The following is a 144179-nucleotide window of genomic DNA, read 5'->3' as shown; positions in this document are numbered from 1 at the left end:
CCCCTCCCTTGATGTTTCCCTTTTTAGTCCCTCCCTTTTTGTTCCCTCCCCCTCCCCCCTCTCTTTCCCTCCCTTTTTGTTCTCCCTCTCCCCCTCCCCCCCTTGGTTTTCCCTTCTCCTTACCCTTGTTGGGTAAGATAGAATTCAAGATCCCAATGGATCTGGATGTTTTTCCCTCTCAGAGTTGATTTCCCTGAGATTGAGGTTTAAGTAACCCCCCCCCCCTCTCTTCCTCTCCTTCTTATAGGAGTTTTCTTCCCCTCCCCTTCCCCTGTGAATCTTTGTGTGAGAACCATTATTCTATTTGGTCTTTCTTTACCCCCTATTTATACATTACATTTTCCCCACATATTAGTATACATAGGTTGATATAAATGTAGTCCTTATAGAAGAGAGTTTGAGTAAAAGAAGATAACATTTTTCCCCTTTCCTTAATATTTACCTTTTCAGGTATTCCTTGCTCTTTGATTTTCGGTATCAAACTTTCCACAGAGCTCTGGTCTTTTCTTTGCAAAAAGTTGGAAGTCTTCTATTTTGTTGAATGCCCATACTTTCCCTTGGAAGTATATAGTCAGTTTTGCTGGGTAGCTGATTCTTGGTTGGAGACCCAGCTCTCTTGCCTTTCTGAAGATCATGTTCCATGCCTTACGATCATTCAGCGTAGAACTTGCAAGGTCTTGTGTGACCCTGATTGGCATTCCTTTATATCTAAATTGTCTTTTTCTGGCTTCCTGTAGGATTTTTTCTTTTGTTTGATAGCTTTGGAATTTGGCAATTACATTCCTGGGAGTTGTCTTTTGGGGGTTTAGTGTAGAAGGTGTTCTGTGAGCTCTGTCAGTGGCTGTATTGCCCCCTTGTTCTAGAATCTCTGGGCAATTTTCTTTGATTATATCTTGTATCACCATGTCCAGTTTGGTGTTTATTTCTGGCTTTTCTGGGAGTCCAATTATTCTTAAATTTTCTCTTCTCCCCCTGTTTTCCAGATCTATCACCTTGTCGGTGAGATATTTTATGTTCTCTTCTAATTTCTTGGTGTTTTGGCTTTGCTTTATTAGTTCTTGCTTTAAAGCCTGGTTTTCTTTTACAGTTTGGTCAAACTGGTTTTGTAGATGCGTGAATTTCTTTTGCATCATTTCCCACTTTTCCTCCCAGAGGGCTTCCATCTTTTTGGTCCTTTCTGATTCAAATTCTTCATGTGTTTGTGGAGAGTTTCTATTTCCTTTGGAAGATTTTGGAGAATTTTCTTGTATATCTTCTTCTATCTGCTCTGTATTTTGTATTTTGGCTCCATAGAATGTGTCCAGAGTCGCCCCTTTCTTCTTATTTTTCTTGGTATTTTGGGGCTTCTGTGCTTCTGTGGAGTTTGTCATCTCTGAACGTGGAGGATTGGCTTTTCTTGTCTTTGTCTGGTGATCAGAGGCTTTAGTCCTGGGCAGATGTTGGTTTTATGAGCGTTCCCTGGGTTAAACTGAATATGCCTCACTGGAACTGGAATGGAAGGGTCGGACCACGAGGCCACACTCTCCCCCTGGCTCGATTTCCGGAAGTTGCCTTCAGAATCCCTGGCCGTGAGGCTGTTTCGTCGGCCTGCGGGGGGATGGGCTGCCGCTTCCCCAAGCTCCGAGAGCACAGACTTTCACTGAGACTTGGATAGCAGGATCCAGCCCGTGAGGCTGTCTTGCCCGCCCTGAGGGTTGCTGTTGTTTTGACCAGCTCTCTGCAGCGGAGGCCCCAGGCAGTAACTTTCACCCGGACCGACCAGCTCTTTGCAGCGGAGGCCCCAGGCAGTAACTTTCACCCGGACTGGGACTTGGGTAGAAGACCCTGAGGGTTGTTGTTCCTCAGACCCTGCTCTCTGAGCCCGGCGCGGCTGCCGCTTCCGGGAGCCTTGGACTCTGCGCTCCTACCCCTGAGGTCCGAGGGATCTCGGGTTCTGGCTTTTAAGGGGAGCCGTACCTTTTGAACCGGGTCCAGGTCCAGGAGGAGGGTTCCCAGGGTCTGTGCTGTTGATCGTTTTGAATTTCGGCGCCTTAGGAGCTTCTAGTTTGAGATCGGTCGGGAAGGGTTTTCCGGAGATCTGAACTTCAGCTTTCTCTAAGCTGCCATCTTAACCGGAAGTCCCAGAAAAGGCATTTCTTACCACTAAAGTACTGTCAAAAAGTTCAGGTTCATTAGCATCTACTCCGCTACTACACTTTGAGAACTGAGGGATTTTGCCATGAGTTGCAGCTGAAACCTCTTATACATGTTGTTTCCCCTTTTATGATTATGAGCTCCTTGACAGCTGGGACTGCCTTGCTTTAACAAAAAAAAAAAAAAAAACATGCTTTCCAAGGACTTGTTTGTTGTTGTTCAGTTTTTTTCTGACTCTTGGTGACCCCTTTTCTCAGAGACACATTTTCTTGGCAAAGATGCTAGAGTGTTTTGTCCTTTCTTTCTCTAGCTCATTTTACAAATAAGGATACTGAGGCAAACAGGGTTAAGTGACTTGCCTAAAGGCACACAGCTAATAAAGTGTCTGAGGTCAAATTTGAACTCAGATCTTCCTGACTCTGGGCCAGGCACTTTATCCACTACATCACCAACCTCCTGGCTGGGCCAAGACAATATTCCTAGTATTAGAACAGTGCCTTGCACATAGTAAACACATATCACTAGATGTCACTGTGTAGCATTAGGCGAGTCTGAACTCTTCTCATTTTGCCCTCCCAATCAGAAAGATAGAACTGAGAGTTTTCTGAATCTCCTTTTCTGGACTCACTTGAAGATAAGGGATTCTCAAGTAGTCCCTCCTCCTTTGAGGGGGAAAAAAAAGAGTAGAGTTTAACCTTCAAGAGCCAGTGCATCATGACTCCAACCAGCACATTCTTCTTAAGCAGTGGTTCTCACACTAGGTGGCTCAGCGGAAAGAAAGCCAGCCTTGGAGACCAGAGGTCCTGGGTTCAAAGCTGGCCTCAGATACTTCCTAGATATGTGGCCCCCCAAATAAGTCATTTAAATCCAGTTGCTCAGTCCTTACTGCTCTTCTACCTTGGAAGTAGTATCAATTCTAAGACAAAAGATATGAGTTTTTTAAAATTGTTCTTCTTGTCTCAGAGTCCCATTACAATCCTAAAAGTTAGCTTTGGTTTATGTAGATTATAGTTATTTATACTTTTCATATTAGAAATTAAAGTTTTTTGAGATTTGTGAAATGCTTTATAAATATTTCCTTATGTTAGCCTCACAATAACCCTGGGACATAGGTGCTAGGATTATCCCCACTTTCCAGATTACAAAGCTGAGACAGACAAGTTCAAGTGACTTGCCTACGGTAACAGCTAGTAAATGGCTGAGGCCATTTTGGAACTCAGGTTTTGCAGACTCCCCACCTAACACTATAGTTTAATGTGCTACTGTAAATCTTGAAATTTCTCAGACTTGTAAATGTTAAAAATTTCCACAATTTCCACATTGAGGAATCCTCCTTTGGAAATTTTAAACATTCACAAGTCTGAGAAATTTCAAGATTTACACTACCTAGACTTAGAATTATTATGAAAATGCTTTGACCCCTTAGGAAATCCTGGTGGTCCCCAGAATATATTCTGAGAATTGTTATTCCAGGGGAGCTCAAGTTCAAATTTTTAGGGTTCTTGGGAGTTAAAGGGACATAGATTAATTGTCCCATAGAATAGTCTTTTAACCTCCCAAACCAGAACTGGAAGGTCCTTGGCATTGATATCCAGTGATATATAGAACCCTTTCAGAGACTTCTCCCCGGACTGTCTCTGTGCATCAACTTTTCCACTTAAATCTCCTTCACACACAAGTGTTTGTGTACACACTCATCTATCCCCACCCTCTTCAAGCCATATGAGGGTACATCACAGATGAAAGCGCACAAAGACAATTGTCATTCTAGGTTACAGAGAGACTACCACTATACTATATATATATATATATATAATATTTATATGTATATATATATATATTCTGATCATATTTAAGGTCAGACTCAGCAAGACAATGGAGAATTAGATTTTTATATAAATGAATCAAACTTAAAGACAAAACACCATTGGAACTAAAGATGAGCATAAATAAATTTCCAACTGGAATGATAAAGGGAAAGAGGAGGAGAAGTTAGGAGAAAGAAGATAACCCTCAATCACTTGACTCAGTAAAGGGAGAATGCCTGCTAATGCTCAGATCTTTCTTCTGCTCTGGTTGCTGCCCTTCTATCTGCCCACAATGAACAATGGCACTGGTTCCCCAACTTCAATAGATCTTAACCCATTTGAACTGCTTGTTTCATACTCTACTTGTCTCCACTGCCATGACTCTCAGCCAGAGCTGATCATATCCCCTAGATGAAAAATTGATAAGGAGAAGGTGATATAATTCTATAACAGTAACCCCCTTTCTCTGAAGAGAACACAGTGACCACTAGCCTCAATTTCTCCTACATTCCTACATTCCTCCTAATAAAAATGAAAGTCTCCCCTAGAGAAGAATGGGGGAAAAGAAACTAGAGATGTCTATTCTGCCTTGCTTAGAGACACAGGATGGCCCCTTACCACCCATGGGGCCTCTTTGTATAGGAGAGCACCCTCTATATCTGCCCATGCTACTCTTCCCTACTTTTTTAAAGAAGAAAGCTAGATTTTTTTCTCTTTTCTGTATCTCGCTTTGCTCCCAGTTCAGCCCTCTAAGGGCCAAGAAAAATTCTTTTTTTCCAATGACAATATATGACAGCAGTAGAAGACAGTTATTATATCTCCTACTCCAGTAAATCTTCTCTTCTCTGGTGTAAACATATATTTTCCTTCAACTGAGCCTCATATGGCATTAACATAAGAGTCCTCCACTAACAGACCTTTGACCCAATGAATAACATGTCCAAACATGAATAACACTTTCTTGTAGGGCTCAATCTATCAATAGATAATAGAGCCTACTATGTTCAAGGCACTGTACTAAGTATTGGGAATACAAAGAGCAAAAGAGAAAGGGTCCTTGACCTTAAGGAGCATACCTTCTTTTAGAAACATACACACACACACACACACACACATATGAAAAATAAATATAAGGAAATTTGGGAGGTGGGCCATCTTAACAACCAAGGATGAGAATGGAGGTGGAGGGAATCAGGAAAGGACTCACATAGAAGATGGCACTTCAGTTGAGTCTAGAAGGAAAATGGGAATTCTAAGAGGAATAGAGGAGTCATGAAGGCATTCTAGGCATGAGGGGACAGCTAAAGCAAAGGCATGTAGACCAGTCAAGGAATGCATTATAATAAGAGCAGTAAGAATTCTAGTTTGTTATGGATTACATGTATTCCAAGACTAGAATGATAAGTTTAGGCTAACTCTCCCTTAAACGCTTTTCATCCAGGGAATATTTTCAGGTTCAAGATAACTTAAAATTGCTTTGACTTTGTAGAAAGAGGACCCTAACCTTGATTTTCATGACTTGATCCATTTGGACCAAATGCCAGTTCCACAATAAACATATACAACAAATAGCAAAGAAAGTCATTTTATCCAAATCATAGAAAAACAGAAATCAGAGAAGGTATACATAGGAGCATGTATAACAGATAACAAAACTTTTCCCATTGGGAACAAGATAACTCAATTCAACCTGCAGAGAAACTACTGGATATTACTCAAAGAAAAACTCCCCTCAGTCTCTGATGTGGTAAGCTAGGGAAAGGGACATGAGGGAGACTACCAGCTCCTCTAATGTTTTCCCGGAATCTTTTCCTTCAGCAACCTGGAGTGTAGTTGTTCTCATTCATCTCACCTCTTGAGCTGGAAGCTGGAAACTTCAGGAGTGACTGGAAGATTTGACACTTGAAGAATAGTGAAAAAGACTCAATGTTTGGTGAGCCCCCAAAGGAGACTTGAAGAGTCTTGACGATGGACTGGAAGAGGCTGGAGTTCTCTGGCCAACTCTGCCTAGTCCCTCATGAAGGTCAGGGCATTCATCTCTACCAATTAGGAGAATCCTAAACCAATGTCATATAAATGGGGTTACAAAAAGAAAAACAAGCAACAACCAAAAAAAAAAGCCAAACCAAAATTCTAACAAACAATTAGAGCAGGAGGAAGATGGTTTTCATTCACTAAAGGTCAGCAAAAGTTGGATTTATACTTGAGTCATGTTGTAGAAAATATTCTTTTTTAAGGTATGGTCTGGACTTTTGCTGTTTTTGAGTTGGTTCAGTTATGTTCAACTCTTCATGCTTTTTTTTTTTGCATTTTCTCCTCCCATTCATTTTATAGATGAAGATCTGAGGCAGACTTAAATTACTTGCCTATGAACATACAGTTATTAAATATCTGAGGTGGGATTTGAACTTAGATCTTTCTGACTCCTGGATCCATGATTTATTCATTGCTTCATTAAGGTCCTTTCTAACTGAAATTCTATGATTCCTTAGTTCTCATTTCTTTCCTTTTATCCATCATTTTGTTTTCAAACTTCTTCTCATCTGTTTGTACCGAATATCCTTTGGCTCACAAATGGCTCAATTTCTGGTCTATGTGTGATTTTGGCCTGGATATATTTTCAACTTATTTCCCCTCAGAAGGTCATAAGACCTTTGTATCAGCAAAAAGGTCCTGGTTTTAACCCCTGAGATAAGGACCTTGGCAGTGAGTGAATCCTAGGCAATCAATCCTTGAGACTCGTGGATTTGCTAGATTTGTGTTCATTTTCAAAGATGAAAAGTTTCCTTTTAGGAAGTCAACTCCTATTCTGCCACTTTGTTAACTCTGGAAAAAATCCATTTCCAGCAGCTACGGGGAGGTGGGAGAGTGATTGAGTAGGGCACACAGTGTTTTGCCACAGGGAGTCTTCTTAATCAGTAGGGTGAGGTTCAATGCCTGTCACAGCTTTAGGACTGAATAGGGGGAGGCAGTGAGTTGGCAAGTATAAGAGACTCATTCAGAAGGAAATTTCAGTGCCTGTTCCAATGAGGGTGGAGGAAAAATTCTTGCTTCCTTAGCAGGATCCAGAAATAATCTATTTTCATAAAGTGTAGGTAAAGACCATTGTTCAAGAGTACATTATTGTGGAACAGGAAATCATCAAAGATGACTCAGGGTTCTGACTCTAAGGTTATTGGAGCACAAATGCCAATAGTCAGACCAACAATCTGGGACCAACTACTGATACTGTCCCTATCCCTTCCACTGACCCCATTCTGGAAATCCAGGAACCTGTCTCTCTTTTACCCTAACCCAATCCAATCCACTGGAGGATAGCAAGAACACAGAACAACAACATCTGAGAAGAGTAATAAGCATTTTCCTTCCTCAACTAATTATAATTCTCCAATTGTCCAGTACCCACCAAAGTGCAGGATGCTCTGACAACTGGATGCTCTCTCCCAGATCTTTGCTGGAGATATCCCAGAATCCCAATCCAGTCTCACTCATGAATTTACTATCCTCTTGGAGAAGATTGACCTTCTGCCCTGCTATCACTATAAAATTATAGGTTTTGTTTCTTGCCTTCATCCTTTTTTTGCCCAAGTACTACTTGGTCTCTTTATCTCCTTTGACTTGAAAATAAACATAAACCCTCTTTATGTGTTGCCTCCCCCAAGTAGAGTGTGAGCTCCCTGAGAGCAAAGTCAGTCCTAATTTTCTATTTATATGCTCAGAACTTAGCATAGTGCTTAACACATAGCAAGCATTTAATAAATACTTTTTTTTCCCATTCCATCCAAAAATGTAAGAAAGTCCAGAAAGTCTAGGCTTAATATGTAGAACTGTACATGTGGACCATTGTCTTTTGTATTTCCCTAGCAGTAGTTTATAAACATGCATGTATGTATATGTCAAGAAAGGATGGAGAAATTAAATTCAACAATTAAATACTTCCTATATTCAAAGAACTGAGCCAGATTCTGAGACTATAAAGAGAAACAGGAAATCTTCTCTGCCCTCAAGGAGCTTATGTTATTATATTAGGCGAGGGGGAGGTTGAGGTAAAACATGTACAAGTAACTACAAAGTAATTATTCCCTCTTATACAAAATAAGAAGGAGAAGGTCATCAGCAAAGGCTTTGTCTAGCAGCTGAAACCTCGGATGAATCTTGGAGGAAAAGAGAGATTCTAAGAAGCAGTGGTAGGGAGGGACAGAATGCCATACTTGAGTGCCAGCCTGTGCAAAGGCACAGAGGTGAGATATTGGGTGTCATGAATAAGGAATACCCAGTGGAACAATTTAACTGGAATAAGTTGGAATAATGTAAAATTAACCAAGAAAGATAGGTTGAAGCCAGAATTTGGAGAACTTTAAATATCAAAGAAAACTGGCTGTGGGCTTCCTTTCTTCCTTCCTTCTTTCTTTCCTTTCTCTATAAATGGATAAGTTCATAGGATTCTAGACTTAGAGTGAAAGTGATTTATTTATATATGAGGAAAAAAGCCCAAAGAGGTTAGGTAGCTCACCAAAGGTCACACCATTTTGGTCAATAGCAGAAATTTGATTTCAATCAAGCTTCTTGGAAAACATATTTAGCATATTTTCCACTGTATCATGTTTGTACCTAAATTGAAGAAACCAGGGATACTTAGTCTGATAAAGAGAAAGCTCAATTAGATATGGTGATAGTCTTCAAGTTTTTGATGGCCTGTCTAGAGGACAGATTAGATGTGTTTTGCTTAGCCTCAAATAGAAGAAATAGAAATAATGGGCAGAGACTAATTAGAGAGACATTCTGCACAAAGTAAGGAAAATTTGTCATAAAAATGAGTTTTTATCACTCATGGTCTTAAAGAAGAGGCCAAATAACACCTCTTAGATATACTCTATAAGGAATTCCTATATGAGTACAATTTGAACTAGATGACTTCTGACTCTAAGTTCAGAGATTCAAGTATTTCAATGCCTTGGTCTCAGGAAGAGCCTATTATAGTTGATGTTCCTAATTCTTCTTATTATGTCTGAACTCAAACATACCCTTCCCACCATGTCCCTAATTTCTACATAGCAGAATGATCTTGGCCCCCAGAGTGCAGAATGAATGGACTTGGTTGCAGCATTAAGGCTTTGTCTAATATAGAAATGCCTCATCTATCTAGCATCATCAGGGAATAAAGTGTTCCATATCATTGGATCTCCAAGATCATGAATGAAAGCTTATGTCTTTAAGCACTACAACTTTCTTTCTCAAGTATATATATTTTTATGGCAATCTTTCTCAAATGTATTACACACTTCCCTGCCTTGGTAAATGAACTATACTGAGCTTAATTTAACCATTTATTGACATCTTAAAGTCAGAATGTCAACTACTATAGTGGAAAGAACATTGGATTTAAGAGTAAAGGATTTGAATTCTACTCTCAGTTCTGATACTTTCTAGCTCTGTGAGTCTTGTGAAGTCATTTCGTCTCTCTGAATGTCAGTTTCTTCATCTGTAATTTGAGGATAATAAGATTAATATTTGCAATCTCACAGTCTTACGGTGAAAAAAAGATGATGTAAAAATTAAAACCCTAAAGAAATTCAAGTAAGAATAAAAATCTTAAGAACATCAATGAATAAATGAAGAGGCACTTATTTAGCATTTACTATACACCAGGAACCATGGCAAGAGTTTGAGATAGAAATATAAGTTAGGGGGCAGCTAGATGACTCAGTGGACAGATTGCCAGGTCTGGAGTCAGGAGGACCTGGGTTCCAAACTGGCTTCAGACATTTCCTAGCTGTGTGATCTTAGGCAAGTCACTTAATCCCAATTGCCCAGACCATATCACTCTTCTGCCTTGGAACTAAAACTTACACAGATTCTAAGAGATAAGGTAAGGGTTTAAAGAAAAAAAAAAGAAGTACAGGTAAGTCAAAGAACTCCTATGCTCAAGAAGCTTACAATTGAATAAAAGAAAATAGCACATAGGAAGTGGTAGACAGGGAGGAATATTTTGCATCTATGACTCTAACACCTTTTCTACACCTAAAGGAAAGATGACTGGAGTCACAGGTCAATCAATTGACACACCTCTTTTCAGGAATGACAGTATAAATTGAATTACTGTTCTCAGAGCTAGAGTTGGAAGGGGCTGAGTGGTGGGGATGATAGAACCAATGTGGTTTATGAAATTGACATATCAAATATCGTTAATTTGTCCTAACACTGAGATGATTGGTCTCAGGGATTGTAGAAGTGGATGGGGCTATTTACCCAAATATTAAATAACCCCAGACTCCTGTGCTTTTATAATTAAGACATATAATTTTAATCTCAATCTTCCCATTTTATTAGGCTGTCACACTTTGTTTTCAGTTGTGCCTGCCTGTAGTATCCTCCTTCATCTTCTCTCTATAGTTTACTTTTAATTTGTTGTGGACTAGGAAATCAGATAACCAAGTTTTTCTTAAATGGGAGTAGAATAAGCTTTCAGGGAGGTCTAAGTGGTTCTCCCACAGCACTGAGCACATGAATTTTGGTGTGAGAACTCTGTGGCAGCCACTTTCAAAAAGGAAGAAATAAGATATGGTTCATGCTGAAGTCTGAGAAATCAGCGGGGCCTGAAATTTACCTTCTTTCCCCATCGCATCATGCCAGACACTAAAGTTCCTTCTAAACTACTTCCTGTCCAGCCAGCAGGATGACAGAAGGATTTCTCTGCCCTTAACTACAGGATTCAGGTCCAATAACTTGCTTATCTGGTCCCAGTCAGTTGTGCCTGTCACACTTTTCTTCCCTGCCCTGTTAGCCCCTCTTAATTACTCTGGCCACAGGAAGAGACAACTACAGGGATTTCTCAATGATACTGTGTCTTGGCAAATAACTAGAAAACTGGCTTTGAATAATTGGTTTCCACTGACCTAAACATATCAACTAGAATTGGGCTCAAGTCCAGGGTCATAGGCTGAGTTGGGCTTAGGTCACTCTGCCTTGTAACTTGGATGAGAGAAGTCCTTTTTGTTATCTCCTTTTACTTTCCACCATCATTCAACAGTCTTTGAATTTTAAACCCTTTAAGGAAATCGTTTTCTCCAGTTCCTTGGTTTCTAACTAGGGAAATGATACAATACTTCTAGAGATATGAAACAGAAAATTATAGAGTGTAATTTTGGTGCTAGAAGGGACCTTAGACATAATTTAGACCAGTAGTTCTCAAACTTCTGATCTAAGGATATTAAGCTAATGACTCCTAAGTTAAAGCAAAGGAGAGAGGATCTGAAGAACCTTTGGTTTATAACAGGTATATCTAGTAATATTTACAGTTTTAGGAAGCTACTTTAAAATATTTATTAATTCATTTAAAAATATAAATCCATTATGTAGCAACATGTATACCATGTTTGTGAAAAATATCTATATTTTCCCCAAAATTTTTAGTAAAAAGATTGGCAGTATTTCACAAGAATGGAAGCTAGAAGTAGTATAGGCAACAGAATGTGGGACTTGGAGTCAGAAAAATCTGAGTTAAAATCCTCTCTCAGATTCTCCCCAGCATTTACCTTACAGGATTACTGTGAGGATCAAATGAAATGCCATATACAGTACTTTGTAAACCTTACAACCCCATATGTTGTTGTTCAGTTGTTTTTCAGTCAGGCCTGATTCTTCATGATTCCCTTTGGGGTTTTCTTGGCAAAGATACTGGAGTAGCCTGCCACTACCCATTTTTTTTTTACAGATGAGGAAACTGAAGCAAACAGAGTTAAGTAACTTGCCCAGAGTCACACAGCTCATAAGTGTCTGAGACCAGATTGGAACTCAGGACCACATTCCATCCATTTGCAGCACTATGTAAAAATTAACTATTTATACTTTTCACAAATCTCTTTAATATCTAGTTTACTTATAATATTTACTTCTTCATTCAATCTGTCAATATGTTGCTTTCTTTAAAGTATATAAAAAATCTGGTCTTGCAAAAAAAAGTTGTTGTAAAAAAGAGTATTTTAATAAACAGATAACATATTAGTATTATTCTTTAAAAAAACTATTCTAGACTTCCGGTTAAGATGGCGGCTTAGAGAAAGCTGAAGTTCAGATCTCCGGAAAACCCTTCCCGACCGATCTCAAACTAGAAGCTCCTAAGGCGCCGAAATTCAAAACGATCAACAGCACAGACCCTGGGAACCCTCCTCCTGGACCTGGACCCGGTTCAAAAGGTACGGCTCCCCTTAAAAGCCAGAACCCGAGATCCCTCGGACCTCAGGGGTAGGAGCGCAGAGTCCAAGGCTCCCGGAAGCGGCAGCCGCGCCGGGCTCAGAGAGCAGGGTCTGAGGAACAACAACCCTCAGGGTCTTCTACCCAAGTCCCAGTCCGGGTGAAAGTTACTGCCTGGGGCTTCCGCTGCAGAGAGCCCGTGGGGTCCCGGTGAAAGTTACTGCCTGGGGCCTCCGCTGCAAAGAGCTGGTCGGTCCGGGTGAAAGTTACTGCCTGGGGCCTCCACTGCAGAGAGCTGGTCAAAACAACAGCAACCCTCAGGGTGGGCAAGACAGCCTCACGGGCTGGATCCTGCTATCCAAGTCTCAGTGAAAGTCCTTGCTCTCGGAGCTTGGGGAAGCGGCAGCCCATCCCCCTGCAGGCCGACGAAACAGCCTCACGGCCAGGGATTCTGAAGGCAACTTCCGGAAATCGAGCCAGCGGGAGAGTGTGGTCTTGTGGTCCGACCCTTCCATTCCAGTTCCAGTGAGGCATATTCAGTTTAACCCAGGGAACGCTCATAGAACCAACATCTGCCCAGGACTAAAGCCACTGATCACCAGACAAAGACAAGAAAAGCCAATCCTCCACGTTCAGAGATGACAAATTCCACAGAAGCACAGAAGCCCCAAAATACCAAGAAAAATAAGAAGAAAGGGGCGACTCTGGACACATTCTATGGAGCCAAAATACAAAATACAGAGCAGATAGAAGAAGATATACAAGAAAATTCTCCAAAATCTTCCAAAGGAAATAGAAACTCTCCACAAACCCATGAAGAATTTGAATCAGAAAGGACCAAAAAGATGGAAGCCCTCTGGGAGGAAAAGTGGGAAATGATGCAAAAGAAATTCACGCATCTACAAAACCAGTTTGACCAAACTGTAAAAGAAAACCAGGCTTTAAAGCAAGAACTAATAAAGCAAAGCCAAAACACCAAGAAATTAGAAGAGAACATAAAATATCTCACCGACAAGGTGATAGATCTGGAAAACAGGGGGAGAAGAGAAAATTTAAGAATAATTGGACTCCCAGAAAAGCCAGAAATAAACACCAAACTGGACATGGTGATACAAGATATAATCAAAGAAAATTGCCCAGAGATTCTAGAACAAGGGGGCAATACATCCACTGACAGAGCTCACAGAACACCTTCTACACTAAACCCCCAAAAGACAACTCCCAGGAATGTAATTGCCAAATTCCAAAGCTATCAAACAAAAGAAAAAATCCTACAGGAAGCCAGAAAAAGACAATTTAGATATAAAGGAATGCCAATCAGGATCACACAAGACCTTGCAAGTTCTACGCTGAATGATCGTAAGGCATGGAACATGATCTTCAGAAAGGCAAGAGAGCTGGGTCTCCAACCAAGAATCAGCTACCCAGCAAAACTGACTATATACTTCCAAGGGAGAGTATGGGCATTCAACAAAATAGAAGACTTCCAACTTTTTGCAAAGAAAAGACCAGAGCTCTGTGGAAAGTTTGATACCGAAAATCAAAGAGCAAGGAATACCTGAAAAGGTAAATATTAAGGAAAGGGGAAAAATGTTATCTTCTTTTACTCAAACTCTCTTCTATAAGGACTACATTTATATCAACCTATGTATACTAATATGTGGGGAAAATGTAATGTATAAATAGGGGGTAAAGAAAGACCAAATAGAATAATGGTTCTCACACAAAGATTCACAGGGGAAGGGGAGGGGAAGAAAACTCCTATAAGAAGGAGAGGAAGAGAGGGGGGGGGGGGGTTACTTAAACCTCAATCTCAGGGAAATCAACTCTGAGAGGGAAAAACATCCAGATCCATTGGGATCTTGAATTCTATCTTACCCAACAAGGGTAAGGAGAAGGGAAAACCAAGGGGGGGAGGGGGAGAGGGAGAACAAAAAGGGAGGGAAAGAGAGGGGGGAGGGGGAGGGAACAAAAAGGGAGGGACTAAAAAGGGAAACATCAAGGGAGGGGACAAGGGGGACTGATTCAAAGTAAATCACTGGACTAAAAGGTAGAGCCGAAGAAGAAAAGGTTAGAATTAGGGAAGGCAATCAAAATGCCAGGGAGTCCACAAATGACAATCATAACTTTGAACGTGAATGGGATGAACTCACCCATAAAACGTAGACGAATAGCTGAATGGATTAGAATCCAAAACCCTACCATATGTTGTCTTCAAGAAACACACATGAGGCGGGTTGACACCCACAAGGTCAGAATTAAAGGATGGAGTAAGACCTTCTGGGCCTCAACTGATAGAAAGAAGGCAGGAGTGGTAATCATGATATCTGATAAAGCCAATGCAAAAATAGACCTGATCAAAAGGGATAGGGAAGGTAATTATATTTTGTTAAAAGGGACTCTAGACAATGAGGAAATATCATTAATCAACATTTATGCACCAAATAATATAGCACCCAAATTTCTAATGGAGAAACTAGGAGAATTGAAGGAAGAAATAGACAATAAAACCATACTAGTGGGAGACTTAAACCAACCATTATCAAATTTAGATAAATCAAATCAAAAAATAAATAAGAAAGAGGTAAAAGAAGTGAATGAAATCTTAGAAAAATTAGAATTAATAGACATATGGAGAAAAATAAATAGGGATAAAAAGGAATACACCTTCTTCTCAGCACCACATGGCACATTCACAAAAATTGACCATACATTAGGTCACAGAAACATAGCACACAAATGCAGAAAAGCAGAAATAATGAATGCAGCCTTCTCAGATCACAAGGCAATAAAAATAATGATTAGTAATGGTACATGGAAAACCAAATCTAAAACCAATTGGAAATTAAACAATATGATACTCCAAAACCGTTTAGCTAAAGAAGAAATCATAGAAACAATTAATAATTTCATCAAGGAAAATGACAATGGCGAAACATCCTTTCAAACCTTTTGGGATGCAGCCAAAGCGGTAATCAGAGGCAAATTCATATCCCTGAAAGCTCATATTAACAAACAAGGGAGAGCAGAGATCAATCAATTGGAAATGCAATTGAAAAAACTCAAAAGCGATCAAATTAAAAACCCCCAGCAGAAAACCAAATTAGAAATCCTAAAAATTAAGGGAGAAATTAATAAAATCGAAAGTGATAGAACTATTGATTTAATAAATAAGACAAGAAGCTGGTACTTTGAAAAAACAAACAAAATAGACAAAGTACTGGTCAATCTAATTAAAAAAAGGAAGGAAGAAAAGCAAATTCACAGCATTAAAGATGAAAAGGGGGACAGCACCTCCAATGAGGAGGAAATTAAGGCAATCATTAGAAATTACTTTGCCCAATTATATGGCAATAAATACACCAATTTAGGAGAAATGGATGAATATATACAAAAATACAAACTGCCTAGACTAACAGAAGAGGAAATAGAATTCTTAAATAATCCCATATCAGAAATTGAAATCCATCAAGCCATCAAAGAACTTCCTAAGAAAAAATCCCCAGGGCCTGATGGATTCACCTGTGAATTCTATCAAACATTCAGAGAACAATTAACCCCAATACTATACAAACTATTTGACATAATAAGCAAAGAGGGAGTTCTACCAAACTCCTTTTACGACACAAACATGGTACTGATTCCAAAACCAGGCAGGTCAAAAACAGAGAAAGAAAACTATAGACCAATCTCCCTAATGAATATAGATGCAAAAATTTTAAATAGGATACTAGCAAAAAGACTCCAGCAAGTGATCAGAAGGATCATTCACCATGATCAAGTAGGATTCATACCAGGGATGCAGGGCTGGTTCAACATTAGGAAAACCATCCACATAATTGACCACATCAACAAGCAAACTAGCAAGAACCACATGATTATCTCAATAGATGCAGAAAAAGCCTTTGATAAAATACAACACCCATTCCTATTAAAAACACTAGAAAGCATAGGAATAGAAGGGCCATTCCTAAAAATAATAAACAGTATATATCTAAAACCAACAGCTAATATCATCTGCAATGGGGATAAACTAGATGCATTCCCAATAAGATCAGGAGTGAAACAAGGATGCCCATTATCACCTCTACTATTTGACATTGTACTAGAAACACTAGCAGTAGCAATTAGAGAAGATAAAGAAATTGAAGGCATCGGAATAGGCAAGGAGGAGACCAAGTTATCACTCTTTGCGGATGACATGATGGTCTACTTAAAGAATCCTAGAGATTCAACCAAAAAGCTAATTGAAATAATCAACAACTTTAGCAAAGTTGCAGGATACAAAATAAACCCACATAAATCATCAGCTTTTCTATATATCTCCAACACAGCTCAGCAGCAAGAACTAGAAAGAGAAATCCCATTCAAAATCACCTTAGACAAAATAAAATACCTAGGAATCTATCTCCCAAGACAAACACAGGAACTATATGAACACAACTACAAAACACTCGCCACACAACTAAAACTAGACTTGAACAATTGGAAAAACATTAACTGCTCATGGATAGGACGTGCCAATATAATAAAAATGACCATCCTACCCAAACTTATTTATCTATTTAGTGCCATACCCATTGAACTACCAAAATACTTCTTCACTGATTTAGAAAAAACCATAACAAAGTTCATTTGGAAGAACAAAAGATCAAGGATATCCAGGGAAATAATGAAAAAAAACACATATGATGGGGGCCTTGCAGTCCCAGACCTCAAACTATATTACAAAGCAGCAGTCATCAAAACAATTTGGTACTGGCTAAGAAACAGAAAGGAAGATCAGTGGAATAGACTGGGGGAAAACGACCTCAGCAAGACAGTATACGATAAACCCAAAGATCCCAGCTTTTGGGACAAAAATCCACTATTCGATAAAAACTGCTGGGAAAATTGGAAGACAGTGTGGGAGAGACTAGGAATAGATCAACACCTCACACCCTACACCAAGATAAATTCAAAATGGGTGAGTGACTTAAACATAAAGAAGGAAACCATAAGTAAATTGGGTAAACACAGAATAGTATACATGTCAGACCTTTGGGAGGGGAAAGGCTTTAAAACCAAGCAAGATATAGAAAGAATCACAAAATGTAAAATAAATAATTTTGACTACATCAAACTAAAAAGCTTTTGTACAAACAAAACCAATATAACTAAAATCAGAAGGGAAACAACAAATTGGGAAAAAATCTTCATAGAAACCTCTGACAAAGGTTTAATTACTCATATTTATAATGAGCTAAATCAATTGTACAAAAAATCAAGCCATTCTCCAATTGATAAATGGGCAAGGGAAATGGATAGGCAGTTCTCAGATAAAGAAATCAAAACTATTAACAAGCACATGAAGAAGTGTTCCACATCTCTTATAATCAGAGAGATGCAAATCAAAACAACTCTGAGGTATCACCTCACACCTAGCAGATTGGCTAACATAACAGCAGAGGAAAGTAATGAATGCTGGAGGGGATGTGGCAAAGTAGGGACATTAATTCATTGCTGGTGGAGTTGTGAACTGATCCAACCATTCTGGAGGGCAATTTGGAACTATGCCCAAAGGGCGACAAAAGAATATCTACCCTTTGACCCAGCCATAGCACTGCTGGGTCTGTACCCCAAAGAGATAATGGACACAAAGACTTGTACAAAAATATTCATAGCTGCGCTCTTTGTGGTGGCCCAAAACTGGAAAACGAGGGGATGCCCATCAATTGGGGAATGGCTGAACAAACTGTGGTATATGTTGGTGATGGAATACTATTGTGCTCAAAGGAATAATAAAGTGGAGAAGTTCCATGGAGACTGGAACAACCTCCAGGAAGTGATGCAGAGCGAGAGGAGCAGAACCAGGAGAACATTGTACACAGAGACTAATACACTGTGGTATAATCGAACGTAATGGACTTCTCCATTAGGGGCGGTGTAATGTCCCTGAACAACTTTCAGGGATCCAGGAGAAAAAAAAAAACACCATTCATAAGCAAAGGATAAACTATGGGAGTGGAAACACCGAGAAAAAGCAACTGCCTGAATACAGAGGTTGAGGGGACATGACAGAGGATAGACTTTAAATGAACACTCTAATGCAAATACTATCAACAAAGCAATGGGTTCAAATCAAGAAAACATCTAATGCCCAGTGGACTTACGCGTCGGCTATGGGGGGTGGGGGGGAGGAAAAGAAAATGATCTATGTCTTTAACGAATAATGCTTGGAAATGATCAAATAAAATATATTAAAAAAAAAAAAAAAAAACTATTCTAAAAATAGTTTTGACCTTACAGAGCCCATAAAAGAGTCTCTGAGACACCCTGGTGTCCTTGGATCACACTTTGAAAATGAATGATATAGACCAACACCTTTATCTTATAGAGACAAAAGATGGAAGATAGAGTAATATAGTAGATAGAAGACTGGCCTTGTAGTTAGGAAAACTTGGGTTCAAATCTTACTTTAGATATTTAGTAGCACAGATAGAATAGCATCACCTCTGATGGTCTCTGAGGACTCTTCTCGCCCTAAATCTATGTTCCCATAATGTTGAGATGCAAACCCAGGATCAATTAATCCAGATTCAGAGTTCTTTCATTGCCCCCACTTCAGCCACTCTTAAAGTTGATTTGGACTCTAGATGATCAGTGAGAAGTGTGTCCAAGCATGTCTTGGAGCTGCAAAAAATCTCTCATTGCTCACAGAATACTTGTTAGTTTATTCCCAAACAGTACTATTGCCTGATAAAACTTATGTTATTTTCTTAGGTGAAACTCATCAAAGTCTAGATTCCAGACTAAGAAACTCTTGAATTTGATTACCTCCTGCCTCCTGTTTCTACTCATACCCCTTACGGAAAATTCCCTTTTTGACTAATGATAAAACCTAATTTCTCTCCACTCCACTCTTGAACTTTTCCAAGCTGATCCATGCCAATCGGGACCCATATTTTGCTTTTATCTTTGGATGAGGAAGAAAACTAATCAATGAGCATTTATTAGGTAATTACTGGGAAGCTAGATGGTGCAGTGGATAGAGACCTGGGCCTGGAGTCAATAAGACTTAAATTCAAATCTGGTCTAAGACATTTACTAGCTGTGTGACCCTGGGAAAATCACTTAACCCTGTTTACCTCAGTTTTCTCATCTCTAAAATGAGCTGGAGAAGGAAATGAAAAACCACTTCAGTATCTCGGCCAAGAAAACTCCACATGGGTTCACAAAAAATCAAATATGACAACTGAACAATGAAAGCAATTTTGCTATGTGCCTGGTACTGAGTAATGAAAGAATTCCTAATCTTCAGGAGCTTATATTCTCTCAGGAAAATAGTATGTACATACACACACACACACACACACACACACATCAGGATATACAAAATATACATACCCTTACATAATAAATGCAAGGCAAATGGGAAAGGCCTCTAGGAGCTAGAAGGAATCAGGAAAGACCTCACTGAAAAGTTGATGTTTGAGCTTAGCTTTCAAGGAAAGTAAGGATGCGAAGATGTGGAGGTAGTATATTCAGGAATGGAGTGCAACATGTGTGAAGGTATAAAGAAGAGAAAGAATGTTGTGTTTGAGAAACAAACAGATGTCTTTGTTCTTGAGTCTAGAGGTAACAAGAAGGATTTTATTTGAGCAGGCTAATCATTTGGTTAGATCTAAATTTTAGGGATATCACTTTGGCAGTTGTGTGGAAGATAGATTGGAGAGCAGAGAGACTTAAGTGGCAGGAGAACCAATCAAGTGGTTACTGCAAGAGTACCAGTGAGAAATGATGAGAGACTGAATGAGAGTGGTGGCTGCATAAGTGAGGAGAAGGGGATATAGAGGAGAAAGGTCATGAAGGTAGAATCAACAAGATGTGGCAATAATTGGACAGGTGGGGTGAGGGAGAATACAGAGAAAAGTGCTGGGAGAATGGCGATGTGCTCACCAAAAACAGGGAAATTCCAAAGAAAGATGGACCTTGGCTAGAAGGAGAGATAATGACTTTTTTTAGGGGAAATTGAGTTGGAGGTACTTTGCTGTCTATTGTTTTCTTTACCAAGTAGTTCCACAATTATGAGATGGGCTTGGTGTCAAGAAACACTGGGCTCCAATCCAGTCTCATACACTTATTACTATCGACAACTTTTTAAAGCTCTACAGCCCACAGTTCTTTCATTTGTTAGGAGATAATAAGAGCACTTACGTAGCAGTATTGTTGAAAGGATCTCACAAGATAACGTAAAGTACCTTGCAAACTTTAAGATACTATATACATGTCAGCAAGTATCATTATGGTTGTTCTCCATAGAATTAGTCCCATAAGCACTTACTAAGCATTCTGTGTGTTGACCACATTTCACCTGAGTTGATTATTAAAAAAAAAAAAGATTTTCTTGATGTCTTTACCATATCAAATCAATCATGGTTTTATGCCTCCCTATTCCTCTTGTCTTCAAAATATATCCCTTTTAACATTGGAAAGAAATAGGCAAGGAGAATCAGTCCACACCTCAATCCTAACAATGCATGCACCATTCTACACTGTTAAAATTAATTGTGGTTGGACTGAAATGTATTATTAGGTAGTCACCAGGGACTACTTAATTTCTAAATCCCAAAATGAATTACTAAGGTAAATGGAATTTATGGTAGTTTATTTACAATATTTACAATAGAAGGAAGATATTAAGGAGAGAGAGAGAGAGAGAGAGAGAGAGAGAGAGAGAGAGAGAGAGAGAGAGAGAGAGAGAGAGAGAGAGAGAGAGAGAGAGAGAGAGAGAGAGAGAGAGAGAGAGAATGAACTCTGACTTGTTCTGATACCAGTTAGAATCTCTAAGCCCCAGCCAGGGAAGAGAGTCTTAAGATGGTCCTTACCTGGAGGCTTCACACCTCCAGAAAGGCAGGGTCACTAAGTCAGCTTTTCACTCACCAATGGTGACAATCTAAAAGAAGTCTGGATGTCTGTATTCCGGTTGCTCCTCAAGGGTATATCTTCCAGTCGCTCCTCCGAGTCAGTGCTCAAATGAATGATTTCCTTCTGCCTTTTGGTCCTCTTTTTAAAGATTGTTTTCTCTTATGTCACCTTCCCTAAATTTCACATCTACCAATCACAGCAGATGCTTTTTTCCAGGACTGTCCATTCTTTAGTTCTCACCTTCTTTGGTTAGATTTTTCTCCAGGACTGCCCACTCTTTAGTTCTCACCTTCTCTGGTAAGATTATATCTTTTTGGGTTACTTAACACCTCTTTTGTTAAGTTCACCTTTTGTAGTTACTTAACACCTTTTTATGATTAATTCACCTTTTGTAGTTACTTAACACCTTTTTGTAGTTAAAATCTAAAAATATATTGTAGTTTACAATTCTAGCTTTATTATAAAGGAAGAGCTAAGTTCCTTCATTGTTACAATCAGGACATTACAATTTTATCTTCGCAATAAAAGAAGAGCTAAGTATCTTCATTGTTACAATCAGGAGATAACTAAATTCAATCTTCACAACACCTTACTTCTCTATTCCTCCAATGAAAGAACAGAAGTGCACTTCATCATTTCTTTCCTATGACTAAAATTATTATTATTATTATATGTTTGGTTTTATTCTATTGTGATTTTTATTTACATTGTAGTAATTATTGTACATATTGGTTTTTATTATACTTACATCAATCTGCATCAGTTCATACAAATCTTCCTTCTTTATACTATTTATATTCATTTTTCTTATAAAATAATTACATTCTCTTGTTATACTCTAAATTAATTAGAAATTCTCCAATCAATGGGCACTCATTTCTACCACAAAAAGTATTACTGTATATATTGTAGTATATATGGGTGCTTTCTTACTGTCTTTGATATTCCTAGGGCACATATGCAACAATGGAGTTTCTGGGTAAAATGATATAAATATTTTAGTCATTTTTTCCTCACAATTCAAAATTGTTTTCCAGAATTACTAGATCAATTTACAACTCTACCTACATTGTATTAGTGTTCTCTCCCTATACTTCCATCAATATTGATTATTATTGCTTTTTTTTTGGTCATCTTCAACAATTTCCAGATTGGGATGTAAAACCTCAGAATGGTTTTAATTTTCTTTTCTCACTATTAATGACTTGGAGTAATATTTCACATACTATGCAATAGCTTGATATTCTTTTTAGAATTATTTATTATTATTCTTTGACCATATACCTACCAGAGAACGGCTCTTGCTCTGATATATTTTGTTAATTCCCTCTATAGCTTGAAGATCAGACCTTTATTAGAATTATCCAATGAAAATACTCCCTTTCCCCCAACTCCCAATCAACCATATCTCTTCTTATTTTGGCTATTTTGATTACTATATGAGCAAAAGTCCCAATTTTCATGTCATTAAACTTGTCCATTTTAACTTATTTAGGTATTTCAAACCCTAACATAAGATAGTTAGGTTGTGCAGTAAATAGTCCTGGAGTCAGGAAGACTCTTCTTCTTGAGTTCAAACATGGCTTCAGACACTCACCAACTAGGTAACCCTGGGCAAGTCACTTAACTTTGCCTCAATTTCTTCATCTGCAAAATGAATTGGAAAAAGAAATGGCAAACCACTCCAGTATCTCCCAAGAAAACTTCAAATAGTGTTCTGAAGAGTCAGACACAACTGAACAACAGCAGCAATACTTATATAGTTAATAATTTCCCTCCTAGGCATAGATGTAAATTATATTTTTTTCCATTCTCTCCAATTTCTAATGAACATTCAACCAATAACCATTTAATAAATGTTCATTGTAAGCCAGGCATAGTCCTAGGCATTAAAAATAGAAAAACAAAAACAGAACAGCAACTAGGCTCATGAAATTAAATTATAGTAGCTGGAATCTTCAATGTTTCCTCCCCAGACCTAGACAAAACTAAAATAAACAAAACAAGACAGAAAATAAGACCTTGGATGAAATTATAGAAGAATTATATATGATAGAGTTTGGGCTAATATTGAATAGAAACAGAAGGGAACATTTATTTCCTGTGCATTGAAATTTTATAAAAATTGATCATGCTAGAAAACAAAATCTTGTTTTGTTCTTCAGGTACAGTATAATCCTGTAGAAAATAATTTTCTTCTTCTCTGAGAAGTCTGATGATGCCCAAATGCCAAACTTAAACACTCTTTATTCTTGAGGTAGCTGTCAAAGCTGGAGATCTGGCTTCTAAAGATCATTAGCTAATAATTATCATTAGTTAATCCTTCTGAGCTAGCCTTCTTGTTGGGGACAGGGATGGGTGGGAAGTCATTGGGGAGGGAGAGAAAAATTTCATAGGTTGATATATCTAGAGTTTAGAAGTCATCTAGCCCAATTCTTTCTTTTTATAGATTAAAAAAAATGGGACCCTAGAGGAGTTAATGATTCACCCAAGATTACCCAAGGATTCAGTGTTGCAGAAATGTCCTATGGCAATCTCCCTCCCTCCCCCAGCCTTCTTTTGTAGGAAATCCAAATGAGAGTAAGTACTAAAGAGTTCTGAGGCTGAAGCAGTGCAAAAATGGGGGTAGAGCTTTGATCCTTTAAAATATTAAGAGAGTGAATCTATCAGATAAGTGTTTATCTTCCTAGTCCTCAGTTGTCAATTGATATCTCATCCTTTTAGCAAGAGGTTATAGTGCATCCATATTTTTCTGGTAAAGGTCCCATCCTTTGGTCTCATCAAATGGATATGGAGGGACTCATCAAATGATGTAGGTGTTTTTCTGATCACCTCTGTTATATATATATATGTTCAAAATATAGGGAAAGGGACAGGATCTGTGATTTCACTGGTATAAGCAAGCTTCCTCTATTAATACATAAAGGTACCCATCGTCCCTGCAATTTAAAGAGTTTCCCAGTGCCCTGAAAGACTAGGTAACTTATCCAGGGTCACATATCCAATACGTGTCAGAGATGAGACTTGCCTAATTTTTCAGGATTTGAGGCCAGTTCTCTATCCATTACACTACAGTGGTTTAAAAAAAAAAAAAAGCCTTACCTTCTGGCTTAGAATTTATAAAAATTATCAATTCCATGACAGAAAGGCAAAAAAGTAATAAAAGGCAATTCGGATTAAGTAACTTCTCCAGAGTCATACATTTCTAGTCCTGGTTCTTTATCCACTGAGTCACACAACTGCCCCCCTCTAATGCCTTTTTAATGTACAAAATATGTGAAAAACAAATACAATGGAATTTTTGTGATGAAACACTAATAATAGCAAAACCAGGAAAGGAGGTGGCATATGCTGAACTTTGAAGGAAACTAGAGATCTTCAAAGTTATAGACTGAGAGGGAATACATTATAGGGATGGGGATAGCTTGCATGAAGGAATAGAAATGAGACACAGAAAACCATGTCTGGAAATTGAGGAGATAAAAATAAATTAAGGTATGATTAACAAATTGTGCTATGTGATTGTGATAGAATATTGTTGTGTTATAATAAATAATGAACAGGATGTGTTTTGAAAAACATGGAGGGAGTTACATGAACTGATGCAAAGTAAAGTGAACAGAACCAGGAGAATATTATACACAGTAAAAATTATATTGTAGGATAAACAATAGTGAAGGACTTAACTATTCTCAGCAAGATAATTCTGAAGGAGTAATGATGAAAAATGCTATCCACCTCCAGAGAATTTATTAAATCTGAATGCATATTGAAATGTACATTTTTATCTTTATTTTTCTTATTGTTTGGGGGGAATTTTTTGTCTTTTATTTTTATTTAATAAATTTTATTAAATTTTATTTTATTACATTATTATATAATGTGGAAATATATTTTCCATGATGACACATGTATAACATTTACTAAACTGCTTACCTTCTCAATGAGGGGCAGGGATGTGAGAGGGAGAGAGAGAATTTGGAACTTGAAAACTTTTTAAATGAAAGTTAAAATTGATTTTCCATGTAACTGGAAAAAAGTGTAGTATAATTTAAAAAGAAAGAACATTATGTTTAAAGAACAGCAAGAAGGCCATATTGACTGGATTGGAGTATGATGAAGGGGAATAACATGTAATAACCAAAATTGGCAGGATTTGGCATGTAAAGGGATTTGATATATATGACCTTTATATTTAGGACACTTACCCATTTGGAATTTATACAGAGTAAGTACACAGTGAATAGTTCTTATATTGAATTACCCAAACAATATCCTAGCTCTGAACAAGCAAAAGCAAAGTTATAATGCATAATACATTTTTTAGACTGGTTTCCTTTCTTACTTTTTTATTCCTTTCTTCCTTCCCCCTCCTTCCTTCTTTTCCTCCTTCCTTCCTTCTCTCCTTTTTTCTTTCTTCTTCCTTCCTTTCCTACTTCTCTCCTTCCTTTTCCTTCCTTCCTTTCTTCTTCCTTCTCTCCTTCCTTCCTCTCTTCTCCCCCCCCCCAACTTTTAATAAGCAAAGCAGAAGTAGATACCAACAGTCTGAAATGTCCCTACAGTCTGTTTTTCTTTCCAATTGGGACCTTTAAATGAATCACTCTGGTCCTGCTTGAAAACCCTCACCCATGATGTTAAATTTCCATAGGGGAGCTAGTCATTTCAGAGAAGGATGTTTGCCTGGCTAATCATAGGATATATTAGCATGGCTGCCTTTCTCCCTCCCCTATTCTACCAGAACAATTCAGCCCATTACCACCTAATTTGGTTTCATCTTTTCAAGGTCCATTGAGGCATTTCCTAAGCTGGGGCCCCAAAAGCCTGCTTTCAAGTCTTTGAAATGTAATTGCTCCAGTGCTGTTGATGTAGCAGGAAGGGCAACTCAAATGGTTTCCACATGGCCAAATAAATTAGAATTCCAGTCTTGAAATTCAGGATTTCTTCTGGTTTTCCTGGGCTCATTTTAGATCTAGAAAAGCATATTTCTGATCATTCTAATCTGTATCAAATAGGCCCCAGTCAGGAGCCATGGTAGGTAGAATTATACAATGCCAGTGCTGGAAAGGCCTTTAGAGATCCTATCTAAACCCCTCATGCACAGATGAGGACACCTGGCACAGAGAACAGCTCCACGGTGTATTACTCAGGGACCAAGCCCAGATAGAGCCCTGGTCTTCTGATTTTTCAAGCCAGCATTCAAGAGTCCCTCTGTAGTCGCACAAAAACTAGGAAGCCAACCCAAATTTCTAGGAGCAGAACAGAATTTTTGCTAGTGGTTCTGAGCTTGAGTCCTCATCCCTAATGTTCTTCCCCAGCCCACAGAAGGAGGAGGTTCCAGGATGTAACAAACCAAGCCCGTATATTTCTCCCTCCCTCTCTCCCTCCTTCCTGCCAGCAGGCCCTTCATTCACAAGCACTTGTTCCATATTTACATTCCATTTATGCTCCTTCTTGTTTATCTTGTTACCTAAGTACTTGGCACAAAAGTAATTATTTTGTTGCAAAAGCTACAGCAGCCGGAAAAGTGAGGGGGGAGGGAAGAGCTAGATGTGTGAAGGGGGAAAGAAGAGGGAGGGGGGGAGAGAGAGAGACAGAGACACAGAGACAGAGACAGAGAGACAGACACACACACACACACACAGAGAGAGAGAGAGAGAGAGAGAGAGAGAGAGAGAGAGAGAGAGAGAGAGAGAGAGAGACTCCAAGAAAGAATTGTATATATATATATATATATATATATATATATTATCGCTTCAGTGGAGACCTGGGAAATTGCTGCCTTATTCTCGCCAGTCCCTGCCACTGTCAGGGGAAGATTCTGAGGGTAACATCCTGCCTTTGTGAGGGGAGAAAAGATCATTTCTTAGCAAAGTGGTTTTTGCAGGAGCACACAATGCCTGCCATGCTTTTCTTGCTCAGGGCCCCTCCCCTCGTCCAAATAATCAGCCCAGTATCAATTCACAGCGCACAGCATGCAAAGCAGACAGAAGGCAGTACCCTGCTGAGTCGCCATCCAGATAAGTCTCTCCCTGTTTTGCGCCAAAGTAAACAGTGGGGGAGACAACCCTCCCTCCTCTTCTTCCCCACCCCTCAGGGAAACAAGCCTTTACTGTGGGTTCCGGAGCTGTAGCTCCCTCTTTTCCTCTTACCTCCCCCCCTCCCCGCCATTTACATACTTTTAAAACAGCTGATTCATAGGATCATTGATTTCAGAATTGGAAAAATCATTCCGTGTCAAGATTCCACTATTTACTGGGGGCGGGGAGGGAGGTGGTGTTGATCAGAAAACAAGGTTCCCCACTAATAAGTTACAGAGCTGAGATTCAAACTCGGGTCTCCTGGTACCAAACCCAGTGCTCTTTCTCAGCTCTTTTAATTGGTTTCTGTTAGAAAAGAAAACAAACGGTAGCATTTATACGTTGTGGAGATCTGGGAGAGGGGAAGTCGAATTGAATTTGACCAGGGGTCGAGGGAAATAATGATGTTTTTCCCTGCCCCAACGGAGCAGAAGAAGGCAGGATGGACTTGCAGGGGAAAAGAGTGTGGCAAAGGAAGTTTATTGGGGGAGAGGAAGAGTATGACCTAGGAGGATTATTGGAGGAGAAGAGTGTGCCCCAGTAGATCATTGGGGAGACTTTGTCCCTTTCCCTTTACTCCATTCAGTTCACACACACACACACAGTCTAACACTGCCCCTCCCCATCTTTCAGCATCCTTTCTCTCTTCTCTATTCCTAGCTTTTTTTTATGTCAGCTGATCTTTCTGCCGTTGTCCAGTCTGTCTCCTTTGTCTTTCTCTCATTCACACACACACATACTCACACACTCTGCAGTATTTCCTAGGATGGTGACATTACCTTTACAAAGTGCTTTTATTCCCCCCAAGAAAAAGTACTGGAGGGTTGGTTCCTTGCTTTGGTTAACAGACTTTGCGGGGAAAGGATGAAAGAGGTAAGATGGGGTTTTGTTAGAGACTTGCCCCTAAAATTCAGCATAGGTTTTGGGAAGGGAGCTCAGAAACACCACTTTTCATCTCTCAGGCTTGCTTCCTCTCTGCCCTCCCTTTTCTCATTAAAAACAGAAAAAGCTTTAGGAATGGCTCCCATGGGCATCATTCCTCACTGTGATCAGGGGCAAGGATCAGTAGGGAGGGTGACTGCCATGCCAAGGATTTGCTCTCCCTTTTTCAAGAACAAAGTTGAGGATAAGGGAAACGGCTGATGAGCCCATGCAAATAACTTCCCTACTCTGCACCTTAATTTCCTCATCTCTAACATAGTGGGGGATTGGGGATGGCCATCTCTCAAGTTCTATCTAGCATTGGCATTCTGTGATTCAGCTACTTCCTTCCTCAAAAATTTTCCTGGGAAGAGACAGAGCCGTGTATTTACCTTAGCTGAAATTTTACCCTTCACTTTGCTCACTATCTCTCAGGGAAACATCTCTTTTCTAATTGTACTTCCAGAAGCCATCTTGGCTGTACCTTAATCTTCTTTCATTATTAGAGTTTAATGGAATAGAAAGAGGAATATTAAAATGAGTTTAATCTTCCCCACTCCCCACCCTCATGCAGTACAACAGAGGCAGTGGGCTGTAGTTGATGGAGTTGCTTCATTTGCACTCAGGAAAAACTGGGTTGAAATTCTTGCTGGGACATTTGCTAACTGTCATGCTGGGCAAGTGACTTATCTCATCTGGAATATTGGGAGGTTTGGACTCAATAACCTCCAAGGGACCTTCTGGCTCTAACTCTTGGATCTTATCATCCAAATCCTAGCTCTTGTCATTTCCTACTTGAATGTCCTTGGGAAAATCTTCACATCTGCTCAATGAAAGGGTTGGACCAAATGACCATTGACCACTGACATCTCTTTCAGATATAATTCTACATCATCGGCTACTATGTGTGTGAACTCCTTTTTGGCTAGGAGAACAATTTAAGGGAAATTTCATTAAGCACCTTCCTGTTATGTGCACACAGCACTAGGCTTCTCCCATGAAAGAAGTAACAAAGTTGAGATAAAGCATAGTCTCAGCCCTAGTGAAGGAGGAAATGACACTTTCATGAATAACTAATACTTTGCCACCAAAAAGAAAGTTCAGGCATTGGATTGGACCAACTATTGAGGCTGTACTCTTCCAAGGAGAGGCAAGCATCACTGGCATTATCTTCTTTCCTGATCTTGCCACAGGACCACTTCTCCAGGTCCCAATAGTTGCATCCTCAATTCCAGAGCCATATGGTATGGCCCTGATTCTATGGGAATATTTAGAGAAGGAATCCTCTGCTAGTTCAAGATCCCACAATGGCCAGTATATTGTCTTCAATATTGTTGATAATTTCAAGATAACTCTTTAAGCATTGGTATATCCTTTTTCTGGCTAATCTTCAGAACTCTGTCAGGCACTAAGAACAAATAGTAAGTATGCTTATTTTCATTTTGTAGACTCCAATTTTGCATGAAAGAACATAGTTTCAAAGAAATTAAGTTATTTACTCAAGGGTCCACAGTCAATTGGTGGCAGAGCCAGATTTCCTGACTCAAATATTCTCTACGTGGCAGTAAACAGTTACAGTGAGGTAAACTGATACTCTTAGGAATTAAGAAGGGAGTTATATATGTTTGGGCATGAGGGAGCAGAAAAGGTTATATACAATAGAGGTGAAAGGAATAGAGGAGATATACCAAGGAGAAAATCACAGGCACAATATCAAGAAATGACAGCTGAAAGAAATTGAAATTATTTATTAATTGACATTATTTATTAATTGAAATTATCAGCTCTTCTTGCAAATACCAACCCTCTGCTTCTGCCCTTGATGGAACTTTCCCATCTCCTTCAAAAGTTTGCCCCTTCAGTCATAACCTCTCTCCTCTAATTTCTAGTCTCTTTTTATTAACTGGTTCCTTCCCTTTTGCTTTAAAACATACCCAGATTTTCCCCATCCTTAAAAAAAAAAAACACCTTCCCTTGCCTTTTTAGTCCCTTCAAGCTATCATACTGTCTTTCTTATCTTTTTCACAGCCAAATTCCTAGGAAACTAAAACAACAAGTGCCTACAGATCATTTGCTCACATCACATTTAGTTCTTAAACCTTTCCAAAGTGACTTCTAACCTCATCATTCCAAGGATCTATTAATTGCATGATCTAAATGGTCTCTGCAGTAAGGCAGCTCTTCCTTCACATAAGTGGATTATTCTGCAGACCTCTGAGCAAAGTGATTTTACATAATATGAATTTATGTAAAGTAAAAACTTCCTGTACTTCCCACCCTTATCTCTTCAGCATCTTTTCTTCCCTAGCTTTTCATGGCAGTGATTTCTCCTGGTTCTCCTTAAGTTCCAAATATTCCTTCTGAGCTTCTTCTGTATGATCTTCATCTTTGACTCTCTCCATCCCCCTTTGTGCTAAGATTTTGTTCTGGACCCTCATTTTTTTGCTATATTTTAAAAAATGCATTTTAAGAAAACATGTTTTAAGTGCCTATTATGTGTCAGGTATTGAGCCAAGAACTGGGGATATAAATAAGAAAAAGAATGACAGCTCCTGTCCTTGAGGATTCTACAATCTAGTAAAGGAAACCAGTACAAAAAAAAAAAAAGCTAGAAGAGGCTCAGTGCAAGGGCAACATGTTTGTGGAGTACAAACTAAGGAGAGCAGCTAATCTTAAATGAAGTTAGTTGGAAGAGCTTGAGACCTCAATAATGGGTGGACTTGGGAGATGTTTATTGTCCAGCCCCAATCTAGCCCTCCAATCAGGGAGGAAAGGCACATAGGACTGTTGAAGAGAGAGATGTTAAGGATCAGACTTAATTAATCTCCAAGACGTGATTTCAAGTACTATTTTTTTCCTGGAGGAGACATGATGTTCATGGAGTCCAAACCAAAGAGAGAAGCTCATGGAATGTTAATCTCATCAACTCCAATGAGTTCAATGATCACTTTTATAAAAGGGATCCCCAGATCTACATATATGGGTCTCTCTAACTGCAATCTCAAATCATCCGTTTTCTATTGCTCATTTCACACTAAATATCCTGTAGGCATTTCAAACTCAAGATGTCCAAAATAGAATTCATCTTTATCCCCCAAATCCTCCCCTTTCCCTAACATCTTTATTTCTATGGAAAATTTTCCATCCTTCTAGTCACCGAACTTTACAACACCTGAGTCATTCCTGAATCCCCCTTCCCTCTCCTCTTTACATATAATCATCTGCCAGATCTTGACAATTTTACCTCCATAATACTCTGCCTCTTTCTCTTCGCTCACGTGGATGCCATTTTAATTCAAGCCCTTATCACCTCTTGCCTGTAAGATTGTAATAGCTTCCTTGTTGGTTGTCCAGCTTTCAATGTTTTCCCTCTCCCATCCATTCTCCACATAGTTGCCAAATTGCTATTCCTAAAGCGCAGTTTTGACACGTTACTCCTCTATTCAAGGAACTCCAGGAGCTTCCTCTTGCCTCCAGGATGAAATACAAACTCCTCTGTTTGACATTTAAAGACCATTGCAATCTTGGTCTGACCAACCTTTCAAATCTTACTGCCTGTTACTCCTCTTCACACAATCTGTGTCCTGGCCTAGATTGCTCTTTCCCATACATGACATTCTCTCTCTTATCTTTATGCCTTTGAACAGGATGTTCCCCCTTTCTGGAATCAACTCTCTCCTCATCTATGCTTTGTAGATATCCTAACTTCCTTGAAAGCTTAGTTCAAGTGTTCCATTGTCCAGGATGCCCATCCTAATACCTTTCTGATCCCACTCTCCTCTTGCTGGGTATTATTTAATAGATAGTTTGTACTTAATTTTCTAATTTAATTTATTAGATAGTTAATCATTTATTTCAGTCTCCTGAATGTAAGTTCCCTGAGGGCAGGGACTGAGGGTACCATAGGAGCTTAATTAGTGTTTATCAAACAAAAAGAAGGTAAAGATTCTAGTGGTCTGTGGACATTAAATGAAAAGCAAGAATGTGCTAGAGCCAACTAAAGCTAGCTAAAGAGAGCTGATATTTAAATTTTCCATTTGAGCGTTTACACCTTGGTGATAGCACTACAAATCAGGGCTTGATTTATCATTTTGTTGATTGTCTAGACTTAAGAAAGTTAAGGGAGAAATCAGAATAATGCAAATTAAACTTAAATGTGTGTGTTATATGGACATTTTGTTTTCATGGAGAACTGGTTGTTAAGCATTTGCCAGCATACCACAGAGGATCTTAAGGGAGGGGATATTTGCAAATGACAATATTCTTCAGTTATCACTCAAATCACTCAAGTGCTTCTAACTAGAAATGAGTAAAAGATATATAGTGTCAGATTTAAGTTCTCTGGATGAAAGATTACAGGATTTTAGAACTCTAGGGCTTTAGAGATTATCCAGTCAAATGATCACATTTAAAAAATGGGGAAACTGAGACCCAAAGAAAGTGACTTGGCCAGGATCATCAAGATAGATAATGAAAGAAACTTCAAATTCAAGGTGTCTGGTGCCAGTTTCAGTGTTTATTTCCATGATGCCATACTGTTGTTCATGGAGGAGAGGTTTCCTAAAATGTAAAGCTGTTTTAAAGTGAAATCAAAAAGGCTCTTAAGATCATAAATTTTCCAACACTGGAGATCTTTAAGCAGAACTTGGATATGGGGAGGGGGGTGTTAAAGGAGATTCTCATTTAGGTAGTTTGGATGGAATGACTTTTAAGGGCTCCACTAGCTTTAAGATTCTTTGAGAATTTCAGTGTAGAGAATTGAGGATCTTCATATACTTCAGGAGAGACCAAGAGGCTTTTTCAAGTATCTCCAAGCTATATACTGACCTCAAAGTTTGGGACACATTTATTCACCTCAAATATTTAGTCCATTGTTAAATCTCATCATTTCTACCTTCACAATATCTCTCATTCTTTCCACTTCAGCAGTTATTCAGTTATTTCCAAGTCTTTGTGACCCCATTTGGAGTTTTCTTGGCAAAGATACTAGAGTGGTTTGCTGTTTCTTTTTCATTTTACAGATAAGGAAACCAAGACAAACAGGATTAAGTGACTTGCTCAGGGTCACCCAGCTAGTAATTGTCTAAAGCCAGATTTGATTTAAGAAAATGAGTCTTTCTGACTCCAGGCTCAGTGCTCTATCCACCACTCCACCTAGCTGTCCTGAATCATGAAGCTATAACACTTATTTAGATCCTCATCAGCTCTAGCATAGATTACAGTAGTGAGCTTCCAACTGATCTTCCTTCCCCAAGTCTCTTCCCATCCCAATACATCCTACACAAACAGTCAAAATGTTTTCTTTTTTCTAAAATGCAAAGCTAAAAGAAAACCCAAAAAAGTAAAATACAGAGCTGGCATCGAACCCCCCTTCCCATCTCCTCATTGAGCTTCACTGGTTCCCTGTTGCCTCCAAGATCTAACATCAAGTACTCTATCTAGAATATAAACTTTTCATAATCTGGTTGTCTCCCTCCTACTCCTCTCCCAGAATCCATCTACACTGTCCAGTTAGAAATTCTTTGAATACAACATTCCATTTCCCTTCTGTTTCCTTCTGTTAGCTTTCTTCAAAGCCAGAAATGTTCTTTACTTCTTCTTACTGATTTCTCTGGCTTCCTTCGAGACTCAGATGAAATCTTATGTCCTAGAGGGGGCCTTTCCCATCCAGTCAACTGCAAAAGGTTTCCTCTCTCTATTTTTTATTTCTGTCTTTTATTTTCCATTTTCCATGTCTATATCTTTTCTGTAACTAGTTATTTACATGTTGTCTTCTCGATTGGAATAGAAGTTACTTGAGGGTAGGGGCTGCCTTTATTTATAGAAAGGCAGGGGTTTTGCCTTTTATTTATATTCCCTAGCAGCTCTGTAGTAAAGTGGAAAAAAACTGGACCTGGAGTCAAATTCACCCTCAAACACTTACTAGCGGTGTGACCCTGAGCGAGTCACTTTATGCTTTTTGCCTCAGTTTCCTCATCTATAAAATGGGAAAAGCAGTGGCAAGCCACTCTAGTATCTCTGCCAAGAAAACCCCAAATGGGGTCATAAAGAGTCAGACACAACTGAAATGACTCAACAAAAACATAGCAAAATGATTGTCACATAGTAAGCACCTAATACATGTTGTTACCAACTGTTTACTGACTGACTTTCCCCTCTGACCTCTTGTTCTTTCCCCAGAGAAAGGAAGAGGCAGCAGGAGAGAGGTGGTGAAGCTGGTCAGCATCCATAGGGAACCTGACAGAGGAATAGACTCATCCTAAGAGGAGAGGCACTTTCCATTTAGGGGGAAGCAACAACAAAGCCCAGAGTTGAAATTAATGTCTAGTGAGGATGGAGGAGGGGAAAAAACCTCCAGTTTCACTACACAAAATGTGTTTTCCAGACGGGCTAAATGAAACTCATGGTATTAAAGGTGTAAATCAAGTGTACCTATGTCTAGGTTCTACGTGGCCAGATCTGCTTATGAGGCAGAAACCACTGCAAGGACTGTGCTTCTGGAAGCACTATAAATGTCCTTGCCCAAAGCAATGAGCTGGGTCCCTAGAGGCTGCCTGATTGGTGGCACCAAGGCATGGGAGAGGAGATGTTGGAGAGGAAGGCTTTGGATGATTAGGCAAATTCCACATTCTACTATTAGCATGTCAGGGAAATGAACCCAAGTCCCCTGACTCCAAACCTAGTGTTCTTTCTTATCCTGACAGAGAAGGGAAGCATTCGCATGTGTAGACAGCACATATATATTGTCCATAGCCCTGGCCTATAGTAAGCACTTAATAAAGGTACGTAGACTGACTGTGAGCCAAGACTAATGGTTATGGTAGCATTTGTGTTCAGGCCTTTGCTAAAACAATCAAATTATGGTGAAACAACGTTAACAATCAGTCCTAGACTGCTACAGAAAAGCATCTATGGGAAAGGATGAATCAAAGGGAGGGAGGTGTTAATAGGAGGATGCTTAGATGCCCCCAAATCAACTTTATTGATCTTACAGTTTTACCAACAGGAGGGCACATAGTTGGGGTGATGGTTTGTCCCAGTGCAACAAGGCCTTGTCTAAACTCTGTGAGAAGCTGGGTTCCAATTTAATATCAATTAATAGGACAAGACACTTCCATCTTAGAATTCCAGTTTCCATTAAGACCAGCACTGTTTCTTCAAATCTGCTGAGTTTAGAGCTATACCAGATAGACAAGTCCCCAGGAACAGGTCAATCTAGTTGGAAAGACCTCACTGGGTTTGGTTGCTGCTTTGGCTTTTAGTAATTCATAGGGGAATTCATTCCATTAGCCCTGGCCCCAGGGCTTCTGTTTTAATTGCCAACCCTCAATCTGGTAGCCTGAGGACTTTATGAAGAAGCCTCTGGAGTTATGTGACTCATCCCCACAATTTAATTACCTTCAGTGGGAGTTAAGGAAGACTCCATAAACTTGGGGATTTATAGCCCATCTGGGGCCATGGGTCACCTCTGATGTAATAACCTGTGCCATTTCCTGTTGGAAAATGGCTTCCTTTTATTGGCCCCTGGTAAGATTTATAACTCTGTCTACCTGCAACAGGACTGGTTTACTTTAGAATGGCTTAGCTATTTAAATGTACCTGTTCCATGCTTTCTGAAGCTGAATGTTGAGTGGGGAAAGGCAGAATATTGAAGGTGGTTTCATTTATTTTTATGTTACCAATGAATATCATTTTCTGTCAAATAGCACAAGATATCCTTGTTTCCCTTTTGACTCTCACTCTACCTACTGCCATTTACTCTATAGGGGATGTGAAAACTGATGGATTTGGATCCAAAGTTCCCACGATATCCTCCCCCTCTCCCTATTTCCCCCATATCCATCTCTTCCTGCTCATTCCTTCATTCAGAAATCATTTATTAAGCCCTAATGTGTGCCAGACCCTCTCTTCACCTCTTCCCCTTCTGAAGTCAGAAGTGTGTCCTATTTACCCATTTCACCTAGAACTTCTGCAGTATTATCCAAGCACCCCATCAAGACCTAATCACAACAGTCTTAGAGTTAGGGGGCACCTCAGTGGCCTTGAAACTCAACCCCTCACCTGAATATGAATCTTCTTTGCAGCATAGCCAACAAGTCGTCATGGCTTTAAGACCTACAGTGAGGGGGGTAAGCAGGGAGGGAGGAAAAGCACTGCCTCTCCCAAAGCACTCCATTTCTCTTTTGGACAGCTCCAATTGTTCTGAAGGTTTCCATTATTTGGTGTCTAAATCCACTTCTTTCCGCTGCCACTGGTTCTTAGGTATGCCCTCCGGGACTCAGTTAGTAGCCTCCTTTGTCTCCCTCTCCTTGTCCTTGTCCCTTCCTCACATGTGCCATCTCAATCCATCAATCTGCCCATCTCTATGTACCTATGTCTATATATCTATAGCAACTAAACCCATCTGGGCAGCATGAAACCATTTCTTCTTTTGTTCTCTTTGTTTTATGGTTGCTTCTTATAGTATAGCTCCCTTTCCCCCTCATTTAACAGAAAGGCTTTCACATTAAGGGAACATTTTAACTGTATCAACAAGAAATAGAAATCCAGTTTACTTCTCTCCAAGCCTCTCTTAAATCTCCGAACTGCTTCCGCTTCTTGTCTGAATGATCTGCCTTCCAGTGAACACTCCTGGCTCTGCTCCACCTACAGAACTGTCCCTAGAGTGTCTCACCAATTGGAGTGGGGGAAATGATCACCCTCGTTCCTGGGCTTTACAGGATTCTCGTGCTGATGTGGGGACCAGGTGGCTCCGATGGCCAGATCTGGACAGCGGCTCCGGGAGGGACTGAGCTGGAGGAGAAGGCTAGGGAGCTTTTGACCCCCAGCAGCTGGGACCAGAGAAAAATCAGCACTGAACCAGCTCCTTCCCCTGCCTCCCCCACTCTCTTCCCCAGACGGCTCTGATGGTGACACTGAGACTGGTGCCTTGAAATAACACCTCCTCACCACATCCACCTGCTGCCATCCTCTTCCCCAGCAGTCAAACTCCCTGCAGTGCCACAGCTTGCCGTCTCTCCAGCTCCCACAAGCCTCCTGTTACAGTTCCTCTAAGGGCAATAGATAGACTGTGTGATTTATTCCCTCCACCCATTCTCCAGCCCCTGGGATGCACTTGGCTTGGGCATCATCTCACTAACCTCCAGTAGCTCCTGACTACTCTGATCTCCAGTGAGATAATGAACAAAGGAGCAATGTATTTGGTCAAGCCACAAACCAACAGCTCTCAGCTCTCCCTTTCCTTCCTTCAGTGTCCAGCACTTCAAGGTTAGAACATGATAAATCATTTGCTCACACCACAGCCAGTGCCGCTACAATACCACCAGGTGCCACTAAGAACTGCCTCCCATTGTGTAGTTTACAGAGCAACCCACCCTCTACCTGCCGCATTGGCTTCAGTGGGAGATTCCCAATGATGTTGCCTTTGATAACTATAACTATAATCACAACAAAAATAAACAGCTAACTCTCAGCAATGCGCCCATCTGGGACAGGGAATGCTCTCCACCTCCAGAGAAAGAACTGTTAGAGTCGTCTTTCACATCAGTGTATTTATGGCTTTATTTTGGGGTTTTGATTATGTATGACTTTGCTCTTACAAGTGACCAGTGTGGAAGTGTGTTTTGCATGGAAATAGAAAATAAATAAATATCTAGCATTTATCTAGTGCTTTCAAATTTGCAAAGTGCTCTACCTAGATCCAGGTTAATTCACTTGGTCCTCACAACAATCCTGTGACTTAGAAGCATTTATTATCATTCTTGAAACTGAGGCTGGGAGTGATTTAATGACTTGCCCAGCTTCACTTGGCCAAGGAGTGCCTAAGGCACTATTCAAACTCAGGCCTTCCTTATTCCAAGCCTCAAGGCTTTATCTGCTATCCCACCCAGATACAAAAGGCACCAAGTATTCCATACAAATAGAAAACTTATTTCTTAGTGACTCCATTCTTTCAAGACACCTTGTAGAAAGTAAATATGGTATAGTTGATGAAGTCTTGAACTAGGAATAAAGATGACCTGAGTTCAAATGCTATATTCCCTATTTGCTAGCTATTTCTGGTCAAGTCGGTTAAATCTCTGAGCCTCAGTTTCTTCATCTGTAAAATGGGGATAATTATAGCACCTGCTTATTGTAAGGAATAAATGAGTTAATATTTTAAAACACCTTGCAAATCTTAAATCACTCTTGTTAGCAAAATAATATCATTTTTTAACTCTTTACATATATTTTACCTGATTCTCACAGTAACCCTGGGAAGTCATTAGATTTAGACATAGAAGGGATCACATTGATGATCATAACCAACCAACCTCCTCATTTTTCTAGATGAGCCCTCAGAAAACCATGAGAATAGAACAATCTCACATCATAGATACTAAACAAAAGTTAAAAAAAAAAAGATCCAAACCCTGGCCCTCTGGCTCCACAATCCAGCACAACACTTTTCACCTCATCAGGTGCTGTTCCTCTTCATTTTCATCATTCTGGGAGGCATGGGAACAAGTTTCAGAAAGCATGAATTTCAATTTGGTACAGGGAAATTTCCCTACCCACAGAATAGGTTCCCTTGGGTGCTGGGGGAATTCCCCATCCCAAGAGGTCTTCCAGCAAAGGAGAGATGACCACGCATCAGGGATAGTGTCCAATATGCTGCCACAGAACCCCAGAGGGTGGCTGAAATCAGATTAAAATATAATTGAGGAATATTTAACAAAATAAATAAAAATCCAGCAGATCAAAGGTCATATTAGCATGTGTTTATCTGAGTTAAATATGCCCTTATGTAGATTTAGAGACTTTCTTTCTCTTTTGAGTTTGATATCACTGATGTAGAGGGAATCCCCATTTATGCCTACATTGGAACAGATGACTCTGGATCTGGAGATTCTGTGAATCTACAGAGAAGTGTGGAGCTGAGCAGAAGAAATTTCTGATCAGTCAAAGGCTGGTTTTAAGAATGAAGTTTTCCTAATTAGATTCGGCATTGCCCCTATGGTTTTAGGCCCTTCCTGAACTCCATCTTTCAGTATTTACCAGATCAAGGATGGGAAGAAGGAAGTGGTGAATATTAGGATTTGGAAATGGAAGAGAATTTAGGAATAGGAGCTGGCTCCAAATGTATCATAATACAGTAGAGGAAATGGAGGACTTGGGAAAGTTACATATCCTAGAAAGGTTAGATGGCCAAGATGACACAAATTGTACTTTGCAGCCTTGGATTTTCCACCATACTCTTCAGACCTACAAGCCAGTGGTCCCTCCTGTGCTCAGACTATAGTAGTCTGCATAGGAGGCAGCAAGGTGGTGTGGTCTATAGGATGGAACATTTTAACTTGAAGTCAAGAAGACCTAGATTTGAATTCAATCTCAAGTGCCCATGATTTGTATGATGCTGAGTGAGTCAATTAATCTCAACTTCCTCATCTGTAAAATGGGAATAATAAAATTCCCATAAAAGTTGTAGAAACCAAATGAACCTGTGTGTACGTGTGTGTTTTAGTTATTATTCTATCTCAAAGGCATTTGGATGAATGTTTGTGTGTGTGTGTGTGTGTGTGTGTGTGTGTGTGTGCAATTGCCTTCAGAAAAGCTGTTGTCTGGTGACTAACAGCCTCTTGGGTTCTTTCCAGGGCTACATATATGATGGTATGGTCCTGTGATCTGTGACAAAAGCACTAACTTGAAAATCTGGAGAAATATCAGTTTGAGCAAGAGGTCCTAGGATTCCTGGGATTTATAATAGTATAAGTTGAGAAGGGATGTGAATAGGTAACTATCAGCCTACAAAAGATGCAGGAGGCATTGCACTGTGGAGACTTGAAATCAGTGTTCCCCAGGAATCCCCTGGGCTCGCAGACTATTTCTCCTGCTTTATCCTGTGACCCTGGGTCCCAATTGAATACTTTAAGAATTCTCTCAGGCAACCAAAGGTCTTTTGTTGAACTCTCACTACAGAAAATACACATCAACTGAAGAAAAAAAAAATCTATCAACAACTTCCTGATAACATATCGAGACCCTCAGGAATGATGAAGAAAGACTTCCTTCTTTTCCATTGTCTTTTTTCCTTTATTTTCACAAAGAAATATTCTGTTTTTTAAGGTATAGCAATTTCTCTAATAACATGACCATTGAAGTAGCCTTCCTGAAGTCCCTTAACTATTTTTAGGAGGGTGGTTGGTCTTTCCAGAAATGTAAACATCACAAACTGTTTTGCTCAGTCCTTTCAGTCACTTCTGATTCTTTGTGACCCCTTTAGGTTTTCACAGCAGAGATACTGGAGTAGTTTGCTATTTCCTTCTCCAGCTCATTTTACAGATGAGGAACTGAGACAAACAAGATTCAGTGACATGTCCAGGATCCCACAGCTAGCAAATATCTGAGGCTGGATTTAAACTCAGGTCTTCTTGACTTGAGATCTGGAGTTTTAATTACTGTGCTGCCTACATGCTTCAGACTCTTTGTAGCTCATTATAACATTCTAGCTTTTAACTTACTTTAAATGAGATCTTCAGGCCTTGCTGATATGCTAAGTAACCCTCCCAGAGGATATCTGCCAAATAGATTGTTTCATTTTGGTACAGGGAAAACTGCAAGAGTAGAATGGGCTGCCTTGGGAGGTAGTGGATTTCCCATCACCAGGGATCTTCAGCAAAGGCTAGATGCTCATGATTCAGGGGAGACATAGAGGAAATGCCCATTCCTTTGTGAATTGGACCAGATGATGTTAGGCTTGGAGATTCTGTGAATCTATAGGGAGCCTACAATCTTGTTCAGATTTGGTATGGAGTTGAGTAGAAGATAGTATTTGTTTAGTCAAGGACTGGTTTAATCATAAAGTTATCCTAACATGGCTGTGTCATTTTCTAGTCATTCTTGAATTCCATCTTTCAGTACACAACAGACAGAGGTAGGATGGAGGAGTGGAAAAAATTGGTAATTTTAACAAGATTTTCATTCTCACTTTGTTAGCACTTTACCAATCATACCCAACTCGCTTGCCAGCATAGATCAAGAGCTTTAAAGGACCTTTGAGGCCATACAGACAAAAATCTTCATTTTATAGATTAGGAAACTGAGCCCCTGTTCAGTGACTTAACAGAAGTCATGCATGTAGCAAGTGCCATAGATGAGACTTGAATCATAGGTCCTCTGACTAGTGACAGTGCTCCTTCCATGATACCTCAGTGCTTCCACTTTCTTACTCTGGCTTAACTAATTTCTCTCTACTTCTGCTATAACCTTTTCTATGCCTTAGGGCTTCCTCTCTACTCCTCCTACTGCTTCAAATTCTCCTGGAGTCCTCCCAAGTTTTTCTTTCTTATACTCAAATTTTGACCATCTTCTCAGTTCCCCAAAGCTTTCGAAATTCCTTCCCAATATCTATATTATTTTTTTTCTTCACCACTTATTCCTCCCACCAAAGGCAAAAATGTAATTCTAGCTAATGGGAGATTATGTTGTATTAGCATTTACACTTCCAGCTGAAGGAGGTAGGCAGAGGAAATTGGGAAAAAAGAAAAGATAATCAGTTTAGTGAAAGAGTGATGGATGTGGAGTCAAAAGATATAAGTTCAAAACTTGGTTCTGCTACCTACTACAGTTGTGATATTGAACAAGTTACTTTACTCTTGGCCCTCAGTTTCTTCATCTGTAAAAATAGGGGTTTAAATTAAATGACCTCTAAGGTTACTTACAGCTTTAATTTGATGATTCTCTAAATGGAATGAGCCCATAAATAAAACAAAACTAATTTTGCCTTAAAAATTATTGGGTTGTCAGGATGAAATTAGAGTTAACTTGAAGGTTTGCAGGGAGAGTTGATATATCTATTCAAGCTAAAAATTTAATTGAAATCCTAGCCACAAAGAACAATTAAATTTGTTTATGGTGAATGGGCCTGCTTTATTCTCAAGGCTATCTAAGTTAAGCTTTCTGCCTTGGGATAGTAAAGAGAGTTCACTCATTCTAATTATTCATCAAATGTTTTGTTCCTGCTAATAATATGGGATGATGGAAAGAATCAAATCAGCAGACCTGGGTTCAGGTCCCAACTATTTAGCTTTCTGTCAGGCTATGGGTAAGTTTCTTACTGTTAATCTCAGTTTTATCATCCCAAAAGCATAAAGTGAAGTCAAAGATCCTTCCTAGCTCTACTTTTCTATGACTACCTCAAGTAACTCCTGACTTCTGTACTTTAGACATTATCTCACTTAATTTTTAGAATTTTTTTTGTAGTGGCAAAGAATTGGAAACTGAGGAGTTATCTATCACTTGTGGAATAAATGAACAAGTTGTAGTATATGGTTGTAATGGAATACAACTATGCCATAAGGAAGGTCCAGAAAAACCTGGAAAGACTCATATGAACTGGCAAAAGGTGAAGTGAGTAGATCTAGGAGAACAATGTGTACAATAACAGAAATATTATTCAAAGATCAACTGTGAAGGACTAAATCATTATCAGCAAAGCAAGTCTCCAAGATACTCACAAAGAACTCATGATGAAATGCTACCCATAGTCAAAGAAGGAACCATTGCAGTTTGAGTGTAGATGTCATCTTCTACCATATATCCTTCATGAGATTTCTATCATATGTATGATATATGTCTTCTATCATGAAATGAGCAATACATAAATTTGTATTACATGAAAGTACAGGGATAACCTATGCCAGAATATTCACTACTTGTAGGGCGGAGGGTAGGGAGGTAGAAAATCTGAATTTTAAAATGTCAAAAAACAATTATCAAGTTATTTCTACATGTAGCTAAAAAAAAACTTAATTAGAAAAAAACCAAATTATCTCATTTAATCCTCACAGCAACCCTGAGAAGTAGGCACTGTTATCTCCATTTTACAATTGAGGAAACTAAGGCAAATGGAGGTTAAGTGACTGGCCCAGCGTTATCTAATAAGTGTCTGAGAGAGGATTTGAATTCAGGTTTTCTGACTCTGGGTCCAGTATTCTATCCACTGCACCTCCTAGCTGCCTCTTAGGCTATTGCTGAAATACAGATGAGGTGATGAACACCTGATCAAGGGCCATTATAGAAATGGTGAAGAAAAAGATCTGATGAGCACTAGTTAGAAGGAATCTGGATGATCATTTTCAATTCTGGACATTGAATTTCGGAAAAGACGTTGATAAAACAAAGTATCCAGAGGAAGATAGAAGAAGGTAGTTCTGTGAGTTAGGGAGATGTCTATCTAGGCAAGTGAAGACTTCTCCTGGCAGAATGGTTACATGAGAAAAATTTGTTCCAGTGGTCAGGAAGGCAGATAAAGTAAGCGCCCCAGAGCATGCTTAGTCACACATCAAAAATGCCAAGGTTGTTCACTGCAAATTGGACCATCACCAGGTGTTTTGACTTTTGTCTTGCCACTGGATTTTGGTTTATTCTGGAAGAGAGAATTTAGCTAACACAACACATCTCATTGCCCAAGCTCAGCTGTCTACCATCTAAGGATGAAGGATTTAGTACCTCTGGAGACATCCCATTTCCCTTGTAGATAGCTTTAATTGTTAGAAAATTGTCTTATGTAAGATAGAAACCTACATCTTCCTCTCTACAATTTCCACTAGTACTGTCCTCTGGGACAAAGGGAAGTAAGTCTAATCACTCTTCAGAATGGCAGCCCTTGAAATACTTGAAGATAGTTAATCAAACACATACACGCACACCCTTTAGTTAGAGAAAGATTTTTTTTTTAAAACTGAGATTTTTTTCATGTGAATGCTTATCCAGCCATACCTACCTCATCTTGTATTTGTTAAAGTTGCCTTTTAAAAAAATCCGAGTTTTTGATTCATGACTCAGTCATCCCCAGTGTTCACTATCCTTCCATTCTTTGGGTCATGAGTAAATTTGATGAGGATTCATTCCATCTATGCATATGATATAATAATAATATAATATAAGGTATTTGATAAAAATATTAAATTGCACATGGACAAGCACAGATTCTTACTAGATTTGTGACCTTAGGGCAAGTCATTCAACCTTTGTTTGCCTTAATCCACTGGAAAAGAAAAGGGAAAACCACTCTAGTATCTTTGTCAAGAAACCCCCATGGACAGTACTGATGTACTATGGACTGACCACTAGGTCATGAAGAGCGGGAGAAGACTGAACAGGCTCAGCAACTACAATCATCTTGGTTAGTATGCAAAAGAAGTTGGATGGGATCCCTTCTCTCTACCAGCTTCAGGTGATGTAGTCACACAGTATAGTTATACATGATGAAACTTTAGTGTATTAACAAGATGAAATACCCTGTGAGAGCTTTGTGAGGTACAGATACCTTTCTGACTGAGTTAAAAAGGAAGGCAGAAGGGGCAGGGAGGTGACTCAGTGAATAGAACCAGCTGTGGAGACGGGCCTCCTGACTACAAGTCTGGATTCAGATTCTTTCTAGATTTGTTACCCTGAACAAGTCACTTAATCCCCATTGCCTAGCCTTCACTGCTCTTCTGCCTTGGAACTAAGACTTAGTCTCAATTCTAAGACCAAAAGTAAAGGGATTTTTAAAATTAATTGATTAAAAAAAGAAAGGAGCAACATGACTGGTTGAATAAAGAAATGAACCATACCTTTGAATCTTTAAATAGCTAAGTCAAGGATTCATTTTAGAAGTTCAGGTATGGGGGAGAAGGTAAGTCAAAAGGTAAGCCTATGTAATCGAGGACCCTGAAGAGGGAGAGAAGGAAATTTCTTCACCTCCTGCCTCCCTAGGTTGCCTTGTAGCTTTGAAGAGGAATTGATGGACCAATAGAGACACTGCATCATGGATTCTGAAAGACAGCTGAGGGAGAAGGGAACTACCAGAAGATAAGAGAGATTCTAGAGAGGAAAAGACCCTTGGAACACAACTGAGTAACCCACCATCAGAGATGCTGCAACCAAGATGAACTGTATGAGACAAAAAGGCTTCCGGGTAGGTAGGAGAGAACCAAAAATTGAGTCGCTTTTGTCATGTGTGTCCTAAATGTGCTCCTCATTCCCCTCGTACTCTTAAGTTTGAGCTCATTCTTTCCATGTATGTTTATTTAATTCTAGGAGAATATGTCCTAGGTTTGGGGGGAGAATTTTAGGTAATCATCATTCTTGTCATTACATTTGAGTAAACACCTTTGCTAAGAGCTACTTTTCTGTGCTAGTAGATTCTTAATAGGAAGCAGACCAGCAAGGGTTTTTGAGCAATATGGGTAGGGAGATAGTCACAAAAGGTAGTAATTAAGCTTCTCTTTCTTTTTTCCAAACCCTTACCTTCTGTCTCTTAGAACCATATGGGTTCCAAGGCAGAAGAGCAGTAAGGGATAAGCAACTGGGGTTAAATGATTTGCCCAGGGTCACACAGCTAAGAAGGATCCAAGGTTATATTTGAACCCAGGACCATCTGTCTCTATGCTTGGTTCTCTATCTACTGAGCCACCTACTTGTCCTATAATATCTTTTTTGAAACACACTACAACCTTACAACCCTTTGAGAACACTGCCTTTGGGTCCATTATTATAAATCCTTAGTTGTTGTTGTTGTTGTTGTTGTTATTGTTCGGTTGTTGAGTCATGTTTGATTTTTTGACCCCATTTGGGGTTTTCTTGGCAAAGATACTGGAATAGTTTTGCCATTTCCTCCTCCAGCTCATTTTACATATGAGGAAACTAAGCCAAATAGGGTTGAGTTTACTAGCCTGTAAGTGGCTAAAGCCATATATGAACTAAGGAAGATAAATCTTCCTGATTCCAGGCATGGCACACTATCCATTGTACCACTAGCTTCTTCAAAATCCTGATTTTACAGATGTGGAAATTCAAGATCAAAGAGTTACTTTCCTAATATCAAGAAGTTAGTGAGTGTGCACTAGAGGTGAGGTTTATATCCGGGCCTTCCTAATGGCAAATCCCCACTTTATATTCCATAGTGATCCATTCTTTATCTCTGTAAGTTCTTTTAGCATTCTGTGATGCAGTTCTTCTGGGTGTGGTGACTTTATAACTCATAAAGGCAACTAAGAGCTTTCTTACTGTCTTTCTACTTATCTTTGTAATTCAGCTCTCCTTTAGCCATCTTTATTGTGTCATTTCTAATATAAAGTTTATCATTCTTGGAAGACAAGGAAGAAAAATAGTTTGATAGATCTGACTTTTCTTTCTTGTCTGTTGTCATCATAGAATGTACCCTGAGCATATATTCTATCCTTCCTCTGATCATCCTCTTTAATATAACTTAAAAATACTCCTATGAAGACAATCCTTTGGGTTGTCCTTGCCATTCTTATCCATCTTTAACTCATCTTGAGCTCCAGTGCTCTTGTCAATATACTTACAAGACCATGAAATACTTTTCTATTCATCTTCTCTTGTCTGCCCTTGATTCTATCTTTTGTAGGTTTTTAGAAAAATCTAAGTTGGCCAATGAGATATATTTTATTGATACATTTTATATCACCTAAATTTCTCCCCTCTATCCCTGTTTCTCCTACCTCCCAGAGATTCGTCATTTAAAGCAAAGAATTTTTTGATGAAAAAGTGTATTAGCAAGGGGGACTTTGAAAAGAAAGGAATCAATGTTCAGCTGTTTGGAGGATGAGCTATTACCAATGGATTCAGTCTGGCTAGACTGTAGGGTGAGTCAGATTTTCCCTCAGTCTCTTTCTTTGTAATGATGGGTTTTTGAAGCTCCCCTCCTAACACATAGACTCTGATTCAAGTTCTATTATAAATCAAGATATCTAATTTATTTGGGTATAAAGTTGTTGAAAGGGTAATGGAAAGTACAAGGGAAGAGGAAGACCCTAAGATTTCTTTCCTATGAAGCTCTGGAATAATCTTCTTCAGAAATAAACTCTGGGTTCCCCTAAGGGAAAAAGAGGGTTTCCCCTAAGGGAAAAAGATTGGCCCCAGTTGAGAATTGAGATTTTCTTCTATTCATGCAAAGGATTGAGATTTTGTATATATTCCCAACCAAGTAGTTCTCCCTCCCAGCTGCAAAGAGTCTAAGATAAGAAGAACTTTGGCTTTTCTCCTCCAACTGCTTTTGAGCCTGGATAGAATGCCACCCCCCCCCCCCCCAGGTCTTGTGGAGGTTCCATCTGTTCCTCTTCTGATGCATTTCTTCAAATTTTCAAACTTCCTTGTTTCTGGTCATTTCCTTGTACACAAAAGCAAAAGAAGGGCAGCTAGGTGACTCAGAGGATTGAGATCCAGGACTACAGATGGAAGGTCCTGGGTTCAAATTTGACTCAGACACTTTGTAGGTGGGTGATCCTGGGTAATCACTTGAACTCCATTGCCTATTCCTTACCACTCTTCTGCCTTAGAATAAATACTTAGTATTGAATCTAAGATGGAAGGTAAAGGTTTAAAAATAAAGAAAAAGAAAAGAATAAACTTGGAGAAAATAAATCAACTTCCCGACACCCGTAAAAAAATCTGACATTATATGCAATGTTTCACACCTGTGAACCTCTTACCTTTACATGGGGGTGGAATGGGAAAGCATTTTCTCTATTTTCTTACTGGGGTCAAGCTTAATCTTTAAATTTTTGCAACATTTGTATTTGTTATTTTGTGGTGGGTTTTTTTTCTGTAGTCATTGTACATATTGTTTTCCTGGCTCTGCTTATTTTATTTTATTTTGTGCCACCCTTTGTCCACTTCATGTTTTAAAAAGACAGCTCTCCTTTTATCTTTGTCAGAATTGTTTCTGGTATCTTTAGCATTTCAATTTTTGGACCTTCCCATCTCTCCTAAGTCTGCTGACTTCTTCTGTATAATGTTAATCCATCATATCTTCCCAATCCTTTCTCTGAACCCTTTGAAATCTGCTACCCAAAATATCTAGAATGCATGTCCAACTATTATGCATTCTTTTCCTTCTCTATCACAAATTCTGAGATATAATGGTCACTTTCTTCCAAGTGGAATGGGAATCATCTTGTCCAAACTAGCATCAGTGTGTCCTTGTTGCTGAGAATCAGATCCAGAATAGCAATTTCCTTCCCTGCTTCCTCAACTTTTTGCATGATGAAGATATCATTAAGACAAGCCATTTTTAGCTTTACTGTTTTGGGTAACATTCCTATAGCATCTAGTTAATTGAAATCCGCCACTACTACTATATTATGTCTCTATGCCAGACTGGTGTTCTGTTGTTGTTTTTTAAACCTTTCCTCCTCATTTTCTCTTTCTGCCCATGTAGTCTATATTATACTCCAATGACAATATTGCTTCTGTTTCTGATTCCATTGACCTTTACACAAATGCATCCTGCCACACTTCTCCCTTAGAATTCCTGGTTTCCTCATGAGTCTATAGTCCTATTCTCTCCATCCCCTGTAACCTTGATACAGCAAATGAGATTTTATTTGTAAAGCTCTTTGAAAACTTTAAAACAATATATAAATGTAAGCTATTATCATTATGATCATTATTTTTATTAATATCAATTCATCTCATTCATTTTGAACAAAATATGACCTTTCAGAAGTGTAGAGTCGTCCCGGATATGAGATATGTAGGTGATCAAAACCTGTTCTCTGAATTAGGCTCTCAAGTCAGTCTTGCATGCTACCCATATTTTGTGCATTTTTATATAGCCAAGGGTTTTATGTCAGGCTCTTTGTTTAGATTTTTCTCCTGTTAACTTCTGGGTATTTGAACTGCTTCTTTTTTTCATTGTTGTACTCTTTATGATATATAGCCTAGTGGTACATGTGTGTGTGTGTGGGGAGGGGGGTTTCACCCAAATCTTTTTCTTTTTAAACTTTATTATTTTCAATAAACAAAAATATATTTCCTTCTCTCTCATCTCCCCTTCCCTGGAAAAAATAATATTTTTTGTAAAATATATGCAAAAGAAATTCTCAGTTTATCATGACCAAAAATTATATGTCTCAGTATTCACCCAGAGTCCATCATGTCTCTGTGGTGGGTAGCATGCTTCATTACTGGTCCTATGAAATTGGGTTTGGCTGTTCATTGTGCTCTTTAGGTTCTGAAGCCTTTCAAAGGTGTTTATATTTGAAATGTAGTTGTTCCTGATTCTGTTTTCTTTAGTCTGAATTAGTTTATATAAGTCTTCTCAGATTTTCTCCTTTTCAGTTTAAAGTTCCTTTAATTAAATTTGCAAGAATCCAGACACCCACATTCCCCTTTAGTACTCTTAGATATATTCCACCTCTAATCAAGAAGATGTAAATCCTATATTTTAAGCGGTGACCCTCCCAATTCCAAAAGCCTATTCTTAAGCACCATCTTTTTAATTCACTCTCCAAACCTTACTACATAGCTATTTTAAAACCCTTCAATCATCAACAGTGATGAAAATACCACCTGTGCTCCCAGGGTCTTCAGTTCTTTGACTTTTTCTCAGAAATACTTAGCAATTCTTTCTCTCTCTTTTTTTTAAACCTTTGCCTCCTGTCTTAGGAGTGATACTAAGCATTGATTCCAAGGCAGAAGAACAGTAAGGGCTAGTTATTTGGGAGTAAGTGACTTGACTGGGGTTGTACAGCTAGGAAGTGTCTGAGGCCACCCTTGAACCCACATTTGAATCCTGTCCCTAGACCTGACTCTCTATTCACTGAGCCACCCAGCAGTCCAGTAATACTTTCTGAATTCTTTCTGCCAGTCTCATGTGTCAAGTGCATCGCCAGAAATAAGGAGTAATCATTGTTTGACAAAACTTCAGAAAGTCTCTGTGTCATCCAAGATACAGACCAACATTTGTTGCTCCATCTCTTTTTATGTGCCTCTGTCATACATCACAGTAAGTTCCCCAAAAAAGTCAAAACAGCCAGGGAAAGAACTGTGGGAACAGAGACGGAGAAAAAAACAACAACATATGATTGATCACGTAGTTCGAGGGGGATATGATTGGGGATGTAGACTTTAAAAGTTCACTCTATTACAGACATGAGTAACGTGGAAATAGGTTTTGAACAATGATACATGTATAACCCAGTGGAGCTGCTTGTCAGCTTTGGGAGGGGGGAGGAAAGGGAGTGGGAACCATGAGTCATGTAACCATGGGAAAATATTCTAAAAAATCAAAACAAAGCAAAACAAAAGTCAAAACTATCTGGTGTTATTTTGATGGAGCAGGGCAATAGAGAAAGGGAAGATGGCCGTGATCTTTCCCAAATCCTTAGTTGGGTAGTGAGGAACCCAGCTTAGGGATAAAACAATAACTGGTGTTGCCGCTGAGCCAAGGGGGAAAAAAAAGCAATCTCCAATTATTATAATGTGGCTCTGATCTAGTGGTACAAGCCTTTTAATTTAATGAGGACCCCGATACTGCCTTAACCCCAAAGACCAAAATTCAGCCAGGTATGCCAGCTGGGCATTATTAACAATAAAATAAAATAAAAATCTATGTTGTTAGCTAACACATAAGAATGGGTAGGCTAGTAAGAACCATCTGTCCACTGCTACCATTGTATAACTGACTGCTGCCAGATGTCATGCTAGCAGGCTTGCATCAATCAGTAATGGTAATTGTAAAAAAAAGCTAATGTAGCCTGTACACATATGGGTTTCTAATCAGGTGGCACATTATTGAAAAACTTGGCTATCTCTATTTCAACCCATTTCAGTGAATTGCTTGGGTGAGAAGAAGAGCATAGTAGTAGCATTTATCTAGGGACCAAGAATTAAGAAGGGACAGCTTGGTGGAGTGAGGATGGGTGGTATATAAATGTGGAGATTTGCAATTAGGAAGATCTGAATTCAAACCTCATCTTTGGCTTTCACTCATAAACTTCCTCATTTGGGGAAAGTAACACTTTAGAATTCCCATAACTGTAAAATGAGAATTTAGGGGCAGTGGAAAGAGAGACTTGAAATCAGGAAGACTTATCTTTCCAAGTTCAATTCTGGCCCCAGCTACTTATCAGCTGTTTCACCCTGGACAAGCCACTTCATCCTATTTGCCTCAGTTTCCTTAAAATGATCTGGAGAAGGAAATGGCAAACCCCTCCAGTTTCTTTACCAAGAAAACCCCAAATGAGATCATGAAGAGTCAGATGTAACTGAAATGACTGAACAAGAGTCCAAAAAATCTGTGTTCATGTTCTGCCTCTGATAGATTACGCTGTGGAGCTTGAGCACGTCCTTTGAGCCTCAGTGTCTTCCTATGTAAAATATGTTTTGTTATCAAAAATTTCTAAGGTCCCTTTTGGTTTTAGCATTCTACAACTTTATGACTTTTAGGAATGGGAAAGATTATTGGAAAGGCCCTGGGCCTTTCCCCAAGGCTCAAATCATACCACACAGGAAATTACTGCCTTGAAAGGCTCAGAGAGGAACAAGGAGTGAGAAAGAATGATGGAAAAATTCCTGGCCTCTGTTCTCTATGTTTCTCCCTGGTTCCAGGAGTTCAATTGCAAGTTCATTTTTTTCTCTTTAGGGATTTTCCTTTGCATGTGGTTTGCCTGGAAATGCTCTGAAACACAACCTTCCTGGAGATGGAAATTCCCCAAAGGGAAGAAAGTTGGCCAAGACCCTACCAGGCTACAAATCCTCACTCTACATTCTTTCTTTTCTGAAGGCCAGTCTCAACTGTATGACTGTTTCTGCAGCTTCAATTGGCATATACCTACCTCAGTCTAGTTCATCCTTGGCGTATGATAATTACTTTGTGTACCTTGGTTGTATTGAAATTCTAGGCTAATGGCAGGTTTGGTGGTTTAGAGAGGTTCCTACCTCCCACCCCACAGACGTTGATGTCACCACTAGGCAGGGAGGGAGGAAGGGAATTGATTAGCAATTAGCTTTTTCATATAATTTATGTTTTTATGTAAAGAAATAAGAAGGCTTGAAACAGACAGTCTGAGTGTGGTGTTTCTCCACCCTTGCAGGAGATGAGAGGGCACACCAAGATCATATTGAACAAGAGAGGTGAAGCCTTTCTCTCTGCCTAGAAATGGAAAGGAGTCAATTAAGTCTTACTTCTTCAATCCAAGTCCCTCCTCTAGTCTTACTAAGTAAGAGATTTCTCTACTTTTTGCAACCGAAAGTGGTTATGGCCAAATTGTGACTGGCAGAAAGAATTAGGGTAGAGGGGAGGAGACTGGTGCTAAGAATGAGATAAAAGGAAAAGACCCCAGCAGAAGATGAGATTTGAGCTGATTTTTGAAGGAAACCAGGAGGCAAAGATCCAGGTATGGAAGACCTGTGGAGAGGCATGGAGTCTGAGGTAAGTATCCTGTTGGAAGAATAGCAAGATCAATTTTTGGTGAACTGGAGTCATTGCTCACTTATAGTAGTTGCTGGAGCAGGGAAAGAAAGTCTCACACAATTTCAGAATTAAGACTTCTATTTCCTGGGTCTGGACTTGACCATAGGGTTGGCCAAAACAACTTTATAGAGAAGTATGTACCTTAGGCTCTGTCTGCCTAGAATCCCATGACCCTTTCCTCAACTTAATGGTATCCCTTCTTTCTTTCCTACTTAGGAGCCCTGTGATTCTTTTATCTAGGATATGCCACTGGGACTTCTGGAATGCCAAGAGTCAGAGTACGTGTTTTCCCTCTTTCTAAGAACACTTGAAAGTCTCTTCCTATGCTTTTGGAGACAGCTTTGGATTGCTTTTAGAGGAAGGAAAGAAGGAATGGGCATAAGAAAGAAGATGAACCAGTGATAGGGAAATTGTGTTTGGTGAATGAGAGCTGAGTCATAATTTCCTGGCCTTACTTTCATATGTGCCTACTAGGTTTTTATTTTGATGAATTCATTTGTTTCCATGGACGTTTTTGTTTATTTTGCTTGCTTTATAGAACTATTAAATATCAAAGCTGAAAAGGAACTTGAGTAGCCATCTAATTTCACTTCTAATTTTACATATTAGAGGATTACAACAGGAAAGCATTTTAGAAAAGGTCACAGAACTAGTAAATATTAGAGCAGGGACAGGAACCCAGTGATGTCCATCCCCAATGTTATCTCCTATTCATTATCTTTTTTTTTTTTTTTACTCTCTGCTATAAACAGAGTTCCCATTATGATTCCTTGTTTGATCTGTGTAAGGATGATATTAGAAAATAAGTATTCTTTTATTAGTTCAGGGATAAGAAGTAAAGTGGCTGCTTGAGAAAAGAACTGGAGTTTGAAGCAGAACTGAGAGAGCGTGTTAATTTCAGCTGCTGACAGTTATAACCGTTTTTCTTGTCAATTACTCTCTCTGGCAGTTGGCAGACACACACTCTCAGAGACTCTCTCTCAAGGCTGGAGGAGGTAACATCTTTGCCTCTCTCTCTGCCTGAGGGAAAGATCTGAAGGAGTTCAGTGTTTTCCTTTCCCAAATTGGGAAACATTAGAGACCATTGTGGTTTTATAGATTGCTTTATATCTGAGAAGACCAAAGAAAAACTTGGTCTTTGGTTTGGACTCTTAGTCTGTTAAGACTCAGAGTCTTAACTTGATTCTTGTTGAGACTCAACCAGCTAGCCTTTGTTATTCATAATTTGAAGGCGAAGTTAAGATTTATAAGGATATTAGTGGTAGTTTTTATTTAGATAGCATAAATTTGGGTTAGTCAGATCAGGGAGGATTAGTGTAGTCTGTGGAATACAGGAGAAGCGGTTCCTTGTGGAACCTGGGAGTTTATTTGAGTGGATTTAGAAACCTTTAGAATTAGAAATCCTTCTTTATCCTTATATATTTCAATAAATACTTTATTTTTATAATAAGAGTCTCTTTAGAATCCTTGTGCCTGGTCCTGAAGGGAAGTTCACATTTAAGCTTCACTTCATCACTGAGGATACTTTTGATTACCTCTATCAAAAGTATCTGAAAGTATCCAAACAGTTTGAACCTAATTGGTGAGTTAAATGGTTTTAAACAGTTTTGAACCTATATTGAAACAGTTTTTCCCATCTAAATATTTTATTTTTACAACTCACCAAATTTATTTTTACACCTGCCCTCTTCTAAATCCTACAAATTTACCCAATATTTCCATTTCCTTCCTTTGACCCCCTCAAGACTTACATTTCCTATGCCTTCTCCCCCTTATAGCTGTCTGCTCATCTGATTCAGCTTATCAGTGGGATTTAATGTCTAGTACTTCTCTCAAATAAGTCATTATTATTTTAACTAATTTCCAAGGAGAAAATTCTAGGCACTTGGTACCTCTTTCTGTTATGCTGATGGAGATGGGATTATTGATGAGAAAGTACATTTTTTCTTTTAAATTTATATACAATTTTAAATTCTTACCTTCTTTCTTACAATCTATACTGAGAATTGTTTCCAAGACAGAATGGCTGTAAGGACTAGGCAATGAGGGTTAAATCACTTCCCCAGTCACACCTAGGAAGTACCTCATGCCACATTTGAACACAGGACCTTCTATCTCTAGGCCTTGCTCCCTGAGCCACCTAGCTGCCCCAGTAAAGTACAAATTGAAGTTATAATTGTGTAATTATCCTAAAATCTAAGATTTAAAAAAATTTTTGGAGAAATTTCAGGAAAAGAAACTCACCAACAAACCAAATCAAGAAAGTTTATCCTTTGGAGAAGGTGCCATAAGGAAGCCTGCAGAAACCATATTCTGTATCAAAAGATCGAGAATGCACTTTGGGATATAATGAACTGAACTGAAGGAGGTTGAACATATCATTGATTCTGAATGTAAACTCTTATGCCAAAGGGGATTGCTCCCTAATTGGCTTTTTGTCAATGTGCCTATCAATCAATGTTTTTGCTTTCTTTCTCTTTTATTTCCCTTTTATCTCCAATTATTGCAATTTACCCTTAGAAAGGGCAATTTTATGCACCTCTACCTAGAAGATCTTTAGAGGTATAAGCTAGTTATGGGAATGATTCATTGAGGAGACTAGGCATGTAAATCTGTGAGATTCCAACCTGTTCATCTCCCAGTAAAATCACAGGGGGATTGTGAAAGAAAATTTAATTCTCTTTGTCAATTTTAAGTTAATCAGTCAAGAACTTGGAGTCCCCCACCTTTCACACTTACTTAGTTATTAACACTTAGTTAGTAAAAACCTTTTACTAGAAAAGGAAATTCACACCCTAAAAGGCCACAAACAAGGCACCCAGCCCCACCCCCACCCTGACAGTGCTAGGCAAATTGGGAGACTGTGATTGATTCCTGAGATGTGATGATGTGAGCTGATGGGTAGAAAAAACTGCATATAAGCAAGAGCCTCTGGGACCCTCATTCTCTTTCGAGGCTCAGCCTTGAGGAGTTGGGAGCCTTTTGGTGGCTCATTCTTGGGATGGCTCAGCTTGATTAGACATTCAATTCTGCCTTGGATTTGGTTTCTTGAGGAGTTTGGCTTCAGTAACTCACTTGAGTTGAAGAGACTTTCACAGACTTCCATCTGGAGATTGGAACCTGGAGGCTGTGACTTCCCCACTCTTCTGGCCAGAGATTGGAACTTTGTCAGGGGAGTGAGCTAGATTTCTTCAGAGCAGACTTATCGAGTGGTAGGCTAGAAAATTCCTTATCTCCTTCCTACATTTCCCTCTTGTACTATCTCTCCCTTGCTATAATAAATCTACTAAAGCTACTAACAGTCTTATGACTTAATATTTAATTATTATAAACGGCGACCACAACTTTTGAAATTCTTATATTTGTGAAACCCATTTTTAATCATCACACCTTCAAGCCATGCCAGTGAACAAGTATTTGCTAAACACTTACAGTGTGCCAGACACCATGCTGCACACAGAAAATATACAAACCAACCAAAATTGCTCTCACCTCAAAAAATATACATTCAACTATGTATCATGTAGGCTGTAGCTTATTTCATCTCTATATAAAAGTAGCCATGTTCCAAACTCCATTTGTCACCTACTAGAAAAGATTGGGTTTTTTTTTCCCTTTCCATCAATGTCCTGATAATTGGTACAGTGACCCTTTCCTTTAGATTCTAGTTTTCAGGAATCCTATGGATTCCTAGGCCTCTGGATTAGTCTTGGGATTTCCCCATAATTCTTTCATTTCACTGCTTTTTGGTCACTAAACTTGTTGCTTCGAAGTGAAGCTGTCAGACTAGCCCATTTATCAGAGGCATGCTAGCCTAGGGGCTGGCTGTGGAAGGTACTTAATGAGAAGGGATGAAATCCTGTCTCCTCAAGCCACTGGGAATAAATGTTGGCTTACTACAGAACATATTGTAGCTTGTCATTATTCTTCAGCAAGCCCACTGAACAATCTGAAGAGGTAGCAACTGTGCTCTTACCTTGCTAAAATCAAGTGGAGAGATGTGCTTATGATTAAAAATAACAAAACCTCATTTAATTTTGGAATGTTTGAGCTGGAAAGGACAATCATGACATCTAGTCTGGCCACTTCATTTTACAGACAACAGTCCTAAAGGCCAAAGAAGGGAAGGGATTTATTCAAGCTCACACCAACAACTAGTGGCAGAACAAACTCGCTCTAATGTTCCCGGTTGCAGATTTCCCAAGTATTTTCACTATAATGCACTATATCTTCTGGATTAACACTTGTGGATTTCTAGATGATTTTTTTGTTAACTAATTCTTGTACTACCTCTTTAGGGGCAGATTAGAATCTGGGATATTCAGGTATGTATTATCAAGTAACTTTGTAGGTAAAAAGTATGTTTTTCTCTTTTCCTTTATTTTAAAGAGGTTTTCATTAATCATATCTACTTGGATAATACTCAAAGATGACTCATCTTATAGTGATGTTCACCTTTAGTCCTGGTGACACTTTCTCTCCCAAAGGGTTTTTTACTCTGAGTTCAGACAAACTCAAGTTCAATCTTCTATAACCTGACTCGAGAGAGGAGATTGGGAAATAATAATAATTTTAATGATCATAATTGCTAATAATTCTATGCATACAATCATGTGTATATGTTATGTACATGATACATTATATGCCAGACACTATGCTAAGTGCTTTACAATTATCATCTTACTTGATCTTCACAACTCTGAGAAGCAGGCATTCTTATTATTTCCATTTTACAAGGGAGGAAATTGATGCACAAAGAGATTTAGTGACTTGCCTAGGATCACACAATTGGTAAGTGTCTGAAATTGGATTTGAGTTCTGATCTTTCTTTCTTGAGCCCTGATGCTCTGAATGATGCATAATAATAATAACAATTATATATATATGTGTGTGTATATATATATATATATATGTATATATATATATAAACACTTCATTGACAAAACACTTTATACATATTACCTAAGGTATTCTAGAGCGAGCTCAGTGTGGCAGGAGACCTAATTGTTAAATCTTCAGTGTGAGCATTCACACCTCTGAAATCAGCAAAGGCTACAAATGGAACCTTGCTTTAATGTTTTTTGATTGTCTAGACTTTAAAATGTGGTTAAAAATGTTAAAATGCATATTCAATTGAAAAGTTTACATATATACACATTTTTTCTGAAATAAACATTTACCAACACATTCCTACATATCACCTAGCTGATTTTATTCTCACAACAACCCTGTGAATAGAAGTACTATTTTTATCTTTTTTGCTGTTTCAAAATATTTTATTTTTGTCCAATTACATGTAAAAACATTTTCTTACATTTTTGATAAATTTTGAATTCCAATTTCCTTCCTTCCCTTTGTCTCTTCCCTTCTCATTGAAAAGGCAAGCAATTTAACATAACTTATACATGTGCAATTAGTTCATAACTCTACCAACAAAGCATTAGTGTCCCAATTTTCCCATACCCTCTTGAACATTTGTCATTTTTCTGTTCTGTCATATTAGCCAATCAGATAAGTGTGAGGTGGTACTTCAGAGTTATTTCAATTTGCATTTCTTTAATCAATAGTAATTTAGAGCACTTTTTCATGTAATGATAGATAGCTTTGATTTCTTCATCTGACAACTGCCTATTCATATCCTTTGACTATTAATTAGGAAATGACTTGTCTCCCTATAAATTTGATAAAATTTGAAAAAAGTTCTCTGTGTATTTGAGAAATGAAGTCTTTTTCACAGAACTTGAAATAACATTTTTTCTCTGTTTTCTGCTTTCCTTCTAATCTTAGTCCCATTGGTTCGGTTTCTTTGAAATCTTTTAAGTTTAATAAAATTAAAATTATCCATTTTGTATTCCAGAATGCTCTCTATCTCTTCTTTGGTGATAAATTCTTCCCTTATGTATAGATCTGACAGGTAAAATTATTCTGTTCTCCCCTAATTTGTTTATGGTACCACTCTTTATATAGAAACCATGTAATTCCCTTTGCTATCAGCTTCCATTTTATGGGTAAATTCATCCCATTCACATTTATTTTAACTATATGTTCCTGCAGTGGGAAGGACACTGTCCCAAGCTACCAGATTTTTATTTTGCTATTTTTAGAGCTAGTTCCAGGAGTGTGTAAATTTTTGGTTCTTCCAAGATGTTATGATTTAGGGAGGAGTGTGGGCAGTGCTCTCTTGGTCTGTGCTCTGGTCTGTGAGAGACCATAAGCTCTCCTTTCTGCCCTGGAACTGTAGTTGTGACCCAGAACTACATATATGCAATGAAATAGAGTCCTATAACCAATGCTACCAGGAGTTTACCTATAATCTTCTCTGACCAGTTGTCTGACCCCTTTACTGTATATGGGCTAAAAGCTCCAGAAGCCATTGATATTCAGTCACCCCAAAGGTCTGCTACTGTCTTGCCTGGGTGCAGTGGCACTGGGATGTCTCTAACCATACTACACTTCACTTTCACCCTGGTGAGACAGAACTTTCTTGCCTACATTCTAAGTTGTCTTGGGATGGGGATGGATAATTGCTTTACTCCATCCTTTTGTTGGTTCTGGCCCTTCAGAATTCATTTGGAGACAGTATTTTAACATTGTTTGGAAGGGAATTTAGGAGAACTCTGGTGAATTTCTGACTTTATTCTGCTATCTTGGATCTGTCCCAACCCCCAAATAGGTGCTATTATTGTCTCCATTTTACAGATGAATAAACTGAAACTGAGATAGGTCAAAGTCACACAGCTAATAAATGACTCTGAAAGGATGGAAACTTAAGTTTTCCTGACTGTAATTCCCATGCTCTATCAACTACTATACCACCTTTGGATTGATATATTTAATACACCCTAGAGTGGTACTATGGAGAAAAATTCTATTAGCAAAGCTTACATATAGCTCATGTCTATGGTCTTCCCTAAAATAGATTAACAGAGTTCCTCCTAAAAAGTATTCACTGTACAAAGAAGTAAATATAAAGGATAGAATAAGTATTCATTACTTCCACTAAAAAATTGCCTAAAACATAAAAGGTTCATGAGCAGGCATTAGCAAACACGGAACACTTTGTAATAATGCTGGGCAGGTATTTCACTTTCACCTCTGACATGCATTGCCTTCGCATCTCACAGATCCAGATTTCTACCCAAGTCAGTGCAAAATCCTCCTGATCATGATGTTTCTTCTTTGAGAATGAATGTTCTCTTATGAATGACTTTCACTGGTATACTTGAAAATGTATAACAACTGGCTCTTCAAGAAAAATAAAATTATGTGTGTGTGTGCAGAAAATACTTTAAGTTTAACTTTATCATTTTCTTTAGTCTAGAAATCAACAAAATAATAATAATAAATCAAGCCCCAATTTGTATAATTTACTGGTTCCAAGGTGTAAACATTCATACTGAAATTTTAACAGTTGTTTCCTGAAAGGGTTTGAGCTGACTCTATCACACCCTTCCACCAGTAGCCAGAGTCCAGGAATCTTTGACCTCTTCAACTTGGGGAATAGCTTTGAGGACTATAAATTTCTATCTCTGTTCCCTACCATCTCAGTGACAACATAAAATATACACACATACACACACTGGACATAATGTGACATATGAGGAAGAAAGATTAAATATGTCTCTGATAAGATATGGGAAAGTTGAAAACTCTAGCCACTATTTATAAGTCACCTATGCTTATAGAAAGAATAAGCATGAAGCCAAGCAGAAGAAGAAGTCAGGGATTTGAAGTTCAGCCTCAGGGTTGCCTAGGCATTCACATGATGTTGTGTGTGTCCATCAAAGCTACTTCTGGAGATAGGGAGGGGAAAAATTGTTCCTTTGTTAGAATTCCAAGGAATAGCTGGCATTTACTGTTACCTAGGGAAGAGCCCACCTCAACAGAGAACAGAAGTCATATCCTCTTGTTCTTTATAGCCTGCAGATTGACTGGTTCCTTCTCAATTGTCTATATAATGGCCTTTGACATCTAAATAATGACAGTAGCCTCCTTTGACACTGCTTTCTTTCCATGTATCACAGGGGACCACAGAAGCTCAAGCTTCTCCTTGAGCAAAGGACCAAAACACACCATCATCCCAAGTAAAACTCCATTGGAGGTGCTCTGGTACAAGCTGCTACTACACTCCCTTTACTATTAAATATTTGCTGCTCTGACAAATCAGTGGAAGTCCTTTGGACCCTTTTGTTCATTTTTCAAAATTGGGGTAGCCTTCAAAGGGCCTGGGAAAGCTCATGTCTCATCCTTTCAAGCACTTACCTACAACGCTATTCCCTTAAAAATTCTTTGACAAAGTATTAGTAGCCCACTTCTAGGGCAATTTCAAAATTAACATTATTTTTTTCCTGGAAGCCTAGATCTTTTAGTACAGTAAATTTCATGTTAAGTGGAAACATAGTAAGAGTTAACATAGGTCAGTCAATAAACATTTAAACGCCCTCTATTTGCAAGACACTTTTAAGGGTTGAAGATAAAAGGAAAGGCAGAAGACAGTCCCTGCTTTCAAGGGGCTCAGAGTGTAATAGGAGACGGGAGAACAACATGCAAACAACTTTGTAGAAACAATCTACTTAAAGGATAAATTGGAAATAATCAACAGAAGGAAGACACTAAAATTAAAAGGGGTTAGGAAAGGTTCCTCTAGGAGAGAGAATTTTAGTCAAGACTTGAAGGAAGATCAGGAAAGTAAGAGCCATATGGGAAGGAGCAGGAAACCCATTCTAGGATTAGGGAATAGCCAAAAAAATGCAAAAGTCAGGAAACAGAATATCACATTCAAAGAAAAATAAGGAGTCCAAGGTCACTGGATCTTGGAGTATATGAAATGGGAGGGATGTGATCTGTAAGAAAATTGAGACAAAGTAACAGCTAGTTGGCTCAGTGGATAGGGAGCCAGGATGGGAGATAGTAGGTCCTAGGTTCAAATATGACCTCAGATATTTCCTAGTTGTGTGACTCCAAACAATTAGTTAACCCATAACCCTCATTCCCTCACCCTTACTGAATAATCAATATTATATCCCTAGTGCCTTGAGAAGTGTCACTTAATAAATGTTGCTTGTTTAATTTAATTAACAGAAAACGAGATCTAAATGATCTTTTTCTGTATGCTCTTGGGCAGAAATTTTGGGTTGAAAAAATACATGGTAGAATCTATAAAACAATGATCTCTTTCTAAATAGTTGCTTTGTAGAACGGTATTTTAGTAAACTTGTTCCCTTATTTGTTGCTCTACTGGGGTTTAAAAAAAAATCCTTGACTTTTTGTATTTCTCATCTTCTCTCTTCAGACACCATCATCTCTAAAAGGTTCCACTCAGTGTTGGGGTTGGAGGCTGAGCCGCCACATGTCATCCTGCCATAAAATACTGGGAATGGATTTGATGGGAACTAAGGAACTTTTCAGTCCAGTGAGTCTTGTTCAGTTAAGCTGTCACTGTTGTTTTAACTTTAGATCTCAATGCTATTTTGCAAACATAACAAAGACTCTTATCTACTCTGCATTTATATTGTGGGAATTATTTTCAGCATATTAATAATTTATCATAAACTTATTTCCTTATTTTTATTTTTAAAGGTTTTTTTTTAAGTGTTCTTTGTTTTTTACCCAGAGGAACACATTTCCAATTTAATAATGAAAGTCAATGACAAAATTGGATTTAATAGAAGGAAATTTGCTGTCCTGTAACACACTGATTTCACAGAGGGGGATAGATTTGCATTGCCTAAAACAACAATAATAAGAAAAAAATGCAAGCAAACTCTGGATGTAAAATTTGGTCAGCCCAATTTATCTCAGATTACCTTCAAAATCCTACATGAGAGACAGAAATAGTAGTGCGAATTCTGACCATGTAGACTTCTGTTTAAATTGGACAACACTAAAATTTTGTTAATATTTAAGTTTAATGAAGTGATTTTTGGTAATGCAAATATTATCTTTCCATCTTGTAAATGTAGAGGTAAAATATAGAGATTTCTTCAGGCCTAGGACAAATGCCTAGTAGGTTTCTGAGGTAAAAATCTGAGCCTAGACATTCTGACTCCCAAGCCCAATGGGCCATCCATCATACAATGCTCTCTAAAGCCAAATTTACCATCTTTTCTTTCCAAATGTTTGTCTTAAATTCTTTCCATTGGCCTCTGTTCCATTTCTCCTTTATTCTTCATGGTGGAAGTTTATAGTGACCGGGGTTACAAACCAGCTAGTATGCCATTACTGAAGTATTTAATCTAGGGCCAGCAAGGTTGCACAGTGGAAGAGCACCAGGCCTAAAATTGGGAGATCTTTAGTTCAAATGTGGCCCCAGACATTTCCTAGCTGTGTGACTGGATGCTTAATCCCTACCCCCTAGCCCTTACTGCTCTTCTTCCTTAAAATCAATACTTTATTGATTCTAAGACAGAAGGTAATTTTTTAAAAACTAGTATTTAATCTTTCTTTTAATCTATTATGTAAAGACCTGTTTAGGGGTGGAGAAGTTGGAGGAATCTAGTTTTATTTTTATTTTGGATGCGTATAACCCTACAAGTGACACTCTGCATGACCTAGCTACAGATCAGGGATTAGTTCCGAGTTTGGGGCCTAGCAGGCCTCCTTTGAAGAGACAGCTGCCACCCGTTTCTCCCTACCCCAAGTGCATAGTTCTTTACCATTTGTTCTTGTCCTCATGAAATTCCAGAAGCCCCTGAGCTTTCTGAAGGGCCTCCCCTGCAAAGCAGGCTGTTTCCCCATCGTGTGGGGTAGTACAGCCTCGTGGTAGCACCCTAGGAATGGGGACCAAAGTGCACCGTACATCCTTCCTGCTCTGTGGCATTTATTTACCTTAGATTATTTATTGTGGAAATACGAGATGGATGGTTAGGGAAGGAGAGAACAAACAAACTTACCTTCCTCTCTGGCTTTATCCTGTATGGGTTCCTGCTTGCACGTACTGAAATGTCTATAATTTACTCTTCAGTTTTGCAATGTTTATAGCTTTTATGTCATTTGAAGGTTATTTATAACAATTATATAAGGAAGCAAAGTGCCATAAACTGAAGTAATTTACTGTAAAATATCTGAAATGCTAAAATATCAAGCCGTGCATTACAGTACTGGTAACACTGCTCTTAGAAGAAAGGGAAAGGGGGGGGGGGGATCTAAAAATCTCTCCTATGCCTCTCAATGAGATTTATAAGCATAGTAGCAACTGTCAAATATTAATTTAAACGATTTGGGGGAGAAAGGAAAGAACTTGTCTTCTGGTTATCACATTCTAGAGCTTAAATGAATCCACTTGAGACGATTTGATAGGAAACCCTAAGTCCTAGGTCAGGACAGCAAGTGTCAGATAGGAAGAAATCCAGGGATCCATGTTCTTACTGCTAGAAAGTTGAATGTCAGAACTGGAAAGAGTCTTCAACATTATTTAGTCCCTTTATTTTACAAATAGGGAAACTGAGGGAAAAGAATAATGAATAGATTGACCCAAGTTCACTAATAATAATAACAATAACAACAACATTTATATAGCATTTACTATGTGCCATGCACTGTGATGGGTGCTTTATATATTTGATATTTTTGGTTGTCACAACAGCCCTGGGAGGAAGGTATTATCATTATTTTCACTTTGCAATTGGGAAAACTGGGAATTATTTTCAGCATTATTAATAATTTATCATAAACTTATTTCCTTATTTTTATTTTAAAAGGTTTTTTTTTTTAAAGTATGCTTTGTTTTTTACCCAGAGGAGCACATTTCCAATTTAATAATGAAAGTCAATGACAAAATTGGATTTAATAGAAGGAAATTTTGTGTAGGGTCACACAGTTAGTGTCTGAGGTCAGATTTGAACCCAGTTCTTCCTAATTCTAGTCCTGGTGGTCTATCTACTGTACCTCCTAGTCACCCCCAATAAATGAAAAGGCTGAGGTCAGAATCTAGATCTCCTGACTCCCAGAGCCAGGGATCTTCCCATCATTCCACACAGCCAATTGACGTACACATGAAGAAACATCTTCATAGGCTTCAGAAGGCAGACTGCCTGGGGGCTATGTGGACTAACCCAGAATCCTTTCTTTTTTTTTTTTTACCGATTACTGAATAATCCTTTTTGTGTTGCAGAAAATCAATATTATATATTTTTTAAACTATAGAGATTTATACTCTTGTCAAAATAGCTGGCTAAAACATTTCTCTGTCCTCTCTCTTCTTACCTCTAGAAGGTCTTAACTCACTTAATACCTAACAGTCTCTGAAGGCTGCCCAATGAACGCTAATAAAATGCTAAGACAAAGAATTTAGGTCTGTTTTCTTTGGGTTAAGCACCGACCTGGAGAGGAGAGGGCCAGAGACCTTTCTCCCTATGATATTGTCTTTCATCAGATGCCATAAATGAAGGAGCTAAACAATGAAAGAAAGCTGAGTTATTTTCTATATTTATTATATTGTATTATCATGTCTAAATAATATGTGATTATATAAATATGATTTCTGTATCATATTTTAAATGTGTAAATATTTATATATTTTACATTATATATTTTATATCATAATATCTAATTGATATTCCTATCCTGCATAGTTTAGGCCAAATTTGGAATTTTATACATCTTCCACAGTTGATACCTTGAACATATTAGAGATCTTCTTCTGATCTTTCCTCTCAAATTTAGTGGGTTCTGGTGTTATAATTGAGATGAGCATCTCTAGCTTTTCACAAAAAATTAGTTTACCTCTCCTTGCCACAGTTTTTTAAGGTAGTTGATATGATGCTCAGGAAAGAGTTCTGGGCTCTCTCACTTGCTGGAATAATGATAGCATGTAATGTTTTAATTCTATACTGAAGGGCCAGTGAAATGGCAAGTCTATCTTCTAGATCTTATAGGTCTCTACTTTTCAAAATGGAGAAAAAGATACCTACTCTGTCTACTTTGCACAGCTGTTTTGAATAACCCAAGACAATTGACACAAAAGTGTTTTTCTAATTTGTTTTGAGTTTATTTTAATTTGTGTGGACAGGAGAGCCCTACACAAATGCAAACTATTAGTCTGTTACTGTGATAATCACTGATGATATGAGGAAGCTTTTCCTTGTTCTCAGGGAATTTAAAAGCTGATTGGGAAGATGAATTTCATGAACATATAAACCCCAATCGGTGGTGAATAATTGAAATATAGTAGTGTCCTAGAAAATGCTTAATGATTCTCTTGACATATGTGTGTATATGTGTATATGCACACATAGATATGCATATATAAACCTATATTTTTGTTATTCAATCATGTCCCCACTCTTCATGACCCCATTTGAGGTTTTCTTGGAAAAGACACTAGAATAGTTTGCCATTTCCTTCTCCGGTTCATTTAATAGATGAGGAAACTGAGGCAAACTAGGTTAAATGACTTGCCTATGTTCACACAGCTAATGAATTTCTGAGGCCAGATTTGAATTCAGGAAGAATTCTTACTGATTTCAGGCCCATCACTCTACCACCTAGATGCACACACACACACACACACACACACACACACACACACACACACACACACACACACATATATATGTATATGGAAAACACTTTTAAATTAATCTGCCTTATTAACATTTTTTCTAAGACTTTTCTTCTTTTCTCTTCCTTCCTTCCTTCCTTCCTTTCTCTTCCTTCCTTCCTTCCTTCCTTCCTTGCTTCCTTCCTTCCTTCCTTCCTTCCTTGCTTCCTTCCTTCCTTCCTTCCTTCCTTCCTTCCTTCCTTCTTTCCTTCCTTCCTTCCTTCCTTCCTTCCTTCCTTCCTTCCTTCCTTCCTTCCTTCCTTCCTTCCTTCCTTCCTTCCTTCCTTCCTTCCGTTCTTTTCTTTCTTTCTCCCTTACCTTGTGTTTTAGAATGGATAGTATCAATCCCAAGGCTCAAGAGCAGTAAGGGCTAGGCAAAGGGTATTAAGTGATTTGCCCTGGGTCACATAGCTAGAAAGCATCTCCAGTCACATTTGAACCCAGGACCTCTTGTCTCCAGGTCTGGCTCTTTATCCCCTGATCCACCTGGGTGCCTTTTTCTACAATTTTCTTAAGCCAATCAAGAAAACAATAAATAAGCCCTGACTTGCAGCATTTGCTGATTTCTGAGGTTTATAGGCTCCTACTTTTAGCTCTTTGAAGCCAATCTGAGCTGGGTCTAGGATCCTCTGATATATCTTATTAGGAGCAGCTATGACATAGAGAAAAGAGGATCTGAATTTTAGTTCTACCTCTTTGATTCAGAATCCCTATGCAACCTTGTAAATGACCTCTAAGTCCCTTTATCTCTCTTAACCTCCTTTTTCTCCTCTGTAAAATGAAAGGATTGAACTAATTGGGTCTCGTAGGTCTCTTTTCCAGTTCTAACAATCTATGATTTGGTCTCTGATTTGGCAGGCTTGGCTGCTTTGTGAGGAGGTGGAGTAAGGCTAAAGGGGAGAAGCTTTCCCAGGGGCATGTATATATGTGAGAGAAAATCTCTCCTGGGGTCTGACCAAGCCATCTGAAAAAGCTCTTTGCAGTATATAACCCCAGGGTACAGCTCCTTTTCTAGTAAGCCTGGGGCTCACAGCAGTCTAGATGCCTGGGGCCCTGGGCTGGGAACAAGAGAGAACAAGGCTGGAATTAGATGGGCTCCCCCCACTGAGATTCAGGCCTTCCTAGCTCTCTTTCTCTCTCTAACTCCAGATGCCAAATCATTAAAAAATCACATGTCCTCTAAGTAGCCCATGTTTCTAAAATATAATCAAGGCCTCACATGTCCCTGCTTTGGGGAACATATGTCATAGTGGAGATTTGCAGAAGGATTTCCAGTTCTCCTTCCAGGGAAACTTAATATTCCTAGGACCTGGGATTTTTTCAAGCAAGATGGCCTATAGCAGAGGTGTGAGGGTTTATGTTTAACTATAGATTCTTTGAGAAAAATAAATATATACAGGGTACACTTTTTAGCTTAATTTGCATTATTTCCATTTTCTCCATCTTAAGTCTAGACAATGAACAAAACAATAACTCAAACCTTGATTTATAGCACCAATTTCCTAGGTGTAAATACTGACACTGAAAATTTAACAGTAGGCTAGCAGTCCCTTTAAGAACTGACTGCAGGACATCATTACTCCTGTGTAAATGGAAGGACTACAAAGGTAAGGAAAGGAAAGGGAAAAAATAACCTCAGGGAGAGGCAATTCTTGGAATCCTCTAATTTTAGAGTTGGAAAGGACCTCAGATACCATCAAGTTCATTTCATACTCCAAAAAAGTATATATCTAAGTGGTCATATGACCTTCCACTAAAGATCTCAAACAAGGGGGGACCCACCACCTCCTGACTCTCATTATGGCTTTGGGCAGCTAAAATCCTTATGAAGTTGGATTTTTTTTTGTTTGCTTTGTTTTTACACAGATCAACCCAAAGTTGCCTCTTTTATAACTTCCACCCTAAAATGCTTCCTGTTCTGCCCTCGGGAGCCAAGCAAAACAAAATTGAATTCTTTTTCCATGTGAAAATCCTTCAAATACTATAAGGTTTTTTTTTTTCCATTCAAGGAGCATTTATTATGAGCCTTCTATGTGCCAAGGAGTAGTCTAGGCTCTAGAAATATATAAATGCAAGCCAAAATATTCACTGCCTTCTACTGGAAGAAAACTAAAACTAATATTCATACAAATAACTGGGATGAGAGAGAGAGAGAGTATGGAGTGGAGAATCCACAACATTTCTACCCCTGGAGATGTGGAGGAGAATTTTATCATAGAGCAAGGCCATTCCTGACTATAGAAACCTGGAGAGAAGACCACCATGATGTTGTTACAAAGCTCTCTAGGTATGTTAGTGCACCTGGAAGGCCTTTCCCAGCACTTTAAAGGTTATTCTTCCATCAGCCAAGGCACAAGAATTTAATGAATGCCCATTATGAGGACATCACTATTTCAATCTCAGAAAAACATCAAGGGCACTGTGCTTAGGGGGAGTTGTGGAGACAAGAAATAATTGGAAAGAAAAAGACCAAAAAGAGAGAGAGAGAGAGAGAGAGAGAGAGAGAGAGAGAGAGAGAGAGAGAGAGAGAGAGAGAGAGAGAGAGAGAACTAAATGTTCTGCAATTATAGCAAAGTTGGTGGAATCAGAAGGACCTGAGTTCAGCTCAGCTTCAGAAGCTTAACTATCTAGCCCCTAATTTGGAATTTGTTGCCATGCCTGTTTAATGGACCCAGCACAGACAGCACAGTATGAGCAGGATTTATAGAGCTCAAACAACTGCTCTGCCTGATAAAGAGGATGACCTGTAAGGGAATGAAGCTAGAGCCCAGTGACAGAGATCTAGTTTTATAGGCAGCCATCCTGTGATGTCAGTGGTGTATATAGCATATTTGCCATTTTATTATATAGCTGAGCCAAATATGTGCTTAAACTTTGGGAGGCTGAATGAGAGGAATGAGCTTCAGAGCAAATGTGGCAGTTTAAAAAAATATAATTTCATATTTTGGACCTGCATATTTAGTCATTTTGGATGACAATTACGTCCCCTGAAGTTTCTAATATTAGACTACTGCAGTCCCATCATATTATTCAGTGGTGAATTTGGTTTGTTATTGTCATTTCCATTCCTTTTTTCATTAGATCATAATAAAATTGTATTTCAAAAATTTTTTTAGAAAAAGGCAAGTTGTTTAACCTCTGCCTGCCTCAGTTTCCTCCACTATAAATTGAGATAATAGCAGCCTTTACCCCCCAGGGTTATTGTAATGATCAATTGAGATAATAATGCATGGCATATAGTTGTTGTTCATTCTTCATCTTCAAAGAAAACCAATGACTTTGTGGGTCATTTCTTTTTTTGGTCTATATTTAATTTTTTTTTATCAATTACATGTAACAACAAATTTCCATACAAGTTTTCTAAAGTTTTATGATCCAAATTGTCTCCCTCTCTCTTTCCCTCTTTCCTCTCAGAGCTGGCAAGAAATTCAATCTAGGTTATGCATGTATTATCATGCAAAACACATTTCCATATTATATATTTTTATGTGACTAATCCTATAAAACCAAAACATAGGGTGATTGTCTTGCCTTTTGAATTGGATTTAAATGATACAGAGTTGCACAAAGTTGTAGGTGTCACTTCTCCCTTCCAGAGCCATTAAAATCCAGTGGCATGACCAAAGTCAGGATGACTGGCACATAGTAGGTGCCATATAAAAGCTTATTTGCTTCCCTTCTCTTCCTTTTTTCCCCCGAACAAAGAGATGGGGAAATCATGACTCTCCTCCCTTTTGAAGGGGAAAAAGGCTATGGGTATAAAAGTGTATATATTCTCATATTTAGTAAAAAAATTTGTTGGTGTTTATTGAACAGCTTTTTTCCTCCTTTCTTATTTGTTACAGAGGATGGCTTATGAGAGAGCAGGCATATATTAAAAAATGAAGATAATATAAAAGATAGTAATAGTTTTTAAAGAAACAATTAGAGCTCAGATTAACAAAAGAAGAAATAGAATTCTTAAATAATCCCATCTCAGAAAAAGATATTGAAAAAGCCATCAAGGAACTTCTTAAGAAAAAACCCTAGAGCCAGAGGGATTCACAAGTGAATTCTATCAAACATTTAAATAAAAAAACTAATCTCAATAGTATCCATATTATTTAACAAAATAAGCAAAGAAGGAGTTTTATCAAATTCCTTTTATGACATAAATATGGTTCTGATTCCAAAGCCAGGTCGACCAAAAAATGAGAAAGAAAACTACAGATCAAACTCCTTAATGAATATAAATGCAAAACTCTTAAATAGAATGCTTGCAAAAAAGACTCCAGCAAGCCATCATGAGGATTATTCACTATGATCAGGTGGGATTTATACCAGGATTCAAGATGGTTTAATATTAGGAAAACCATCCACATAATTGACCATATCAATAATCAAACTGATAGAAATTACATGATTATCTCAATAGATGCAGAAAAAGTCTGACAAAATACAAAACCCATTCCTATTGAAAACACTAGAAAGTATAGGAATAGAAGTGTTGTTCCTCAAAATAATAAAGAGTATATATTTAAAACCATCAGCAAGTATCATCTGCAAAGAGGACAAATTAGAAGCCTTCTTAATAAGATCAAGAGTGAAGCAAGGATGCCCATTATCACCTCAGTTATTTGATATTGTTCTAGAAATGCTAGAATAGCAATTAGAGAAGAAAAAGAAATTGAAGGGATTAAAGTAGGCAATGAGGAAACTAAACTATCACTCTTTGCAGATGATATACTTAAAAAAACCAGAACATCAACTAAAAGGCTACTGGAAATAATTAACAACTTTAGTAAAGTTGTAGGATCCAAAATAAACCCACATAAATCATTAGCATTTCTATATATTTTTAATAAAACTCAGCAGCAGGAGTTAGAGAGAGAAACTCCATTCAAAATCACTGTAGACAATATAAAATACTTAGGATGTATCTGCCAAGACAAACGCAGGAATTATATGAACACTACTACAAAACACTTTCCACATAATTAAAACTAGATGTAAATGATTGGAAAAAACATTAACTGCTCCTGGGTAGGATGAGCTAATATAAAAAAATGAAATTTAAAAAAATTAATCCATTTATTCAGTGCCATATCTATCAAACTACCAAAAAACCTTTTTTATTGAATTAGAAAAATTATAACAAAGTTCATCTAGAAGAACAAAAGATTTAAAAAATCAAAGGAAATAATGGGAAAAAAAAGTGTAGGATGGGGCCTAGCAGCACCAGATCTTAAACTATACTATAAAGCAGGGGTCATCAAAACAATATGGTACTGGCTAAGAGACAAAAGGGTAGATCATTGGAATAGTATATCTGTCAGATTTGTGGGAAAGGAAGGAATTTAAGACCAAGCAAGAGAAATAGAACATTGCAAAATGTAAAACGAATGACTGATTATATCAAATTAAAAAGGTTTTGTACAAACAAAACCAATGCAACTAAAATTAGAAGGAAAGCAACAAACTAGGAGAATATTTTTATAACAAAACTCTCTGACAAAGGTTTAATTTCCCAAACATATAAGAAACTAAGTCAAATTTATAAAAAATCAAGCCATCCCCAATCAACAAATGGTCAAGGAAGATGGATAGGCAGTTTTCACAGGATGAAATCAAAAGTATCAATAAGCACATAAAAAATTGTTCTAAATCCCTCCTGATTGGAGAAATTCAAATTAAAAAAACTCTGAGGTACCACCCCACAACTAGCAGACTGACCAATATGACAGCAAAAGAAAGCGATAAATGTTGGAAGGGATGTGGCAAAAATGGGAACACTAATACACAGCTGGTGGAGTTGTGAATTGGTCCAACCATTCTGGAAGGCAATTTGGAACTATCACAAAGGGCTTTAAATGAATGCCTGCCCTTTGATCCAGCCATGGCACTGCTGGGTTTGTACCCCAAAGAGATAATAAGGAAAAAGTCATGGACAAGAATATTCATTGTTGCGCTCTGTGTGATGGCAAAAAACTGGAAAATGAGGGGATGCCCTTCAATTGGGCAATGACTGAACAAATTGTGGAATATATTGTTGATTGAATACTATTGTGCTCAAAGGAATAATGGACTGGAAGAATTCCATGTGAACTGGAAGTGATGCAGAGTGAAAGGAGCAGAACCAGGAGAACATCGTACACAGAGGCTGATACACTGTGGTACAATCGAGTGTAATGGACTTCTCTACTAGCCGCTATGCAATAACCCAGGACAATCCAGTGGAACTTAGGAGAAAGAATGCTATCTACACCAAGAAAAAGAACGGTGGAACCAGAAATGCATTAGAAAAATATATGATCAACCACATAGGGGCAATAAGAATGTGATTAGGGTTTTCATGTTAAAAGATTACTCTACTGCAAATATGAATAACATGGAAATAGGTTTTAGTGGAACTGCTTGTTGGCTTTGGGAATGGGGGTACAAAGTGGGGGGAGATATCATGTATCATGTAACTATGGGAAAATATTCTAAATAAAAATAAAAAAGAAACAATTAGAAAATAATAGATAATAATAGCTGACGTCGATGTAGGCTTTGAGGCAACTAGAAGGACTGTGATTCTTGGAGTCAGGAAGACCTGAATTCAAATCCTATCTAAAACATTTACTAGCTATGTGACTCCAGGTAAATCACTTACCAATGATGACTTAATTGCCAATCTAATGACCTTTGCTCAATCATCAGCCTTCTTGACCTATTGCTAGTGTTTGACATTATACCTCACCCTCTTCACCTTGATACGGTGCTTTCTAGGTTTTTGAAATACTCCCCTCTACTTGTCCTCCTCAAATCTCCTTTACTGGATTTTCATCCAGATCATGGCTGCTAACATTAGACATTCCCCGGTGCCCTCTCTTGGACTTTCTTCTCTTCCCCCTCTATATTATTTTGTTTGGCTATCTCATCAGCTCTTGTGGATTCAATTACCATCTCTTTCCAGATGATTCTCGAATCTCCTATTCTACCTGTAACCTTTTCCATGACCTTCAATCTCAAATCTCCAACTCATTATTGTACATCTCAAGCTTGATATATGCACTTCTGACATTTTCAACTCAAGAAGTCCAGAACTGAACTCAATGTCTTTTCCTTAAAGTCCCCCTCTCCTCTAGACTTTCCTGTGATAGCTGTGGCCATGCTTCCAACCTCCCAGGCTCCCAGGCTCACAACCTAGGTGCCATCTTTTCCTCCTCACTCTCTCTCACCTCCCATGGCTAATCTGTTAACAAAGTCTGTCAATTCTACTTAAAAAAAAAAAAGAACCTTTTATTCTCAGTCTTGGAATCAATACTGAGTATTGACTCTAAGGCAGAAAAGCAGTAAGGGCCTGGTGACTGGGGTTCAGTGACTTGCCCAGGGTCCCACACCTAGGAAGTATCTAAGGCCAGATTTAATCTGAGGACCTTCTATCTCCAGACCCAATGCTCTATCCACTGAGACGCTTAGCTTCCCCTCAATTCTACTTTTGTAATGTCTCATTTTTGCTTCCCTTTTCTCCTCTGAGCCTATGATATTACCACCTTCCTGGAACATGAACTATCACAATAACCTGCTGGCCAGTCTCCTTTTTTCAAGTGTCTCCCTATTTGAGTGCACCCTCCACTCAATTGTCAAATTGATCTTCCTAAAGTATAGGTCTGACCATCTCATGTCCCACTCCATTCAATAAATTCGAGCGGTTCCATTTTACTCTAAACACACCCAAGGCCCTCTGTCTTCTAAAGCCCTTCATAACCTGGTCCCCATTTTTATATATTTATATTTAATAAATTAATAAACAATGATAATATCTAATATTATTAATACTATTAATTATCATATCAATATTATTAATTATTTATATATTTATATATAATTAATATTTAATAATATGTAGTAGTAGTCTCTCGATGACCAAGAATGACTATTGTCTTTGTGCAGTTTCATCTACGGGGTACCCTCATGTGGCTTTGGAGTCCAAAGGCTGAGGCGCACAGTTTGTGGCATATGGGGCATGGGACGCCAGTTGTTAAGGGAGGTGCGGGTGTGGCCTGGGGTCGGCATTCACGCGCAGCGGCAAGACGTCGACGTTGCTCATCTTCAAAGCGGCATGGTGAATGTGGGTTTGCCAGCTGCTTCTGAGAGAGGCAGCGAGTTCTAGTTGCTTTGGTGTAATGCCAGCCCACTTCAGGTTTGACTTTAGCTGATCCTTGAATCTTTTCTTTGGTCGGCCTTGTTTCCTGAGTCCAGCTGACAGTTCACCATAGAATAGACCTGTCTTGGTATTCGCTGTGGGTCCATGCGGATGACGTGTCCAGACCATCGTAGCTGGGTTTTGAGGACCATGACTTCGATGCTGGTGGAGTTGGCTCTGTCGAGGACTTCCTGGTTGGTGATTCGGTCCTGCCATTGGATCCTCATGATTGACCGGAGGGAGTGTTGGTGGAATTGCTCCAGCTGTTTCATGTGCTTCCGGCACAGTGTCCATGTCTCACAACCGTACAGGAGCAAGCTGAGGACCGCTGAGTTATACACTTTGAGCTTTGTCGCAGTGCTTACACCTCTGTGTTGGAGGACTTTGGAGCCCAGACGCCCGAGTGCCTGGTTGGCCTTTTGGATCCTGGCATTGATCTCGTGGTCTAGGAACCCGTCTATCTCTGGTATGGAGGGCTTGTCGTGCCCTCCTAGGGCAGCTCTCCAGCCTCTGACCCTCACCTGACACCCAGCTCTCACTTGTGGCTCCCAGTAGCTGCTAGCATGCGGCAGCGGCCACACCCCGGGCAACGGCTTCGACAGCCGGCCAAACCTTGTGAGGGTAGCCATCGGGTCATCAACCCCTGGTGAACCAGGGCTTTGCTCACCCAGCATGTGAAGACTGCTTCAGTGGAACAGGCGGAAGAAACCAATAAGAAGGTTCAATGACTGAGAGGGTGACGCAGCAAAGCACTGTGGAGTGCTTAGGGCGTGTTGGAGCACAAAGGACAACATGGCCATCCAATGCAGCTGAGGAAGTCTCCAGGTGTAACAATTTTTCGTGCCAATGGACCCAGGCTTCCAACGCCAAGAGAGTGGGACTGTCTCTGTGCATCGAATTGTGCACACTCATCTATCCTAACCCCGTCAACCCTCTTCAAGACCTGCGGTGATGGGGGAGTGGCGACGCAACAGGTGGAGGTGACCACTGGCAGTTGTAGTCACGATCCTACACGTAGGCGGCCCACGGACCAGTGGTCGCTCGGCCCTGTGGGCAGCAGGGACATTCGGCAGCATCCTGGGTGACTGAGCAGCCCTCTCTAGGACAGCACTGCTCACCCTAATCAAGGGAGGGGACTAGAAAAGGTGTCCCAAACATTGCCTGCCCTAAAAACACCCGGTCAGCACACCGCAGCTGGCGGGTCATCCCTTTAAGCGGTCGAATTCAAAAGAAACAAAATACAAAGAAACTCCTACTAGGAGCATGGAACATCAGAACATTACTTGATAGAGAGAATACCCCAAGACCTGAGAGAAGAACAGCTCTAATCAGTAAAGAACTGGTGCGATATAACATCGACATCACAGCCTTAAGCAAAACACGCTTACCAGAAGAGGGATCACTCAGCGAACCCACCACTGGATATACCTTCTTCTGGAAAGGTAGAACCACAAATGAAAAGAGAATCCACGGTTGGCCTGGCTATCAAGACCAGTTTGCTCAAATAGCTGCTAGACTTGCCTGTGGGCATCAGCGAGAGGCTCATGAAGATCCGTTTGCCTCTCAACAAAGACCGGTATGCTACAATCATCAGCACATATGCCCCAACACTGACGAGCACAGAGGAGACCATCGAGCAATTCTACTCTGACCTGAGTGCTGTCCTACACTCAGTGCCCACAAATGACAAGCTGATACTACTGGGAGACTTCAACGCCCGTGATGGCCAGGACCATGAAAGATGGAAAGGAGTGCTCGGCAAACACGGCATGGGCAAAATGAACAACAATGGCCTACTGCTACTCAGCAAATGCTCAGAGTTTGAACTCACCATCATGAACACTGTGTTCAGAATGGCGAACAAATATAAAACAGCGTGGATGCACCCACAATCAAAACAGTGGCATCTCATTGACTACATCATTGTACGCTGGCAAGACATCCAGGATGTAAAGATCACCAGAGCCATGAGAGGAGCTGAATGCTGGACAGACCACCGATTGGTTAGAGAGACTCTTCAAATGCATATTGTGCCTCGCCGTCCAAAACTCGCCCAGACAGTTCGCGCATTTTACAAGGTGAGTCGTCTTAGAGATCCATCTTATTTGCAAACATTCCAGTCCTGCCTGGATGACAAGCTGTCTGCCAAGGGACCACTCACTAGAAGCTCAACTGAGAAATGGAACCAGTTCAGAGATTCAATGAAGGAAACATCAAAGGCAGTCCTAGGCCCCAAACAACACAACCACGAGGACTGGTTTGACGAGAACAACACTGCTATTGAAGACCTATTGAGCAAAAAGAACAAAGCCTTTATGGAGTGGCAAAATATATTTAATATAATTTATATTTATTATATTATATGTAAAATATAATATACTTATATTTAATTCATATATATATTTATCGTAATATTTACTTATACCTTATTCCCCTCTCTTTACTCTGATCCAGTGAGATTGGCCTCTTTGATGTTTATTGAAGAGGATGATCTATTTCTGACTTTTGCATTTTCAGTATCTATCTTCCATATCTGGAATGTTCTTCCTCCTCATCCCTGTCTCCTGGCTTTCCTTACTTCTTTCAGGTCCTAGATACAATCCCATTCCTTAGAAAAAGTCTTTCCATATCATTCTAGAGACAGATTGGGGGTGCAATGGTTACAGTGCCAGGACTGGAGTCAAGAAAACCTGAATTTAAATCAGACCTCAGATACGTACTAGCTGTGTGACCCTGGGCCAGTCACTTTACTTTGTTTACCTTAGTTTCCTCATCTGCAAAGTGACCTGGAGAAGGAAATGATAAAGCACTCCAGTATTTTTGCAAAAACAAAACAAAACAAAACAATTAAAAAAACCCAACCCAAATGGGATCATAAAGAGTCAGACATGACTATAAATGACTAAACAATAACAGATCCCCCTTAATGCTAGTGCCTTCCTTTTTTTGATTGTCTCCAATTTATCATATATATTTTAATATCATATATGCATCTATATACATATGCATTTGTTTGTATGTATGTGTATGTGTAGTTCGTATTAGTTGTTCTGCATGCTGTCTCTCCCTTTAGATAGTGATCTCCTTGAAACAGAGACCCTTTATTATTTGATGTCCCCATAATGTCACACTGTGCCTGGCACAGAGCTAGAACTAAATAAATGCTTGTTGATTTGGTTTGTTGATTTTTATCTCAGTTTTACTACAGGAATAATTATTCTCATTTCCTCTAGGGTGGTTTTGAGGATGAAATGAGATAACATATGCACTTTGCAGAATTAAAAAAAGATATGTATGTATATATATATATATATATATATATATATATATATATATATATAGGCAGCCAAATGACTCAGTGGATCGAGAGCCAGGCCTAGAAACAAAAGGTCTTGGGTTTAAATCTGTCCTCAGACAATTCCTAGCTGTGTGACCCTGGACAAGTCACTTTACACCAATTGAATTAACCCTTACCGCTCTTCTGCCTTGGAAATAATATTTCGTATCTTTTCAAAGACAGAAGGGAAAGATTTGGGGGAAAACAACACTATAAATGCTTCTTATTATTGATACTCATTTTATGTACCTTATATTATTTGTCATACAAGAAGCCTAGGAGGTAGGAAATATACTTATTTTATCCTCATTTTCCAAATGTGAATAACAAACCATCCAAGGCAGTGTTTAAGGGGACACATGACTCTGTAGTTCTCTTGGTTTGGGCCCTCCTTATATTAGAGAGCCACACTTTTTACACTTTGGAATATTGTCTTTAGGAGTTCCCATGGCCACTCAGGGTGATAAATTTCTCTTTCCTTATCCTAGCTGGTCTTCAGACCACAAACCTGTAGCCCACCAATGGCCTGCCTGGTAGATCCTCCGTATCACCTACACTGCCAAAGCCTTTGATAGCCTAAGTCACATTTAGTTAAAGCAGCGAATAATCAAGACTAACCATCAAAACGTTGACCCATCAGTCAGGAAACGTAGGTTCTAGTCCCAAAATATACCACTGAATGGATTTGTGGATTTGAGGTTGGACACAGATTGTCTAGGTCTTATTGTTTCTGCCTACAAAATAGTCTGTGGAGCTGATGATCGCTACTTTCAAGGGTCAAAATATTTATTAACCAGCTACTCATCAGTGGTCTCAGAGGCCTGACCTGAATGTAGGGTTTGTAGCCAGAGAGAATACATAGCAAGAGCTCAATAAATACTTGTCGATTGATGGTTGAGGGCTGAGAGAGGGAGGAAAAGTGCACTAGACTCCCTGCTCCCTTGGGCTGGCGGCTTGGGGGATTCCATCCAAGAGTTTACAGGAGATGGAGCGCTTGCTGAGACAGATCTTTATCTGCTTAGAGGGAGCTAAATACCCCAGGTCAGCTGTACTGGATGTGTTCAATAAAGCTGTCAGGTCTCTCTGCATGAATATTGAGTTCTGCTTCTCAGGAACCAGGTCTTCTGAAGGCAGATACATTATCACAAAGGATTGAGAGCTAAAAGGGACTCAATTGAGCATCTGGTGCAGACATTTTATTTTACAGATGAGGAAACTGAGGGCCTGAAGGGACCAAATGATTTATACAAGATCAACAAAGATAATAGATAACAGAGCCAGGATTTCAACTGAAAATCTTCTGTTCCAAATCTAGTGTTTATTCCATTATGCCATACTCTGAGCCCTGGGCCTCTAACTTATTTGAGAGAAGGACCATACTTGATATCTAGGCCACTTTTGGCTGGGGGTATCCAAATGGTGATTTATATGACCTTTCTGGGGCCCATTTATAAAACGAAGGGGTAGCATCTAAGGGTCCATCCAACTGTGCGCCTATGATTAACCACCATCAGGAGACAGAAGGGAAAACAGCTTAGTTGGCATCCACAAAATGGAGAGAACTCAAAGGCCTTGGCACATTGGGTGAACCCCCTTTGGAATATTTTCTAAAATTCCCCATGAATGAATGCTTATAGATAGGTTGCACTGAATTGTTGGAGGGATTATGCATATAATAAAAGATACAAATTTAGTATTAGAGAATGTTCTACTTAGCAAGATAGTGTGAAAATTAAATTTAACACTCCCCTGATTATAACAATGAAAATACTTAACTCTCCTGTGATTGTAAAGATTAAATTGCAACCCCTGTCTATTTTTAGAACATGGTACTTAAAGTTGAGTATGAAGATCTGCCCACTTTAGATTTAATCACCAAAGGTTTAAACACCCCATTCACACTTGAGTGGGGGAGGTATGTGACCCAGGTGTGTGATAGTGGGTGACAAATCAGAATCAATTGACTGCCTTCTGGACAGACCTAGAGTAGATCGTCAACTGTGATTGGCAGATGTAAGATTAGGGGAAGAAAGAAAGTGATGCAAGAGAAAATGTCTTTAAAAGGGGCTGTCACTTCCTGTGAGAGGTGTTCTTCATTTTTTGGAAGTGGAGACTGGGGGAATTCTTCAATGTTTTGAGTTGAAGCTGGTGAGGAGGAACAGAAGGATCTGATGACTGGACTGACACGTGGTGAGTAAAAAGCTGACTCTTAACTGCTGGTTTTCTCTGAAGAGACCAGCCTCAGGAAAAGACCTATTCCTCTTGAGAAACCTCCCCAGGTCCTCAACTTTGCTGAGGCCAATTGAAACTAATTCTCCCTGCCTGGAGAGGCTGGGAGTAAATTACTTAGAGCTCAGGCTAGATATCTTATCTTCTCTCTGATTTCTTGTTTAACTCTTTCTACATTTTGTAAATAAATTGTAAATAAAATCTCTTTGGAATTAATTAAATTCCTGGCAACCACACTCTTAAATAATGAAGTCCAACCCTTTAAAAATTAACTCTTTCCCCCCTTACAATAGGATCGTGTAATTTAGAACTAGAAAGAAACTTAGAGATGATAGAGATATCCGTTTTACAGAAAAGAATACTAAGGCACACGGAGAAGTGATTTACCCAAAGCCTTATGGTAAATAGCAGAGTTTGGATTCACATCCAGGTTCATAGCATATATTACCCATGGCATATTACCAAAACCTTTGCTTATGTAGATTAATTTCATTCTCTAAGGCATCTCAAATCTGTGTCTAAAACATTCTATGTGATTTGTTATCTACAAGTCTCCCTGGCAGAATGAAAATCTAATCTCAAAGCTCCACCACCTGAGAAAGAAACAGCCCATTCCACTTGTGAATAATTATTAAGAAGGTCCTTCTTCCCCACTATTTGTTGTGGTGGTTGTTCAGTTATTTTTTCAGGCATATCTAACTCTCTGTAATTCATCTGGGTTTTTCTTAGCAAATATACTAGAATGGCTTGCCATTTCCTGCTCCAGCTCATTTTACAGAAAAGGAAACTGAAGCAGTCAGGGTGAAATGACTTGCCCAGAGACACACAGCTATTAAATGTTTGAGGCCATATTTGAACACAGGTCTTTCTGACTCCAGGCATAGTGCTCTATCCACTGTGCCACCTAGATGCCCCCTATATAGAGCTTAAACCTATGTCTCTTCAGTTTCTATCACTGATCTTAGTTCTACCTTTATGGGCTAAGCAGAGTCAGCCTTATCCTTCTTCCACATTACCATATGATAACTCTTCAAATATCAGATGTTATTTTGCCTCTCCCACCCCCACATACCCCATCCCTTAAGTCTTCTCTTCTCCAACTACTCATCCCCAGGCATTACAATCAGTCTTAGGTATGGCATGGACTCTAATTCCTTCAATATCCTCTTTTCTTCCTTGAGATACATTCTAATTCCTCAAGATCTTTTCTAAAATTTAGACTAAGAACTGACCTCAAGGTTCCAGACAGTTCTCCTTTTAAACCAAAGGTTCTTTTTTAAAAAATTCTTACCTTCTGTCTTAGAATCAATACTATGTATTGCTTCCAAGGCAGAAGAGTAGTAAGGGCTAGGCAGTGGGAGTGAAATGACTTGCCCAGAGTCACATAGCTAAGAATTTTTAGTGGTCAGATTTGAACCCAGGACAACCCATCTCTGGGCCTGGCTCTCAATCAACTGAGCCACCTACCTGACCCCGAAAATAAAGTTTGTTCTTTAACCAGTTTTTTTTAAATCATGGATATTTTTTCCCAGTCTGTGGAAGCCTTTAAAATAACATGTTTAATAATTTTAAAAAATGGCAAATTTTAGTAAAAAATTTAAAAGTATTTTCCCCATTTAAGTTCAAGGTAACTCTACAATCTATCCATGGCTCAGAAATTCATGGATTCTAGGTTAAGAAGTCACATTCTAAATGTTGTGTTTCTTAATGCTTCTATGTCTTCTACCATCTCATTCAGCTTTTTGGCCACCGTATCACACTGTTGACTCAAGTTGAAATTCCATTCCACTAAGTCTCCCTTCCCCATATCTTTTTTCACATAATCTGTTCACAGATAGTAGATTTTTATTGAGACTTACTGAAAGTTAATATAGGTATTCCATAATTTGCTTCCTACTTCTTTCTTTCTAAACAACCTGGATCCATATAATAAACTGATGAGGTAGAGAGAGGGGCAAGTAGGAAGGGCATTGGATAGAGTACCAACCAGTCCTGCGGACAGGAAAATTCATCTTCCTGAGTTCAAATATGGCTTTAGACATTTACTAGCCATGTAACCCTGGGCAAGTCAGTTAGCCCCATTTGTCTCGGTTCCTCATCTTTTAAATGAAATGGAGAAAGAAATGGCAAACCACTCCAATATCTTTGCTTGGGGTCACAAAGAGTCAGAAAAGACTGAACATTGAACAAAGATAGAATAGCAAGAATATTTGATATGGGGTTTAAAGGCAACATGGAATTCTCAATCTTGACTTCTACTTGCAGTTGTCCCTTGTTTTATACAATATCATCTATCTCCTAATGTTCTATCAAATAATCCTCTAGACAAGTTTTGGATCTTACAAGTGCTAATAAACTTTGGATCCTCAGATCTGACCTCATTCCCTTTTCCACTCCTAATTCCTTCAGCTGGAGAAGTATCTGCATCCAACTTCCACAGCAGTGGGGCCTCTCTTCACCCATGTAGAGAGAGAAAGGCTGATGTAGGAAGGCTTGGATGTGCTAGTGATTGTTTTGTGAACTCAGCTAGAGGGGCCCTTCCAGCAGGAGGAGGTTATTAGCTCAAGGGTATAGTGCCAGTTGGTGAGATGCTTCCGTGAATCTCCTGGGTCCTGTAACCAGCAACTGAAGAGATGACACTTTTTCTGGGCTTTATCTTATCCCCTCAAAACACAATGTCTATTATTTCCAAAGCAGAACCCTGCTGGCTGCCTGCTGAATCGGAGACATTTTCCAAACAGGAGTTGGGATTTCCTGAGACAGAAAAATTCACTGTATAATTCAACCCCTTGGATGATTCTTAATCAAAAATCCAGGGATAGTGGAGCAGTTGAAGGCAGATAATGAATATGGAATAAGGCAGTTTCTCTTCTCTGTGACAAAGATAATATTACTCATTTGGCTATTTGTAGGCTTTATTGATGGCAAACCTATGAAACCCTCCCTTCTCCTGACACCTTGGAAGGCATCTAGTACCTCCCTCATCCCTGACAAGTGTTCCTCTAGTCAGTCAACAAACTAATTAACCATTTACTCTGTGCCTGGGACTGGAGGTACAAAGAAAAGTAGAGGGGACAGGCCTCTATTTCTTTTCCTTTCAGTTCTGTTTGGATGGATGCTACACAGATTAATCCATCTTCTAGCCCAAAAAAAATTTGGATCAGCATGAATTTAATACATTGCATTTATTAAATGCCTTCAGTATGCACATTTTGCTACAGAGTAGGAGAGACAGATATAAAGTTTTAGAGAAGACATGCTTCTTCAGTCAATTAGAAAGTCCTTATGTTCTAAACACTCTGCAAAGAACAGGAGAGCTAGACAGAAAACAGAAAAAGATAAAACCTAGCCTCTGCCTTAAGGAATTCACATTTTAATAGGAAAAATTACATGGAAATATTTATGTAAATATAAGATATATACAGAGTAGATGAAAGGCAATCTCAGATCAATAAGAGAGAGGGGAACTGAAAAAAGACTGCCTACAGAAAGTGAGAATTGAGTAAGTGATTAATAAAAGCTTGTTGATTGACTGGATGACCACATGTCAGGGATAATGAAGGTACAATATGGAATCTGAGGTATGGGGAGAGAGAGGGTGCAATAGATTTGCCATGAACATTAAATGACATAATGTGTATAAACCAAGTGAAAGAAGCCAGGAACCTATGTGGTAGAGGTAAGGAAGAAATTTGGACAGCCCATGTAGAGGCAGAGAAAAGATAGAGTTTCAGGTATGAGGAAAAGCAAGTAGTTCAGGATAGGTGGATCATAAAGTGAATGAATAGGAAGAAGGTGCAAAATAGATGGAAAGATGGGAAGGGGCTAGGTTAGGAAGAGCTTGAATAGTAAAGCAAAGATCTTATATTTGATCTGAGAGGTAATAGGTAGACACTGAAGTTTAAATACAAGGTTGACACTACTAGGTCTATATCCCAAAAAGATTTTTAAAAATGGGAAAGAATCTGTTTGTACAAAAATGTTTATAGCTGCTCATTTTCTGGTGGCAAAGAAGTGGAAACTAAAGGGGTGTCCTTCAGTTGGGGAATGGCCGAACAAATAGTGTATATGTTGGTGATGGAAAACTATTGTGCTATAAGGAATAACGAACTGCTTGATATCTATAAGAACTGGAAAAATCTCTATGAACTGATGTGGAGTAAAATGAGCAGAATCAGAAGAACACTGTACATAGCAACTGAAATATTGTGGGACAATCAAATGCGATAGACTTTTCTACTAACAACAATGCAATGATCCAGGACAATTCTGAGGGACTTAAGAAAAAGAATGCTCTCCACCTCCAGAGAAAGGACTGTTGGAGTAAGAATGCAGATGAAAGTATATGATTTATCACTTGTTTATTTGAATATATGTTTGGGGGTTTGGGTTTTATAAAATTATTTACTTACAAGAACGAATAATATGGAAATATGTTTTGTGGAATAATATATATAATATAACCTAGAAAAATAAAGATAAATGATTGAATGAATGAATAAATAAATAAATAATGAATAAACAAAGATAGATAGATAGATAGATAGATAGATAGATAGATAGATAGATAGATGGATAGATGGATGGATAGATAATTAAATAAGTAAGGGGTTGACATGGTTAGACCTATGCTTTAGGAAAATCACTTTGGACCTGGAGTGGAAGAAGTGTTGAGGTAAGGAGACTATCCAGAAAACTATTTCAGTAGTTCCAGGAAAGTGTTGAAAAGAGTTAGCTCTTTTAGTTAGACACCAAAAGTTAGTCAAGTTAACCAAGAGTTTAGTCACCAAAATGATGGCTGCATAAGTGGAAAGAAGGGGACATAGAAATGATGTCAAGAAAGATACGAATATCAAGATTTGGCAACTGATTAGGAATGTTCAGTGAGTTAAAGTGAAGGGTCAAGTAAGACTCCAAAGTTAAGAGCATGAGTGACTAGGAGGATGGGGATACCCTTAAGAACACTGGAGTGGATGAAGAAAAGGGAAGAGATTGTAAGAAAGATAATTCAGCCACTGCTTTTAAGACTTCAAGGAAGGGGAAAATTAACTACCTCCTATGTCAGCCTAATTATTCTGCTTTGGGGTAGCTCTCATTCTTAGGATGTTTTCTTTATATCAAGCCTAAATTTGCTGGTATTCAACTCCCAGGTCAACTAGGTACTACAGTGGATAGAGAGCAGGCCTCATCTCCCTGAGTTCAAATCTGGCCTCAGACATTTACAAACTGTGTGACCCTAGGCAAGTTACTTAATCCCATTTGCCTCAGTTTATCCATCTCATGAGCTGAAGAAGAAAAGAGTCAGAAATTACTGAAACAACTCAACAACATCAACAAAATGACACCTAGAGGTTCTGTGGTGTAATGAATACACAGCAGAGGTGAGAGGCAAAATTCTTGTGTTGGAGTCCCACATATGATACTTTGTGGGTTACACAAACCCTGGGCAAGTCACTTAAAATCTAAGTGCCAGAAACAACTCTTTAATACTAAAAGGTAGTCAATAAGTTGGGTGGAAAAATTTATAGACAGTTTCTCATATGGAGGTCTTATATCTAAAATATATAAATTTGTCAAATATATATGACTATGAGCCATTCTGTAATAAATGGTCAAAGCTATAAATAACTATATGAAATTTTCTCTGTCATTATTGATTAGAGAAATGTAAATCAAATGTATCTCTGAGACATTTTACACCTTCTCAGATTAACTAAAATAATAAAAGGGCAAAATGACAAATGTTGGAGAGGATATGGAAAAACAGGGACATTCATCCTTTACATTGTTGGTATAACTGTGAACTCATCCAACTATTTTGAAGAACAACCTGGATTTACACTCGGAGTTATAAAACTGTATATACCTTTTGATCCAGGTAATACTACTATTAGGTTTATTTCTTAAGGCAATTAAGAAAAAAGGAAAAGAAACCACATATTCTAAAATATTTATAGTAGCTCTTTTTGTGGTGGTAAAGACCTGGAAACTGAAGGGATGTCCATCATTTGGGGAATGGCTGAACCAGTTTTAATAGATGTCTTCAATAGGATATTATTGTGCCATAAGAAAAGACAAATAAGATGATGACAAAAAAAAAACAAACCTAAAAAAACTTATGTAATGAAAAGAGAAGTGAGAAGGAATGAGAAGAAGTGAGAGAGAAGGAGAGAGAAGAAGAAGTGAGAAGAGCCAGGAGACTGTTGTACACAGTAACAATAATGTATGATGATCAATTGAGAATACCTTAATCATTATCAATAAGGCAAAAATCCAGGGTAAATCCAAGGTACTTGTGATGAAAAAGGATATCCATTGCCACAGAAAGAACAGATGGAGTCCAAATACAGATTGAAACATCATTTTTCACTTTATTTCCTCCATTAATCTTTCTCTATTATAAGCATGTGTGTCTTGTTTCACATGATGACTGGAGAAATATATATCATATGATAATTTATATATAACCTATATCATATTACCTGCCTTCTTAGGGAAGTGGTGGGATGGTAGGGAGGGAGGGAAAAAAAGAATGAAACAGATTTTTGGACATAGATAATCTGAGAACTTGTTTCTCTTGGATAAGCATATTTATTATAATTTATTACATATTTATAACAAATTGTATTGTTGTTATGTTACACATTACATTATTTTATAAAAATAAATGGGAATGGGAATAAACAATCAAAAGTTAGGAACGTGAATTAGTAGAGGAAGTTCCTCACTAAGAGCTCTCTATAATGATTAATCAATCACACACCCAAAAAAAGAAAGGAAGGAAGGGACAGAAGAGAAGAAATGAGAAGTAAAGAAAGGAGGAGCAAGAGGGGGATAAAGGAAAGGAAGGAAGGACAGAAGAAAAGAGGAAAGAAGGAAGGATAGAAGAGAAGGAAGAAGAGAAGGAAGGACAGAAGAGAAGGAAGGAAGGAGAGAGGGAAGGAAGGCATTGTTTCATTTGGATGTCTGTGCTTTTGAGCAAGTAAGTCAACAAAGTCATCAAGTCTTTCTCATACAAACAATTATCTAACATTGCTTCTTACATCCTTTTTTTGTGGGACTGAATTTTTAGAGCTTAAGTATAGAACTTAGTCAACAAGTATTTATAAAATATTTACTAATGTGCCAGACCCGGGATATAAAATAAAAAAACAAATAATCAACTCCTACCCTCAAAGAACTTACACTTCACCAGGTAGCATGATATTTAAAAGTATAGACAAAACAAACAAACAAATATATATGTGTGTGTGTGTGTGTGTGTGTGTGTGTGTATCTTCTTGATACATGATAATTTGGGGGGGAAAGACTGGTAATTGAAGGAATCAAGAAAGGTTTCACATAGAAGTTGATGTTTGATATGAGCTTTGAAGGAAACTTGAGATTCTAAAAGGTAGAGGTGAGAAAAAAGTAAATTCCAGGAACTGAGTGTAACATGGATAAAAAAGGCAGAGACATGAGAAATGGAGTGTTGTGTGTCAGGAGGAGTAAGATAGCTAGTTTGTCTGTATCACAGAGTGCATGAAGGGAAGCAATGCATACATAACAAGGCTGGAAGGTTGCCTGGGTCCAAGTTATAAAGGATGCCATATGCCAAACATTGGAGTTTATATTAGACTGAGGAAATAATGAGCTACATGAGTTTATTAAGTAGTTGAGTGATAAAGCCAGGCCTCTGCTTTAAGAAAATCACTTTGGAAGCTATGAAGGATGAATTATAGAAATGAGAAACTTGAGACAGGGAGTCCAATTATGTAGCTATTGCAATAGTCTAGAGGTGCTGAGAAAAGAGGGTGGTGGCTGTGTGCAAGTGATATTGTGAAAACAGAAAGTACAAATATATGATTAATTATATAATTTTAATATTTTATAATAATTATGCTATATATTGTGTGTATATATACATATATATGTAGAGAGAGAGAGACAGACAGAAAGAGAGAGGGACAGAGAGACAAAGAGAGAATAACTAAGAGTAAAGAGTTGAGAATGATTCCAAGATTGCAACCTTGGATAACTAGAAGGATGATGTTATACTCAATACAAATGGAAGTGTTCAAAAAAGGTTTTGGGGAAAATACAGTGAGTTCTGTCTTGGCCATCTTGAATTTGAGACATCTCCAAGGCATTCAGTTTAAAATGCCAAGTAGACAGTTGATGATATTAAACCAAAGCTCAGGAGAGAGATTGTCTTCGTATATAGAATTGGGACTTTTTATTAATTCTTTTAAAACTAAAGTTAGCCAAATTTTTATTCTGCTGAGATATCTTTTTGGATTTGATGTTGTCTTTCAATGTGTTAAAAAATTCTTCCCAGTGTTCAAATCCCAGCTTTGTGTCATCCACAGATTTGATTATTATACATCACTAACTTTATCAAAACCGTTGATAAAAATCCTAAACAGAAGAAGATTAAGCAGAAAACTAAATCCAGTCTGACAATGAACTATTAATCACCAGTCATGAGATCTGATTATCAATTGATTCTGAATCATCCCAATGATCCTAAACCTTTCCCATCTTGTCTAAAAGGATATGGTGAGACTTTGTCCAAGATTTCTTGAAATCCAAATATACTGTGTTTGTGGAATTCCCTGATTTGTCAGTCTAGTAATTCTACTAAAAAAAGGAAATAAGATTACTTTGACATGACCTGTTCTTGATGAACCCTTTTTGACTCTCTTCTTGATTACAGCTTCCCTTTCTAATCACACATAAGCCTTCTATTCAATGACACTGTCAAGAAAAAGTCAATTTGTCCAGGATCACTAAGTTAGATCAAGCAGACTTGAATGCAGATTTTCTGTCTCCAAGCATAGGGCTCTTTCCACCCTGCCTTCCCCTTAAAGTTCTGCTCAGTTGAGAATAGAATATACAGTGAGATGACCAAATCTGGGGATATGGGGGAGGCAATGGTGAAAGTTTTTGTCAGTTGTTCTTTGATTTCATTCTCTTTTCTTCTAAAAAGTTGAACACAGTCTTGGAAACTGAGCTCTGAGACCTCTCTATCACTCCCATTGGTTTAGTTATCTTAAATTGCTTTTGGAGGCATGCAGCTTGTCAAAGGCTCAAAGGAGAGAGCTGCAGCAGTAGCATCACTGGAGGCATGAGAGTGGAGATTAGATAAGGTCCACATGGCAGCCAGGCAGGGAAATAACTTCCCTGTGTTCAGCACTGCCTGATAATCAGAGATGTCTTTCTCACCAAGATTTGTCAGGAAAAGGCAAGTCCCCCAAACTTATTTTTCATCATAATTTCTTGCGTTCATTTATAAGACAAAAACAAAAGTACACCATGCTGTAAAGATAACATTTACTTGTGTAATTTCCTAATCCAATTTTACCCCTAATAATGCTTCCCTATATCTGAATGACTCAAAAATCTTTTGGCCATTTCTCTAACAATGAAAGAGTGGAGATTGAACTCCTTCCCATAAGCAATTCAAGTAGTTCCCTAGAATGTTAGGCAAATAGGCAGCATTTCTATTACTGAGCTCTCTGCTCCTCCTCACATGAAAATTAGTATGAAAGGCAGCCCACAAAGCACTAGGCAACTATCAAATGACCTTTAGGAGATACCAACTCTTGCATCTTAGTGGTAAAAATCCTGAATTTACCAGAAAAATTGTGTTCTTTCCTTTACTGGCTAGAAGTATATTTTGGGTCAAGCCTTTTGCCCCTTCTCTGTCTCATCCTCCCCATGTAAAAAAGAGAAAGATAAATTGTCATTTCCAGCCTCTCTTGATTGCAAAAATTACAAAGATCTTGTATATGAGTTATTAATGCATCTTAAAGTATGTTGCATAAATTAATTATAGTGAGAGAGAATGAGGTGATTACTGAGGGGGTGTCCCAACATTTCTCATTCTATAACACATCTGTGTATTTAAAAAGGTCATAGACACAAAAGCAGATTACCTGGATTCTGCTCTAGCCACAACTGGGGCCTCAGTCATTACAGATTAGCTCCTTGGGCCTCAGTTTCCTCATATGCCAATTGATGCAGTTAGACTTGATATATAGGGGCTCTTTGGGGTCTAAGCTTCACAATGGAATAGAGTGGAGAATGACCTTTGAACTGGAAGTGATAAAGGATTTAGTAGCCCTAGATGAATTCAAGTCACCTGGCTCTGGTGATATACATGATGATATACATCCTTGAGTACAGAAAGAATGGACAGCTGTGAATGCTGAGCTCCTTTGAGTAATATCTGAAGACTGTGGAAAAGAGGAGAAATACTACCAGATTGGAGAAGGGCAAATAATCTGAGGGTTTTTTTTAAGGTCAGAGAACAGAGTTAGTAAACTATAGCCAGTGAGCTTGGCTTAGATTTTTGAGGAAATTATGGAACAAATAATTAAGGAGAGGGTTAGTGAATATCTAGAAACAGAATTGATGATTAGAGAGAGACAGCATGGCTTATCTAAGAATAGGCATTGCTAGACTAACCTCATTTCCTTATTTGACAGGATTGCTAAACTGGAAAATGAGGAAATGTTATAGATAAAGATTTTAACAAGATTTTCACCAAGGTTTTATTAAATTATCTCATACTAAACTTGTGGAAAAGTCAGAAGGATATGTCTTAAACAATATTAGACTAGAACTGGTTGGATGGAAGAACTGAAAGAGTAATTGTTATTGTCTCAATGTCAACTGGCAGACCTTCAGTGGCCTATCCCAGGATCTTGAACTGTAATCCTATATTTTTAAAACATTTTTATCAATGACTTTGACAAAAATCATAGATGACACATTCATCAAATTTGCAGGTAACATAAAACTAGCAGTACCCCTGATTCAGGGTCCCAAAACAGTTTCACAGGCTAGAACGTAATTTCAATAGTGACAGATGTAAGTCTCACACTTGGGTACAAAAATATCAATGTCATAAGTATAAGATGGTGGAGGGAGGGTTAGATCCCAGTATTCATGAAAGAGAGCTAGGGATTTTAGTGAACTGAAAGCTCAATAAGTCAGCAATATGATTTTTTTGGTTCAATAAGCCAAAAAAAGATAATGTGATTTAGGACAGAATTAAGAGAGGGGAAATTTCAAAAAATAAGTAGATGATATTCCTACTCTATTCTTCCCATATCAGGCCTCATCTAGAGCATTGTGTCCTATTCAAGTTACCACAGTTTATGAAAGATATTAATAAGCTAGAGAGTGTCCAAAGGGAGAGAGCCAGGATGGTAAAGGGCTTCATGTCAACATCATATGGGGATATATTGAAAGAACTGCATGGTCGGTAGAAAAAGGCCTTTAAAGTAATATGATCACTGCCTTTAAGTATTCAATGGGCTGTCTTGAAGAGGGATATGACTTGTTCTATTTGGGTTCAGAGGGCAGAACAGGGAACAATGGAATTAAAGTTGCAAAGAAGGAAACTTTGATGTCCAGAAAATGAAAAAACTTCCCCACAAAAATGTAATCTGCTGTCTTTTGTGAGGTGGTGGTTTCTCCTTCCTTGGAGGAAGCCAAGGTTGGATGATTGCTCATGTGATGTGTTATAGTGGGAATATATTTCACGTATGGATTGGAGTATGTGTCCACTGAGGTCCCTTTCAATTCTCAGATTCTATGATCTGATGAAACTATTAAGCTGAGGAAAACTTAGGCAAAAGTTATAGGGACAAACTTTTAGAAAGACTACTTTGGACACCATTAATTGGCACCATGGATAGAGTGCTAAATATGGCACCTACTTTGCCGGCTTGTTGTGAGGATCAAATGAGCATATTTTTATAGAGCATTTAGCACAGTGACTGTCATGAAGTTGTAATCAAGGATTAAGTCTTTCAGTATAAATAGAGAGAAAAAAGAGTGGAGACCTCCCTTCTCAAAGCAGGGTTCAAGGGAGACAGCAGATGTAATGGAGAAAAAGTTTGGGGATGGTAAAGGGAACAGGATCTAGGCGAGGACAGCTGATGTTTAGGGTTGGTTCAGAGAGGAGAGGGGGTTTGAAGATTTTCCCCCTTCTGCCTTCCCTCCTTAGCTATGGCTGCTCTCCCAGATTTGCTCTTGTCCCTCTTGTCCTCCCTCCACTACTCAAGACCAAAGGGTTTTTTTCTTAGGAAGATGTCTCTCCCCTTGATCTGTTCACTCACACTTGATTCACAGCTTGGGAAAAAGATAACCACTTTAATGTCAATTAACTCAATCAGGGTAATACAAAGGAATAACTGGCAGGGAAAGAATGGGAAAGGAAAGTGGGGGGAAAGGGTGTCCCTATCTCTATCTAAAGCCCTTTTCCCTCCCTCTTCAAGTTTAGGGGGAACTCAGGCTTTGGCAGCCTAAGTCCCCTGAGAGAAAGTCAGGTTGGCTGGTCCTGGGTTTGGCCCCTTGGTCACAGTTCAGACCCAGGGCAACAGGATCTGAGATAAAGTCTGACAGAGATTCAAAATGCCTTTTCTCAGGTTTCTCTTCTCTGAGTCTCTTTAATTGGGAAATGTTGGGGGTAAGAATTTCCAATCACCAGCAGGACAAAGGTGGATAGTCCTCAGGAGAAAGTCCTATTCAACCTTCTCTCTTTGGCTTCTCTAGACTGAAAGAACAACTGCTCTTCTGAGGGAACTTCCTGCTTTTCCTCAAGATTCCATCCTCCTCAGGCCCCTCCCCCATTGAGGTCATCAGATCCACACACTCTTCAGCCTAGCACTTTTCTTATGTGCTAGCCTCTGTCACAAATCCTCTTCTAAATGCTTCTTCCCTTCCCTTCTAGACATCAGTAATTCAGAAAAAAAAAGGATGGTATTGGTGGGGGAGACGAGGGACTTTATAGATTTTCCATATTCTAGGCAAAGGCAAAGAAAAAGGGAATAAAAAAAAAAAGATGAGTGGAAGTATCTTCAGAGCAATCTGTTTTAGGGAGGTACTAGAGCAGGGAAAATTCAGCTAAACTAATCAATGAGTCCATCTATGTACATGTCTACTATGCAGTAGAAATCACCCTAAGAAAAGACAAAAATGAAAGTTTCTGCCATCAAGGAGGTTTTATTCTATTGGAAATGACAGGTACACAAATAAGTGTCTATACAATATATATTCAGGAAAAAAGAGTTAATTGGGAGAGACATCAGCAGCTATGTAGATCAGGGAAAGCTTCATATAGAAAGTAGCTCTTGAATAGAGTTTTCCTGAAAATGAGAGATTTTAAGGGGTAGCAGTGAGGGGTGGGGGAGTGCATTCCAGATATGGGCGGCAGCCAGGTCAAATGCATAGAGTATTGTATGAGGAACAGCAAGAGGCCAGATTGACTGAACTGTAGAGGAATGGGAAGTAATGTATAATAAGGTTGGAAAGGTAGTTTGGAGCTGACTCTGAAGGGTTTTAAAAGCCAGATCTGCTTATATTTTATCCTAGAGGCAATTGGGAGTCATTTCAGTTTATTGAGTAGAGTAGTGATATGGCCAGAAGTATGCTTTAGGAAAATAGCTTTGGCAGCTATGTGGAGGATGGATTAGAATGGGGAGACTTGATGCAGGAAGACTAATTAGCAATCTATTGAAATAATCCAGAAAAGAGGTGATGGGTACCTGCACTATAGTATTGGCCAAATAGAAGTAGAGAGAAGGGGATAGATGTGAAAGATGTGGTGGGGTTATAAAGGTCAAGTTCTATCAACTGATTAGATATTTGGAGTGAGAGAAAAGGGAGAGTCAAGAATAAGACCAATGTCATGAACCTGGGTGACTGGAAAGATGACTGTATCCTCAACAGAATCAGGGAAATTTGGAAAAGGCAAAGAGTATTTTTGGGGGGAAAAAAAAAGATAATGACTTCAGTCACATGATATGGAGAGGTCAAGAAGGATAGTAATTTAGAAAATATCATCAGATCGAGAATTCTTTAGATATCCTTAGTAAATGGAGAAGTTTCAGTTGAATGATAAGGCCAAAAGCCAAAATGCAGAGTTGAGACATGAGTGTGGAAAGAGAAAAGAGGAAGAAGAGGTAATAAATAAGTGTAATAATTTCCCTGTCTACCCCACCTCCTTGGACTGTAAAAGGAAAGAAAAATATGATAAAGGCCCAAGGGCTCAAGTAGAATCTAATGAGAGGCTTTTTGTTTTTGTTTTCAGGATGGAGAACACTTAGGCATGTTTGTGGACAGTAAAGGAGGAGGTAAAAGGAAAAAAGATTGAAAGCAAAGATTGCTTGTGGGGAAAATCTGCTAGACCAGATAGGAAGCAATAAGATAGGGTTACACTTGATGATGAAGGCTTATTTAGCTCTTACTCCAAGACCAAAGTAAAGGAAAATGATAATAAGGGGTTGAGAGATATAGAAGCAAAGGTTTAGAGTTGGAAGGGAACTTAAGAGTCCAATGAATCCCACCTTTCTTTTTCAGATAAGGAAACTGAGGATGTTAACTGATTTGCCCCAGTGTCACAGAGTAGTATTTGAACTCAGATCTTCTTGATTCTAAGTTTAAAACTCTATCCCTTGACCCAAAGAAGCTTACAGAAAATAATTTATTTTCTCAGTAAAGGATGAGGTGAGATACCTAGCTGGGAGAGTGAGGGTAAGAAGATGATGTAGGAGACTTGAAAGAGAAAAACGCTTAGAACATTCTTCTGGTACTTTGGGGACACAAATACAAAAGCTACACTGCTTTAAAGAGTTGAAAGCCCTCTTTTCTCTATATTTTATTTGTCAAGTGATTTATACTTTTCAGAATATTTCAGCATATGTTGAATTATTGGATTCTTATACTTATCATGTTTTTCTTCAGGTATGGCATTATTATCCCTGCTTGACAGATAATGAAACGAAAGCCAAGAATCATTAATTGACATGATCCAAGATCATACAGTAAGCTAGTTGTAGAGCTGGTACAATGTAATGGAGCCTAAAAATCAGAGACTTATTAGTGTTAGATGAGACTTTAGAGGTCATTTTTTTAGTTCAACCTCCTTATCTAAGGTGAAGAAATTACATTCCCAAGGTCACAAAACTAAATAAATTACAAAGCTGGTACTCAGATCCATATTGAGATTCCAAAGTTTAGTGTCTTGGAGCCCAGGTTTCCTGATTTTTCATCTAGGGTTCTTTTCATTCCACTGCTTAAATACCAGTCTACTCAACCCAGAGATCACAAGTGGAAGGAGGGCCATGTTCAGGCTTCATAAACTAGGAGGACAACTCTGGAAAGCTCATTCCCATTCATTTATCTTCCTTGGGGGAGGGGGGGAGAAGAGAGAGAGAGAGAGAGAGAGAGAGAGAGAGAGAGAGAGAGAGAGAAAGACAGACAGACAGACAGAGAAAGAGACAGAGAGACAGAGATAGAGACAGACAGAAACAGAGACAGAGAGAGACCGAGAAGCAAAGGGAGAACCTTCCTTTTGAGTTTGCCATTGTATGAGGATGCTTTTCTGCTGTGGTCCTGAATAAAGATTTGAATGAGCTGAAAGTATGGCAGCTCTATGGGGAATGGGGGATGGAAGGTCTGGGAGAGTTTATTATCCAAAGATTATCTGAGCCCAGTGGGTAGAGAGTTGCTGCTGCAATCTCCTCCAAGTTCCCTCTGGGGCATCTTTGCTTCCATATCCCCAGCTCTGCCTGGGTTGCAAGAACAGGCAAATGTTCCTGAGCTGCCTTTCCTACCCCCTGCCTGAACCCAGTAATGGCTGGTGCCACTACTCTGCCTGAATCAGCAGGACCCACAGGACTTCCAGCCTGAGCCTTCTGGTACTAATGGCTTTGGACTCCGTTCCAGGGGCTGGCCCCAGCGGGGATTGCATTCTTGCTGTGTTTGTGCTGGGGTGTCTCCCGGGCAGATTAGTTTTTGATGGGGCAGGTACAGCACCATTTCCATTAAGTACTGTAATGCAGGGATCATTATTGGCAGGTGCCCTGACCTCTCCCTCACTAACAAGCAGTTATCGATATCTTTAGTTGCAAGAGCAGCTTTTCCCTTCTCCACTGGCTTCCTCCCTCCTCTCTCTCCTCCCTGACCATTTACCCTAGCCCAGGTTCAACAGAGCTTAAGATGAAGACGTCCAAATGGTCCAAATGAATCAAGCCACTGGCGACCTGTAAGTCCATATAGTATTGGAAGGGGGACAGGGCTAGGAAGCAGGAGCCCTGCATTTTAGCAGCTGGTGAGGCTACCTTAGGCAAACCACTTAAACTCTCCCAGCATATTTCCTCAGGTATAAAATGGACTAATTATGTTTTCCCTTTCTCCTTAACTGCAAATGAGTTGAGCACGCACTTTGGAAAGTTTTTAAAACCTCACACAGATGAAAGGGAGTTGTATTAAGTCAGACATAAGGAAAGTGCAAGTTCAAAAGTTACTCAGGAAATGTGGGATTTAAGGACAAGAAAGACCTTAAGGGACAATCAGTTGCTGGTTTTGTTGGCTGAAGATGTGACTGGGAAAAGGAGGGATTCGTCATCTTGGTAGGGTGTGTTTAACCACAAGGAATCTTAAAGAAAATTAACATGATATTCTGAGTTCAGGTTACAATGTCGAAATGTTCATAGATTTATAGTGGTCGTGGTGGCTTTCGATATTATCAAAACTATGACTGGTAATTCTACTTCCTCAAAAGAATACAGTTCATGAAACCAGAGGAGATCGGGATCCTGTCTCTCCTGGGTCAATGGCCCCAAAGTACCTCTTCCTTGGGCAGAGTGTGCTGAGAAAATTCCAATAGAGTCTGCTGATGCCTCTCTTCTCTTCATCTGTTCAAGAACCCTTTGAAATGGATCTTCAGAGATTCCCTCTTTGAGGGAGTTAATTCACTCACCATTAGAACTCCTACCTTGGAATAAGTTTTCTTGAGCTATGAGTGAGTATGAAGTCCCCAAATCTACTATATCCAGGCCACCCAGACCATGCTTCACATTCCATCAGCTCTCCACTCCAGGCATTTTGCCATCTGCTCTCCTGCCAAGCATGCCCTCTTCCTCTAGACAAAATGAAATGTAGAAAAGTATAATCTTCCCTGGAGAAATGAGGTCTCTGAAATTCCCTTCTTGTCAGGTGAAAAGTGGTCCAAAGGATTGTAGAAAAGCCTGATACTCTTCTTCCCACTTCCTAGGAATTGCACTGCCCTCTCTGCCAGGTCTGTACTTGGTTTATAGGAGCATTATCTCAGTAATTGACACTCTTCTCATGTATCCTTTATCTGAGAGTCAATCCGACAGAGACTTGGAGGCTTTCTCTCTTTTTATCCCTTAGAGAGAAGACTGCTTCTAGAAGGAAGTACTCCTTCAGATGCTGGTTCCCTGAGATAAATCTCTGTGTTCCTCACCTTAGTTAGGGTCCTGGGAGTCATCTAATACCACTTCTTTTTCTAAATGAATCCCAGGAAGGTATGCTAGTTTGACTTCTGTTTTTATCAAAGGTGGCAGTGTTGACCAGAATCGAGTCAAACACCAGGATTGGAAGCATAGATGTAGCCTCATTGCATAGACAGATAGAAGGACCTGGAGAGAAACAAATGTAGAGGAAAGAGGCAAGGTCAGTGACACTGGAGATCATGATCAAGTTGCTGAGCCAGCATTAGGAGGAAAAGAAGAAGTACCACAGTTTAGGCTGCCATCTTGAAATAGGAGAGATGAGTAAAGCAGAACCACAGCAATGAGAAAGCCTGGGGAGCTTAACTACTTGACAGTAGCTCTTCTCCTCCTGAGTCCTGTCTCCTAGGCTAACCTACATGTGTCTAACTGCGCTGTTTTCCCTATGTGCCCTGACAAAAGGAGTAGGTTGGAGACAATTGAATCTTTGTGTACATGAGTGTGAGTAAGACGTCTATCCTCAGAGAAGGCTAAAAAGCAGATGTGATTTAGTGATTTTAATTGAAATTGCTATTGGTGATTTTAATTGAAAACAGACAAACAAACAAACAAACAAACCTGGATGTATAAAGCTGATCAGCTTTGTAGCCCTTACCCATAACCAGAAAGGATTACTAGAAAATGAAATCCAAGGGATGAGGAATTGCTAATTAAAATAGAACTGGGTCTTCCTCAGAGTATGAAAAAGTCCAGGAAGGAGAGGAAGATCATGGGATGCAGACTGATTTGCAAAGGTACACCAAGAAACCCTAGAAACTGGCTGGTGCAAAATCTACAGTAGACCCCAGAATTCCATTCAAATAGAAAATGGAATCAGAGGTCTACCAGACACACCAATTTTAGTTTCCTGAAATGAAAATCATAAACCAGAGAAATGTTCTTCCTTAAGGAATCTGGGAAATTATTCCTTGTCCAAATAATAGATGTCACCAAGGAATAAAATCCAATCAATCAATCAACTGGAAAGTGTGTAGTAAGTCTCCATCATGTAGACATTGTACTCTGTGTGTTGGGGTTGGGGTATACAGAGATGAAAATGAAACACCCTCTGTCCATGTTGAAGTTATCTTTTTAGGATTAAGTAAGCAAAACCATCTTGATAGATTGAGAAAAGTATGTAAGAGAACTTGAGACTTTTCTAGGACTTTAACAATCCCTTGGGGATGCTGAGGCTCCAGAAGACATGGATTTCAAATCAATAAATATTGAAATGTTCATTTATTGTGTGCCCAGCATTATCTTGGGAATGAGTTAGGATTCCTGCTCTCCTGATGCTTGCAGCCTACATGCATAGTTACAGAGCAATTTTACTGTGTAAAAAGTCACAACGGCAAAGCACAGAGCAGACCTGAAATAGTGAAGCAATTTTAGTACATTTCAACAACTATTAAGTGCTTATCATGTGCCAGATGATATCCTAGGCATGGAGTTTTTAAAGGCCAGAATTAAATGCCCTGCCTTCAAAAAACTTACCTTCTGCTAGAGAGAAGTGTAATATACCCAGGGGAGTAAATATGGAAGTATCAAAGAAAAGAATAATTTCAACATGGAGAGGTGAAAACATCAGTGGCCATAGGGGTTCAGGAAGGTCCTTCTAGGGGATGCAGTGATTGGAGATCGTCCCTTAAAGGAATACAGAAAGAAAGTCAAATTCTAGGAATACAGAGAAAAAACCACTATGGGATAATTAAAGGAGGCTTCTTGAATAGCACATGCTTAAATGAATTTGGATGTTCAAATTAAATTGGGTCTAATGTAAAACATAAGTTTGGCTAATTTCTTCTTTTTCCTCTCTAAAACAGACTAGAAGTCTCATAGAATGAGTTGGAGAGAGCTAAAAAGCTAGTTAGCTAGCTAGACAAACATAGATAGATAGATAGATAGATAGATAGATAGATAGATAGATAGATAGATAGATAGATAGATAGATAGATAGACAGATAGATGGATGGACAGATAGATTGTGAAAGAGGAAGAAATAGGGAAAGATTGAAATGGAAAGATAGAAGTAGAGAGAGACATATATGTGCATATCATCGTCATTACCACCACCATTATAACCATCATTTCTAGCATTTATATAGTGCTTCAGGTTTGTTTTACACATATTTGTTCATTCAGTCCTCACAATAACCCAGTCTCCATTATTATTTCCATTTTACAGTTGAGGAAACTGAGAAAGATAGAAGTTATGTGACTTTCTCAGTCGTGTATCACAATCGAGTAAATATTTATATATGTGTTTGTATGTATATATACAATGTTCCAAGTTTTTCATATATATTATTTTTTATTATCCTATCCTGTTCAGGAACTCCCCCACAGCAACTTTCTAACCCTGAATCCAAATCCCCATCCTCAAACCTAGGCCATCCCAGTCTTAGTTTCCGTTCAGGCCAAAGAAAACATTTTCCTTGTGCAGGCTAAAGACCCTACCCAACATTATTTGCACTGGACAGGGCTCACCGCATTGTTAGCACTTAACAATGTTCGATATGATATGTTACCTTCTTCCACCCCAAAGGAACCCAGAGCAGAAAGCCTAATGCAGGAAAAGCCCCTAGAGACACATCTCTGCAGCTGGACCCAGACCCATTATAATGCAATCTCCACATTATTATTTTTTTAAGCAGGACCCTTAAAGCCACATGATATTAAAACTGTCTAGCCAATGAGACCACATTAACCAGCTCATCAATTTTTTTTTTTCCACTAGGCCACCTTCCCCATAGGCAGATATACTAGTAGTTAAATGAATTCAATCAATTTGTGTTTATACAAGGGCAGACGGTCCAATTTGTGGATTATCTGCCCTCCTTCAATTCAGCTTTTTCTTCCGTCTGTGGCCTACCTTTGGGGCATTTCATTATTTCCTTAGCACCTCTGCCAGACAGTGGTCAAGATAGGAAAGGAAGCTCAAAATCCATCCATTAGGAACTCTGAAATTTTTAAAAATCTGAAGCAGCTAAAATTTTTGGCTAACATGGGGTGGAAGATAATCAAAATGGTGAAGACAGTTGAGAAACTGATCACTAGTAATACTTTCAGCATGGCTGCTGAATGAAGTTAAGGAGTCTGGAAGAGAAAGGCAAGTTTAGGAAATAAATACTGGGTAAAGCTTATAATGTCTGAGAATAGTTTGGATTTTTTAATAATGGCTTAAAATGGAGGAATGCTGAGCTGGTGGCCAGGGACGGGATGCATATAGGTAGGGCAGGTAAGAATATATTTTCCTTGAAAATTTAATCAAAATGGTTTTAAACTCAAATGCAAGGGGAGGGTGGAAAATGCTTATATATCCACCAATTTACCTAAAACAGCTGTAGGATAAGAAGAAGGGCAGTTATGGAAATACTTAGGAATTTAGAACAGATAAAATTCAGAGAAAGAACCCCAAAGTAAAACCCTATGATTCAGGTGTTTATTTATACAAAGAGATGAATAAACTCATAATAAATGGGATAATAAGTGTAAGCATTCTATAAATATCAGATTTTTAAAATAATTTGTTACTATCATTATTATTATAAAATATTATTAATAAACAAGGCAAATCAAAAATCCTAATTCAAAGAGAAAATAATTGGTCTCCTTGTTATAACTGATTTTTGTAGGATGAGAGCTATGACTAAAACAAGGGTAGGGGGGAAAAAAGGGAATAAACATTTATAAAGTATTTACTATGTTTTATATATATATTACATATATATATAGATAGATAGATAGATACCATGCTAAGTGCTTTACAAATATTATTTCATTTGATCCCTGGCAGAACCTTATCAGAGAGATGTTATTGTTATCTCTGTTACAGATAAGAAAATTGATGTTGAAAGAATTTTAAAAACTTGTCTAGGGTCACACAGATAGTCAATATCTAAGGCCAGATTTGAACTCAAGTCTTCCAAACTCTAGACCTACTACTCTATCCACTGTATCATTGCATCTTAGGTAGGTGGCATGGTAGATAAGAGCCCTGAGCTTAGAATGGCTTGATTTCAAATCCAAGCCTCAGACACATACTGAGTGACTTTGGACAAGTCCTTTCATCTCTGTCTACCTCAGTTTCCTCATTTATAAAATGGAAATAATAGCACCTCTTTTATAATGTTCTGCTGAGTATCAAATGAGCTAATATATGTCCCATGCTTTAGAAACCTTAAAGTGTCATAGAAATGCCAGTTAGTACTATATTATTATTCTGAAAATGAAATAATTTACTGGAAAGAAGTGACAAAGAAAAAGTAGGGTTTGAGGCTGAAAAGGAAAAATTAAAATATATTAGAAAAATACCCACAAGTGAAGAAATCCAGGAAGAAAAGGTGGAAGGCATTTGGGTAAAGATCAAGGGAGGGAAAAATAAAAGTGATGCTGACATAGAAGTTTACTTGAAACCATCTGGAATAAATGAGGAAATTGACAAGGATTTGGGAAACAATCTGATACAGAGGCAGGCTGTATTGGTCATCATACATTCAGAGCTAAAGACCATTAAAGACCATTTAATCTACCATCCTTATTTTACAAATGAGGATATAGGGATTACATAGAGAAATCAGATGAATTAATCCAAGGTCATATACCTAGCAAGACACAGAGGCAGGATTTGAATCTTGGCGTTGCTTTATTTTGTTTTGTTTTTCTTTTTAAACTTCAACTCTAATGTCTCGTTTCTATATACAGAGGAATTCATTTTCCCTGCATCTGCTGGAACTCTCTCTTCTGCATAATTTCCTGATCTTTCTTACTAATAACTTTACTCTCTAAAAAGTAAAGGAAATAAGGAAATGTCTATTTTAGACTTGTTTCTCACCAATAAATATGAACTGGTTAATGGGGTTGAAATGATAGAAACCTGGAAGGGAAGGGACCATCCCATTTTCAAACTTAGGATGAAGGATAACCAAAGTTAGAGCTGGAGCAGACTCCAGATGTCATCTAATCCATCCTCTTTACTAAAGATGAGGCAGTAGATTCAGAGAGGGGGAATTATTTGCTAAAAACATATGGTAACAAGTAGCAGAGTCAGGATAAGAATCCTAGACTTTTGAATCAAGATCCAGTGCTCTGTTGACTATACCCTTTTGCTGCTTGTTATATAACATGCCAAATTTTAATTTTTGGATCCAGAAAGAGTTTGCATGTTTCAGTCACAATTCTTTGTCCAAGTATAGAGAGCCAGTGTTCTGGTTAGCAATCTAGCCTACAAAAGAATTTTTCAAAATATTACTTGAGCTAATAGAGAAACCCCTTTTATTAATCAAAAGGTTTTTAATCAAATGTAGATACCTGCTACTTGGCAAGTCATAAAGGCTCCCTTAGACCAGTACTGGAAAGTATCTCCAGTACAAAAAGCAACGAGCACTGAACCAATAGCCCTGAGAGATTCTCTGCTCAGAGAACTAAAAAAAAAAAAAGAAGAAGAAAGTCTGCTGGACTCTAGATCCCTGGTGTTGTTCAGTTGTTTCCAATTGTGACCCCATTTGGGGTTTTCTTGGCAAAGATATTAGAGTGGTTTGCCATTTCCTTCACAAAGCTCATTTTCCACATTAGGAAACTGAGACGAGCAAGGTTAAATGACTTGCCCAGGGTCACACAGAGCTGGTGTTTGAAACCAGATTTGAACTCAGGAAAATGAATCTTCCTGACTTTAGACCTGTCACTGTCTTCTGTGTCATCTAGCTACCCTGCTATATCCCTTAAAGCAACCTAATTCTTTGAGCTCTCCATTCTCTGAGGTCTATTCTGGGAGGTTATATTCCTGCCACTGACAACTGCAATATATCTTTTAGGGAATCAGACAAGCCTAGCACATTTCAACCAAGACAAGGATTAACAAGTACCAGAGATTAGGCATAATCTTCCAAACTGAGAAGGACATTTTTTACCTGGGTCAGTGAAGATGTAGTCTGTGTTGGGTAGGATGGAAAACATTCTAAGAAGTCAGACTAAGTTTATTCCAGGGTACCTCTACACCATAGGGATCTAAGGAATTGAGGTGAATGGTTAAGCCAGTTGCTTGGGCTGGTAAGTCTTGAATACTGGGTGAAAGTCCGCTATTTGTCTGACTCAACCTGATTTCCCAAACTGTGGATTTGTTTGTTTTTTTCCTTTGGTGCTGTCAATTTTGTGAACATAATACATACCAAAGGATAGCAAAAGGAATGAGTATAAGAAAATTATTCGGGTTGTAACCTCTAGAGAACTGAAAACTCTGTACCTGGGTCCTGAGTGCTTATTGAACTTCAAAAGCGGCATATATTTAAGTTTGTGAAGACTCTAAATTGCCTTGTAGTCCAACAGGAAACTGAGGATGAGGACCAGCCCCATAAATGAAACACCCTTCTGAGCCAGAGAGTTCTTAGACTTATGGCTGAGGGTACACCTCCTGCTTTGGGGAGAGTGGATTTCAAACAGTTCATAGAAAGGGTAGGTAACATTCCATAGACTAAAATTATTTAGGACAAATTAGCTCAAAACGAATGGAGAGTTAGCCCAGCATGTATAGAAGTTCTGATGGAGTAAAATTCTAAAGGCTGAAAGAGAAACAAATTTGTGAAGAAATAATAGGTACTGTGTGTACATATATAATATATTGCGCATAAATATATACATATGCGTGTGTATAGATATACACACATGTATGTTTATGTATATATATATGGCCATTGTAGATTCTTGGGGAATGTATCAACCAACTTAGATGTTTAAAAGATATATACAGGAATTTGAAGCAAAGCCTGTCAGCAGAGAATGACTGCAAAAGTATGACTTGGTCATGAATGATTTCAGGAATAGAATGGCTCAGAATGAACTGAGGTGTCAAGAAAATCTCAGGACAACAAAAAGGGATAATTTGGCAAAATTAGGAAAAGGAAAAGGACCAAGAAAGAGGTAGGGTTACTGCCTGGGCTAGAGGGCTAATGAAATGGACAACAGAAAATTCTGACCAACTCCAGGGATCTGGCTTTTTTTTTTCAAGGATTAGATTAAAGGAACAGATGACATGCTTATCAAATACCTCAATGACACAAAAATAGACTGGCTGCTAGTACATCAGATGACAGTCAGGATCCAAAAAAGTCTCAGTTGGATACACCAATAGAATGATTCCGTTACTACCTTGTTAAATTTCTTATTCTTTGTACAGATATCCCTGTGTGTGTGTGTATACACACACACACACACACACATACACACACACACACACACATATATATATATACACTTTGTAAAAAATAAACATAAGGGAAGTAGTCAGTTTCTCAGGAAATTCCCTTTTGTGTTCTTTGTTTATAGAAAGGTTTGTGTTAATGATTACTCATTTCACAATTAAAAGAAAATTAATAATGAAATTTGATGGGATATATAGTAAATCTGACATAGGTTTTAAAAATCACCTTTATAAATACAAGATGGGGAAGACAAGACTAAATAGCCATTCATCTGAAAAATATCCAAGGGTTTTAAAGAATACCAAACTTGATATAAGTCAACTGTGTAATCTGGAAATCCAAAAAACAAATACAATCAGAGGTAGTTGCAGGAGAAGCACAGGGTTTAGGACTAGGAATGCAATAGTCCTGCTAAACTCTGTCCTAGTCAGACCACATTTGAATTCCAGTTCAGGGTACTATCTTTGAGGAAGTTAGAAAGAATAAAAAAAAAAGAATTTAGGGTCATCACAAAATCTAAAAACTTGAAGATCATCCCATATGAGAACTGGATAAAGGAACTGTTTATCCTAGAAAAGAGAAGGAAAAAAAACCCAATCATTTATTAAGAATTTATTATGTTCCAGGCACTATTGAGACCGTACAAATATAATCTCATTTGATCTATTCAACCACACTGGGAGACAGATGCTCCTTTTATTTCCTTTTTATAAGTGAGAAAACTAAGGCAAACAAAGGTTAAGTGACTTAAGTAGGGTCACACAGCTAGTGTCTGAAGCTAGATATGAATTCAACTCTTCCTGACTCAAGTCTCCGGCTCTATTTACTGAGCCACCTAACTATCAAGTTGTTTTCACTATTTGAAAGGTCACCATCAAACATTAATTGCACATGGATAGGTGAAACGAATATAATAAAAATGACAATCCTACCTAAGTTAATTTATCTATTAAGTGCCATACCAACCAAAGTACCAAAACATTATTTCACAGAACTAGAAAAATAACAACAAAATTCGTCTGGAAAAACAAAAGGCAAAGAATATCAAGAGAATCACTAAAAACATGTATGATGCAAGGAGGCCCACTCAAACTAGATTTCAAACTATAATATAAAGTAGTAATTATCAAAGCAATCTTGCACAGGCTAAGAAATAGAGTAGTGGATCAATGGAAAAAAATAGGTAATCAACAAACAGCAGTTAATGTCTATAGTGACTTAGTGTTCAGTAAACCCAAAGATCCAAGTCTTTTGGGAAAGAACTCACTATTTGACAAAAACTGCTGGGAAAACTGGAAAACAGTATGGCGGAAAGTAGGTATAGACCAATATTTCTTGACATACATCAGGATAAAGTTAAAATGGATACTTGATCTAAAAATAAAAGATACCATAAATGAATTAAAGGAACAAGGGAAAATTTATCAGTCAGATTGATGAATGAGGAAAAAAATTATGACCAAATAAGACATAGAGAACATTATGAAAATTGAAAAGGATAATTTTGATTACATTAAAGTTTTTGCACAGACAAAACCAATGCAATCAAGATTAGAAAGGAAACTACAAATTTGGGGGTGGGGATTATAGCAGGTGTCTCTGACAAAGACTTCATTTCTCAAATATATAGAGAACTGAGTCAAAATTTATAAGAATACAACCCAGTTGAAAAATATCGAAAGGATATGAACAGGCAGTTCTCAGAGGAAGAATTTTAAATCATCTGTAGTAATATTAAAAAATGCTCCAAATCAGTATTTATTAGAGAAATGCAAATTAAAACTACTTTGAGATACAATCTCATACCTATTAGATAAGGTTAACATGACCAAAAAGGAAAGTGATAAATTTTGGAATGGATGTGGGAAGATTGAGATATTAGTATATTGTTGATAGAACTGGGAACTGATAGAGCCATTATGGAGAGGAATATGGAACCATGCTCAAAGGGCCATAAAGCTATGCATATCCTTTGATCCAATAATACCCCAACCAAATCTGTATTCCAAAGAAATCATAAATAAGGGAAAAGGACCTAACCTGTACCAAAGTATTTTTAGCAGACCTTTTTGTTGTGGCAAAGAATTAGAAACTGGAGGGGGGTTGGGGGGGAGCGGGTTTCCCATCACTTGGGAAATGATTGAAAAAGTTGTGGTATATGGTTATAATGGAATACTATTAAGCCATAAGAAATGACAAACAGGATGAGCACAGAAAAACTTGCAAAGACTTTATGAACTTATGCAAAGCCAAATGAACAGAATCATGAAAGCAATGTATACAATAACAGAAATATTATACAATAATCAACTGTGAAGGACTAAACCATTATCAGCAAAACAAGGTTCCAAAATAACCCCAAGGGATTCATGACAAAAAATACTATCCATAGCCAAAGAAGGAACTGTTGGAGTATAATTGCTGATCAAAGCATGCCATCTTTCACTTTATTTCCTTCATGAATTTTTTATTGCATGTGTGATTGTTGTCTTCTATCATGACATGAGCAATATGAAAATATGTATTTCATAAAAACACTGTTACAACCTATATCAAACTATTTACTACCTGTGGAGGGAAGGAGAGAAGAGAAGGAAAGACAAAATCTGAATCATAGGATATCAGAAAACAATTGTCAATTCTGAGGGACTTATGAGAAAGAACATTATCCACATTCAGAGGAATAGAAACACAGAAGAAAAATGACTGTTTGATCACATGGGTCGATGGGGACATGATTGGGGATGTAGACTCTAAACAATCACCCTACTACAAATATCAATAATATGGAAATAGGTCTTGATCAATGACACAAGTAAAACCCAGTGGGATTGAACGTTGGCTATGAGGTTGGGGTGGGGTGGGAGGGAAAGAAAATGAATCATGTTAATATGAAAAAATATTTTAAATTAATTAATTAAATAAATTTTTTCAAAAAAAAAAGAAAACAATTGTCAAAAATTGTCTACATTTAACTGTACCCAAAAAAAACCCCAAATTAATTGGTTAAAAAAAAGAAAGGTCAATATATAGAGGAGACATTAGAATTATTCTGCTTGGCTCTGGAAGACTGAAGTAGATATGGTAGGTGGGAGTCAAAACAAGGCATATTTCACATTGATGGGGGGAGCACTTCCTAATAAATAGAGTTATGAAAAGTGAAATGAACTACCTTGGGAGATAATGGATCCTAGAGATTTTGAAACAACGTCTGGGGGATGATTTGTGCAGGATTCTATAGAAGGAATTCTTATTCACGTTTGGATGGAATGAGACAGCCTCTGAGGTCTGTTCTTGTTCTGACATTCTGTGATCTGTAGTTGTCTCCCCTAACTTGATTACTATAAACATTTTACTAAGAAAGCCTTATAGCGTTAGAAAAGAAGCTATTTGCCAACCTTCATGAAGAGAAAATTCTCAACGGAATAAGGATGAGGATGGATATGTGTGATCCATAGGTGATAATAATGGTGATAATAATACTAGCTAACATTTATGTAGCATTTACTATATGCCACCATTATACTAAGCATTTTATAATCATATTCTCATTTGATCCTCACAACAACTCTGGGAAAAGAATGCTACTATTATCCACATTTTACAGTTGGGGAAACTGAGCCAGAAAGAGTTACTTGTAACAGAGTTACAGAAAGAGTTAAGTGACTTGTTTAGATCACAGCCAGTAAGGATCTGAGGCTGGATTTGAACTCAAGTCTTCCTAATTCCAGGTCTGGCACTCTATTCACTGTGCCCCTTGTATAAATGGCTTTGCCCAAATTTTAAGAGTAATATAAATTCATTTAGAGTAATTAGGACTATTAGCTTTGACTTGAACAAAAAATAAAAGAATTCTTACTCATGAGAAAGCCAATTCTCTTGCTTTTCTATTTTTATTATTATTATTATCAGAAAACAATTCTCAGAACCTGAATATCACACAATTTCTTCCCCCCTCTAGAGTCATTATTTTGCGGATTCTGCTTTGCTTTATATAGAAATAATTTTTCCATATCAACAAAATAGAGAGGGAAGAGATCAAAGAATTGGGCTTGTGACTTAAAAAATTAGAATGAGAACAAATTAAAAATCCCCAGATAAAAATGAAATTGGAAAGCCTAAAAATTAAAGGAGTAATTAATAAAATTGAAAGTAGATAGAAATAACTTTAAACTATAGGATCATGGATTTCAAGCAAGAAGGAAACTTAGAGATCATTTAGACAAATTTTCTCATTTGGCAAATGAGGAAACTGAGACCCAGAGAGCTGCTAAATTTATCTAAGCTCCCATAAGTTAATAGGTGGTCCTGCTGGCTTTAGAACTTAGGTCCTTCATCCCTAAATTTCGCATCTTTCCATTTCATCAGAAATGAATAACCTCATATGTTTCTCTGAATTTACGCAGAGTATTTGGCCATTTACAGACAACTTCACCTTCCTAAAAACAGACAGCCCATGCACATAGGCCCATAACATTCATAAATTTATATGTGTATATCAATATGAATATTTGTTTATATATATATATATATATGCATACACACATATGCTATAAAAACAGAAAGGCAAGGCAGAAAGACATGTGCTTCTCCTTCTTTGGAACAAAGGCAGGTGGAGCAATCTCTGCAAATTATCTCATAAGATTCATATTCAAAGATCAACCAGGCTTTAGCAAGGGAGGTGGTGGTGGCAGCAGAAGCCACAACTCAAAAGCTTGAGATTCTGGCATAGATTTCAACTTCCAATGAGAACAAGAATTAGAAACAAAGTCCATGGTGCATTTGGAGGATGGGGAGGGGGGAAGGGACCCTACTTCCGCAGCTGAGCTTGGGACCACGTATCTAGAGCTTGAAGAGCTCTCGGAACCCACCTAGTTTCTGCCAAGGATTGTAGGAGGCAGAGGCTAGAACGCCAAGCTTCTTTTTCCCATTGCTCTAGCTCAGAATACCTCTTCCCAGAGATTTCCACCTTTCAAGGTCTACGGAGGACTAATCAGAGGGAATAGGGAAAACGGGAGCCTAGACACTCCTGGTCTCCCAACAGTGAATCACCAGACTGATTTATGTCAAACTACGCATAGATAATTCACTGCCAAGGCAACCTGCTAATCCTTAGATTATGCATTTGGTGCAGCTCCCAAATAGGCTTCCGGGATCTGGGCAGCTCAGGGGGATGGTAATTTGTTTATGCACATTCCAATCAGGGAGGAGATTCATAAGCTTCTGTGGAGGGAAAATGGATCACTTGCTTTTGACTTTTATGCAGAGAGGTTGGCTCCTGGGATTTTGGAATAAATATTTGATCTTTAAAGATCATTTTGTTGCTTGTAGCCGTCAACCCAGCCAGGTTTTTAGTGTTTGTTTATGGTTTACACCATATGATTCAATAAACTCTGCCGGAGAAACATGTGCATAATTAAGTTTAAAAGCCAACCTCAACTCCACTGCAGGACCTGCTCCTCAAATCATGGTTTATGCAACAAATTCTGTTTATTGCTACCAGGATTTCCACCCCACACTCACTGAATCAGCACCGTGGGAACTTTACAAGGCATTCCTCTGCTGCTGTCTTGATGGCTGTCTTTCCCTCCCTGATCTTGAGGCTCCATGGAGAGAGCTCTTCTCATTATACTTATTTCTAGAGCTGGATTAAGACAAAACAAAACAAAAACCTGACAGCACACCACCACCAGGCCTGCCACGAAAAACCGCATCCTCTCTAGATAATACTTTTTATCAAAATGCATGAAACGTCCATGAGTGGCAAAGAGTATTTTCATGCTTGTTTTACAGCCTGATAAATCAAGGCACAGAACAGGTAAATCACTTATCACAAGGTCGACCAGTGAGACAGGGGGCAGCAAAGTGTAGACTATAGGCATTCCAGTTCTTTTAGAAGTAGACAGTCTTTACATGTGTCTAGAATAGCTGTCTGCCTTCAGAGAGTAAACTGGGGACAGCAGGAAAGCCCCTGCATCCTCCTGGTCATATCTCTTCTACCCAGCTGCTGTAGCTTCTGAAATTCAACCATTTGAACAGGGATTCTTAACCTCTGTGTGTGTGTGTGTGAGAGAGAGAGAGAGAGAGAGAGAGAGAGAGAGAGAGAGAGAGAGAGAGAGAGAGAGAGAGAGAAAGAGAGAGAGAGAGAAGAGAGAGAGAGAAAGAGAGAGAGAGAGAGAGAGAGAGAGAGAGAGAGAGAGAGAGAGAGAGAGAGAGAGAGAGAGAGAGAGAACCCCTTTCTATAGTAAGGTAAAGCCTGTGAGCCTTTTTCAGGATTTTTTTAACTTCAAATTTGATAAAATTTAGTTAGAGGTCAGTGAAAAATAAAGATATATATATATATATATGTGTGTGTGTGTGTACATATATACATATATATATATTACCATTCATGTTTACAGATGCCGTGAAATCTATTCTCAGACTGAAGATTAAGAATTCCTGCATTTGAGCATCCCTTTGGAGTTAAGGATTTCTCTCCCAGCATCCTCTTTTAAAAAGAAGCTATCCCTGGCGTGATTAATTTGTCAGATCTCTGTTCCAAGAAAGCAGAAGAAATATGAACCCATTGGGGCAGGGTGGGGTATAGAAGGGGAAAGAGGGTCTGAAAAGGAAGAAAATGGCCCAAAAAGTAGAGGCAAGAGGCAACAGAAGGTAGCCTTTACCATTCTCATAGTTAATTTCCGGGAGATAATTTTGATTGGTATCCTGAAATCAAAGTCTTAAAAGCTGGCAGAAAGGGCCACTCTAGAGGACAAGGGGCAATTTTTCTGTGGTTATTTTTCCCAGGGAGGAGAATAGAAAGGAGTAGCAGTAGTAGCCCTAGAGCTTCATGGGAATTTGCCCTGCACGCTTTGTAGAGGTTATCCTGCCCTTCCCATATACTGGCAAATGAGAACTAGGAGGTATTTGAAATGGAGAGGCAGAGCAACCACCAAAGTGATTTGATGTAAATAGCTTACCCATAACCCCAAATATATGCTGGGCAGGGAGTACACAGAGACTAATGCTGTTTATACATAGTTTTAAAAGGAACAAGAGCTTCAGTGTAATCTTGAGGGCAGGTGCAATTTTCTCTTTTGCACCCAGAGTTGGAAACTCAACCTGAGATTATTTTCTATATCTGTAATATTTCCACATGACTAATTGCATTTAGTGAAAAGCTGACACCAGACAATTTCTTGGGCTCATTCAATACCGCATTTACTAACACCCTAAATCATCCATTATCTCAAAAAAGTTGGCAGGTTGTGTTTATAAATAAATTAAATTAACAAGTGGATATTTGCCTTGCTGAAGGGGATGTACAAATGCTGAAGGAAAGAAACTTGCGTGTGCCCTGGGGTGAGATGGGGTATATTCCAAGAAATTGGGGATCAGATTGGTAAGGGATTCATGGCTTACTTACTCAAAAGCATTATTCAAGAAAGAGATGAATTAAAAACAACTGGAAGCCAGACAGGTCTGACTAAATAAGGACTTCCCAAAACTTCTCCATCCCAACCTGAAAAAAGAGGAGTTCAAAACAAAGGAAAAAATCTACATAGTACAGCCAATACATTATCTCCTTTGAATCTCATGAATACTTCCAATCATGTAGTTTACTGTTTTATAAATTAATAAATGGAAAGGTTAAGTGACTTGTTCAAATTACAAAGTTTTTATCAGAGGCAAGATTTGAACCCAGATCTTCCTGACTGCAGATTCTTCATTCTATTATATTAGTCTGCTTCTCAACCCACTTGGTTCCCAAACATGTTGATGACTTTTTAAAATGGCCTCTTTTTCTCCCCTTCTGCACCATAGCTATTTTATTGCCAAATCCTGAAAAGATCTAGTAAAGGTTAGTAGTCCTCTGGGATCTACAGAAATCTCAAGGGGAAAAGGGGGGCTGTTCTTGTAGGAAGAGGGAAAAAATACTAAAACATTTGTTCTATTCCTAAAATATCAGATTAGGCCATCGCTAGTAGAAACCATATGTTTTCCTCCTCTTTAACTGTGGGATTTGAAGAGGGTAAAGGAAGAAGCAGACAAGGAAATAGAAAGGTTATAGAGTAAGGATAGACTCTCAACATCTTAATGTTAAGAACTTTCTGACAAATGTTGGAGAGGATGTAGAAAAATTGGGATTCTAATACATTATTGGCAGAACTGTAAATTGATAGAATTATTTTAGATAGCTCTCTGGAATTGTGCCCAAAGAGCTATAAAACTGTGTATCCTCTTTGACCCAGCAATACTATTAGGTTTGTTTCCCAAGGTGATCAGAGAAAAAGGAAAAGGGCCTATATGTTCTAAAATATTTATAACAGCTCTCTTTGTGGTGGCAAAGAAGTAGAAATTGAGAGGATGCCTTAATTTGAATGTCATAGAATTGCTCAAATGGGAAACATCCTTGAGAAGTCTTCTAGTTTTTTTTTTTCTTGTCTCATATAAACCTTTCCAAAGGGAGAAAAAAAGGAAGAGAAAGAGGAAGAGGAGGAGGAGAAGTAGGGAGGGAGGGAGAGGGAGAGAGAGGAGAGAGATTCTAATCTCTTTCTGAAATTTTAATTTTATACCTTTCATTCCAAGGAAATGTTTCCTTAAAAGGAACCCAAATACTTAAGCAGCAGCTTCTTCTAATTCTTTCTTGTTTCATCCTCAGTTGCAACCTTATGTGGGTGGTTCAGTGGTAGGATTCTTCCTAAGGAGCAAGGAAATCCCACTGCATTACTGATGCAAGCACCTTATTTTGCCACACCCAAATCCAACCTCATCTCCCTTTATCCCACCCATTTTACTTGGCTTTTGAGGTAGTGAAGTCTAGTGGAGTGAACAATAAATTTGAAGTCTGAAGACACGGGTTCAAATCTTAATTCTGCTATTTGCTATAAATAAAACATAGTGAGCCTCAATTTCCTCATCTGTAAAATGAGAGTGACTGGATTAGATAATATCTAAGATGCCTTCCAGTTCTAAAGCCTATAATTCTAATACCTATAATCCTACCAGAGACTATTGCTTGCCATCAGCTTGATGCTGTCCAACAATTAGTATCTGGTTAGTCATGTACTCACCTTGGCAATTATTTGCTTTTTTTTCTCTTGGAGAAAATAAGTCTCCCTATGGTTCTCAGAAATATGGTGACCTCTGCTCCTTGGTTCCATTCATGGTGGGTAGCAGTGCTTGTCTCATTAATCCTGAGGTGTGGGCTCCACGGATTTTTCCAATTACTCTCATAATTAATAATCTCCTTCCTCCCCCACTGGCAAAACTGCTTTCTTCCTATTGTGCTGAATTTCAATGGGTCCTGATGATGGGCGCAGGATATGTTGGAATCTATCAACCAAGCTTGGCTTGACTGTGTTCAGTGAGTTCCTCATTATTATATAATCAAGAAGGAATAGATTTAAATATATATATATATATATATATATTTAAGCAATTATTGTGCAAGCTACATGACTGTTTTAGCCAAGACAAAGTCCACAACCACTTTAAATGAGTTTTACAACACACACACACACACACACACACACTTCAGATACTTAGACTTGGTTGCTTCTATGATCAATTGCAATTCACCTTGCATCTATTTTTCCACTGATGGCCAAAACATCTGCTTCTCCATTCACAGTCTCCAGAAGGGTCAAAGACTACTCACTTGGAAACTCAAAAAGCAGAGTTGACTCCTGCAGCCCCTGCTTTTTCACTCAGTGTTCTATTAGACTTGCCAGCGCTATGATCCTGGCCTCCAAATGCTTCTTGGCAAGCCTGGATCATTGGCTGGACCATTTGGCATTCTGATCCTTACAGTTTATTAATCACTAGTAGAACAACAGAATGGAGTCAAGGGAAGGGCAAGCACAGATAGAAACTCCTCCAGGCTTCATTCTTCCTCCTTGACCTTGCATCGCCACTCTCCTATGACCACATCTTATGTCACTTCCTGACTTATCGTTTCCAGTTCTTTTCATCATATTTTGGCTTCCCAATCAGGACAAAACTAAACCATGATGTGAATGGCTAGTCAACGAAAATTGAAGTGTAACTTTTTCAACATGGAAAATCACTTACCCTACCTCAATTATAAGCATGTAAATTAGAGTTGAAAGACCCTCTCATCACCAAATGTATACCCTCATCCCTTTTCCAAATTTGGTGACTGAAATCCAAATTTGCCTAAGGTTACACAGCAAATTAATAAGCAAGGCTTTTTCTAGGATAACAATTCGAGTTCTTTTAATCTTTTTCTAAAGGTCTTATTTTCTAACCCACTCTGTGAATTTCTCATTATTCTTTGTACTCCTTCTTAAGCTGTGACACCCCAAAGTGGACTCTAAGAAGAGACTTACTAAGGAAATAACAATGAAACAACAGAGATCCCTGCCAGGGTTATTGATTCTGCACATTGATCTCAGCTCCAATACACGGTTTGCCAGTTTTGATATTTACATCTATATAAAAGAGTTTGAATTTCTTGGCTCTCCTCTTAAATCCACACTGTCAGGATTTCCTCTCCCCTATAGCCCAACCCCAAACAGAAACTGCATGCTTCAGTGAACACTACAGCCAATGGCCCAGATTCCTAGTTTCATGGAGTGAATTAGAGACTGATTCAGTGATACTTCACTCTGACCTGAGGCATGTGGAGCTGGAGTAGAGCCTTTGATGTCTCTTCAGCCTTGTTTTCTTAGTCTGTTAATTCATCTTGCACTACCCTCTCCCATCCCTACTGTCTACCTCAATCTTAGAAATAGGTTCCAAAGCGATGCATGGAGAAAACAGCTGGTCTAGCTGAACAGATGTGATCTCTCCTAAATATCCATCATTTCTGGGACATGCACATTCACATCCACAGAATCCATGGGAAAGGCTTGTGTTGGGCTAAGCTTAGTTCTTTCCTCTACACAGCCTTGGCTGATATCAGTCTATCAGGGTGGTTTATGTCTATAACCCAGTTAAATTCATAGAATCTCACAGCCCAGAGGGATTTAGGAGCTAGCCTATTGTTTTCTAGCAGAAAGCCTTTTGGACTAGTTATAGTTGCAAACTGGAGGCTCCTACTGTCCTTGCATCCATCCATCTCTCTCCCTTTCTCTCTCTTTTTCTTTCTCTCTCTCCATCTATCTCTCTCCATCCATCCATCTATCCATTTACCTCTCTCCATCCATCTATGTATCATCTATCTATCCATCTATCCATCTCTCTGTCCATCCATCCATCTATCTATCCATCCCTCTATCTCTATCACTCCATCTATACATATGTTTGTATATGTATGTATGCATACATATTTCTGTGCATATACATGTATATACAAGCACACATGTATACACATGTGCACATGTACACACATACTCACATACTAGCACACCCACATGCATACTTGAAGTCTCCACTGCCCCAGTTGGGTCCTCTTGCCTGCCCTGGCTGTTTTGGTATCTATGCAAGTTAAATTGGGCAATGCATCACAGCCCCAGTGTCTGGTGCTCTGGAGATGCTGTCATTCCTGCCATTTAATATTATTGAAGAATTCAGGACCTGCTAGTCAATCTTACAAATCATGGCAGAGAAAACCATCCCAAGGAAAAACTGACAAAACTGAGGTTTATTCTTCGCATCAATTCATTTGTCTTCTTGGCCCCTCTTTGTCCTTTACAGGGCTTTTCTCAGGGCATTCATGCTGTGCCTTGAGAGTCTCGTGTCCCCCCACTCCAAGCAATACCACATTTATAACTGCCCTCCTGGTCAGCAATCCACAATATGGACTTTTCACCCTTCCCTCTAGATAACGAAGGTCGCTTGGGGAGAGTCTCATCTCTGAAGGTTCTTATTGTGAAACTGAAGCTAATTCATTATCCTAATTCACCTGAGGATGTTAATAGGCAGCTATAGCCTAATGTGTCTGCCTTCTTAGATGAAATTTAAAACTAGAATCTTCAGTGTCATAGACCAAAGGATGGACTTTTAGCACGATGGCCTCAACAGGTGGCAGAGGGGTTTGTGCCTGGAATGGAGAGAGAGCTTTCCTTCAAGTGCTGGTGACAGTAGCCTTTCTGAGGTAGGCTAAGGGAGCTAACAAGGATATTAGCTAAGCCAACAAATACCTGCACAGGAATGAGAGAGGGTCATCTCGTGCTTGCCCCAAAACTTTCATTAATGAGAAATGCCCTCCTTTCCCAGGACAGACCATTCTAATTTGGAAAGTTTTAATTGTGAGTAAGGTTTTTTCTTCAGTCAAGCCAAAAAATGTCTTTTTGCCATTTCTCTCCATTGCTCCTAATTCAGACCTTTAGGTGTGGACAAAACACATTTCCTCCCTCTTTCCTCTATCAGTCTTTCAAAGGAATACATGAAACTAATCCCTGACTGTGTCTTCTTGTCTCTACACTAAGCATCCTTAGTTCATCTAATCCTTGGATGTCGTTTCTTGTCTCTTATTTAAAAAAAACCTTCAAAATTTAATTAAAAATTATCCTTACCTTTCATCTTAGAATCAGTACTGTGTATTGGTTTCAAGGCAAGAGAATAGTAAGGGCTAGGCAATGGGGATTAAGTGATTTGCCCAGGGTCACACAGCTAGAAAAGTGGGTGAGGATCCCAGGATCTCCAGGGTTGGGGGCCTGGCCCTCCATCCACTGAGCCATTTTGCCACCTAGGAATGTCATTGCAATAAGCTCCCCTCCCAATCTTGACTCCCATCTTCTAGAAATACTCCAGACTGGCAATGCCTTCCCCAAATGACCACACATAGAACTAAACAGCATATCCCAAATGTAGCCAAAACCAAAACCATGTTATGAGACCCAGAAGGCTTCTTTGAAGCAGGTTATCTCTGTTCATTACTTAATACTTTTAGCCTTCTCTTTTCTGGAATCCCCCATAACTATTTCCTCTCCATATTTATTCAATCAATAGCCAATCAGTAAGTCAATAAGTAAATAAGAATTTATGTTGCACTTTCTATGTGACAGGCACTGTGAATTCAAGCCAGGGCAAAAACATGGTCTCTTTTGACAAAGAAATTCATACCCCAATGGAGGATATAACACATAAAAATGTATATACACAATGAATATAGTGTAAATGGATAATAACCTCTGACAGAAGGCACTAGCAATAGAAAGGACTAGGAAAATGTCTACTTGTCTGTGACATTAGTAATAAAAAGCAGGGGGGCAGCTAAGAGGCTCAATAGATTGAGAGCCAGGTCTGGAGACAGAAGGCCCTGGTTCAAATCTGGCCCAAGACACTTCCTAGCTGTGTGACCCTGGGCAAGTCATTTAATCTCATTGCCCAGCCCTGATTGCCCTTCTGCCTTGGAATTCATATACAGTATTGATTTTAAGATGGAAGGAAAGGGTTAAAAAAAAAGTAACTAAAAGTGTCTGGATGAAAACCTGACCTCCTTATTTATAGCTGCTACAGTGAGCCAAATGGCAGGAAGGTGATTACGATCTAGGAAGACCACACGCTAACCCAGAAAAGTTTCGGAGTCTGGGCAGAGCCGGTGGATGTGCCAAGTCCAAGGTTGCCTTCTTGCAGGGACCATCCCTGATCCCCTTCCTCCTCCTCCCACTGACCCTGGAAACCCGGTTTGATTTACCCCTTCTATTGACTGCTCTCACCCCATCCTAGGCTCCCCCACACCTAACCAGTCCCATCATTGAGAGAACATTCCCCAGAGCAAGAGTTTCTAAAGGATACAGCAACAGGGACACCCAGAGTAGCAAAGCGACACCACTGACCTGAGAGCCCCTTCAAGGGCTCAGCCCAGTGTGGATGTCGTCCGTCCCCTAAAGGTTCAAGGCATTTATGAGGAAATTCAGGCGGGCCATGCTGCTATTCTAGGAGAAGATGAGAAAGGCCTGTCCATTAGGGTGCCCTTGGCCCTAACCAAAGCTATAACGTTTAGGTTTAGGCCTGCCTGAGCAGTAGTCCTGCGCTATCCAGAGAGGGATGAATGGGCCATATCTTAGAACAGACTTCTCTCTTCTGACCCCACACCTTGTTTTGTGGTCCTCTGTAGGAGTGGGGCACAAATCACCCCCCCAAGATCTCACCACTAGAATCCCATCGATAAGGCAGTTTCTCCCTTCTTCTTGGGATAGTTTACACACACACACACACACACACACACACACACATTAAAGTGAAGGTAAAGGGACAGATAGATGGCTCAATGGACTGAGAGACAGGTCCTGGGTTCAAAGTTGGCCTCATATACTTCCTAGCTGTGTGACCCTGGACAAGTCACTTAACCCCAGTTCCTAGCCCTTACCACTCTACTGCCTTAGAACCAAGAGTATCAAATCTAAGACAAAAGGTAAGAGAAAAAAAAGGCAAAAATAGGATTTTTCTGAAGGTAAGCTGTGCCTGCCCATACAATCAACAGCATGAAGCATTTTGATTTGGTGTGGAAAGAGAGAGGAGGAACAGAATCATTTCTATAATCCCCACTATGTGCCAGACACTATGCTAAGCATTTTACAATCTCTTATTTAATTCTAACAACAACCCTATGAGGTTGGTGTTATTATTTTCCCCATTTTGCAGTTGAGGAAACTGAGGCAACAACAGGTTAAATGACTTGCCCGTTGTCACACAGTTCATATATATCTGGGGCTAAATTGGACCACAGGTCTTCCTGAGTCCAGGCTTAGTGCTCTCTCCACTGTAACACCTGGCTACTTCAGACCTGGAAGATTTGGATCTGAATCTCAATTCGAGGTATAGGCAAAAAATGAAATATTTTCTATTATAGAGTTTTACAACATGCACAGAAATAAATAACTATATAGTAATTTATGAGATATTAAATATTAACAACTATTGGGATAAAAAAAATCTTTGTGTGACAGGTGACACTTCAGCAAACCTTGGAGGAACCTCAAGATCCCACGAGGTAGAAGAATGGAGACTATCCCTGGCATATATAGCTGGTACGAAGGCACCCAGGTGAGAGATGGGATGTCATATAAGAGGAAGAACTAGTAGGAATTTGACAGGAATATTGACTGCATTTGGAAAGTAATGTGAAATAAATCTGCAAAAATAGGCTGGAACCATTTTGTGAAGGATTTAAAATACCAAATAGGAGTTTGCATTGGTTCCTAGAAGCAATAGAGTTATTAAGGGTTCTTGTACTAGACCCAGGAAGAATATTTTCACAATGATATCATTAGAAACCATAAATGGCCCCCAGGAAAAGGAGGCATTAGTTGTTCTGCCAAATGTGCTCCCTGGCGCCATTTGTATTCACTGGCCATATGCATCTCCAATACTTGCTTCTGCTCTTCTCACCAGAAATATGTATATCTTTATTTTTATGTTTATATGCATATATCATGCACATATGGGTATATTTACATATACATATGTGTATACATGTGTATATATGTATAAATATATGTGTGCTTAGCTTTATTGGCAGGATGGGATATTCCTAGTACCACTTTCTTGTTATACTACTTCACAAAATGTCTTCACTTTGAACAAAACCAAAAACATGATATTAAGTACTGCAGAGACAGAAAGTTTCAATAAGACAAGTTTCCTGCCCCCCAGGAAGTTTATAGTCTATAAAATCAAAAGGTTTGAATTAAATTCTCACCTCGGCTACTTCCTACCTATGTAATCTGTGGCCAGTTACTTCCTTTTGGGTCTCAGATTGCTCCTCTCTAAAATAAGAAGGTTAAGTTATTGACCCCCTAAATGAGTTCTTTGAGTTCTAGGTCCTATAAAATTTTCTATGAATGGAGTTGTATAGTGGATCGTATGGACTGAACATTCCATTATTGTTGTTGTTGTTGTTGTTTTACCTCAATTTCCCCTTAGATAGGCTTCACATTTCTCTTTTCAAGGCTATCTATAACATCTTGGACTTGTATAAAATTTTTTGCATCTCAATGGATTTTCACAACCATTAGCTTATTTGATTATCACAACATACATGAAAGTGAGGAAAGACTGTCATTATTATACCCATCTTATGGATGAGGAAATTGGCATATAAAGAGACAGAGTGACTTGCCCACATTTTAGACAATTAGATGATGGTATGACCAATTGTACAGTACAGATTTCCTGTTTTATTTTATTTGTGTTTTTTTCCACACTACCATGATTCTTCAGCTTCCCAACCCCAAATTTACCTGTTTGTCCAGAGAAACCATTGCACTTGCTTAATACCAACAGCCATGCAGAAGGCCAGCCATAAATTTCAGTCCTATGCCTCATCATCATCATTGTCATCATCATTATCTGGGAAATGTCTACAGTGATTTACATTTTGATCCCTAAAACCACCCTATAAGGTAGGTAAATGTCCATTACACCCATTTTTTTCATGAGTTTTCTTGTTAAATAAGGCTAGCTTTTGGATTCTCTCTTCATCTTTTCACATCTGTAGGCCTTATTTTATTCTCTGTATTTGTATCCTCAGTGACTGGCAACCAGGAATTGGTCCAGGTGGCTGCAGTGATGGGAAGGTCCAGTTGTCAGAATAGGTGTACAGGGGAAATTAACTCAGTGGCGGGAATGTTTGTAGTCCTTCTTTAAGTTCGAATCTCCTCTCTTCAGGAACTAGAGTGTGTAGAAAAGGAAAAGAGCAGCCAGCCCCAGTTTTAAAGATGTATTTTGACTCTTCTTATATCCTTTTTAGTAAATATCCCTTTGTAAAAGCTAACTGATGTTAAACAGTTGTTAACAATAATGAGAAGAGGGACAGGTAGATGACTCAGTGGATTGAGAACAAGCGTAGAAACAGTAGAACCTGAGTTCAAATCTGGCCTTAGACACTTCCTAGCTATGAGACCCTTGACAAGTCATTTAACCTCAGTTGCCTAGTGCTTACTGCTTTTCTGTCTTGGAACCAATACTTAGCATTGATTCTAAAACAGAAAGTAAGGGTTAAAAAAATAGTGAGGACATATCAATAGACAAAATAATACTGGGTGTTAATCCACTGGTAACTAACAATGGAGGGCAATATTTTGGAATGGGAGTTTTGAACAATAGCATTAGAAGAACTTCGTTGCTCCCTAAGGATTCCCTAGAACCCCAACGGGGAGAAGTAGCCAGCTGTGGGGACCTGATCTGTTCATGAACCTATAGTTTAGAAGTCTAGAGTATTACTACACTAGCACAATGCCTGGTGTGTAGTATGTACTTAATAATAAATACTAGGACAAGCCCTGTTAGCAAACCTGTAGTTTAGAAGAAAGCCAAGGTCTCATAATGTTTGGCATATAGTAGGTGCCTAATAAACACTTGTTTCTTGATTAATTTATTCCTATGCCCTTCCCTATGTCAGGAAATAATTCTGATTTCAGTTCACCATTCAAATGCCACTGAATAATTGTCTCAGGAAGTAGAGAAAAAGAATGCATACAATCATAGAATCGGGTTTTTTTTTCTGTTATTTTATGTCTGAGGAGCGACCTCAGAGATCATTTAGTTCAACCCTCCCCCCCCCCTTCATCTTTCAGTTGAAGAAATTGAGACCAGTGGCAGAAATTGGATGAGAATCCAGATCTACTGAATCTCCTCCATTCCATTGCTATTCCTGTCATAACACAGGTCCTGGTGGAGGAACAAAAAAAAAAGGAAGGAAGAAAAACAAACAAACAAAAATAAAATAAAATAAAATAAAATAAAAAGACCTGAACTCCCAAATCATGGGGCAGACAACTCCAGTCTGTGTAACTCCATGACTAAATGAACAGGAATGTGATCCAGGTGGAATTCAGGGCCATTACTCCTAACCAATGACTGCCTTACTCCTGTTATCTTTTGTCTGGGAAAGCTGCAGAACACTGTTTATGATGAGAATGACTAATTTCATACACAGTTTAACTAGGTGGTTCAATCAAACTGTTCTTTCCTATGAAATTTGATGGTGGGAAATGATTACCATATAAAAAAGGTTTCACTCTGTTTGATTGAGTGATTTCTATAAAGCGTCTATAGCATAATTTCATGGCTGTGAACGTTAATTTCGCAACAGCCCACTGTAATTGGGTTCTAAGGCAGGAGGAACAGAGTCCTGTCTCTCTGAGTTTTTGCCTTCTCTGGTATGTGGGGTAGGGTGGGGGGTATGGTGAAGGGAGAAAGGAGGGGGACAAAAATTGATTGAATCTCACTCGAATGTGAATGTGCAGATAAAAAGTTTAACTTTCTGCTCTAAAAACTCACCCAATGAGAAACAATAAATTGCCCAGCCAGATTTGTTTCTGCAAGTATAGAGTAGCTTCTAGGAGGTCTCTGCTCAGCTCCCTGGAATGTTATAGAGGAAAATTCCTGCCTTGGATTTGGCGGAATCTGAAGGCATTAAAGAGGAATGAATATAGACACTGTATTATATGTCAGTTTTTCTAATTTTCTCTGACTCTCTCTCTCTCTCTCTCTCTCTCTCTCTCTTTCTCCAGTGATTTCCAGAGTAGAGGCCATTTTCTGCTGTCTGGTCTATATGAGCCATAAAACCAGAGGATTTAAAGCCAGAAATAAGCTTTGAAAACATCTAGTCCAATCTTCTCACTTTCCAGAAGAAGAAACTGAGGCTCACAGAGCACAGAATGAATCTGAATTTAAAGTCAAAATTCCAAGGTATAAATCATAGCGGACATTGTAGCTGAACAGGACCTGGTTGATTTCATTTATTCAGGAAGTTGTATATGATTAGACTTGGACTCAGGCATCATTTAATGCAATATTTCCTAGGTCTGAGGAGATTTGTTGGTCAAAAAGACTCAAGCATGTGTCTACTAAACTGGATTAAAAAAGTCAAAATTTCATCCCATTTACATACTCAGTATCCACCTATATCCCAATGGAAGGGAGTCAGGCAGACCTGAAACAAAATCGTTTGTCCAGAAACCAAAAATTATTTTCATCATGCCTGAAGATATATTCCTTTAGATCCTAAAGGACTATTAGGTCTGAAAACAATTGCCAAAAATTGTTTCCACATGCAAATAAAAAAAATTAAATTAAATTTAAAAGGATTATTAATCCTCCTTTTAAATCCTTATATATTTATGTACTTCTCATTTGAAAAGAAAACCAGGAGAAGACCTGAGCATGGGGATCTGGCCAGGAAGAGATTAGGAATTGAAAGCAAGCTCCTTTGTCCTCAAAAGAAAAGATGAGAAAATGTAGCTCCCTCCCTTCATTGAAAAAGTGAGGGTCTATGGTTGTGAAGCACCACATACACTATCAGTCTCCATTATTATTTTGTTTCTTTTTGCATAACTATTTTATTCCCCCTTCATTTTTTTTGTCTCAAGAAATATTTGTCTCAGGGCAGCCAGGTGGCTCCATGGATTGAAAGTCAGGTCTAGAGATGGGATGATCTGGGTCCAAATCTGGCCTCAGATATTTCCAAACTACACGTGACTCTGCAAGTCACTTAACCCCCATTGCCTAGCCTTCACCAGTCTTCTGCCTTAGAACCAATACTTATTCTAACACAGAAGGTAAGGAAGAAAGAAAGAAAGAAAGAAAGAAAGAAAGAAAGAAAGAAAGAAAGAAAGAAAGAAAGAAAGAAAGAAAGAAAGAAAGAAAGAAAGAAAGAAAGAAAGAAAGAAAGAAAGAAAGAAAGAAAGAAAGAAAGAAAGAAAGAAAGAAAGAAAGAAAGAAAGAAAGAAAGAAAGAAAGAAAGAAAGAAAGAAAGAAAGAAAGGAAGGAAGGGAGGAAGGGAGGAAGGGAGGAAGGGAGGAAGGGAGGAAGGTTTGGGAATTAAAGTGATATAAAAGCAAAAGTTAATATTTTTAAAATTGTGGTCCCAAAGGAAAAAGCAAAAGAAAGAAAAAAGAGAGAACAAGAGAAAGAAAGACAGACAGAGACGGAAAAGAAAAAAGGAAAGAGGGTGGGAAGGAAGAAAGGAGGGAAGGAGAAAAAGAAGGAAGGAAAGAAGGAAGTGTTCAGTGTAAAATTAGGGTTATCGACTGAATACATTATTTTAGTGGTTGCCAGGGATTTAAATTCAATCCCAATAAATACTCAAGTCAGTTTGGGATTTTTATGGTGGTTTAATTACAATAGTAGGAAGAAATTAAGAAGAGGGAAAGGGGAATAAGATTTTCTTTGACCTAGCCTAAGCCAAGGGAAGTTCAGAGGCCTTGGCCAAGGGGCCTTCTCAGAAGATTAAATCTAGCTCAGCTTCCAGCCATGAGGTCTCCTCCAAGATGAGGGTCTTCTTTGGAGGATAGTGCTTTAGGAGGTCAAGAAAAAGATCAGCCTAACCACTCACCAGACTCATTCAGGGAAGACGCCTCACCTAAACCACACTACAGAGCAAAAACCCACAAGTACTCCAAGAATGCTGCCATGAGCTCCCAACAGCGAATTGCAAGAGCCCAATGTCAGAGAAAGAGAGACAGAGAGACAGAGAGAGAGAGAGAGAGAGAGAGAGAGAGAGAGAGAGAGAGAGAGAGAGAGAGAGAGAGAGAGAGAGAGAGAAAGACAGAGAGAGAGAGAGAGAGAGAGAGAGAGAGAGAGAGAGTGAGAGAGAGAAAGAGACTATAGAGAGGAAGTGACACAAAATATAGACAGTTCTTTACATCACTTTCTGCATCTCACATGTACCAATGGTAGCTTAAGCTTGGTTTAGGACAGCCCAGGGGGTCTGTCAATTATTTTTGATTTGTCACTTGCTAGCACATGTTGGTCATAGGCCATCCTCCTCACAGTTAATCCTTAAGTGGGGATGTATACATTCCTGGTTGCTAGAATTCTAAAGACTAAGCAGGGTGGAATAAAGTTAAAATTCACAGAAGGAAGGAAGGAAGGAAGGAAGGAAGGAAGGAAGGAAGGAAGGAAGGAAGGAAGGAAGGAAGGAAGGAAGGAAGGAAGGAAGGAAGGAAGGAAGGAAGGAAGGAAGGAAGGAGGGAGGGAGGGAGGGAAGGGAGGAAGGAAGGAAGGAAGGAAGGAAGGAAGGAAGGAAGGAAGGAAGGAAGGAAGGAAGGAAGGAAGGAAGGAAGGAAGGAAGGAAGGAAGGAAAGCCAGGATGTTTCAAAAGCCAATTTGTCTTCAAAATTTTGAGCTAGAGTGTCCTAATCTATTGTCAAAGGACATGTGTGTGTGTGGGGGGGGGGGGGGGGGTGGGGGGGGGAGGGAAGAGGATTTGGCCAGAAGAGGAAAGATCAGTATTACGACACATGTTACATATACTAGGAGTCACTCAACCCCCAGTTGTTACTTGCCCTTTTGAAATGGGAGCAGTGCAGAAGAGAAATGGGTTTGCTGGCCCAATCCTCTGTTCAGTTAATTATTCAGTGACTTTTCATGAGCAAAGTTAGAATGTTTAGCCATTTTGTAGTTCCCAGTGAGGCTGCAGTGATAAAAGTCAACAGGCTGCTTTCTGAACCCCAGGGCTTAATCTGGGCAGGTAGAATGGATATTATTGCCCCTTAGAGTTCTGCAATGAGCCTTCCACTTCCTCTGACCACCCTGTTTGGCCTGAGCGGGGATGTTGCCCAAGGCTGGCCCCTGTCCCTTTGAGTTCCTGAGCAGCCCCTAGGCTGGCTGAGAGAGAACCATCCCTACCTCCCTCTGGGGTGAGCTACTGCTCTGCCTCTCCTCCTAGCTCCTCTGTTCATCTGCCACCCCAAACCCATCTCTGCCCAACTGCCCCGCCTGCCAGCCAGCGGTATCTGGTGTGTTGGTTGTCATTTTGGAAATGAATCATGTAAACAAAAAAAATTTTTTTTATCTACAATAGCCCTAATTGAATCGTCTTGCTGCATTGTTATGGAGAAACAAGGGTAATTTCCTGTCAGTTACTGAGCTATTTAGCAATTATTTCTTATCATTAGCTTGCAAATTCAAATAGCATCAAATTCTGTTTGCTGACTTACAGAGGCATGGCTTTATGGTATCTTCTCTGAGGAGGCCTGGCTGTTTACCTAGGCATTAAGGCTTTTATCCTAGCTTCCCAGGGCCTGCCTTCTCCCTTCTAGAGAGCCTCCCTGCCTGTCCACAGCCAGGAAGGGGCCTGGTCTTCCCCTGGGAACGCTGGCCTCTTTGTGGGTGACCTGACTAATGGGTGTTTGCCTCCCCTTAGCATTCTCATTAGCTAATGGAGCATGCTGATTCCCAAGCTGAGTGACAGGATTGCTGAGGAGTGAGGCTGGGGCATGTGCAGCCATTCCAGGGGGGGAATCAGGTCACCTGGCCTGGGGCCGAATCTCCTAACAGTGGGGAGGAAAAAGGATTGGAGGGAGCAGCGTTAAATCTTGCTTTTCTAGGCTGGCTAAAGTTTTTCCCACCATTTTCATTATCATCACCATGATCATGAGCATGAAGAGGCATTTAAAAACTATTTAGCTGCATGGGCCACTCTACCTAAATAAAGAGTGACTTGTGTCCTCTCCATTTGCTGGCGATTGGCATTCTAAGATAGGTGGCATTGATGTGGACTATTGAGCAACGGGCAAGAGAATAGGCATAAGCCAAGGTGCCGCCAGCCATCAGGGCTTTGCCTTCCAAGGTGCATGGTCCAGGGTCATCCCTAAGAGTCAATTGATCTATTGTAGCTGAAAAAAGGAAATTCAGGGGGGATGTAGAGCTAACAGTGTGAGCCCATCTGAGCCCTGCCCCATCAAAACATCCATTGAATCCAATCGTATATGCAATGGAATATCCCTTCTACTCTCTTCCAAGAGGGGACTTCTCTGTATTAATCAATAAACATTTATAAAGTGCTTAGTGTATGCCAGGCACTATGCTAGCACATCTTGGGTGTGGAATAGTGATGTCTAAGACTAATCAAAGGTCTATAATAAACCTCACTTGCTTTTTATTCTCAGTAGGTCCCCCATTGGCCACCTTACTGAGTCAGTGCCTAGCCCCAAAGGTTCCCCAAATCTCCATAATAAGAACATTTATTATTATTTGTCCCACACTAGGAATAGTTGTGTTGGTCAATAGAATGCTTATGTCATGTAAGGGACAAAGGAATGTATCTAATAGAACATAATCTCATTGAGGGAAGGGATTGTTTGATTTTTATCTTTATAACCCCAGAGCCTAGCACATAGTAATTGCCTTAAAAAGCCTGATTGATTGATTGATTGTGAGTGATAACTATAATGCTAGGCTGCACCATGGTTGCCTTCAGCAAATTTTCTCTTGTGCCTTCAATCAGTAATGGCCTTATCATGCAAAGGACTGATGTTTGCTTACACATTGCCAACATACTTTCCCTGCATCATTTTGGATTGTAGCTATTTGCATATATGGTCCATGGACAGCTAGGTGAAACAGTGGATAGAGCTCTACATCTGCAGTCAGGAAGACACATCTTCATAAGTTCAAATCTGGTCTCAGATATTTACTAGTTGGCAGATCCTGGGCAAGTTACTTAACCCTGTTTCCCTCAGTTTTCTGATCTCTAAAATGAGCTAGAAAAGGAAATGGCAAACCACTTCAGTATCTTTGCCAAGAAAAATCCTCATGGAGTTATGAAGAATCAGGCAGCACTGAAAAACTACTGAAAATACATGGCTGATCCCTTCTCTAGATGCTAAGCCCCAGGAGGGCAAGGATAGTGTCTTATGTAAACTTTGTATCTCTTTTGGCACAGTTTTTCTACATGGCAGGTACTTCATACAAATTAGATACATGCAGAACTGAAAAATTAGGGAAAACAAACTTTTCCTTATATAAAGTTCTATAACTCAAAGCTGGCCTCTATGAAATCAACCATCTGGGAGCTAAAAGACCTCAAGAGATTCTTCCCCCCCCCCCCCCCCTTCCTCTTCAGAATAAGAGGAATTCCTTTCATAAGTTAATGAAATAGATTAGATGGATAGGCAAGTTATGGTGCTCTACTTTAATCTGTCCAGTGGGGTTGGGATGCAAAGAAGTCATGTGACTGGTCCAGGTTCACACAATAAATGAAAAAGCTGAGCAGTTTAATTAAATATCTGGTAAAGATGTTGAGGATTTTTAGCCTGGAGGTGATTTGGGATTGAGGTGGGAAGAAGAGAAGGGCTGATAATTGCCTTCAGGTACAAGAAGGATTATCTGGTAAACAATTTATTCCACTTGGCCTGAGAAGGCCAAACTAGGAGCCGTGGATGGAAGCTACAGAGAGACATTTCAAAGTTGGATGCAATGCAAAACTAAGGTTTAGAATAATAGCCCATGTTGCTTTAGAAGGTAATGAGCATTCCCTGAAAATGAGGGGATCTTCAGTCTGGATAACCATCTGTCAAAAATGTTGAAATGAGAGATCTATTTGATGGCTTTCTGAGGTCTCTCTCTTCCAATTTCTGATTCTGGATTTTTTCTCCATTAACCTAAACAATATCTTCTCTTTTCTGTCATTTCCTTCCTACCTATATATAACCCAGGGTATATTGTTTAACACATCTGGTCTCATTTCTCTCCACTGTAAAATGAGAGGATTTGAACTTCATACATAGTCTCTGAGGTCCTTGATAGCTCTATGATCTTATTCTTACTTCTATAGATAGATAGATAGATAGATAGATAGATAGATAGATAGATAGATAGATAGATAGATAGATAAGTGAAGTGTTGTTCAGTCATTGTGACCCCATTTGGAGTTCTCTTGGCAAAGATAATGGAATGGTTTGCCATTTCCTACTCCAGCTCATTTTATAGATGAGAAATTGGGGCAAACAGGATTAGGATCATATATCTAGCAATTAAGGCTGGATTTGAACTAAGGTAAATGAATCTTCCTGATTCTAAGCCCTGTTCTCTATCTACTGAACTACCTAACTGCCCCAAATAAATGAATAGTGTTAAATTTATTGGTTTTATGGTTAGACTGAATATTTAAGTGGTGGTCGCCAGGGATTTTATTTCTAAATCCCAAAATGAATTACTGAAGTCAAATGGAATTTATGGTAGTTTATTTTTTACAATAAAGGAAGAGAGGAAAGGGGAGGGAGGGAGAGAGAGAGAGAGAGAGAGAGAGAGAGAGAGAGAGAGAGAGAGAGAGAGAGAGAGAGAGAGAGAGAGAGAGAGAGAGAGAGAGAGAGAGAGAGAGAAAGCTCTGGCTTCCTCTGAACCAGGTAGAAATTCTAAGGCACCAGACAGGGGAAAGAAGTCTCAAATCAATGGGCCTTTCTCAGAGGTTCACACCTCCAGAAAGGGCAAGGAAAGAAGTCAGTCTTTACATTTGCCACAGTGACTGTCTAAAAGGAAAGCAGTCTGAGGACTTTGGCAGGAGCTCCAGCGGTCTAGTTCCACAGCCAAGTGTCTTCACTCCAAGTCTGAGTGTCTGTCTTCCAGTCTTTCCTCAAGTGTCTCTCTTCACTCCAGCTCTGAGTGACTGTCCTCACTTCAAGTCCGAGTGACTCTCTTCCAGTCCAACTCTGAGTGACTAATGATTCCAGTCCAAGCCTGAGTGACTCATTCTTCGCTGTGTGTCTCTGTTTCAACTATTTAAAGACCTTTTTCTCTTGTGTCACCTTCCTTAAATTTTACATCTACCAATCACAGCAGATGCTCCTCTCCAGGACCGCCCACTCTTTCACACATGGGTCACAGACCTCCCACTCAATGTATGAAAATGAGTGTTCATACCTTTTGTGGTTAGTTCACATCTTTTTTATGGTTAGTTCATACCTTTTTGTGGTTAAAATGGGTAGATCTACTTTAAATACTGGACTTATACTTTTGGGGATTAAATTCTAAAAATAGACAGGGGGTTACAATTTAATCTTCACAATAAAGGAAGAGCTAAGTACCTTCATTGTTACAATCAGAGGAGTGCTGAACCCAGTCTTCACAATAGATTGATGAATACATAAATAAAAGCATATCACACTTGAAGATTTTCAAAGTATTTTACAAATATTATCACATTTGGTTCTCAGAACATCCTGGGAGGTAGGTGCTATTAATATCTCCATTTTTAAAAAGAGGGAACTGAGATAGATAGTGAAGGGACCAGCTCAGAGTCATACAGCAATTAAGTGTCTGTGGCCAGATTTGAACATGGGTATTCCCAATTCTAAGTCCAGCTCTCTATCCACTGTACCACACTTACATGATACTTCAAAGTTATTTATACACATTTCATTTGATTCTCACAATTATTACCCCTATTTTAAACATTAGGAAACTGAGGTATAGAAAGATTAAATTACTTGCCTATAATTATATAGTGACAGAGGGTTCAAATCAAAGTCTTCCTGGTTCCAAGTCTAGCACCTGATTTTCTATGCTTAATTGCCTTTTCTTGAACCCCTGGCAGGCCCTCACTTAGTGATGCTTTCTGGTTATTTCCTCAGTGTTTTCTTTCCTTGATATTGTTATTGTTGTTGTTCAGTTGTTTTTCAATCATGTCTGACTCTCCATAATTCCATTTGGGGTTTTCTTGGCAAAGATACTGGTATAGTTTGTCATTTCCTTCTCCACATCATTTTACAGATAAAGAAATTGAGGCAAACAAAGTTAAATGAATTACCCATAGTCACAGTGTACAGGTACAGTGGCCAGAGTGCCGGTCTGGTGTCAGGAATCTTTGTGAATTCAGATTTGGCCTCAGACACTTACTTGCTGGAGAAAAAAAATGGCAAACTGTTCAGTTTCCTCATCTGTAAAAGGAGCTAGAGAAGAAAATGGCTTTACCATCCCAGTATCTTGGCCAAGAAAACCCAGAGAGTAGGAAATAGTAGTTTTCATGATTGACAACAATAAATGTTCCAGGCACTGTCCTAAGGACTGGAGATACAAAAAGAAACACAATGGGGAGAAAAGAATAAAGGAAGAGGCAGCCTTTGATAGTATCAACATCTGTAGAAAAGTCATATAGAAGGAATACTGAGCAAAAAGGAAACCTTGGGAAGAGAGTTTCAATTAAAGGATATCATTAGAAGTCAGATTTGCAAGAGGTTGAGAAATTGAATGAGGTGAGGAATCCAGAAGCATCAAATATAGACCAACATAGCTAGGAGTTTGGCTGTGGTAGGAAGAATTATATTGTGATAGCTTGGAGGAATGTTGGAGTCTAGAAAAGATTTAGTTCTTATTTATGGTTTTTAACAATAAGGGAATCTGTGCATGTGTAGCAAGCTAGTCTTTCATGTTTCCTCAATTTGTGTTTCTTGTACATTTTCTATCATAAGATAGACAAAAGAGATATTAAAGAATTAAAAAATAAAGTACAACTTGAGACCTGAAGCAAGAGGAGAAATGAGAAGTGAGCTAACCTGTTGTCAGTTATCTGTCCACAAATGTTTGTCTTAGCTCTCAATTAGATAGTGAGCTCTTTAAGAGGAGTCAACCAATCAGGCAACAAGCATTCACTATTATTTACAGTGAGCCAGGCCCTGTGCTAAATAAACCCCTTGGATACAAAGGAAGGGAAAGACCCAGTCCCTACTCTCAGGGGGCTCATATTCTAATGGGGAAGACAAGATGTATCAATGGGAATTAATAGAGGAAAAGTATTAAGGGTAAAGGGAGAATCAGTTTAAAAAAAACTATTGCAGAAGGTGGGATTTTAGCTGAGTCTTAAAAGTAGCCAGGAGAAAGGACTTATTTCTATCCCAGACAATGAACAGTCATATTGGAATACATACAGTAGATATTGTTTTGATTGAGAGTCACCACTGAAAAAAATTTGAGTACTCATCAGGCCTTAACTCCCATCTTTTCACTATATTTTGACATCTAAGCATTTCTTACTCTAGAGTTATTTATAACAGCCTTTGTTTATGCCTTCCTTGCTCTCCAAGCTGCTGGGTACACCACCACTAAAATAACCATAGAGCTTTGTGAGAAATCCTGGGGTGATGGCCACTTCAGTGAGAAAGCATCTCGGGAGAGTCAGGTTGCCAGGACTGCCTAGAGTCCCATAGCACTCTTGTCTTGCAGTCTCTTTCAGATGAATACAAGCTTCTAACCCTCCATGGGTCTTTGTGAAGTGTAAGAAGACAGAATCACAGTGTGAGTGCAGCCTTTGCTTATGTGTGGGGTGAAAGGTCTGAGTTTGCTGAAGTGTGGGAAATAGTTGCAGTTGCCTGGAAGGTACATCTTCTTTTATGTCCCCACCTGGGGTAGAGTAAAGAGCCTATAATGAATAACATGTATTTCTATAAGCAGCTTTATAGTGGGAACACACACATATGAGTATAGAGGTTACTGTCTACAGGGATGTATCAGAAAGAGAGAGAGAGACAGAGAGACAGAGAGAGAGAGAGAGACAGAGACAGAAACAGAAACAGAGAGACAGAGACAGAGATAGAGACAGAGAGTCAGAGAAACAGAGAGAGACAGAGAGAGAAACAGAGAGAGAGACAGAGAGAGAGAGAGACAGAGACTGAGAGAGAGACAGAGAGACAGAGAGAGAGAGACAAAAAGAGAGAGAGACAGAGAGAGAGTATGCATAGTTGAGTCTGGGGGTAAGAGGAAAACCAGCAAGTAGTCTAGTTTTTACTTAGTTTCAGCAGGAAGAAGTCAGTAGGGTGGCTTATCCAAAGGAAAAGACAACTCACAATGGTAGAAGGATCATGTGACACTTATTTTTTCATCTACCAATATTTATTTAGCCATGCCGCCATCAGCATGTTTATCTTCTTTTGTATTCTTTGCTAATAAAAAAAAACCTCTTGCAATATACCCTGGTGCATATGGCATCTTTGTCTGAATTCTTTGGAGGTATATACTAAGTAATGGGAACCCAGGTCAAAACTCTTTTATGCACATTTTGGTCTTTCTGAATTTGGTTCCCAATTGCTTTCCAGAATGGTTGAACCAATTCTGTGATCACTGAAATTTGTCTCACTTGTGTAAGACACCCCTGAAAAGAAATGGGACCTTATGATGAAATTCACCATTTCAGTTGAAAATCCCAAAGCATGTCAATTCAGCCTACCCTCACTTTGAACAGCACCCTGAAATAACAGTTGTCATATCTACATAAGTTGCATGTGAGTCATATATGAGTGGATACACTCTCGGAACATATGTCATGAAAATGCCCCGACTATGGCTGACATTACCATGAGCAGCTTACTCATAACTTTCTTTTAAGATTTAATTCCTTGAAAGACTCAACAAAAGAAAGCTCTATTCCGTAATCCTCCAATTATAAATATCAAATGACATGAAAAGGCAGATATGTACTTCCAAAGGCATCTCCTAGTCAGTCAGTCAGTTTTTAAGTAAGCTCCTAGGACCTGCCAATGACTCTGCAAAGCCTTGGGGATACAAAGAAAGGCTGTCTTGCCTTCTTGTCTATTCTTTCAAGGAACTCACAGTCTAATGGAAACTACATAAAAATAGCTATGTACAAACATGATATATACAGGATAAATTAGAAACAGTCAATAGAGGAAAAGCACTAGCATTAAAAGAAATTAGGGAGACTTTTTATAGAAGACGGGGCTTTAGCGGGGACTTCACGAAAACTAGAGGGGCCACAGGGCAGAAATGAGGAGGAAGAACATTCCAAGAATGGGGAATAGACAATGTAAATACCTGAAGTTTGGAGATGGAGTGTCTTGCTCGAGGAATAGCAAGGAGATCAATGTCACTGGATCATAGAATACATAGAGAAAGAAGAGTATGGCATAAGAAGACTGGAAGGGAAGGAGGGCCATTTGGCACTGTCATGAAGAAAGTCTAGCACCAGAGTTAGTAATGAGAGAGAAATCCTTTTTAAATGATGAAGTGATCTAGATGATCCTGTTAGTGTATTATCTGGAGAAATGATATCAGATCTCAGAACCATAGACCATCCTTAATAAAATCTATTACTACTCAAAATAGCCTGACCTAATCACCCACATAGAAAAAAAATTAGATGAAGAATGCCTATTGTCTAGACTATAATCTACAATTGGTTGGATAGCCTACTGAATTGGTCTGTGTTTATATATCCTGGACAGATGATGTAGCTAATGAGCAGAACCCTGGAAATCAAAGAAAAATATGTGTTTAAGAAACTGTGATACTTTCACTGATCCCAGCTCTCTGACGCAAAAATCTTCGTTTTTTAAAACATCCATAGTCTTTTGGAGATGTCATAAGGCTGGAAATCACATAATACCACAATCTCCAAAGAATCAAATTTGGGATGATCCAGTGGACAATGAAGAGGGGCCTAACGAGTATAAATTGTCTATAGAGCCAAGACAATCAAAACAACGAATTTATGATCTCCCTAGGCAGGAATTATATCCATTTCCCCTCTCCCCAATTCCTATAACTGTTTATTTGACTTGTTCTGATGGACCTGTTCTGATTTGCATTGTACATACTTCCGTATTTATTCTAGGTCGTTTGCTGAACTGTAAGATCTGAGTGGATGAACTCTGTCTGTTTTACTCTCCAATGCCCAGACATGACCACAGAGCATCAAAGATTTAGAGCTGGAAGAGATTTCAGAGGCCATTCAGTCCAATTCTTTCATTTTGCCAATGAGAAAACTAAGGCCCCAAGAAGTCAAGGGTTTTTTTTTTTTTTCCTGGGGTAGACAAGTAGTAAACATCAAGAGATGGAATATTATACTCAATTCTTTTTTTTTGTTTAATATATTTTATTTGATCGTTTCCAAGCATTATTCGTTAAAGACATAGATCATTTTCTTTTCCTCCCCCCCACCCCCCATAGCCGACACGTAAGTCCACTGGGCATTACATGTTTTCTTGATTTGAACCCATTGCTTTGTTGATAGTATTTGCATTAGAGTGTTCATTTAGAGTCTATCCTCTGTCATGTCCCCTCAACCTCTGTATTCAGGCAGTTGCTTTTTCTCGGTGTTTCCACTCCCATAGTTTATCCTTTGCTTATGAATGGTGTTTTTTTCTCCTGGATCCCTGCAAGTTGTTCAGGGACATTACACCACCACTAATGGAGAAGTCCATTACGTTCGATTATACCACAGTGTATTAGTCTCTGTGTACAATGTTCTTCTGGTTCTGCTCCTCTTGCTCTGCATCACTTCCTGGAGGTTGTTCCAGTCTCCATGGAACTTCTCCACTTTATTATTCCTTTTAGCACAATAGTACTCCATCACCAACATATACCACAGTTTGTTCAGCCATTCCCCAATTGATGGGCATCCCCTCATTTTCCAGTTTTGGGCCACCACAAAGAGTGCAGCTATGAATATTTTTGTACAAGTCTTTGTGTCCATTATCTCTTTGGGGTACAGACCCAGCAGTGCTATGGCTGGGTCAAAGGGTAGATATTCTTTTGTCGCCCTTTGGGCATAGTTCCAAATTGCCCTCCAGAATGGTTGGATCAATTCACAACTCCACCAGCAATGAATTAATGTCCCTACTTTGCCACATCCCCTCCAGCATTCATTACTTTCCTTTGCTGTAATGTTAGCCAATCTACTAGGTGTGAGGTGATACCTCAGAGTTGTTTTGATTTGCATCTCTCTGATTATAAGAGATGTAGAACACTTCTTCATGTGCTTGTTAATAGTTTTGATTTCTTTATCTGAGAACTGCCTATCCATTTCCCTTGCCCATTTATCAATTGGAGAATGGCTTGATTTTTTGTACAATTGATTTAGCTCATTATAAATATGAGTAATTAAACCTTTGTCAGAGGTTTCTATGAAGATTTTTTCCCAATTTGTTGTTTCCCTTCTGATTTTAGTTATATTGGTTTTGTTTGTACAAAAGCTTTTTAGTTTGATGTAGTCAAAGTTATTTATTTTACATTTTGTGATTCTTTCTATATCTTGCTTGGTTTTAAAGCCTTTCCCCTCCCAAAGGTCTGACATGTATACTATTCTGTGTTTACCCAATTTACTTATGGTTTCCTTCTTTATGTTTAAGTCACTCACCCATTTTGAATTTATCTTGGTGTAGGGTGTGAGGTGTTGATCTATTCCTAGTCTCTCCCACACTGTCTTCCAATTTTCCCAGCAGTTTTTATCGAATAGTGGATTTTTGTCCCAAAAGCTGGGATCTTTGGGTTTATCGTATACTGTCTTGCTGAGGTCGCTTTCCCCCAGTCTATTCCACTGATCTTCCTTTCTGTTTCTTAGCCAGTACCAAATTGTTTTGATGACTGCTGCTTTGTAATATAGTTTTAGGTCAGAGACTGCAAGGCCCCCATCGTATGTGTTTTTTTTCATTATTTCCCTGGATATCCTTGATCTTTTGTTCTTCCAAATGAACTTTGTTATGGTTTTTTCTAAATCAGTGAAGAAGTCTTTTGGTAGTTCAATGGGTATGGCACTAAATAGATAAATAAGTTTGGGTAGGATGGTCATTTTTATTATATTGGCTCGCCCTATCCATGAGCAGTTAATGTTTTTCCATTTGTTCAAGTCTAGTTTTAGTTGTGTGGCGAGTGTTTTGTAGTTGTGTTCATATAGTTCCTGTGTTTGTCTTGGGAGATAGATTCCTAGGTATTTTATTTTGTCTAAGGTGATTTTGAATGGGATTTCTCTTTCTAGTTCTTGCTGCTGAGCTGTTTTGGAGATATATAGAAAAGCTGATGATTTATGTGGGTTTATTTTGTATCCTGCAACTTTGCTAAAGTTGTTGATTATTTCAATTAGCTTTTTGGTTGAATCTCTAGGATTCTTTAAGTAGACCATCATGTCATCCGCAAAGAGTGATAACTTGGTCTCCTCCTTGCCTATTTTGATGCCTTCAATTCCTTTATCTTCTCTAATTGCTACTGCTAGTGTTTCTAGTACAATGTCAAATAGTAGAGGTGATAATGGGCATCCTTGTTTCACTCCTGATCTTATTGGGAATGCATCTAGTTTATCCCCATTGCAGATGATATTAGCTGTTGGTTTTAGATATATACTGTTTATTATTTTTAGGAATGACCCTTCTATTCCTATGCTTTCTAGTGTTTTTAATAGGAATGGGTGTTGTATTTTATCAAAGGCTTTTTCTGCATCTATTGAGATAATCATGTGGTTCTTGTTGGTTTGCTTGCTGATGTGGTCAATTATGTGGATGGGTTTCCTAATGTTGAACCAGCCCTGCATCCCTGGTATGAATCCTACTTGATCATGGTGAATGATCCTTCTGATCACTTGCTGGAGTCTTTTTGCTAGTATCCTATTTAAGATTTTTGCATCTATATTCATTAGGGAGATTGGCCTATAGTTTTCTTTCTCTGTTTTTGACCTGCCTGGTTTTGGAATCAGTACCATGTTTGTGTCGTAAAAGGAGTTTGGTAGAACTCCCTCTTTGCTTATTATGTCAAATACTTTGTGTAGTATTGGGATTAACTGTTCTCTGAATGTTTGATAGAATTCACTGGTGAATCCATCAGGCCCTGGGGATTTTTTCTTAGGAAGTTCTTTGATGGCTTGATGGATTTCAATTTCTGATATGGGATTATTTAAGAATTCTATTTCCTCTTCTGTTAGTCTAGGCAGTTTGTATTTTTGTATATATTCATCCATTTCTCCTAAATTGGTGTATTTATTGCCATATAATTGGGCAAAGTAATTTCTAATGATTGCCTTAATTTCCTCCTCATTGGAGGTGCTGTCCCCCTTTTCATCTTTAATGCTGTGAATTTGCTTTTCTTCCTTCCTTTTTTTAATTAGATTGACCAGTACTTTGTCTATTTTGTTTGTTTTTTCAAAGTACCAGCTTCTTGTCTTATTTATTAAATCAATAGTTCTATCACTTTCGATTTTATTAATTTCTCCCTTAATTTTTAGGATTTCTAATTTGGTTTTCTGCTGGGGGTTTTTAATTTGATCGCTTTCGAGTTTTTTCAATTGCATTTCCAATTGATTGATCTCTGCTCTCCCTTGTTTGTTAATATAAGCTTTCAGGGATATGAATTTGCCTCTGATTACTGCTTTGGCTGCATCCCAAAAGGTTTGAAAGGATGTTTCGCCATTGTCATTTTCCTTGATGAAATTATTAATTGTTTCTATGATTTCTTCTTTAACTAAACGGTTTTGGAGTATCATATTGTTTAATTTCCAATTGGTTTTAGATTTGGTTTTCCATGTACCATTACTAATCATTATTTTTATTGCCTTGTGATCTGAGAAGGCTGCATTCATTATTTCTGCTTTTCTGCATTTGTGTGCTATGTTTCTGTGACCTAATGTATGGTCAATTTTTGTGAATGTGCCATGTGGTGCTGAGAAGAAGGTGTATTCCTTTTTATCCCTATTTATTTTTCTCCATATGTCTATTAATTCTAATTTTTCTAAGATTTCATTCACTTCTTTTACCTCTTTCTTATTTATTTTTTGATTTGATTTATCTAAATTTGATAATGGTTGGTTTAAGTCTCCCACTAGTATGGTTTTATTGTCTATTTCTTCCTTCAATTCTCCTAGTTTCTCCATTAGAAATTTGGGTGCTGTATTATTTGGTGCATACATGTTGATTAATGATATTTCCTCATTGTCTAGAGTCCCTTTTAACAAAATATAATTACCTTCCCTATCCCTTTTGATCAGGTCTATTTTTGCATTGGCTTTATCAGATATCATGATTACCACTCCTGCCTTCTTTCTATCAGTTGAGGCCCAGAAGGTCTTACTCCATCCTTTAATTCTGACCTTGTGGGTGTCAACCCGCCTCATGTGTGTTTCTTGAAGACAACATATGGTAGGGTTTTGGATTCTAATCCATTCTGCTATTCGTCTACGTTTTATGGGTGAGTTCATCCCATTCACGTTCAAAGTTATGATTGTCATTTGTGGACTCCCTGGCATTTTGATTGCCTTCCCTAATTCTAACCTTTTCTTCTTCGGCTCTACCTTTTAGTCCAGTGATTTACTTTGAATCAGTGCCCCTTGTCCCCTCCCTTGATGTTTCCCTTTTTAGTCCCTCCCTTTTTCTTCCCTCCCCCTCCCCCCTCTCTTTCCCTCCCTTTTTGTTCTCCCTCTCCCCCTCCCCCCCTTGGTTTTCCCTTCTCCTTACCCTTGTTGGGTAAGATAGAATTCAAGATCCCAATGGATCTGGATGTTTTTCCCTCTCAGAGTTGATTTCCCTGAGATTGAGGTTTAAGTAAACCCCCCGCCCCTCTCTTCCTCTCCTTCTTATAGGAGTTTTCTTCCCCTCCCCTTCCCATGTGAATCTTTGTGTGAGAACCATTATTCTATTTGGTCTTTCTTTACCCCCTATTTATACATTACATTTTCCCCACATGTTAGTATACATAGATTGATATAAATGTAGTCCTTATAGAAGAGAGTTTGAGTAAAAGAAGAAGATAACATTTTTCCCCTTTCCTTAATATTTACCTTTTCAGGTATTCCTTGCTCTTTGATTTTCGGTATCAAACTTTCCACAGAGCTCTGGTCTTTTCTTTGCAAAAAGTTGGAAGTCTTCTATTTTGTTGAATGCCCATACTTTCCCTTGGAAGTATATAGTCAGTTTTGCTGGGTAGCTGATTCTTGGTTGGAGACCCAGCTCTCTTGCCTTTCTGAAGATCATGTTCCATGCCTTACGATCATTCAGAGTAGAACTTGCAAGGTCTTGTGTGACCCTGATTGGTATTCCTTTATATCTAAATTGTCTTTTTCTGGCTTCCTGTAGGATTTTTTCTTTTGTTTGATAGCTTTGGAATTTGGCAATTACATTCCTGGGAGTTGTCTTTTGGGGGTTTAGTGTAGAAGGTGTTCTGTGAGCTCTGTCAGTGGCTATATTGCCCCCTTGTTCTAGAATCTCTGGGCAATTTTCTTTGATTATATCTTGTATCACCATGTCCAGTTTGGTGTTTATTTCTGGCTTTTCTGGGAGTCCAATTATTCTTAAATTTTCTCTTCTCCCTCTATTTTTCAGATCTATCATCTTGTCGGTGAGATATTTTATGTTCTCTTCTAATTTCTTGGTGTTTTGGCTTTGTTTTATTAGTTCTTGCTTTAAAGCCTGGTTTTCTTTTACAGTTTGGTCAAACTGGTTTTGTAGATGCATGAATTTCTTTTGCATTATTTCCCACTTTTCCTCCCAGAGGGCTTCCATCTTTTTGGTCATTTCTGATTCAAATTCTTCATGGGTTTGTGGAGAGTTTCTATTTCCTTTGGAAGATTTTGGAGAATTTTCTTGTATATCTTCTTCTATCTGCTCTGTATTTTGTATTTTGGCTCCATAGAATGTGTCCAAAGTCACCCCTTTCTTCTTATTTTTCTTGGTATTTTGGGGCTTCTGTGCTTCTGTGGAGTTTGTCATCTCTGAATGTGGAGGATTAGCTTTTCTTATCTCTGTCTGGTGATCAGAGGCTTTAGTCCTGGGCAGATGTTGGTTCTATGAGCTTTCCCTGGGTTAAACTGAATATGCCTCACTGGAACTGGAATGGAAGGGTCGGACCACGAGGCCACACTCTCCCCCGGCACGCTTTCCGGAAGTTGCCTTCAGAATCGCTGGCCGTGAGGCTGTTTCGTTGGCCTGGGGGGGGGGGGGGGGGCTGCAGCTTCCCCAAGCTCGAGGGCAAGGACTTTCACTGAGACTTGGATAGCAGGATCCAGCCCGTGAGGCTGTCTTGCCCGCCCTGAGGGTTGCTGTTGTTTTGACCAGCTCTCTGCAGCGGAAGCCCCAGGCAGTAACTTTCACTGGGACTCGGGTAGAAGGCCCTGAGGGTTGTTGTTCCGAGGACCCTGCTTTCTGAGCCCGGTGGGGCTGCGGCTTCCGGGAGCCTTGGACTCTGCGCTCCTACCCCTGAGGTCCGAGTGATCTCGGGTTCTGGCTTTTGAGGGGAGCCGTACCTTTTGAACCGGGTCCAGGTCCAGGAGGAGGGTTCCCAGGGTCTGTGCTGTTGATCGTTTTGAATTTCGGCGCCTTAGGAGCTTATATTTTGAGATCGGTCGGGAAGGGTTTTCCGGAGATCTGAACTTTAGCTTTCTCTAAGCCGCCATCTTAACCAGAAGTCTCTATACTCAATTCTAAGCACTATATTCTTTTCAATTAAAATTTTTTCAAATTATTTCATTTTTAACATTCTTTTCTTTTAAAATTGAGTTCTAAATTCTCTCCCTCTTCTACTTCTCCCCACCCATTCAGAAAGCAAGCAATACTATATAACACATATATAACTAAACATTATATTTTAAGAAAAATACTGATAAAGCCAGAGAGTTTCTAGAGGAGGGCAATTAGGAGAATGAAAGGCCTCAAGTTTATGCGGAATAAGTTCAACAGAAGGAATGAAGGATGAATAGCCTAGAAAATAGAAGAATTGAGGGTGGTGGGGTAGGATAACTAGCTTTAAGAATTAAAAGAGCTATCATGTGAAAAATGAATTAGACTTGTACTGCTTAGCCCCAGAGGGTCAGAACTAAGAATTCTATAGAGAAGTTATAGAGAGGCAGATGGAGACTTCATGTAAGAAAAAGATTCCTACCAATCCAAGCTTTTCAAAAGCTTGATGGGCTATATTGAGAAGCATTTGGTATCCCTTCACTTGGCATGAGAATGGGTAGTATGTGTCTTTAAGCAAAAGCCAAATGACCCATTTTTATCTGTGATATAGAGAGGATTCTTCTTTAAGGAGAGGTCAGATCTGACCAGATTTATAATGGGCCTTTTTAATTCTGTGATTTGTGCCCAAGACATTTTTTAAAAGGAATCATCCATGAGATGTATTATAGGAAAATGAGGTAGAGTGTGAGGGATAAAAGGCAAATAGGCTGGGCAACCATTGGTGCCCACATAATGTGAAAAATCATAAAAGAAGCTTCCAGACTGCATGGTGAAGCTTGTAGAGGGGATATATGGACAAATGTTAAAAAGGGGGAAATCATACCTACTTCCAAAATATCATGAACCCATTCAAATATGGAAAAGATATTTTATAGGTATAGGAAGCCCTAAAGTAAAAGGGTACATACTGAATGACATGAGATTCACAAGAAAGCAGGCCACAGGAGTGTACATTCAAGCTAAGGGTCTTTTAAACTGGGGCCAATCTGGCTTCCATGAAAAAGTACAAGCACATATATTCACTACACTTCTTCATTCTACCCAAGCCAGCAGCAAGGACAACCAGAGCCCAAATGCCCTCAGATAGAAACAGCTCCAGGACTCATGAGGTGGGTGTTTGGGACTTCTTCCTGTTTTTCTTATATGAGGTTCAAAAGATCTTAAGTTTAGGGTCTTGACAGAATTTAATATATTACTATTAAATTTATCGTTAACTGGTTTTCTTTAACCCTCACCTACAGTTTGCTAGGAAAAACAATCAAAAGTCTCCTCTCTTTATTGGGTCAAGGCTTCTCCTCTCTCAATATTTCTCTATTCAAGGTAGATGTCCATCTGGTTTCTTTATAACAGTTTAAAGAGCAAAGAAATGAATATCAAGAGTTAGGGAAATAAATCTTTCAAAAGCTAGCTTCTTTGGCTGATGGCCATAAAGGGATAAAAGGCATCTCTTTTTCCCATCTATAACCCTCCTTCTTCAAATTTGTGGAGTCCATTGTCTGCATCATTTCTTTGACCTTTCACTTCCATATCTGTATAAAATTTACCTGAATGTATTGTTTGGCCTTCCTATAGAAGAGCACCAATGACATCATGGTGTCATATCTTGACTTGTTTGTGAACTAGATTTAAGTGAGGCAGAGGTTACATAAAATTCTCAGCCTCACTCTCTCTTCCAGAGTCATGAAGTCCAATAGCAAGACAAGAGTCAGGAACATTGGCATCTTTGATGTCTGACCAAGCTCTAAACTCTTCTACAGTGCCTGTTTCAGCCACTTTCATGGATGTTGGAATAAATTGTTCTCATCCACCAGGGAAGTCTTCACAAGTTTGGAGTAGAGACCCCACCCCAATTCACCACTGGGTTTAAGGAGTTACCCTAAACCTATCTTAGCCTCCTTGCCAAGATCGTTTTACTGGAGTGTGGCCACTGTGCGTGCTATAGCTTCTTGGAGCCACAGGTGAGACTTGGGTGCCAGGTGGACACCAAAAATGGATGAGTGGCCACGAAAGGGGCTAGGCAAGCCCTCAAACCAGAAATGCTAATCCTAAAAAAATAAAAAGCCGCCCAAAACATCTAAATATTCTATATCCCCTCAGTACATATTAAATAGTTGGATTGGAGAGAAAAGCAGGGAGTGAATTTACTATCAAACAAGAAATGAATTCCCCCCTCTCCAGGGTTAGAAAACTTCTCCAAGTTTGCACTCCTGGAAAAAAATTGAATACATCAGGAGTGTCATGGCCTAGGGTACAAGCGTCTCACTAATCGTAGCTTTCATGTGTTGCCATTCCCATCAACATCTGCAATCAGTCTCATCTTCAACTTCTTGGTACTTGATTGTCAATGCCTCAGGTACATGCAATCTGGCCTCTTCAGCCCCTGCTTTCTAGTTCCTCCCCTCCCACTTATCTTGGAGTGCAGGGAGTGGTCCCAGCCAATATATTTGCCAAGCAACCCTCTTCCATCTGTCTGCCCAGACACAGTTTCTCTCATGGCAGCAGTCTTTCTCCCAAGAGCCAGTAGGAACAGAAGGCATTCCAGACTAAAGAGCACCCATACTCCTCTCTAGCCTTTGGGTTCACCCTCCTCTCATTGATCTATCTGTGAGGGAAATGGCAAGTCATACAGAATCTTCATAAAGCTCTTATTCATTTTTAATCTTTAATAACTTGGGTCATAGGTCTAACAGAAAAAATGTTATTCAGCATTTGAAAAGTAGCTAACATTTATATAGGCTTTAAGTTTTAAAGAGTAGCTTTTCATAGATTATCTCATTTGAGTCTCATACCAACTCTGTGAAGTAAGTCTGGGTATTTTTGCCCATATTATACAGATAATGAAACTAAGAATCAAAGAGAATAAGTAACTTTGTCACAGGCTCATTGCTAATAAACCTCCAGAACGGTATTCAAAACCAGCACTTCCTGCCTCTACTACTGACTCCACTTCATGCTTACCCTAACCACTACTTCTGAAATAATAAACAAATGAATTAACTTTAAAAAAACATTAATATTTATTATATATGGCATAATATGATAGGTAAGATATCAATATAATACTTACAATTTGTTATAAAATGTAATAAATTACAATAAATGTGCTTATCTAAGAGAAACACATTTTCATATTAGCTATGTCCAAAAATCTATATCTGTGTTCTACATTAACTTTGTAAAATACATTTTATTTTGCCTTTTGCTTTTCTTTGGTTTTTATTTCACATAGTTCCCCCCAATATCCTTCTACTTCCCCCTCTCAGAGAGCCACGCCATATGACAACTACA

At 38.9% G+C, this 144179-nt stretch overlaps 1 long non-coding RNA gene across 1 annotated transcript; it reads left to right on the top strand.

Moving 5' to 3' along the window:
- The first annotated feature begins 61194 nt into the window (after positions 1-61194).
- Positions 61195-123314, top strand: LOC103103150 (uncharacterized). Its single transcript, XR_458982.3, has 4 exons — positions 61195-61698; positions 118890-118986; positions 120163-120344; positions 122457-123314. It is a non-coding gene; the product is annotated as an uncharacterized LOC103103150 (long non-coding RNA).
- Positions 123315-144179: the final 20865 nt, after the last annotated feature.

The sequence above is a fragment of the Monodelphis domestica genome, chromosome 1 (assembly GCF_027887165.1).
Source record: "Monodelphis domestica isolate mMonDom1 chromosome 1, mMonDom1.pri, whole genome shotgun sequence".
In the NCBI taxonomy this organism is placed as follows: Eukaryota; Metazoa; Chordata; class Mammalia; order Didelphimorphia; family Didelphidae; genus Monodelphis; species Monodelphis domestica.
The sequence above is the reverse complement of the archived record's forward strand: the minus strand, read 5'-3'. Positions and strand labels throughout refer to the sequence as shown.